Genomic DNA, 107369 nt, shown 5'->3' on the forward strand with positions numbered 1-107369 from the left:
AGGATGCTTGTTATATCCATCAGGTTGGCAACTCCAGAAGGATACGGCATGTGATAGGACCAACGGACCATACCATCTGTACACTGACATGCCTTTTCAGTAAAGTGTATCTGGTTGTTCTAGGGTGATAAGGGCCCAGAAAAAGCACCCTGACTTGACCCCAGAACCAGGGCTTGAAATTACATCAATCCCTGAGCTTGCCACGGAATCCCGTCAATCCCTGAGCACAGAATCCCACCAATCCCTGAGGTCCCTGGGCTTGAAATGCCACCAATCCCCAAACTTACTCCAGAATCAGACCACCAAAAATCCACCAATCCCAAACCACCCTGAAAAGTTCCATTCCCCAAAATCCTCTATAAGGTCTGTACCCTGTTCTGTTTGCTGCTGTTTCTCACCCAATACAGCCACACTCCTGAATTCTTCCTTCCCAATAAATCTCTTGAGTGAGATTTGTTGTGTGGTGTGACATTTTCACCAGAGCATAGAAGTATCAACTTCTGTTGGAACTGGATGGGAGCAGAGTGGAACAGGATGGGATCAGAGCAGAACTGTAACATTTTCACTGGGGAAACCTTCCCCTAGTGGAACAGAGAGTTGTTACATTCAGGGGGACCTGAGCAGAGCTGTACCAACTTTGCTGGGGAAATGCTCCCCTGCCTGGGCAGAGCGGTTTCATTGGGGAAACCTTTCTATGGAGCAGAACTGTAAGCTGCTACGCTTACAGTGACATTGTTGTATCCTTGGCTCCTGACTGCTATAGTACTTTTCCATCCAAACTGCTATGCTTACAACTGTGACGCTATATAAGAGACAATGGCAATGGAGCTGCTAGCATAGGATGCTTAGATGGTAGGACTAGTTGACTAGCTGAGGTACTGCATACAAGAAATCGAACCCTTAAGCAGGATGTGCAAATAATTTATTCTATCAAATAATTTATACCATCTGGGTGTGGTGGCTGACAGTTGCAATTTCAGCACCTGTGGGACTGAGGTAGGAGGAGTGCCACCAGTCTGAAGTGAGTCTGAGCTACGCAGTAAATTTTATTCCAGCCTGGGATACAGAGTGAGAGAGACCCTGTCTCAAACCAACGGCAGTAACAACAATGGCAACATCAATGACAAGTCTTTTCCAGGCTTGGCCACTTGTTGGTTTGCCCCAGGATGACACCAGCTCAGGGACTCAGTTCTGGTACTCTGTCAGTGACGGCAGGAGCTATGACGGACTTGATGGGTAAAAGCCTACACTACTGTGCCCAGATACAGCTCCACCATTGCCGCCCCAGTTCCTGCATAAGCCTCATTGTTTCGGTATTGAGATGGTCACAGGCAGAGCTAGTTGACAATAACTGACTACATCATTTTTTTTCCTACTTTGTGTTGTGTGCTTTGTCGTACATATACTCCTTCCCCAGATTTCTCTGTCCCCAGCCTTTCATTGTCACTTCTAGGCCTTGACCAATGCATTAAGCCATTCACCACTGCTCACAAACCTCTGCCTATTCTGGCCACTTGTCTTTCCATATAAAGTGGATGATCCATATAAAGTTCATGGCCAGAAGGAGGGTTCCCTCCACTGGTGTCTTCAAGGCTACCCACGAGTGAAGCTGCACAGTTGTAGTTTTTGGTATTTGGTTTTCACTTACATACTCAGATGACATTTGGCAACAAAGCTCAGGCTTCATTCTCCTCTGCCGGCCATTGTTCAAGAGTAGCCCATCCTGCAAGCAGCCACTGGCTGAGCAGAGGGTGGAGCAGTGATAGATGACTTGGAAGTCTGGGATATGAACTCTAGTAACTGTAGTTTATGTTCTTGCATTCGTAACCCATCTAGAGTTCATTCATTCTGTGTCACAGTGGATTATTGATGGACCACTCCAACCTTGTGACTCAGTGGTTCTGACGGTACCTTGTTTGTATCAACTGATATCCTTAAATACACTTGGCCTCTACTAGTGTATTTACCGTTAGATCCTGGTGTGACAGGACCGTGGAAGTTAATACTGTATTTTATACATAGGCCATATTGTTTTAATGATTTTTTGTATAGACACCTGATCTTTCTTTCAGTCACCAAGTTCTGGGTATAAGATTTGACTCAGTCAGTTCTGGAAGCTCAGAAAGAAATTGTGTTTTTCCTTGGAGAAGCTCACTCGGCCATTTTCTCATCCAGTCTTGACTTTCTCTTTTATATTTTTTTTCCTGTTTTTTTTTTTGAGACAGGGTTTCTCTGTAGCTTTGGAGTCTGTCCTGGAACTAGCTCTTGTAGACCAGGCTGGCCTCGAACTCACAGAGATCCGCCTGCCTCTGCCTTCTGAGTGCTGGGATTAAAGGTGTGTGCCACTACCACCCGACTTAAAATTTATTTTTAAGTGTGTGTGTGTGTGTGTGTGTGTGTGTGTGTGTATAAGTGCAAGTGTCAGCCGGGCCGTGGTGGCCCGCAGCTCTACAAGAGCTAGTTCCAGGACAGACTCCAAAGCTACAGAGAAACCCTGTCTTGAAAAAGCAAATAAAAATAAAAATAAAAAATAAAAAAACAAGTGCAAGTGTACCTGGAGACCAGAAGAAAGTGTCAGACTCCCTGAGCTGAAGTTGCAGGTGGTATGGACTGCCCAATGTGGGTGCTGGGAGTTGAACTTTGGTCCTCTGGAAGAGCAGCCAGTACTCTTAATCTCTGAGTCATCCCTCCAGCCCGTAGTCTTGGTTCTGTTTTGGAGCAACACAAACACACATTGCCAGATATGCACAGAGCACACATATAAAAAATTTATTTGTGGCTCATTTGAAATTAAATTTTAACTGGGCAATGTCTTTCTATCCTTTTCAGCTCTAGAGATGGAACAGAGAGCCTTGCTCGTGTAAGGCATCCACTGTATGACAGGGTCTTTATCCTAGTCCAGACTATATCTGTATCTAAAGTATTTATTATTTCTATTTTATGTCCGTGAGTGTTTTGCTTGCGTGTATGTATGTGTGTGTATTGTGGAATACTAGTTTAAGATGTGTTACATTTCATTTATGCTATAGCATATTTGCTTAATGATGCAAAGATGTGTTGCATTCTTTTATGTTGCATTTGTTTAACTCTGTGAAGCTGTGTTACTTTGCCTGTCTAAAACTCTTGATTGGTCTAAGAAAGAGTCGAATGGCCAACAGCTAGACAGGAGAGAAGGATATGTGGGGTTGCCAGGCCAAGAGAATAAATCTATCATGAGGAGAAATCTAGGTTCAAGAGAAGAGAAGAGGGAGTAACAGAAATAGGAGAAGGAGAGGAGGACAGCAGGGGCAGCCACCCAGCTACCCAATCAGTCACAGAGTAAGAAGGAAGGAAAGGTATATAGAAGAGAGGAAGGTAAAAGCCCAGAGACAAAGGTTAGATGGAATAATTTAAAAAAAGCTGGCTAGAAATAAGCCAAGTTAAGGCCGGTCACTCGTAAGTAAGACATTTCCGTGTATTTATTTGGAAGCTGGGTGGCTCCCAAATAAACACAAACAAAGAGTATAAACAAACAAACAAAAAACTACATGTGTACATTCTGCAGAAGACAGAAGGTGGTGCTGGATTCCCTGAAAGTGGAGGTAAGGACGAGTGTAAGCCACGGTGTGAGTCCTAAGACCTGAACCCGGGTCCTCTGCAAGAGCAACAAGCACTCTTAACCACTGAGCCGCCTCTCCACCCTGCCCACCATATTTTTATTTGTTAAATCTGACAAACTAATCTTGGTTATCTAGCAAACTGTTGTGGTTTGAGACAGCAATGGCTCCTGCAGGCTCATGCTTTGAAAGCTCGGATCCCAATTAATGATACTGCTTTGGGAGGGATGTGGCCAAGCTGGCAGAAGTAGATGATCATGGCAAGCTTTTGAACTTCGTACATGCTGTCTGGCTACTGTCATGCTATCTTTGCTTTTTGGGTCATCATAGTGTGAGTGGCAATCACCACAGCCTCCCACCACCATGTCTGAGCTGCTGCCCACCAAACTGGACTGAAACCATGAACCCAAATACATATCTTCCTGAATATTGTTTCTGTCTGGTTTTGTGGTCATCGCTGTAGCAGGCTTTCTCAGACTGCCAGCCCCCAAATCACGACACGGAGACTTGTTATTAATTATGAATGCTTAGTCTTATCTTGTGCTTGTCCCACTAACTCTTATAACTTAGATTAACCTGTTTCTTCTCATCTGCTCTTTGCCTCAGGGTGTTTTACCTTTCTTTCATTCTCTATGTCCTACTCCGAATCCGGTTGACTGGCGGTTGCCTGGGTGACTGGCCTCAGGCGTTGCCCTCCTTTTCTCCCTCATTCTCTTCTCCCTCTTCTCCTAGATCCCTCCTACTTATTCTCTCTGCCCACCAGCTCCACCTTTCCCTCCCTCTACTGCCTAGCTATTGGCCATTCAGCTTTTTTTTTTAAAAAAAAAGATTTTATTTTATTTATTACTTATACAACATTCTGCCTCCATGTAAGTCTGCAGGCCAGAAGAGCGCGCCAGATCTCATTACAGATGGTTGTGAGTCACCATGTGGCTGCTGGGAATTGAACTCAGGTCCTCTGGAAGAACAGTCAATGCTTTTAACCATTGAGCCATCTCTCCAGCACCCCCATTCAGGTTTTTATTAGATGAGGCCATTCAGCTTTTTATTAGACGAATCAGGAGCCTTAGGCTGACGGCGAAAGAGCAACACATTTTACATAATTAAATAAATGCAGCATAAGCATATGCAACACATCTTTACATAGTTAAAGTAATATTCCACAACACATAGCTGCATGGAGACTAATAATCTCCTACTAAAGGACTTTGGCTTATGGGTTTTCTGGTATGATGTATCAGATTCATTCTAGGATGTTCATTTTCTGAGTCCCTTCAGCTCTTTGTCTATTATCTGCCACAGCAACGCTGACTATTTTCTTCCATGTAGACTACTTTTATCTTCCTTCCTTCTGGAGACAGAGTTTCGTTATGCAGCCTTGACTGGCCTGGAACCCATTATGTAGACCAAGTTGGCACTGGACTTACGGCAATCTCCCAGCCTCTGGCTTCAGGACGCTGGTATTACAGGCATGTACTACCATGCCTAGCTGCTAGACCACCACTGTTGCCAAACTTTCAAGAATCTTTCTGGCAATTATTAACGAAATGTCTTGTGGGCTATGTCAATCCTGAGTCATGAGACAAGGGCCTCCAAGTGGCAAAGACTCCTCTCTGTGGCTTTACCTTCTGCTCTACTGGATCCACGTGCCACTCACAGGCAGGCTCACCAAGCTCAGCCAGGACTTGGCAATAAATCTTTCTCTTCTCCTGGTAGCCTCAGCGCGTCGCCAGTTGAGTCATCTTGAGATTTGACTCGTAACTGATTTGATGGCCAGGAGGGGATGGGCTAGGGTGCCTTGTAAGACCCATCCTCATATTAGGCCTCTAAATGAGTGGGCCCATTCTGTAGGCCTAATGGTTCAAGGAGGAACTGGAGAATCAAAGCTCAGATCTCCCCTCCTCTCTCCTCTCATCTGTTTCCTTCCTCCTCCCATCCCCTCCCCTTCCTTTCCATCCCATCAGTTTCAGGGTTCCAAGTTTTTCCTACCATTCCCTAACTCTGGAATAAGAAACTTTCCTAGCTCAGAATTTACTGTCTGTCTTCATTACTTTTCTCTCACTGTGATAAAACAACATAACCAAGGCAGCTTATGAAAGAAAGCACTTAATTTGGGGCTCACACTTTCAGAGAGTTAGAGTCTTTGATGGCAGAGCAAAGACATGCAGTCAGGAGCTAAGAGCTCCCTCTTTGATCTAAAATTAGGGAGCAGAGTAAGCACACACTGGGGATGGTAAGAAGTCTGCTGAAACCTCAAAGCCTGCCCCCAGTGATATACTTTCTCCAGCAAGGCTACACCTCCGCCAACAAGGCACACCTCCCAATCCTTTCCAACCAGTCTGCCAACTGGGGACTAAGTAGCAAACCCATGAGCTTATGGGGGCCATTCTCACTCCAACCATCACCAGTCCTCTGAAGAAATTCTTATTTTGGTGCTGGGGGTGGATCAGGGTCTCGTTATGTAGCTCTGGTCGGCCTAGAAGTCACTCCTAGATAAGGTTGGCCTTGAACTTGAGGTGATCCTCCCCGTCTCTGCCTTCTGAATACAGGTGTTACAGGCAGATGCCACCATGTCTGACTTCCCGGAAATTCAGCTTGTGCTTTAAGACCCATGACTGTACTTAGTCTGCCCTCTGGCTGCAAAAGAGGAGGACCTCCATATGCCGCGGAGAAGATGGCCCTCTGAGCCTTACACTTTCTTTTACTGGTGAGAAATTAGCCTGAACCTGTCATTTCCACCTCTTCATCTTGTTTTCCTTCCTCTCTCTTTCTTTCTTCTGCTCTCCCTCCTTTGAAGTTTTTGTCCTCTGCATTCCCATTTAAGTTTAGAATCATCAAACTCTACCAATTAGAAAAACCCTGAAATTTATTATTTGAAATTTTTGTTAGTACACATTACAGTGAGTCTGGCAATCAACTCGGTAAAAATAGACACGTTCCCAACACTGCATCTGCCATTCCATGAACATACTATTTAGAAACTCCATTTATTTATAATTTTTTTCATCCTTTGAAAAATGTTTATAACCTTTTGTGTAGATATTTTCTATTCCTTTAGTTAGAATCAGATCGGATTCTGTGTTTTATTAGACCTATATCCATCCATCCGTCTGCCTGTCTGTCTGTCTGTGTCTGTTTATGTGTGTCATATGCATGACACTGCAAATGTATAGGGATCAGCGGACACATTCTGAAGTCATTTATCTTCTTCTACCATGTGGGTTCCCAGTATTGAACTTAGGTTGTCTAGCTTAACACCAGGCTCCTTTACTTGCTAGATCACTGAATGTGATGGTCTCTGAATAGAGTTGACCACAGGAGAGAAACCTGCCCAGATGTGCAAGGTCCAGATGTGGAAGTCCCAGAAGGCAAAACAATTGCTGCTGACCTCAAATGCAGGTGTAGGTCAGGTGTTTTCAAAGCAGCTCGAATGAGGTCTTGCAGACCTCCAGGATGGACTTGTGAGTCTGGGCGGAGGTGGACTTACAGCTCCCTGGGTCCTGGTGGGGCCTTTACCTTGGCTTCTTTGGGCATTGGGCCCAGTATGTGTTTCATAGCAGACCGTCTGTGGGGGTGAAGTGGAGGCCTGGAGACTGGATAAGGTCAATGTGAAGTCTAGGGGCTGAGAAGAAAAGACTCCAGACTGAGCTTCAAGGGTCAGCTCCCCGTCCTTGTCGCCTCCTGATCATCTTTCCTTCCTTGCCACCTGCCCTGTGCATACAGCAAGGCTTGCAGGAGCCTCAGTCACACTGACACTAGTTTACAGGTTCACAGTTGTGTAGAGTCAGACTTCCAAGATGAACCCTTTATTTTATATAATTTCTGTGGTTCTGGGTCTCTGCACACCTCCCTCTGGTATACGGACCTTACATCCATAACTTTGGGACATGCCCGTCCACCCCCCACCATCTGGGAGAGGAGTGATTGCATCTCACTGTGGACTTCAGGCTAGCCTAGAGCTCTCCGTCCTCTTGCCTCGGCCTCCTATGTACTAGGATTACAGGCGTTTGTCATTATGCTTGGCCCCTTAGATTTCTTCATGTGACGGTTCTCTCCTAATGTGGGTGGTCTCTGGCTTTGAATCTTTACCTCCTGGTGATATGAATGGAGCTTCCAGGAAACTACTGCTGAGTCTTGGTATCTATATCTCCTGAAAGTCAGAATATCCCTTTGTGGTTAAACATCCTTGAAGCTGCAGGTAGGTCCTCCCAACTATGTCAGAAACTGGAGGGCCAGGGAATTTACGTTGGCCACGCATGCGCGAAGAACGCTCTACATCTAAATGATGTAGAGCTTCATTTTTATAAAAGAATTCCTTTTATCTTTCTGAATTATGTGTATATGGGGGTGGGGTGGGAGGTGGAAAGGTGAGAGTATGTTTGTGAGCAGAGGCTTGCTATACCTAGAAGAGGGCATCAGGTCACCTGGAGCTGGAGTTACAGGTGGGTGTGAGCTGCCTGCCCTGGGTGCTGGAAACTGAACTCTAGACCTTTGCAGGGGATGTCTGGTGCTCTTTGTGACTGAACCCTCTCTCCAACCATCAGTGCTCCATTATAGGACTGTTGTTTTGAATCCCACCTCCCGGTCCCAGGCCTCATGGGATTTCAAGATGATCATAGAAAGAAACACCCTAATCTTGCAATGGTTTAGGAAGGGAGAGGGGTCACATTATCCCCTTGCCACCCACCCATTCATATTTATTGAAATCCTTAACCCTCAGCACAGAACTTCCACGCCCACTCTGATCAGCATGCTGCAGTTATGCTCTGGAGTTTTCTATCCCCTGCTTTGTTTTGTCATGCTAAGAAACAACTTCTGCTTAAACTGTTGGCATCTCTTTCCTTTGGGAAGAGAATCACCACGAAGAAATCTTCTGGGAACAAGAGTCATGCATATTTAGTAGAAACCATACTTGAGTTCTCAGTTTTAATCTTTCCCTGAGCTAGCAGTGGGCAGTGCCAGCCCCGTGATAACGAAGTAAAGAACTGGTAGTCTACGGCAGACTGGGCTGTTTCCATAGCCTATCATGCATCCAACACGCCTATCTGTGCATGCATACAAGATGTCCAACACACCATTTCAGCAGAGACTTTGCGTTACATGATTATGATCAATGTATGCAGGTGGGTGTAAGTGCTTTGAACACGTTTAAGGTAAGTGGAGGCAAGCCGGCACATTCAGTGGCTCAGATATTTTAAATGTGTGTATAGTGATGTATTATTTGTGTTTTAATAAATAAAGCTTGCCTGAAGATCAGAGTGCAAAGCAGCCATACTAGTCAGCCATACAAGCCAGGCAGTGGTAGCAGCCACACTAGTTAGCCATAAAGGCTGGGGGTGGTGGTGGTGCATGCCTTTAATCTTAGCACTGGAGAGGAATATAAAACAGGAGACAGGTCTCAGCTCAGTCTCAGTCTGAGGATTCATGGGGCAGGATCGCCCCATTTTGGACTGAGGTAGAAGTAAGAGACAGTGGCTGGCTGATTAGCTTTTCTGATCTTCAGCTTGAACCCCAATATCTGCCTCTGGGTTTTCATCGTCAGTGCTGCACATGTGTTTAATGAATAGTATTGTAAATTAGAGTGAACTCATGGGGACATAAGTGGAGAGGCATCTATATGTGCATTTGCACCTATAAATAAATACTCCTTTGGCTGCATCCCATGCATTTTAACATGCCATCTTTTATCTATTCAGTTACCATACACTGCCATTTCTGCAAATTTATCTTTGACCTATGGGATATTTTGAAATGTATTGCTGGAGTTAGCATGAGAAAAGATGTCTAATTCAGTGGAACTGAATGCAGGGTTCAGAAATACACCCCAACACAGAGTCAGTTGGTTTTCAGTAAAGGAGTCAGGACAATGCAGAAGAAGGACAAAGGGCCTTGGAGACACTCAGCAGAAGCTGGGTGCAGTGGTGCATGCCTTTAAACACAGCACTTGCCTTTTGCAGAGGACCCAGGTTCAGTTCCCAGCACCTGCCTGGCAGCTTACAACTCTCTTAATTCCAATTCCAAGAGATTCATGCCATCTTCTGGCCCCTACAGGCTTCTGATAGCAAGTAATGCACAGACATACATGTAAAACAAAAATAAATGTCTTTTAAAAAACACTAAATATATCTCTCAAACCATGTGCAAAAATGAACTTGAAGTGACTCAAACATAATGGTGGAAGCTAGAGTTATGAAGCTTTCAGAACAAAAGATTAGATAACATCTCAACAGAATGGGAGAAAGGATTTATAGCACACAAAAGTGACAAAGGACTTATATCCTAAATACAGAACTCTTAAAAACTTAATAAAAGGGCTGATGTGGGGTGGTTTCATTAGGTATGGCCCCCATAGACTCATGTGTCCATAGGGAGTGGCTCTATTAGGAGGTGTGACCTTGTTGGGGAAAGCGTGTCACTAAGGAGGAAGCCTTTCAGGTCTCATATATGCTCTAGCCATGCCCACTGGGACAGTTTCTCCCTGCTGCCTGGGGATCAAGAAGCAGAACTCTCAGCTCTTTCTCCAGCACATTATCTGCCTGCATGGCTCCTACCATGAAGATAAGAGGTTAAACCTCTGAAACTGTAAGCCAGCCCCAGTTAAATGTTTTCCTTTATAAGAGTTGCTGTGGTCACGGTGTCTCATCACAGCAATAGAAACCCTAAGACAGCTGAAAAGTTGACTCTGCATTTGTCATAATTTCCTAAACCCAAAAAAAACTTAACCATCCAATAATAGACTAAGAAATAAATAAATTGTAGCGTGCTTATACAAAAAAATACCATGAAGTGATAAAATGCAAGGAACTATGGATGCATGCAACAAGAGTCAGTCTCAAAGGTTGCTTTAGGCACAAGAAGCCAGACACGAGAGTATGTGCTATGTGGCTCCTTGGTGGTGGAACTCTGCAACACTGATTGAACTTATAGCAGCAGGCAGGAGATTATCTGTCACTTGGAGCTGGAGCAAGGTGGAAGGCTGGTCACAAAGGGTCTTGTGGGATCTTTACAGGTAATGAAATGTCTAACATCTTAATTGTGGTAGCATACATATTTGCCAACATTTCAGAAACAATATAGTTGAAATGGGTGCAGTCTATTCTATGTAAAATATACCCCATGAAAGAAAGCAACAAACATAGACAAATACACAGGAAGATGATTGTAAAACTATCCCACAATATTGAGGTGAAAGAATGAATAAAGAGGAGAGAGTTTTCATTTGTTTTATGTTTTTCATAATTTTTTTTAAAATTGATTTTTGTTGAGCTCTACATTTTTCTCTGCTCCCCTCTCTGCCTCTCCCCTCTCCATCAGCCCTCTCCTAAGTTCCCTATGCTCCCAATTTACTCAGGCTCATCAGTTGTTTTTTAAAAGCTGTCTTTGGGCTGGAAACATGGCTCAGCAGTTAAGAGCATGTACTACTCATAAGGAAGTCCTGGACTCAGTTCCCAGCACCTATATCAGACAGCTTACAACCACCTGTAACTCCAGTTCTGGGAGATCTGACACCCACTTTCCTTTTCCTTGGGTACCTGCATATGGCTCACATACATACACTCAAGCATATACATACATATTAAAAAAGAAAAAAGAAGTCAGGTGTGGTGGCACAAATCTTTAATCCCAGAATTTGGGAGGCAGAGGTAGGCAGATCTTTGTGAGTTCGAACCCAACCTAGTTTACAAAGTTAATTCCAGTCCTGACAGAGATACAAAGTGACACACACACACACACACACACACACACACACACACACACACACAAACACACACACACACTCACGCACACACAACATGATATTTTTGGGCTGGAAGGAAGAGCTCTTAAGGGCACTTGGTGCTTTTGCAGATGACCTGGGTTTGGTTCCCAGCTCCCCAAACAGTTGTTAACTGTTGCATGTAACTCTAATTCTAGGAGATCTAATTAATACCTTCTTCTGGTCTCTGTGGGCTCTGCTTGCATGTTTATGCAGGCAAATACTCATACACATAAAATAAAAATACGTAAGTCTTAAGAGAGTGTTGTCTTTCTGTTTCTTTACTAAAGAGGTAAGAGTTAGGAGGAAGGCGCACTTCGGAGGAGTTTATGGCAGAAAGGAGAGCAGAGGTCAGCTGGAAGGGACTAGACATAGTGGGGATTCTTTTTAAAATGATAAACACATAAAACCAGGCGTGAGTTTATTGTGTTTATCTTTTTATATGATTATAAAACCAAAGGGAATTTACAAGTTAAATCTAAACAAAATGCTCAAACCAGTTCAATTTGACAATGAAAGAGAGTTTGCTGACTTCCAGGTAGTTCCAAACAGGATTCACTTTTCAGAACCTAGATGTTGAATTTTACCTTTTTGAAAAATCATATATGTTTTTAAGGGTTGATTCTTTGAAAATGCAATCCTGGAAAAAATATTACCTAGTGGAAGTCAAGACATAGACAGGCCCCACAAGTTAAAAAATAAATGTATTAAAGGCTGAGCTTCACAGTCTAATCTTTACCATGTGAAATAGGAATGCATATTTAGGAAAAATGATTGAAGAAAAGCCATCACAACACCTCCAAAGACGGCCCCTGGGTATAAACAGAGCAATCTGAATTTTCATCCTATATTTTTCTGCATGTTTAAAAATTTCCACAATGAATATGTATTACTTATATAAATAAGAACGACTGTTTCAAAGGAAAGGGTAACTGATGCTAATTTTCAAGTAAGTACAAACCTAATTCGCACGTATTTTAGCATGTACATATAGACACACTGATCTCGCTTTTTCTATCTTTCAAATTTCTATTCCCAGGCCAGCCACCAGCTCGAGTCCTTGTCCGTCCAGAACCAAATTGTCCCAGCCAGTAGATAACACAGCCTAGAATAATAGCCATATTCACTGTATAAATAATAAATATATGTGTATGCTGCCTCCAGAAAGCTCAGGGATCAATGCAGAAAGGTGAAGGGGGATCACAGAAAGATTGTTAAGAGTCAGAGGTCAGGGAGGACCAGAGCAAAGCAATGTCTATTTTAATCTCTGTATATGTTTATAATTTTCCATAGTAAAAGTTGAAAGCGGGCTGCCTTTCACTTTGTGCGGTCTGTGTGAACTCGTGCAGAGAGCTTTGGATTTAGAAGCAGAATTGGGGGGTTGGGCAGAAATGAGCAGGTGACTGTGTAAATTGCTCTGTCTCTGCCACCCATGTTTTCCCCTTCTGCAAGACAGTAAGAACTAAAAAATACCACGTATTCAGATTCTTTGCAGCAGTTATGTTCTGACATTCAGACTTGAGTTTCTTGAAATCAAATTTGGTATTTAAAAAAGAAGCTACCAAGGTCAGCTGACTGCTGTCTGCCTAGACACTTGCTTATGTAATGGGCACACGGCAGGGATGGATGCTCTCTGGGCAGGAGCACCCAGGGTGTGCGCCGGGAGAGACTCTAGCCTCTGCAGCTGCAGCTTCTCAGCTCACTTGCCTAGGATGTCTTGAGCTCACTGCTGAAAGCAGACAAGAAAATGAAGACAGAGCTGTGAAACTGGAAACTGATCTAGGATACCTGAAGAAAATTCGTGGCAAAGTCTGGAAACAGAATATCTGGCCCTCTGTTCAACACCAAACAGTACACCATGGAATCAGAGCAGCTCAATCTGCAGATGTGGGAGCATTGTGCAGCCGGCAACAAACCTGATCACATGATTAAGCCCGTATAAAGACTGAGCACAGGAGAAGTTCCCCGTACCTGAGCCTCAACCTTCTGGGGGAAAGGGAACCAGATAACAGGCTTTGTGTTTATCTGTACAGCACCAAGTTGCAGACACATGGTATATAACAATAACAGAATAGCCCAGCCAGACTTACTTCCTGTATGATAGGGAGAGACAAGAGATAAGAAACTGCTATTCCATAGGAACATTAATCGTGAACAGTTGTGGTACTGCTACTGATAATAATGTAGATCTTTTGCCTAATTATTCCCTAATCACCAGTGTTTATGTCCTTGACTGCCCCGCTATGCTGCTTCCAAAAGTGATTGTGTGTGATGGATTTGTACTTCCTTTCTAACGTTTGTTTGCTTTTTTAAAGTGAGTCCTGTTCTTCCTATTTCTTTCAGCAGAAATGAAATCCCAGGTAAGTATAAATATTCAAATATTTGATTAGTAAGTTGCAGTTATTTCTGTACATTAAATACCGCTCACTGACAGATTGCAAGGAAAAGCTCCGAAAGGACCATCTCTGTACAGGCAGTTAGTTTTCAGACTGTGTTAGTGTATGCGTTCCAAATTTAGTCTCCATGTTTATGGACTCAGCCTTGGTAGTAGTGAATTTATATCACTCCTTGTTTAGAGGACAAGTCAGACATCCATTTGCCCTCCTGGAGCTTGAGTTCTTGGCGATAAAAGAACAGTTGCATTTCAACAAAAGGGAAGAGAACTTGAGGCTTAAACAAACAGGCGGCCATAGGACTCTGTCTGTGCTGCTCCCCTGCACTCAGACTCCAGCCACCGACCGGTTTTGTCTGTTAGCGCTCTAGATTCTGTCTTTCTAAAGCACCCAGACAGCGCACCTATTCTGTAGCCGCAACTGTGGCCTGAATGTACCTCAGCTGACAAGTTATTGATCATTAAGAACTTGAATTTGTGAGTCTTACTGCTAGTTAAGACCTAAGCAAGGAGTCGCATGTGTAATTCTGAAACAGAATTGTAACAGACTGTGTACCTTTAGGGATGGAAATCAGGAAAACAGTTAAGGAATTTCTTAATTGAATTTTTAACTGAATAAATATCAGTTAAAGGTTGCTGGCCAGCATGGTTATAGGTAAACTGATTTTCAAAATCCACTGACTAACTGTGGGAAAGGATCATAGACGTCCAGGACTGCTAAGGCTGTGATCTGTGGCCATTTTACATAGCACATCATTCCTCCTGTAGATAGCACGTCATTCCTCCTGTAGATAGCACATCATTCCTCCTGTAGATAGCACATCATTCCTCCTGTAGATAGCACGTCATTCCTCCTGTAGGAGAACTTCTTCCTGAAACAAAAAGTAGCCGCTCTGGTTGAAGCTTTGCATGTTGCGACAGGCTTTTATTTCCAAGTAACATGTCTGCGGAAGATTTAATTCTGATAGAGTTATAGATATTACTGGAAACTAATTTGTTTTTCTATTGTACTCTACTTTATTGAAATAATAGAAAATTTAATTTGTGATCCAGAAATTCAGATGTTGTCTTGCCATCTTTAAACAATAAATGGATAAATCCCCTTAACAGAAAAGTTGGCATAGCATTGAGCATGTAAAGGTGTTTTCTAAGTGTGTAGTCACAGTTTTCTTATCTTATTAAAACAGTATTTATTAAGCAGATGAATGGGCGTGGCCCAGAGTCAAGGTTTGTTGATCATTCATTCAATAATTAAAACGAATAATGAATGAATGAAAGAGATGTATGCTAACAGTTATCTGATTAATAATACATACTATATCATTAATTAATTAATTAGTTAATATATTCAGAAATAATTTATAATATATATAATTTATACATTTTAATTAGTTCTTACTTTAGTGGTTTCTCCTAGGCAGAAAACAGTGGGTCATGGGGCACTTTTGTCCAATATGGATAGCTCAGTCATTGAGACAGGGCCAGTGAAAATCAGACGCTGAGGTCTTCACCCTGTAGGTCCTCTAAGTTCCAGCAGAGGGAGCGCTACACCATGGGTGTTTGGTGGGGGACCAGAATCTAGACACTGTGAAAATACCTATTCCGTGTCTGACAATTTTTGGTGCTGGTACTATAGAACTGGATGAGACATGGTCTCTGTCCTTAAGGATCTCAGCCTAGCTTGCAGACAGACATATAAACAATAATGATCGTATAGTGGCAGCAAGGCTGTAATAAAGTGTCACAGGGTGCTAAGGGACTATTAACTCTGGCTCCAGGGGTCAGGGAAGACGTCAGTGAATATGAGCATCACTGTGAAAGAGAATAAAGGTTTATCAGACAGACAAAACAGAACAGTAAGTGCAGATACAGGAGGTAAGCGCAAGAAAGTAGTTTGGCTTTGTGAAACAGAAGCCGTAAAGAGCCCAGAACATGGGAGAGGGGCTGGATAACCGGCGGGAACCACAGCACAAAAAGCTTTAGTCTTTAAGTGAAAAGAACTGGCAAGTCCAACTTACTGCAGTGAGAGGACTTCAAGTCCCTCTGGGGTGGAGGGCGCCTTTATAGCTGCCCACGTATCCAGGTAGGTGTGTGTGTGTGCGCACGCGTGTACATGTGTGTGCATGTGTGTATGTGTGTGTGCACACGTATGAGTATGTGTGCGTGTGTGCGTGCATGTGTGTGTGTGTGTTTTCTCCTTCTGAAGCAGGATCTCAAGCTGCCTTTAAACTCAAGGCAATCCTTCGGGCTCAGTATTTCAGGTGCTGGGTTTATAGGTATGTGTCACGGTGTCCAGCTAGGCTTTAAAGGACTTTATCTTTCATAGGGTTCTCTGGGGACCATTTATTCACTTCAAAGTCATCTCCGTCCTGATTTTGTAGTCAGTGCCTTGCCTGGTTTCTGTAGGAGCCAGTCATGATAAGCTAAATATGAACAGATCACCCAAAGAAAGTTCTTTACTTCCAACCATTATCACCTGCCAGAGTAGGACTCGGCCATCCATAAGTTTAATGGGGCCTGAGTCTCAGCAGTTTACCCTGAAGCAATACCTGGTTGTCGGAAGAACCACAAACTAAGATTACGCGAGCACCACCCAAGAACAGACCATCCAAAGGAAATGCCTAACATTCCAACTGCAATAGATAGGACCAGCCAGCACACACTCACCAGGACACCCCTAGACAAATGTCAGCCAATCAAGGGTCCTGAACCTCAGAAACCCCTCACCCCCACCTTTACTACTATAAAAACCCAACTCTAACTTAGTTCGGGGCTCTCCGTTTATTCCAATATGTTGGACATGCGGAGAGACTGAGTTTGTAAACTTGCATAAAATAAAGGCTCTTTGCTTTTATGTACGGGACTCGGTCTCCTTGTTGGCTTTGGGGGGACTTCGCAGATTTGGGCGTAACAGTTTCAGCATTTATTTTCTGTCTCTTTTGGATTTGACTTGTGTAACTTTAAGTGTCTGCAGATCAAGCTCTTCCTACAGAAACACGAGCGTTTGCTGGTGTGAAAGATGAAAAAGAAAGGGAAATATGATTCAAGCTTCGAGGTCAGTTCTAACAGAGTCACTCTAGAAATGTTTGAAATAATGTCAGCTCGGTTAGAATGAAAACATGGAGCTGGGGTGGGGGTGGGGGTGGTGCACACCTTTAATCCCAGCATGTGGAGGCAGAGGCAGGCAGATCTGTGTGAGTTCAGGGCCAGCCTGGTCTATATAGGGAGTTCCAGAACAGCAAGGGCTGCACAGAGAAACTTTGTCTCAATCCCCCTCCCCCGCAAAAAAAAAAAAAAAAAAAAAAAGGCAGCACCAATTCTTCCTGCTACCTTTAGCAGATCCACAGTGAAGCCCAGTACTCATCAGGTAAGACTTAGCTTTTAAGGATGGTGGGGGGCAGACGAGATGACTCAGAGGTAAAAAAGAATGAAAGTGTGGACCCAAGATGGCCACTTTAAATAACATGTTTTAGCCCTGACTCTTTACAAAACATTTAAAAATTCATTTGTATTTATTGTGTGTGTGTGTGTGTGTGTATGACCACATGAATGTAGAGGTTGGAGGACAACTTTGGAGAACTGGGTTTTGCCCTCCTCTAAGAGGGTTCTAGGGATCGAACTCTGGTGCTTAGGCTTGGTTGTAAGCTTGGCAGACACTTGGCCTCCAGGGCATATGTCACCAGAATCGATGGGAAGAAAGAAGCAAGGCTACTGAGCTGACCTGAACCTCTGGGTGACTTCCAGCTGGTAGGAGGGACTTCACTCTGCCCTGATTCACCCTGGAAGCCTCACCCCCTCCGCTTGGACAAACATCTGGCTCCCTTTCCAAGCAGAAGCACTTCTGAGCTGACCAGTCCAACTAGCTCGCTCCCCAGAAGTCATCAGGCTCCCAAGGGAAGTGGAGGGAAGGCTGCCTGGCCAGAATGCCTTGGCTGAGGCAGCGCCAGTTCTTCCTGTTGCCTTCAGCAGATCCACAGTAAGATTGGCTTTTAAGGATAGTGGGGGGCCGGCGAGATGGCTCAGAGGGTAAAGGGGCCTGTTGCTGAGCCAAAGTCCTATGTTCAACACCCAGGATCCACATGAAGAAAGGAGAGAACCAACCCCCACAAGAGGTCTTCTGACCTCCACATGTGTGCAGTGTCACGTGGGCAACCCCCAAAACATAAATACCACAATAAATATTTTAAAATAATTTTTTAAAGGATGATAAGAGTTTAGGGATTCCTAGTCTACGGCACACTTTTAATTAGAACAATGGACTCTTAGAAAATAAGTCATTTGGTTCTATCCCATTATGTCACAAAAATGGACCCGAGAACCTAAGGGTTTAAATGAGGTTGACTTGCACCCCAGCATGTCTGCCACAGCCCTGGACACACTCGCATTTCCAATGTAAACACCAGAAACGCCACCTTACTTTTTGAAGCGTCCGGGGCTGGACAGTACACTGTATGGAGTCACACGATCTTAGGAAAAAGAAGGAGTAAAAGCAACGGAACAGTGAAAGGTGGAGAGCGGAGGGGCAAAAGAAACGGCAGAAAATGACGACAACCAGAGTGGCTCTCCCGCACCACACTTCCCTTTAGAGGGTTCTGTTACTAAATTCCATGTTTGGTTCACACGTCTTTGTTGTAAAAAGCAATCCATTTCAAAATCTTGGCCGATCAAAACGAAAAGCATTTTCATTAATTTGTGGTGCTATGCTTCAATTCTGTCTGGCTGTCGTGAACAGATGGCCCCAGATCATGTATGTGGAAATGCTGAGGAGGTGCAGCGGGGAAGGGCGAAACGGCGGCGATTTGTCAGTGAAGCAGTTTGACTATGGGCTGTCAGAGGAAGGGATGTTCAGGCTGAGTGCTTGTTCACCCCCTGATCCTGAAAGTTGTCACCGTTGCCGGCTGGAACTCAATTTCCTCACCCATCGACACACACCACTGTCACGCATCGTGTTCTGCCCATGAGGAAGGGGTCATCTCACCGACAGCTTCCATGAATGGGTTCAAATATTTTGTGAGAAAGTCACATTCTGGACATGGAGAGATTGTTAAGAGCTCTGGCCTCTCTTCCATAGTATCCAGGCTCACAAGCATCTGTAACTCCAGTCCTAGGGGATCTGATGCCCTCTTCTGACCTCTGTGGGCACCAGGAACGCATTTGGGGCACAGGCAGACAAGCAAATAGAACATCCACACACATACAACATGTACTGCTCTCACTGTGGAGGACCTGAGTTTGGCTCCCAACACCCACATCAACAACTCGTATAACTCCTGCTGCCGGGGAATCAGATGCTTCTGTCCTCCTGGGACACCTGCACTCATGTGCACACAGCCCCTCCCCTGACACCCACACATATGCAATTTAAAATAATCAGAATCGCTGGGCGGTGGTGGCGCACACCTTTGATTCCAGCACTAACAGTGGTGTGGGATATTTGTGTACTGCATGAAGTTATATTGCTGTGATTGGTGTAATAAAAAGCTAAATAGCCAGCAGCTAGGCAGGAGGTATAGACGGGATTTCTGGGGAGAGAAAGGAAGAGGAGGGGGAATCTAGGTGCACAGGAGATGCCAAGAGACACGGAGAGGTAACAGGAGGTGAAGACGGAAGAGGAGCAAACCACGTGATAGAATGTAGATTAATGTAAATGGATTAACTTACGTTACAAAAGATAAATAGGAACAAGCCTAAACTATAGGCTGAGCTTTCACAAATAATATTAACTCTCCCTGCCATTATTTGTGAGCTGGTGGCCTAAAGAAAAATAAACTACACATGGTGTCCACCATGGAGACTCAAATATCCGAACAGAGGGCCTGAGAAAGCTAAGAAAAGTTCTGGACAAGGAGGCAGATGTGGATTCCTAGTCTTGCAGTCTCTCAGGCAGGTGGGTGCTTGGTGTACAGAGACAAGGCTACCGGCCATTTCCTGTAGGCTGGAGCCAGCTGCCAGACCCAGGTATTACCAAGTGATAGGACGTAGATTAATATAGACGGGTTAATTTAAGTTATAAGAGCTAGTTAGGAGCAAGCGTAAGATATAGGCTGGACTTTCATAATTAATAAGAAATCTTGTCGTTATTTGGGGGCTGTCTGGCAGAACAAAAAAAGACTTGCTATACTAGGGAAGCAGAGGCAGGTGGGTCTCTGTGAGTTCAAGTCCAGCCTGGTCTACAAAGTGAGCTTCAGGACAGCCAGGGCTGTTAGAGAAACCCTGTCTCGAGAAACTCAAATAAACAAATAAATAAAATTAAAATTAAATAATAAAAAGAAATCTTTTCTTTTAAGAGGCCTTTATTTTAGAGCTGGCTTCTGGTTTTTGTTTGTTTTCTTCTCAGTCACAGCTTGGCTCATTTATTTCAGGAAAGCACACAGGTAACAGAGAAGTGTGACCTAACACATTTTCACAAGGGAGTCTACCGCGTGGGAGGCACTGAGATCAGCACGCACAGTTCCAGAATCCAGCAGCTTCCTGTGTGTTCCTCGGAGGTCGTTGTTTTCATCAAGGACAGCTCTTATCTCACCTTCTACTACTATTGGTAAGTTTTGCCTGCACTAATTACAATGTAATTGGCATCACACTGAAGGACCCCAACTCGTTTTAGCCACAGTTATACTGTTTTGCAAAGGATTCACAGTAACAAGCTCAGCTCAGGGCCTCCTGAATGCTGAACAAATAACAAGCTCAGTTCAGGAATGCTAAGCAAAGATACCTGAGGTTAGAGCAAGGACAGCCTTATCTGGCTGCAGGACAGGAGATTTATGGACTGGCCTGAGTAGGAACAAAGACTTCAAGGGATGAAGAGAGGATTGCGAGGCCTGAGTCACGTATAAAGCGGGGCTCGTCACGAGTCAGGGACTGTGCAATCAGACATCTGGTCGCCAGCCAGGAAAGGGGGGCAGGATAAGAGGAACAGTAAACCGCTGAGTAGTCCCCTCATTGTTATTTAGGTTAAGAATTTACCACCCTGCATCTTGCTTCTGTAAACCTCGCTTTTTGCTCTCCTATAAGAACCCCTCACCCCCAACCTGCAGGCGCGCAAGTCCTTCGAGAGACTTCGTCGCCCCAGGTACCTGCGTATCCAATAAACCTCTTGCTGTTTGCATCCGGCTGCGTGTTTTCGACTGATCTTTGGGCACGGGGTCTCTCCTGAAGGAAGACGCCCACGGGAGTCTTTCAACACAACTTAATTCATAGGGTTTTCAAAACCTGAATAGAAGCGACGAGATGGCTCGGTGGATAAAGACTCTTCCCACCAGGTCTGGCATCCTGAGTTCCATCCTCAGGACCCACGTGGTGGGAAAGAACCAACTTGTGAAAGTTGTGCTCTGACCTCCATGTGTGTCCCGCGGCATTCCCCACTCTCCACCTCCAAAGAAATAAATAATGTAATAAAGCATTTTACACCAGGTGACTTCATTGCTAATGTTTGTAGTGGAGGGTGTTTCACCTAAAACAATTTCAGATTTGAAGGGTTGAAGAGATGGTTAAGAGCCCTGGTTACTCTTCCAAAGGATCCAGTTTCGATTCCCAGCTCCTCTGGCCCTGGTGGGCCCCAGACACGCATGTGGTACATGTGGTACATAGACATACATGAAGGCAACACGCTCACTAAAAAATGGAATAAGATAGAAACCCGGATTAGAAACAACGACAGCCAGGAGTGGGTAGAGCAGTTGCTGTACACGTGACACGTATGAAGTTTGGAGTTTGGCTCCCTAGAGCCTACGTGGATGCTGCGTGGACTCACCTGTATTCCCAGTGTTCCAGGAGGGGGAGACACAGGAGCCACTGAGCCTTCTCCCAGCCTCTTTGCTTGTTTTGTTTTCCCAGACAGGGTTTCTCTACACATTCCTGGCTGCTCTGGAACTCTCCCATAGACCAGGCTGGCCTTGAACTCCGAGATCCACCTGCCTCTGCCTCTGCCTCTGCCTCTGCCTCTGCTGGGATTGAAGGTGTGCAGTAGCCACCACTGCCCGGCTGACCCAGCAGTTCCTCGGCTCCTGTCTCTCCTGTACACTGCACTGACAAGTGGTGGAAATACTTGCAATCTCTTTCCCGGTGACAGTTTCCCACTCTGCCTGGCACCAGACCTCAGCCTTCCTTTTCCCAGCTTGACATTGCTGGGGAAATTCCAACTCTTGGAGACCATTGTTTCAGTAGTGAATGGCTGGGTAGCCCGAGGGAGGGACACAAGAGTCTCTTCAGAGTGTCTTCATTCCTGCCAGGCCGGTTCTGGCAGCAAGGTGTGAGGAAACTGGTTCCTGGTAGTACAACGAAGGTGCCTTAGCTCTTCAGTCCCTGTAATCTCTACTCTTGCCTTAGAGTGTGGAATAGGTCTTCTAGGGGTCCTGCAGCTCATAGCAGTGACCACTGACTGTGTCCTGGGAACAGGCCTCTTTCTATCATTTGAGTTACAAAAACCTACTTCTCCCACCCATGATCTACTTGCCCATGATGCTTGTGACCCAGTGTGTCTGTAACCCCTTCTCTCCAGAAATGACTACATGAAGCAGGGGGAGGGGGCATGACTGAAGAGATGGTTAAGCACTTGTTGTTCTTCCAGAAGATCTAGTTTCGATTCCCAGCACCCACATGGTGGCTCTTCTGGCCCCTGTGGGCACCAGGCATGCATGTGGTACCTGTGGTACATATATATACATAAATGTATATTCATCAGATGAGTTCCTACAGGTTAGGGACCTGGGCAGAAAGCTGCTGAGGCTGAGGTGGGGTGGGGAGGATGATGCTGACCTTGACATGGACTTGCTGATGAGCCGGGCAAGACCCGACTTGCCTCGAGCTTCTTCAGTTTGCTTGCTCTTGCTGGGATCCGGGAAGCCCTCTAATTTCAAGCTCAGCTTTTCTTCCAAAAATTGATGTCTGTTTTCAAAGGGAAATGCGCTGGCTCAGTGGTGTTTATGGGGCGAGAGGCTTGAAGGCAAATCTCTTCTTTCACTTTGCCTAGCCCGGAGAGGCTTAAGGAGAGTGTGTCTCTTAATTCACCCACACATTCTCTGCCTTGCCTACTGTTTGGGTTCAGTGTGTGCCTTGTGGAGTTGTATTTGCTTGGCTCTGCTTGAATCCTTCCATGTATGCAAGGCATCACGGTCCGTTACCTCTCTTAGTACCACCAATAAGCCACTCTCACCTAAAATTCCCTTTACTTAGTAGACTGTCCCGAAAATTACTAGAACTTGATGACAAAGCTTTGACCACAATGGGGCCAGAGACTCGCTTTGAAATGTCCTTGCTGTCCTGCCTCTTGTACCTTAAATTTGTCGAGTTTCATTTTAGTTTATGTGTTTGTTTGCCTGCAGTGCTGGGGGCTTTGCTCCTGCTAGGCAAGTGCTGCACCGCTGAGCTGTGCTCCTAGCCTGAACTTCCGCTATAGAGGAAGGAACTGGGAACTCAGACCTAAAGCTCGGCTGTTGGACACCACGGCTGCAAGGTGACCCCAGGCCCATCCTTAGAGCTCCTCATTTCTCTTCCCTCCCTGTGAAAGGAGAGGAGGAGACTGATAAGGCGTTTAGCTTATGAAGGTTGGGAGATAGGAAGACAGTGGAAGGAATTTCTGTGACATGGGTAGTTACAGTTATTCTCATGATCTGCTACATGACAGGGATCCCTCACCGGCTCTGGCTGCCTTCACCTAATCCAGGGCCTGGCCCATGGGCTCTGCTCTTTCGTTAATTGGTCCTTATTTCCCAGGATTCCTATTCTAGCCTTTTCAGGGAGTCTCTCAGTCTTTTTGAGCTGTTACCTGCCTGTGCACTTTTTTTTTTTTTTCTGGAGAGCTCCTTAGGGGCTGAGATCTTATCATTTTCCTCTTTGAATTCCTAGGAGAGTTCAGGACACCTGGCAGCTGCTTGAAGTTGTTTTCGTGGTTGCTGCTTGTTTCTCGTGATAGAAAGAGGAATGAACAAAAATTTCCAAGAGTTTTCTCATCAGCCTTTTTTTTTTTCTTCTAGGAGAGGTGTTGAGAAGCGGGTTGAACGGTTCTTTCATGTACCTTTGTATCAAGAGTCCCCCAGTGAGCAGAGGAGATGGGGGTGGGGTGAGGGGAATTCCATGGCACACAGGGTTGGTGGACTCTAAGGAAAAGGGAGATTGGCGTGGTAGACAACGAAGTTGGCTCAGGAGCTGACTTGCCAGTCAGGCAGACCTGGTTTTGAATCTGACTGGGTCATTAGTTATGTTACCATGGTTACACTACTTGATCTCCAAGTTTTCTACTTTGGCCAGCTTCTGCTCACCTTCCAGTTAGAAACTGTATTAGTCTCTGTCTTGAAGATGTTTGTCTGTCCCCTATCCCCTTCTCTCACCCGAGAACAGTAACCTTTCCTGCCCGTGATACAAACAGAACAAATAGAATAGAAACAATCAAATGAGAACTTCTTAATTAGGAGGACACCTCCCCTCACACACACACACACTCATGAGTGCATGTGCTTTTTGCTTTTTGCCCGCCTTCCTTCCTTCCTTCCTTCCTTCCTCCCTCCGTCCCTTCCTCCCTCCCTCCCTCCCTCCCTCCCTCCCTCCCTCCCTCTCTCCCTTCCTCCCTCCCTTCCTTTCTTCCTTCTTTCTCTCCCCCCTCAACACCCCAGACAGGGTTTCTCTGTGTAACAGTCCTGGTCATCCAGGAACTCATTTTGTAGCCCGAACTGACCTCAAACTCACAAAGATTCACCTGCCTCTGCCTCCCAAGGGCTGGGATTAAAGGCATCTACCGCTACCTCCTGGCTTTCTTGCTTTCTAAATTCTCCATATTCACAGCCATGCTGAGGTCTTCTTTCTTCTGTGTTAACCATCTGAACTTCTTTCTGCTCCTGCTCCATGACTGGCAGTCATCACAGTGGGATCACAGGTATAAACCAGGGGCAGCCTAAGAGACCAGAAAAGTCTTTACTGCTTTTGGTGAAAGGGTTACACTTTCTCCTGATGCTGGATTATCCCTGTGAGCATTTGGACAAGCTAAATCTCAGTCTTCCCCTCCCCTCCGCTCCCCTCCTCCCCTCCCCTGCCTCCTTCTTTCTGTCTATCCTCAGCCATCCTCCTATTCCCCAGTTTCCTGAGTACGTACAGGTGTGTGTCACCACCTACCTCAAGGTCTTTTAGCCTCAAAATTAACAAATAAACCCCAAACTAGGAGGCTTTTCTAGCCCATGTCCCCTTCCAGCTACCTCCTTCTCTGAGCTGCTCAGTGAGACTGGTCCTTTGAACCAAAACGTGTCTCCTTAGCAATCAGTCCCTCCCAGTCAGCCTGCAGATGACCTGGACAGCCTGACTTTCTAATGAAATGGCTTCTCCCTAGCTCACCAACTTCAATATGTACTGAACATCCTCTGTACCCCAGTAATCGCTAGTCTACAACGGGGAGGTCAACATGAAAGAGAAAAGGGGGCTTTTCTAGCCCAAGGACCTAGAAAAGGAAAGGAAAGCCAGACCTATCCAGCTCAAAGGTACTTTCCTTCTAGGGCAGGGATGCCAGAGATGTCCTGGTGTGTCTGACTCAGGCCAATCACATTTTTTCTAATTGGTTTTGATGACTCCTGGCTGTTTGCAGTGGTTTAAACTGGTCCGTTGCAGACCTGAGTGAGGTTGGCTAAATAGCTGCTTTAGTGCCTGTTCCACTCTGGCCTGGTCTAGTCTGCTGGTCTACCGGGCCTGGTGGAGGAGATTAGTCCAAGCAATGGCCTCCTGTAAGCTTGGTTTGACCATCTCTGCCCGACTGTCTCTCAAGAACATCAGATTCTTTGTTTCAGAAGGCAGCTACCTTTTGCCTGTGCTGGAAACTGAGGGATCGGCCTCAGCATTTGCTCTCCAAGGTGCTCTCCTGTAATCATGGACTAATCGTACCAATCACTTCCACCCTAGCTCCCTAGTATCTTGCAGTTTCTTAGCTTCCTTGGTTCAGGTGGAATCACCCCCTGCATGCTGGAAACAGCCTCTTGCCTTGCCTTACCTTTTCCTGATGTCTTTCTCCAGTCACAGCCAGGTGATCTTTCTACTGCACAAATCTGACCCCTTAGTGCATCCCACTGCCCTTGGATAAAGTGCAGGTTCCTGAACCTTACCAGAGGCCTTTAGAATCAGCTCCTGATTAGATTTCCATCCACTCGTTTTATCCCCTTTCTTCCACCATATTCAACCCCTTTCAACTGCTGCCCTTCTTCCCCAGCTCTGTAACATTCTATTCCCTACCTGGGATCACTTCTCAAACACTTACTTCCTCTGCTTACCTTGTGCATGACTTCAGAATTGGACACACGATGGCTGACTGATTTGTGATGTGTTAAGTTCTTAATGATGAGCCTTCTTTGGTCTTCACTCCACTGGGAGCCTATTACTCGCACTTGATAAGACACAGAGACCCATGTAGCAGTCAGAGCCATTGCTGTATACATGAGTTTGGTTGTTTTCACCCTGCCTTATAACTGCCTTGCCTGCTTGTTTTCCTTCCTTCCTTCCTTTTTCTTTTTTTCTCTTTTTGGGGGTGAGAAAGGTAGCAGAAATTCTATAGCATGGCTCCGCAGGTAAAAGTGCTTGCCACCAAGTCTGATGACCTGGGACCCACAAGGTAGGCAGAGAGAACGGACTCCTGAGAGTTGTCCTCTGTCCTCCACATAAGCATCACGACATGTGTATGCCCTCACTCTCATAGCCACCAAATAAGTAAACAAATAGAAACAACAACAGTAACTATCAATAGCATGGCATTTAAATGGTAGTAAACACAGTACATTGCTTGGCAACCATCGTCATCTGGACTCTTGGACCTTTCCTGGGTTGCCTCACATTCCCAAAGGGAAGCTCTGGAAGCATTGGACACTCTCTGTGCACTTTCCTCTCCCCACAGCTCTGGGTGGCCTCAGTCGACTCAAGGGTTTGATCATTAATGGTGCGCCTCCCCAACAAGTAGAATCAAACAGAGTCTGTTCCTGTGTGCCGGGCTTGCAAGGGTCAGTTCATGCGTGTGGAAGCCAGAGGTCAACACTGGGTGTTCCCTCAGATACTCTCTGCCTTTGTTGTTTTTAGATAGGGACTCTCACTAAACTTGGAGTTCTCAACTGAGTCAGGCTGGCTGGCCAGTGAACTCCAGAACTGTTTCTGCCCAGAGCACAGTCACAAGCAAACACTACAGGACCTCGCTTTGTATACAGGTACTGAGAATTGAAACTCAGGTCTTCCTGTTGGTATGACAGGTTCTCACCAACTGAACCAGCCCTCTAGACCTCTGTGTGACTTTTTTTTTTTTTTTTTTGAGGAACTGACAGCCTGTTTTCCATAGTGGCAGAGCATCAGAGATGGACAAGGATTCCAATGTCTTCATTTTTTGTTAAAAATACTTTTTTGTTTTTAAAATAATAACCATCTATTATTTGGCCTTTAACTGAGGCTTTGGTTTGCATTTTTCTGATGATTTCCTATACTTTTTTTAGCTATTTTATATTTTATTTGGAGAACTATCTATTCGAGTTCTATGACCATTTTAAAGTCACGTTTGTTGTGAATTATCTTTTCTTATATTTTGGATAAACTTTGTTTGCAGTTTGTAATTTATTTAGCATGGCTTGTACCTATTTCTCATGGCCTTTTAGTGACTGCTTAAGATAAAGGCAAAGTCTTTTTTCTTTCCTTTCTTTGTTTTAAACAGGATCTCACTGTGTAGCTCTGATTGTCCTGGAACTAACTCGGTCTGTAGACCAGGCTGGCCTCAGACTCACAAAGATCTTCCTGGTTCTGCTCCTTAAATTCTGGGATCAAAGACTATGCTGCCATGCCCAGTCTAGGGCAGTCTTTTGTGAGGTCCCCAAGGTTCCTGTGTGGTCTGCTCTTCCTTTATTCTCTGTCCAGATTTCCTAGCCACTGCTCTTCTCTGCCACAGCCACAGTGACCTCCTTATTTCTCGTCAAAACTCTAAGCATCCTCTGATATCAGAACTTCCGAGCTTATGAGTTCCTCTTCCCAGAATACTTCCTTCTCATTTTATTCAGACTTTCCTCACGTGTCATTAAGTCCGATGGGTCTTGCATGACCATCCCAGCCTCCTTTGTTTGCTGTTGTGTTCCTTGCACCAAGAATGCCTGACCTGTCATAGTAGTCAAAAGTGATTGTTGAATGAATGGTCTAGGCTTGCAGTTCACCCCCATGCCGACCCAACTCTAGATCTTATGGCTTCTAGCCCACTGTGCGGGGTGTTTCCTCACTGGGAAGCCTCTGGGGCCCAAGGACGTCTAGTCTCTCATCACAGCTCATTAGGCTCACTGTGTGGTAGTCACCCCTTTATTTGACTGTTTTCCAACAGATATCAACTTGAGGACAAAACCAAACTTCTTGTTTAATACCAAGCACAATGCCTGGCAATAGACAACGGTGGGAACTTGAATGAATAAATCTCTTTGAGCCTCTGCTTTCTTGTCTATAAAATGTAGAGGACCTGCTCGCCTCACAGTTTAGGGCGTCAGACTCAATGTTTAAAAATGCTCCCTGCAGAGCTAGCTGCATAGTAAGTGCTTTCTAACTGGTAGTTTTCAACCATGAGTGGTAATTTTTGTTAAAAAAACGACCAGCATTCTAATTAGAATGATGTAAGATAATGAACCTCAAACATTTACTTAATGCTAAAAAAATGTAGTGAATGAAGGAGATTGCCCATCAATATTTTACTGTGGAAAAAATTTCAGGACAAGCACAGAAGAATTTTCCAGTGGACAGCCGCTCATCCCGCCTAAGCTCTGCAGATAATGTTCTGTTGTGCTTGCTACCACAAATCTATTGCCCATCTAGCTTGGGTTTTGTTTTTTTATGTATTTTGAACACTTAACTCACAGAAATAAACATACTTTCCCCTTGATAATTCAGAATGAATGAGAACTCGCTGTTTGTTTATAATCCTCTTTCTTTTTCTTGGTATTCCTCCTATTTATTATAACACACATACACACGTGTACACATAAATGAATGTGAGTAAAGATTTAAACTAATAACTATATGTCAAGACCTGCTAAGGGAATATGTATGATAGGATTAAGAAATAAGAGTAAGAGGGGTGGCCAGGCACTGGTAGTGCACGCATTTAATCCCAGCACTTGGAAGGCAGAGGCAGCTGGATCTCTGTGAGTTCGAGACCAACCTGGTCTACAGAGTTCCAGGACAGCTAGGGCTACACAGAGAAACCCTGTCTCAAAGAACAAATGCAAAACAAAAGTAGAAGTGGCTGGGGAGATGACTTAGTAGTTAAGAGCACATGCTGCCCTTTCTGAGGACCTGAGTTCAGTTTCCAGCACCCACAGCAGGCGGATATAATCCTCTTTTTTAAAATCAGGGTCTTACTATATAACCTTAGCTGTCCTGGAACTCACTATGTAGACCAGTTCGAGACCATCTGCCTCTTCCTTCTGAATGCTGGAACTAAAGGTGTGTGCCACCATGCCCAGCTATAATCTGTTTTTGAATGTTAGTAAACCTTATTACGCCATCGTGGGTTTGATGAGAAGCGCTCCCCTGCCCCATGGAGGCATATGTGTTATAGGTGTGGTTCTCACCTGGTGGTACCATGAGAGATACCTGGTTCATGGAGCTTCTGGTCTACTTGGTGGATTAACGCACAGATGCATTAATAACTGGGTACTATTGTTGGGAGGTGGCAGAAAACAGGAGGAAGCATTAGTTAGAGGAAAGGGGGCATGCGCTGAGAGAGCAGACAGCTTCCTCGGCTATGAGGTGAGCAGCTTTCCAGGCCTGTTCACTGCCTTATATCTGCCTGTTACCAGCCTGAACGCAATGGGTCGAGATGACCATGGACTGAAACTTCTTAAATTGCGAGCCCAATAAAACCCTCTTTTGCTTCCTCAGTTTAAAACAATCTTAATTAATTAGTTAATTAATTAATGTGTTTGTGCATGTGGAGGTAGAGGACAGTTTTTGGGAGTCAGTTCCTACTGTCTGTCTTTTTGGAGGTGAGGTCTCTCTTTCTGCGCTGTATAGCATACTCCAGACTACCTGGGAGCTTCTGGCCCTGTCTCTGCCTTCGACCTTACCGCAGGCTTGCTGGGATTACAGATTTGCTTCTTATGTGGGTTCTGGGGCTTGAACTTAGGTCTTCTGGCTTGTGCGGCAAGTGCTTTTACTGGCTGAGCCATCTGCCTGGCTCTCCTCAGACGTTCTCTACAAGTAATAAAATATAGTAACTCAAATGCTTATCAAAATGTAGAAGACTAATATCATTCCAGAAAGTTCTCAAACCTTCCCTGCCTCTCTAATCAATCCTCACCTCCCAATCCTTCATGAACAAACATTTAACACATGATTTTCCCCACCAAAAACATTCTTTTCGTTTTCTTCTTCTGTGCATTTGGTCTAGCCTTGAATATACTACGTACCCAGGTTGGCCTTGACCTCTCTGTAGTCCAAGCAGACCACCAACTTGTAATCCTCCACCCTGTTTTCCACGTGCCTCTTACCTCCAACTCTGGATGAAACTCCAATTTTATTCAAGATTCTAGAACCTATTCTATAACCTTATATAAATTGAATCAAAGAGTTACACACTGCTGTGTATCTTGCTAATTTTGCTAAGCATATTTTTGAGATTCACCCAAATGGTATCATCAGTCTATTTGTTTTTATTGCCGAATACTATTTATTGTAAGAATATTTGATAGCATAATCATCTATCTTGTGTTGATGGTCCCCTGGGGTGTTTCTGGTTAGGGATATCAATGAACAAAGCTGCTATTAATATTTCTTGGGAGATCTCCTTCTGGTATAAGATTCCATTTCTCTTGGGTAAATACCTTGGGGTAGAATTGCTAGAGTGGTTGTAGGTTTATATAAGACAGTGTTAGGTGTTTCCCCAAAGAGGCCATGTGGAATAGATTCTCAGCATCTGACCTAAGTAAAGCCGTCATCCTCTGGAACAATTGTAAGAGCCAAATTCACATTCTTTGGATGACCAGTGAGGGTGCTGCCCAGGGAGGTCTAGCTTCTCACCTGGTCTTCTGCTCCTCCCAGCAGTCAAGATTTGAGAGGTGGTGGCCCCCGACCCTTGTAGCTGCCACATCCCATCCATCTGTCCCTTCTTTTTCTTTCCAGAAGTCTATCTATTTTTTAAGGACCAAATTCAAAAGTCACAAATGTAATCGATTACCGAGCCGCTCCACCAAATACTCTTTAGATGGTCCAGACTCAAGTGCCTTATTCTACTTTGCATATCTAGAAAAGCACATGAGAAGCATTTTAAGATCCCCCCTTCCCTGTCCTCCTGCCTTTGCCCTCCCTCTCTATGTTAGACAGGATCTCCCACAGCCTAGGCACTCTTCAAATGCTTAGCCCCAAACACACAGCTGAGGTTGACTTGGCCTGCTCCTCCTGCCCCCACCTCCTGAGAGCTGGGGTTACAGCAGCGCTGAGGATGGAACCCAGGGCCTCCTGCATGCTAGGCAAGCCCTCTACCAACCGAACTGCATCCCTAGCCCATAGGAAGGAAGCATTTAATACATTTTCCCCTTAGTAGGTCCCTGACAGAAACTTTTGAGTAAACAAATGCTTTGTTCGAACAACCCTAAAAGCTAAATTATACGTTCTTCCTTGCTTCACAGTATGCTGACTTGATCTAATGTTGAAAATAGCAGGTGATTTTCCTTGTGCATTTTATTTTTTGCCTAGGGATACTGGAAAATATGTTTTATGGATAGTCAGTAGTCAGTGCAGGCCATGTCTTTATGTCTCCGGCGCCCCCACTGAGTTTCCTGCCTGCAGAGGTCTGAATATCCTCCAGCGACCTACGTAGACAGTCGGGAGAGGTGGCGCCTTGAACACTGAGGTCATGGCACACATTTAACGACAATCAGGGCTCTTCTCTGGAAATGTTTAAGGGAAAAGCAGAGTCGTTGAACATTTCCTTGTAATCCTCAGAACAGAATCTCATTTTTTCTTTCTTTCTTTCTTTCTTTCTTTCTTTCTTTCTTTCTTTCTTTCTTTCTTTCTTTCTTCTCTCTCTCTCTCTCTCTCTCTCTCTCTCTCTCTCTCTCTTTCTTTCTTTCTTTGTTTGCCAAGGCACACACGATTCCTTATGCCTCTAGTTTTGATTGAAGCCCTGCATATTTTATGTCGTTTTCTCCTAACAGGTTCAGCTCCCGGCCTCCTTCCTCACCCACGGTGGGGAACAGTGAGTGACTTGAAGCCTCCTTCTCCTGTTGACTGGAAGGAACTGGCATTGCCAAGCACAACGCCAAGAACTTGACCTGAGCTGAGGAATGGGATCCGGGCAGCTGTGCCCCTCAGAGCAGGGCTGACTGCCAGCTCTCAGGGCATCTGGTGACCAGGGAGGGATTCCTCTGCTCGGACAACAGGCTCTCTATTCTGCTCAGTGGCTCCTGCCCTGGTTCCTCACCTGCTGTGTTTAGTGTTCTTTAGTCCTTCAGCAAACTCCACCCTCTCACTGAATTTTGCAATCTGCTGTCAACTTAACCTCCCCATGCCCCTCTCTCTCCTTCTGGAACTGCATTACCTAGCCAAGCTGAAAGCCGACCAAGATGAAGTTTCCTTTAACTTTTTTCCGCTGCCACATTCCCAGAGCTGACTTCTTCTGACCTACCTACGGGAAAGGTTGCATTTTACCACCATGTAAATGCCTCTTCAGCAGCCTGGTTTTCCGTTTGGGAATGCTCAGAAAGACCTAGAGGCTTGTGAAAGAGCCAGACACTCTTCCAGAAACACTCATCTCAGTAACACATCGGTGCAAGCTTGCAGCTGACCTCCCTCGGGGCAGCCCCTGGGCTCCACGGTTTAATGAGTAGGTTTGTCCACCCATTCTTGCTCCACCTCTCTCCCATGCTTTTCTCTTTTCTTCAGTTCTATAATTTACCTCTCTTTGGGTGGAATTTGGTCTCTTTTGTTTTATCACACACTCAATAGGTCTTGTGCATGAGCTTTGTCCTCGAGCAGCCTGTACCCCTAGCCTGATGTTTCTGTATTTTTTCTACCCAACCTGGCCCTTGCTTTCCTTCCTAGCACCCTTTGTTCCAGGGCTCAGCCAGAAGACCATGAGTCACTAAAAAGTTTCTAGATAGCTAATCCAAGGATAAGGGCAACTTGAGTGTGTTCAGGGTACTATGCCCCGTCTGGCCTACTTATTTAAAAAAATTTAATTACATTTTAACTAGTCTCTCTCTCTCTCTCTCTCTCTCTCTCTCTCTCTCTCTCTCTCTCTGTGTGTGTGTGTGTGTGTGTGTGTGTGCATGTGCACATGTGTACCACAGCATACATGTGGAGGAGGTTGGAGGACAGATTTCAGGTATCGATTTTCTCCTTCCACCACATGGGTTCCAGAGACGGAACTCAGGTGGCCAGGCTTGTTGGCTTGGTGGCCCCAAGACTTAGAGAGCTGTCTCTGCCCACTTTGCAGCTACATGCTGTCTTTGGTCTCCTGTTTCTGTCAGCTTGCTATTGTGTTGTTAATCTGTAACTCTTCCCCGATGAAGCCTTTATCTCAACATTTGACACTTCTCACACAGGTGGCTGTCCTAAAAATGGCAGTCAAAACCCAGGGCACAGGAAAAGTTCTCCTTCCAAATGACTAATTCCTTGAGAGTTCACTGACTAAATTACTCGTGTCAGCCTTTGTTTTGTGGACAGAGAGCACATACAAGTCAGAAAGATTCCCATAGGCTGTGGGTGTAGCTCAGCGCCAGAGCACTTGCCTAGTAAGCACAAGGTCCTGGGTTTAATCCCAAGTCTTGCCAAAGCTGGGTGATGGTATCACAAGTTCAAGGCCCAGCTTGGGCTACAACATGAGACTGCCTCAAATTGTAAAATAAAACTCAAAAAGATTCCGGACAATTGCTTACCTCCCGGGTTGTTACTCTCTTCACTCTTAAAGCAGTAGCCCTTCCGGAGGGTTGTGGATAGCCAGCAAAGTACTTTGCAAACTGTGCTGAGGTGGGGGAAAGAGCTGGGGAGCTGTCCCCACCTGGGAAAGGATCTGGCCCCGAGATTGGTTTGGTTTCTCTCTGCTGAGTCTCAGGAAGAACGGCCTGCATCAGGGGTGGGACTGGGTTCCCAGAGGGGCCTAAGGAACTCCCATTATTTTTTTCTGGGAGTTGTGCTGAGCCAGGTCCTAGGTTATAGAGTCCCAAGGTCTGGAATCACAGCGAGCTACTTTCAGCGTTCACTTCCAAGGCAAGACTATATAACCTATTTTAAAAGGGTGTGTGTAGCTAAACCCAGAGTAGCCAGGGACATTTCACACTGGCACCACCTCTTCTGGCTGCTTCTGAGGCCATCCGGAGGCCAGGCCGGAAAAGTAAAGAGAGGACCTCAGAATCTGAGACCTTTGCGCAGAGGGCTGGAGTGTTGAGGAGGGCGGGAAGAGAGAACAGGGAGGAGGGAGCTGGGTGCGGAGGCCCCACCTTTCATTCCAGCGCTGCTGCACCGGCTGGGGCGGGGTGAGTCACTGGCTGGCTCTGCTGTTCCCCCTCCCATAGTGAGGGATTCGGACCTCTCTGGGGAAAAACTGCGGTGCCTGGGTGCCTGCTCGTTCTGTCCTTGGCAGGGTGCTGGAGTCCTGGGTCTGCCGGGTCTGGCCTCTGGGGCCACGACTGGCTTTCCCTGATGTATGGTAAGAGCCCTGCGCGTGTGCTTCCACTTCTCCTGGGCTTTCAGCTCACAGGTAAGAACTGGCGGGCTTCTAAAAGATTTTACCTTCACCATCCCACTCTATGTAAAGACAGAATTCGTGGCTCGAAGAAGTCTTAAGCGCTCTGTTGGGAGCTCGAGACCCGGCTGCAGTTCGTTCTAGTCCAGACTTCACGGAAACTTCAGTTCGGTGGGTTGCTTTGGGGCAGTGCTTTGGGCAAACAGGTTTAGGTGTGTTTGGCCGCTCGTGATTCAGGCACAGACAGGGCTTTCTGATCTCAGGTTACACACCATCTTTGTGTGGCTGCTCTCAGCCTTGGCTGCTGCCTAGATTTGGCCCTTGGATTTTTGTGGGAGGATTTTGTCTGCTGACTCCCTGCAGCACCGCGGAGCAAACCTAGGAAGCGAGAACCCGCTGTGGTTTTGAAGCTGCCCCAATGCACACACTGAACTTGTAAATACGCCACGTGGTCTAAGGTTCCAGGGGTGCGGGCCAGCGCAGCTGCTGGGGTGGATTAACCTGCAGGCTAGTAGCAATCCCAAGTCTACACGCTGGAAACCGTACCTGCTTAGAGACTTTTTTTTTTTTTACATATATTTTATTGCTTGATCTTAGTACTCCATGTCTGACCAACGTTTGGATTTTTGTTTCTGATTTCCATCTTATTGGCTGAAGTTTGTAGTTTCTGGCTATAGTTCCGAAGTTGGTACCGTGGCTGTGAAGAAGTGAGAACACCAGGTAGTTTGTTGGGCAGAACTTTTAATTGGCCCTCGGGATGGGAGGGTCAAGGTGGTGTGTAGGTAGGAGTGTAAGAAGACTTGAGGCGAAGTGAATTTGGAGGCTGGCTTATTTGGAAAGTGTCAGTGCTCACCGAGTATGCCCGCTGTTAACCCCTTTCCTTCCCTTCCTTGCAGCCCTTTGTCCTACAATAGCGGTGGAAATTTACACCTCCGGGGCCCTGGAGGCAGTCAATGGAACAGACATTCGGTTAAAATGCACTTTCTCCAGCTTTGCCCCTGTGGGTGATGCCCTGACAGTGACGTGGAACTTCCGGCCTCGAGATGGGGGACGTGAGCAGTTTGTAAGTGGATTCTTGTCACCTTCCAGCAGACCCTTGACTAGGATGTATTCATATTCAGGCAGCAATTCTCAACTTCGGGGTCAAACGAACCTTTCACAGGGATTGTCTAAGACCATCGGAAAACAGATATTTACATTCAGTAACAGTACCAAAATAATAGTTACAAAGTAGCAATGAAATAATTTTATGGTTGGGGGTCACCACAATATGAGAAACTGCATTAAAGGGTCACAGCATTAGCAAGGTTGAGAATCACTATATTAAGGTCTTTTTTTCTTGCCTTTCTGTGTTGACCAGATGAGCAGGGTTAAGTTGGGAACCAGTTCTTGGGAAAGAGAGTGCTATATCTGAGAAAAGGGAAGCAAGAGAGTGTTCTGAGGAGCTAGCTTTAGTCAGATTTGCTGAGGCTTCTCTTCCACCCCTACTATCTCAACCTCCTGCCCCATACAGAGTGGGAGAGGTCATCCTTTCTCCTCTATAGGTATTCTACTACCACGTGGATCCCTTCAGACCCATGAGTGGACGGTTCAAGGACCGAGTGGTCTGGGATGGCAACCCCGAGCGGTACGATGTCTCCATCATCCTCTGGAAGCTGCAGTTCGATGACAATGGGACATACACCTGCCAGGTGAAGAACCCACCTGACGTGGATGGTCTGGTAGGGTCCATCCGGCTCAGCGTGGTGCATACTGGTAGGTTTTGGGAAGTGAGAGCTAACAGAAAAAGGGGGGGGCATCTTTTGTGATGTTGTTGGAAGGGAGAGAGGGCCTAGGGCTTCAGGGCTGGGAACTTCAGAGACTGCGGAGTCCTGGGTGAAAAAAAAAATAAAGGCTTTGTTTGCTGCTGGAAAGAAACAAAGTAAGGCAAAGAGATCTGAGGAATCGGTGACAAGAATGGCCTTGAGTTCGTGAAAGGGACAGGAAGCCACTCTGATAAAAAGACTCACAATAGGTCAGTTCATTCTCTAGTTTATTACAGATGCGTACTGCGTACCTGGTGTGCCAGGCACAATCTGAAGTGCTTGGCACACACTGTCTCATTTAATCTGGGCACACTGTCAATCACGGTCGCCAGTGTTTACCGGGCGCACCGGCTGTCAGGAGTTGACGCGATACATTTTATCTATCCTTTTAAAATAATTATGTGCGTGGGTGGTTTGCTTGCATATGTCTGTGCACCGTTTCAGTGCCTGCTGCCCATGGAGGCCAGAAGAGGGTGTCAGGCACCTTGGAACTGGAGTTACAAAGAGTTGTGAGCCACTGTGTGAGTGCTGGGAATCGAGCCCAGGTCCTTTGAAAAAGAAGCCAGTGCTCTTAACTGCTGAGCCCTCTCTCCAGATTCATCTTGTTTGTTCTTTACACATCTCATGAATCTGTTGTAGATTTAGTGTCTCCCATTTTACTAACAAGAAAACTGGGGCTCACCAAGTGTAAGTCACTTCCCCAAATTCATATAGTTAGTAAATGAAGTCACTTGAGACTCAAGCCCAGCCATCTCAGACTCTCGAACTGCTCTTTTTTTTTTTTAAATTTTATTTTATATGCATTGGTGTAAAGGTGTCAGATCCCCTGGAACTGGATCTTCAAACAGTTGTGAGCTGCCATGTGGGTGCTGGGAATTGAACCGGGGTCCTCTGGAAGAGCAGTCAGTGCTCTTAACCACTGAGCCATCTCTCCAGCCCCCCCTTTTTTTAGATTTTTTTTATTATGTATATAGTATTCTGCATACATATATTCTATAGGCCAGTAGTAGAGGGCACCAGATCTCATTACAGATGGTTGTGAGCCACCATGTGGTTGCTAGGAATTGAACTTAGGACCTTTGGAAGAGCAGTCAGTGCTCTTAACCTCTGAGCTACCTCTCCAACCCCTCGAACTGCTCTTTAACTAGTGGATTGGGTTACCTGCACTACAGGGACAACCTGGAAGATGATGCCAGGTGACAAAGAACACAGTATTCCTGAGCTGAAGAACTGGGGTTGAGTCCTGGCTACTTGTGTATGAGTTATACACAAATTTTACTTTTGTTGTGTGTGCAGTGAGAATAAGAAAAGATTTTGGTGAGCACAAAATGACGCAGTAAATTGGTGAGAGTCTCCAAACTCTAAACTGTCCTGAAAATTTTAATAGCCACATGTACCCAGCACTTACTGTGGGCTGGCACAATTTATAGGAATTGTGTTATTTTCTATAAGCACTCAAGAAGTGGATATCGTTATGTCTTAACATAATAGGAAACTGAGATTCAATAAAAATAAATAAATAACCCAGGTCACACAGTTAATAAGATAGAGCTAGCTCTTGTGTGTGTGTGTGTGTGTGTGTGTGTGTGTGTGTGTGTGTATGTGTGTATGTTTGAGATGAAGTTTTGCTATTTGGGAAAAGATCTCTCTATGTAGCCCAGGCTGGCTTCAAACTTGAGATCTCCCTGCCTTAGCTTCTTAAGAGTTAAGGTAGTGTGTGCTCTTAACTAACACACAGCATTGTTTAAAGCATCTTAGTGTGTCAGGTGGTGTGACTATCTCCTATCACTAGTACCTTGATCAGTTTAAAGCCAGCTTTCTAGGGTCTACCAAGAGACAGCTGTGTGGTCCACGCTCATCATCCGAGTACTAAAGTCATGTGATATATTTAGACCTCAGTTGTTTGTGTTTTTTCTTTTCTGATAGGTGAAGCAAAAAAAAAAAAACCCCACAACCACAAAAACCAACCAACCAAACAAAACCAGCAGAAAGTAACAGCGAAAACAACACAAAAGCCAGCAGTGGTTGAACATAGCAGTGGTTAAACATCACTGTTTTATCGAGAGCCTACAGAAAGTTGTGGCTTTGCTCCCCTATTTGCTCCCCTACTTAAAGAGACTCCCCATTCTCTAAGTGTATCGGTGTTTTGCATGTATATCTGTGTATCACTTGTGTGCCTGGTGCCTGCAGAGGCCAGAAGAAGGCATTGGATCCCCTGGAACTTCTTTATCTTTCCTGATGACTTCTAGGCTGGGAGTTCCTGGCATAGACATTCTCTTCCGGCTCTTAGGGCTTATTGCTTTACTTGCCTGTCCTCCTGGACACACACGCACACACACACACACACACACACACACACACACACACACAAACACACAGTACAGCGCCTTGGGAATAATGCTTGTGACCTTTCTTTTCCATCATAATGACAGGAACACACCAGGCGCTGTGAAACCTGACTGGACAAAGCGGGAATTAGGCTATGCAGGACTGAGCTGGACACCGTTCTCCCTAGGTTAGCAGTAACGTGGAGCTCCTGGGCAGTTTGACTGACTCAGTGCTTCTCAGCATTTGGGTGTCATCACCATCACCTGGAAGACATGTCCAAACGCAGATGGCTGGATTTAGCCCCTAGTGCTTCTAGTCCAGCATGTTTGGGGTGGGGCCTGAGAATTTCACTTCAAAGCTCTCCAGTGGTGATGTCACTGCTTCTAAGAGAGTCACACTGGAGAAGCCCTGGTTTAGTCTGAGTTGGTTTCCCACTGCTGCCAAGGGCTACAATGTGATGTGCTGCTTTATTTCTAAAAGTAGGAGGAAGGAAGAGTCTGGTTAATGATGAGATGCGTTGTCGTTGCCTTTAGATTTCAGCTACCTAACAGCCCTGCCTTGTCTTTTTCTCCTCACAGTGCCGTTCTCTGAGATCTTCTTCCTGGCTGTGGCCATTGGCTCTGCCTGTGCTGTGATGATCATAATAGTAATTGTGGTGGTCCTCTTCCAGCACTTCCGGAAAAAGCGTTGGGCGAAAAGGGCTGAAAAAGATGAGGGGATAAAATCGTAAGGCTGAGTGAGCACTGGCGGGAATGCCTGCTCATCCTCTTGGGCTCTTGGGGTGGCTCTTGGACTTTTACAGTAGGGCCAAATAACTGTTGAACAGTTGTTTTTATTTCTGACCAGCTATGTGAGAAGTTCCATTTCATAGGACTGATAAATTAGGACAAGGGTAGTAACTTTACAAAAGATTTCTTAATGAGACTTAAGAGATGGCTAAGAGTGTAGACGCTCTTGCAGAAGGCCTGAGTTCGGTCCCCAGCACCCATGTCTGGTGGCTCGCAGCAGCTTGGGACCCCAGCTCCAGGGGAATGCAATGCCTCTGACCTCAGTGACCACCTGCACTTATGTGCACAAATCTGCATCCACATAGACACATATACAAACGTAAAAACAAATCTTTAAACAGCAACAATAACAAAATCCAAAGGGTTTCTTAATTTTACAAGAGATCTCACCAGAGCATTTTGCTGTTGTGTGGGATTTTGGCGGCATGAGAAGTGCACAGGTGAGGCCTTAAGGAAGTCTGCTGTAGAGGGAGGCACACTTGTAAGCGCTGCAGGGCGAGGTACCCAGCAGTCACTGAACCAATCAGTGCTGACTGTTTGCTCTGCTGAGTGTGACAGTAAGTGCTCAGTAAACATTTGGGAATTGAAATGAAATTTATAAGCTATAAAATTCGCCCTTGGGACAGTGAGCTGGCTCAGCAGTTAAGAATGTTGCCTGCTCTCGCAGAGGACCTGGATTTGGTTCCCAGCATCCATGTGATGGCTCACAACTGCTTGTAACTCCAGATCCAGGAGATCTGACACTCTCTTTTGGCTTCTGTGGGCTCTTCACTTACATATTCACAGACAAAACATTCAAATAAAATAAGAATAAACAAACCTTTGAAAGAAAATGCACCCTTTTAAATATACACATAGTTGTGCAATAATCACCAATTCTAGAACCTTTTAAGCATTTGCCCGGAAGGAAGTCCCTATCTTCTAGCCATCGTTCCCTCCCACCAGCCCAACAGCTGCTCACCTGCTTTCTGTCTGTGGGGTGTGTCTGTCTCGAGCGTGTAAGTTGAGCCATAAAATACCGGCCGGACCTTTTGCATCTAGGCTCTTTCAAGCAGTATCTTTCCAAAAGCTGCCAATTGTGTAAAATATTTACTACTTCATACTTTCTTTGTGTGTGCTGTGTGCATGTGGGTGCCCATGTGGAGGTAGAGGTACACCTGGGGGGTCTTCCTCTGTTGCTGTCTGTGATCTTTGAGACTTGGTCTCTCACTGAGCTTGGTGCTTGCTGATTGGCTAGACTGGCTGACTAGCAAACCTCTGGGATCCTTCTGTCTCCACCACTACCACACGTGAGGCTTTTACAGGGCACCAGGAGCTCTGAACTTAGCTCCTTGCATAGCAATCAGTTTGCCCAGTCATCTGGCTCCCCATCCTACACCATTCTTTTTAACAGCTGTATGATATTCCACTATAATGGACACACCACGTATTGTTTGTCTATTCAGTTGATGAACATACAGTTGCTATTTTTTTCTTCTTTTTTTGGCTATCATAACTAATATCAATCACTATGAACCTACTCTACACAAATTTTTGTGTACACTTACTTTCAATTCTCCCAATAATGAAGAGACATTGCCAAGTGGTTGATAACAATTGAATTTTTGGAGGAATTGACAAACTGTTTTCCCGTAACAGTCAATGCATTCCTATCAGTAATATAAGGGCATTAGAATTTCTCCACATTCTCTCCAGCATTCACTTTTGATTACTGCCCTCTAGTGGACGTACATTGTTATCGCAGTGAGATTTTGATTGGCATCTTAGTATAAAAGAGCCTCATCCTCCTCCCACGTGCTTAGTGGCCTTTTATAGAGCATCTCTGGAAATGTATCTCTTCAGATAGTTTGCCCACCCTCAAATAGAGGTGGAAGTCTTCTTATCGTTAAGCTGTAAGGACACCTGACCACTTTCAGTTACATTACCTGCAATTAAGACACAAAAGTTTCAGTTTTGATGTTCATTTCTTCTAAGAACATATTCTCAGTTACATTTAATATTTATTTACTTATTTATTATACATACAATGTTCTGCCTGCATGCATGTATGCCTACAGGTCAGAGTGGGCAGCAGATCTCACTACAGATGGTTGTGAGCCACCATGTGGCTGCTGGCAATTGAACTCAGGACCTTTGGAAGAGCAGGCAGCGCTCTTAATTGCTGAGCCATTTCGCCAGCTCCCCTCGGTTACATCCTTACATTTACATATTTGGTGTATGTTGAGTAAAGTTTTGTGTATAATTAAGAGTCTCAATTCATTTTTTGGCACATGAATTTATAAGTACCCCAAAACCATTTGCTTATTTTTTAATTAGTAAATATTTACTGAAATTTGTGTAATTGACCATGAAGTCCCTTAGGAACTCACCGATGGCCTTCTGGTTTGAAGAGAATATAATCAATAAAGAGGATTTCTAGGCCAACCATAAAAAGAGGAGTGTAGGCATTAGAAGTAAGATAACGTGATGAAATAGAGGTGTGGACTTTAAACTTCTGTCATACTGTATTAGATCCTAGAGGAATTCTCTCGGATTCTGAAGTGTCTGAGTTTGGACTCGGACTCGTAGGTCACGTGGGGGTGTAGGTATATCACTCACATGACACTGGCAGCTCAGATCTCTAGCTAGAATGGACTTCCAGGTGTATGTACTTTTTCCTAAAGTATGGGGACCGGGTTCAGGTACCTTACCTGATGCAGCTCTGGGACCTGCCACCTTTGCTTCTTGTCTTGCTCATCTGACATTTGGTTTCTGTTCCTTTGTTACAGAAAAGAAGAGGAAAAACTCAAACAAGAGACTCACAAAGTCTCCGTTTATTTGGAAGATACAGACTAACACTGTGAGGTAAGGTCCCATGTGGGTGATTTCTGTCTTCAGCTTGTTCGGCTGTTTAGCTTGTCTCCAGCATGGACAGGTATCCCTGGTCACTCTACAGGGCCAATGACATTCCTGTTCAGAAGCAGAGGCCAGGCAGATTAGTTTCTTATTAGCTTCGTAGATGACGTCGTAGAGACTTGTGCGTATGATTAAGAAACCAGACTACTTCCTTTAAAGCTGAGAGAATTCTACTTTTTGAAGTTTGGGGGTTATATTTACCACCACCAGTAATGAACCTCCAACATGTGAATAAATCATTCGTGTATGTGTGAGTGTGTGTGTGTGCGTGTGTACATGCATGTGCACTTGTGCGTGTACATGCATGTAGAAACCAGATGACAACCTCAGATGCCATATACCTTGTGTTTTGTTTTGTTTTATTTTGTTTTGTGGCAGTCTCTCACTGGCCTGGGTCTTGTTTGAGTTAGGCTGTGTGGCCACCAAAGCTTCTCTCTGTCTCACCAGTGCTTGGCTTCTAAGGATGTCCTACCAGGCCCAGCCATTTACATGGGTTCTGGCGATTGAACTCAAGTGTTTATTCCTGTACAGCAAGTGCTTTATCAACTGAGCTCTCTCTCCAGCCTAATAAATCATTTTTAGTGAAAAGATTAATATCTGGTGATTTGGTTTTTATTATAAAACATTTATGGCAGGATGGTAAGTGACCTAAGGATCAGAGAGATGGCTCAGTGGTTAAGAACACTTCCTGCTCTTGCAGAGGTCCTGAGTTCAACTCTTAGCACCCGCATGGTGCTCACAATCATCCACAATCAGTTCCAACGAATCCAGCATCCTCTTCTGGGCTCTTTGAACACAGCACACATGTGGTGTCTACATAAATATTCAGGCAAAACATTCATAAAATGAAATAAATAAATCTGAATAAAAATTAAAGAAAATTTAACAAACTAATGTCATCAAGTATAGCCTGCAGTCTCTGAAAGAAGATACAACTTTAAACAAATTAGAAAAAACTAGGAGGTTGGGCATGGCATGGAGGTAGTACTCAATTTTAATTCCAGCACTCAAGAGGAAGAGGCAGGGGGATATCTGTGAGTTCAAGGCCAGTCTGATCTACAGAGTGAGTTCCAGGACAGCCAGGGCTACATAATGAGACCCTGTCTGAAAAAACTAAAACTGGAGGTTGTAATTAAGATTTTGAATATGAACATGAGTGTGGATATTAGGGAGTTATTAGGTTTTATTAGGTGTGTAATAGTATTATGGTTACAAAAGAAAACAGATTTTTAAAATGGGTGTTATAATATGTACAGGTAAGTCTATAATTGAGAAAGTTCAGTCATAAAAAAATAACAAATGATGTCAAAAAGAAAGGAAACGCTTTCAAAGTAGGCAATGCATGAATTCTACTGACTTCTCTACTTTCCTTTATGTTGATTTAATCGATGGGGAAGGGGCTTGGGACGAAAGCATGTGAGTGATCTATCAATCACCCAAGTGTCCACGCGAGGCTCTTAGAAAAGACACTGCCAGCGTGGTGGTACATGCCTGTAATCCCAGCACTTGGGAGGCTGAGGCAGGAGGAATGTTGTGAGTTCTAGGCTAATCCTGGCTACACCCATAAGTGTCAGGCCAGTCAGAGCACATAGTAAGGTCCTATCTCAGCACAGTGCACGAAAAAGACACTGGGTCTGAAAATGATGTAATAAAGAGAAGGAAGTAAAGCCTGTTGAAATTATAGTGGGAGAGTAAGCTTAAGAGTATTTCCATAGAAGTGGATTATGGATCTCAGGGCATGTGATGGGCACTGCCGGGTATTCCTCTTATACTCTTCTCAAGGACCTTATCCTTTTAAACTTCTGTATTCCAGGAAGCTGAGGATTTTCAAGGACAACATTAATACCCCTTGAAGTCAATGGAAACTTCGCCAGTGATGACCTGTCACCCTACAAGTTCTGCAGCACAAACCTGCCTAGATGAGCAACGCCCCTGCCGAGCAATTTAGGATTCTTTCTGAGCAGACGCCACTAGACTCATGTATACCTTCATTACCAGGGTCTTACCTAATTCCAGAGTGCAAATGTGTATCTGCTTCTGTGAACTGGAAGTTACATTTTTGTCTTTCCTCATGCCTTCCGGGGTACGACTCCTGAACTCCTGTGTGTATTGGCATCAAAGGATAGAAAAACCTAGCCTGCCTGCCAGGATATTTCTTCTCACATTTTAGTTTCTTTAGAACAACACAGAGGTATGCTAAGGGGTCTAGAGAGATGGCTGAACCTTTAGGAGCACTTGTGGCTCTTACTGGAGACTCCAGTTCAGTTGTTAGCATTCACATGGTGGCTCACAACCATCAGTAATTCCAGTTCTAGGGGGTGTGACACCCTCTTCTAGTGTCTACAGGTACTGCATGCATGTGGTACATGTACATACATGCAGGCAAAACCCCCCATACGTAAAATGAAAGTAAATAAAATCACAAAATGATGAGCTAAACCTCCCAGCCATTTTTGATTAACAGTAAAACCCAAATTCACACTGGAAGTCTGGTTTTCATGGCTGTCTTTAAGTAATACACACATCTTGTTTAACTGAATTTTTTCAGTATGCTAGGTTTATTGAACAATTAATCCCAGGTTTAGAGGTGACAGTGCAAGTCTAAGCCCAGTAACTACAAAAGGTCACAAAGACAGCAGTATACCAGCAAATGTTACCAGGAAGAATGGCTCATCACCATTTTTATATTTATCTGTTTTTAGGCAAGTTCTTACTATGTATCACTGGCTGGTCTAGAACTAGTTGTGTAGAGCTGGCCATAGAGTCAGAGAGCCCTCCCTCAGCTCTCAAGAGCTGGGACTGAAGGTGGACTTCCATATCCAGCCGCACTGCAGGTTTGTACTGCCTACAGACAGCTCCGCTGTGTGTCTGCCCCTCAGCAGAACCCATGCTCTTTGCAGACTGGAGTCCTAAGCAGTTAATTAGAAGACTTTGTGATATCATCGTATTACAACTTAAAAAAAAATAGACTTGTGAAGAAGGCCAACCCAAAGCAAATGACCATTTTGTACAGTCTAATGTAAGTGTGAGAACTGGAAGAAATTATTTAAAGTTCTTTTGGTTTTAATTCATCTTATTTTAAAGAGAATTTGACAGGGACCAAAGAAATATCAAAACTATTTAAATGTAATGAACCAATTTTATTTTTCCCCTTATTTTAGGATAAGGCAAACTTTTAACAGGGGCTATGGGAAGAAGGGGGATGGATTTCTCCTTTGCATCTAGTTACTTGGTGTGTGCACACAAGTCACAACAGCATTGTTCGGAGAACACAGAACATTTAAAACTTTAGGCCCAGGTGAATCTTTATAATGTGATGTTTTAGTCCTCATTAGGCTGGGCTGCACAGATTATTTCTTTTAACAAACTGGAATTTCCAATAGATTGTATTCCTAGATATAGGACCTTGACATTTTACCCAGTCTTTAAAGCAAGTTGGCGTAATTTACATTTGAATCTTGGTCCTTGAAATTCATTCCATTTCTCTCATTCTGCTTTTTATACTGCCTTTAAAAGTTTTTGTTGTTTCTCTCTCTCTCTCTCTCTCTCTCTCTCTCTCTCTCTCTCTCTCTCTCTCCCTCTCTCTCTCTCTTAAGACAGGATCTGTTCTGATTGCAACCTTGACTGTTCTGGAACTCACTCTGTAGACCAAGCTGACTTTAACTCATAGAGATCCCACTGCCTCTGCCTCTCTAGTGCTGGGGTTTAAGGTGTGAGCTACCACATCCTGGCCTAAAAACTTTCTGAAGCTACAAGTTAGACCTGTATTTTCTCCTGCTCGTCATAATTCGCCATTGTGGATATAACAACTGGATATTTCTTTAAATGATGCCTCATGTATGTTTCATATATGTAATGAAGTAGTTAAAAACTTCTCCAGCAAACTTGCAATGTGTGTCTTATCTGGATACTCATGGAGCATCACAGCCTTTTTCAGTGTCTCCTTCCTAAGAGCACTTTTGTACTGTAACTTATTTTTTATTATACCTGAAACATTGTGTAAATAAACCCTTAGTAATAAAGAATTATGGATTTTGTTATTTGCTTATGTACAAATTGGCAAAATTTGCATAGCAGTTAATAGCAAACAAGGGGATATATTTTATATTTGCTCCAGTTTTCTTAGAGACAGTAGACTCAGTAATGGATAGAATTAACTTCATATATATGATTTCTATAGGTTTCTCGCATTGCTTTGTAGAGCTGGGAAATGGACAAAATGATACCACATATTGGAAGACTCATTTCTGGAGTCTAAGCCTAACCTTTACTAGGGTCTTACTAAGAAATACAGGTTAGGGGCTGGAGAGATGGCTCAGAGGTTAAGAGCACTAACTGCTCTTCTACAGGTCCAGAGTTCAATTCCCAGCAACCACATGGTGGCTCACAGCCATTTATAATGAGATCTGGTGCCCTCTTCTAGCATACAAGGAAGGGATGTTGTATACATAATAAATAAATAAATCTTTAAAAAAAAATACAGGTTGATTGTGGTCCTCCTGCCTCTGTGTTGCAAATTCTGGGTCTACAGGCTTTTGCAACCCTGCCTGTCTTCGTTTGGGGACTTTATAGTTATTCTCTTATTCTCTTCATAGAGAAAACCACCAACTTTCAAGTCTAGTAGTTATGCCAGTTAAAAACGTCACAGTTAGGAAATATTTCCAAAGGCAGAGGTTTTCTGTTTCCCTTGTCCTGTCCTTGACCATATGGAGTCCAGGAGAACAGGTGACTACATGAGCCAAGCAGGGTCCTGTACCATCTTTTCCCATCTTTTTCATGTCTAAGAATATCATGTACTATGGTAATAATACTTTTGTACTGATACTTATTCTAGGCCCCCTTCACCTCGAATACACGCTGTAGTGATTTCATCATCACTATCACTGCTGTAATTTAATAAGCATCCAATTCTGGATGATGTAATGGCTACATTAAAAGGAACAGGAATGACGAGGCTTGTGTGTATTTATCACAGGGTCCAATAAAGGTTTATTTATTTGACCCTGTACACTCGCCCATGTCTCCCTAAACTTCAAATGTATGAGAATCTACAGTGAAGTTCAATTTAGACACTCTGGAGATAAAACTTCGGGATTCCTGTCAGAGGATCAAGCCTGATCCTGCAGAATTCCAGAAAAGTAAAATTGTTTCCCCAAAGTCTGCGGCTAATTTGAAGCAGAAGAGAGCAATCAGATTCTTCTTGAGAGCCAAAGAATTGTTGATCAGGGAAAGCAGATAGGAGTCGGCTAACAAGCCATGTCCCTGAGGTCTCCAGATGGCCATTTCAAGGTGTCTCCGCGATGACGTCACTTCCGGTACCACCTGCGTGGTCCCCGGGAGCTGTAAACAAGGTGTGCAAGTGTCGGAAGAGCTGTCGGGATGCAGCTGCCAAGAGGAGCAGCAGGAGGCTGTGGCTGCGCTCTCTTTCCACTGCTGAGCATTCTATTTGTCCAAGGTGAGTGCGCCAGCTGGCTGGCCTCCACTTCCGGCTTGGGGGGGTCAGGAAAGATGGTCGCTCTTCCGGTTCCGGGTTGGGGGGTCTCAGGAAACCCCCCGCTCGGTTTCTGGGAAGGAAGGGGATGTGGGAGGACGTTCTTTCCCGGCTGTCACCACCCACTGCGGAGAGTTGGTCCCCGGCCGGTGCCGGAGCTCTACCTGGTGTGACTTGACCTTGCCTTGGTGATGCCGCGACCGGGTGAAACCACAGCGAGCTCGGGCTTTGCGGACGCTCAGTCTTTGTATGAGGTTACCAGCGACTGTCTGCCAGGGTTCTCTATTGCTGTTACACCCTGGCCAGGAATGGACAATTCTGTTCGCCTCAGTTATTTTGAGAGACACAATATGATTGTAAGGACTGAAAGAGAGAGAGAGAGAGAGAGAGAGAGAGAGAGAGAGAGAGAGAGAGAGAGAGAGAGAGAGAGAGAAAGGGGTGGGTGGCGGGGAGGGAAGTAAAATCTTGATTTGGTAATTTTATTGCAGGGCTATGAAATAAAACATTTTTGGGAAGGATTATAGTGTGATTTTTCTTAGAGCAGGCACACTTTATAAACATTCTAAAGTGTGAGAAAAGTCACAGGCGTTCTGAAACTTGATCTTTTAGCTATTGTCAGAAATACAGTGTTATCGGGGCGGTGGTGGCACACACCTTTAATCCCAGCACTCAGGAAGCAGAGGCAGGCGGATCTTGGTGAGTTCGAGGCCAGTGGGGTCTACAAGAGCTAGTTCCAGGACAGGTTCCAAATCTACAGAGAAACCCTGTCTTGGGGGAAAAAAAAATAAAGAAGTACAGTGTTGGCATAATGACAGTATTGTGAGATTTGGATAATTTTGCTTTCTTGTTATTCCAAATGTCTAAATTTCAATTCAAACTAATTAACTTCATTTTGAGGTCCAAATACTTCCTGATTACTTTTCTGTGTGTGTTTTCCTAAGAAATACAATACTAGTATAGCTAGAATTAGAATGATTTGTAATGTTTCCCTGTAAATAATGGATATTCCTGAAAGAGGTCTTTAATACTGTATAAATATGAACACATTTAGGTGACCGAGCCTCATCTGGTAAGGGAGGAGGTTTTCATTTATCTGGTGACTAATCTGCATGCTGCCAGCACACTCCCTGATCCCTCCCAGCTACCTGTGTCATCATAAGTGTCCAGTTTTTCATCTGAGTTCTTTTTGCAATGGAGTTAGGCCTACTGTCACTTTATATAAACACATCTTTTTTCTTTTTGTATATATACAACATGGGTGTTGGGGGAGAAATGTTCAAATCCTGTCCCATTGAAAAAAAAATTCTAGAAATAGTGGTCTTTTTGTAAACCCAGAGTCACTTCGCATTGAAGAGCAGGTATCAAATCTAACAGAACAAATGGATCAAATGTAAGTTAATTTGGGGGACTGGTGCGATGGATCAGTGAGCTAAGGTGCTTGCCATGTAAACCCGAGGACGAGGTGCCATCTCCAGATCATACATTACCAGGGGAAGGAGAGAACCCACTCGACGGAGTTGCTGCTGACCTCTACATGTGTGCACACATTCTAGTAATAGTTTTGAAGTTGTCGATCTCTGGGTGCTTCCTGAATAATTTGTATTCCTCAGCTACTCCAAGTCTTCTTTAATAGACTTATATTTTGCCTTAAAAATTAATCAGCCAGCCAACCATGCAACCAAGGGGGCTGGAGAGATGGTTCAGCAGTTCAGGGCACTTGGTGCTCTTCCACATCGCACCAGTACCCCAAACTTACTTACATTTGAACCATTTGTTCTGCTAGGTTTGATTCCCAGCATCCAGATGGGGGCTCACAATGGTTTGTAATTCTAATACCCGAGAATCAGATGCCCTTTTTCACCTCCAAGGACAAGAGAAGAGGAAGCAATAATGACAGAGAACCAGCCCAGATTACACTTTTCTCTTTTTCATATAAGTGCAAGTACTATGTAAATTTAAGCTGGGGAGATTGACATTTTGGAAAATGGGATGTATAAAGTTAGGGACTTTGCTTTGTCATGTTTAATTTCTACCAGCTCTAAAATGATTTGTGTTAGAATGAGGTTTTATTTTCTAACCTCCTTGAATAGTTTTTTTAAAAAAATTTTTATGATCAGATGTTTTTATTTGACCAGGATAAATCTCAAACCAGAGCATGGTGATCCTATCACTTGAGATGCTGAGGCAGGAGGATCGGCCAGCCTAGCCTTGTCTACATAACATGATCCTGTCTCAAGAAACAAAACAAATAAAACAAAAATTAAATATCTGAATGAGTGTAGTATAGGATTAGAAAGGTTTTTAAGAAGGGAGTTGATAGAAATATGGAGAGGGAATATGGACTGAAGAGAAGGGGGTAGAGAGAGAGATGGAGGAAGAGGGAAAAGAGATGGAAGGAAGAGGAGAGAGGGAGGGTGAGAGGAAGGAGACAGAGAGAGAGGAAAGGAGGAGAAAGAGAGAGAGGGAGACAGAGAGGGAGGGGAGAGAGAGAGACTGGGACTCTGGAGAACTGGAGCAACTATAGAGGTTCTGATTTCTTACTCTAACCTAGATTTTGTCTTAGCTCTAAAGCAGGTATCAGCAATTTCCAGTAGTGGAATGTGAGTGAACATTTTAGACTTTGTGAGCACCTGTTCTCTGCTGCATCTTCTCAGTCTCTGCCAAGTGTGCAAAAGTAGCCGCAAACAAACCAGTGTGGTTGCATTCTATTAGAACTTCATTTACATAAAGATGTTGAAATGTCTTAGCAGTTTGCTGAAAGACAGCTGGAGAGATTGATCGGTTTGGATAATCTGAGTTTCCTGCAGGACTGAGAGCAGGGTCCCTGCTAATTACTATGAGTTCTCTTTCTTGTGAGAGCCATTTGCTTCCACTTGAGCCATTGCTGACCCCTGATGTATGGTTCTTTTTTAGACATCCCTTAGGTATCAAAGACATCCAAACTCACCCAGAATCAGACTCATGCCCCTCCCCCACAAGCCTGGTTTCCCTCTTTGAGTAAAACTGAGAGTCATTCTTGACACCTTTCGTCCTTCCTTCTAGCGTTAATTTCTTATGGGAGCTGTCTGTACGTTTGGGTGATATTTTTTTCCCTCTTTTAGCACACCAGCCCACATTGTTCTTACACTAGTAACCATGATGATCCTCCCAGTTTCCCTCTGCTTACCTTCTCTCTGTATTTTTAACCTGATGGTACTTGCATTTTGTGAAGGAAATGACCTTTGTAAGTCTGTGTAGTCATGGCATATGTGCCTGGGTAGTATTGTGTTATGGGAACTTCAGAGGAAGAGCAAAGAACTTCAGGGAATTTGGGTACCACAAAGCAGGCTGGTGTTTGAGCTGGTGGGGAGCAACTCTGGCAGGATGGTAGGAACGGAGAGGATCCCTCTAGACAAGGATGTATTCAGAGGAAAGCATAGAGACACGAAAAGACACAGTATCTTTGGGAAATAACTGGATGATCCAGGCATAGGGAAGGGGGTAGGATGGGTAGTGTCTGAGACAGGCTATTCGTGTTTAGGTGTTAATTCACAGCCCAGTGGGGAATTAGTTCAGAATTTTTAGTATGTGTGGTGTCCATTTTAATAATAATAGTTGCTATTTATTAAAAGTTTTTATCTTGAGGGCTCTAAGTCTTGTTTTATGTCTATTTCTTTGTTTGCTTATTTATTGTGGTACTAGGGAGAGAGCACAGGTCCTCACACCTATATCCAGGCCTGTATATGTTTAAAGTGTTTTGGATGCTCCCAGTGACCACAGGAGGGCTAGTCTTTCCATTCACCGATGGAGCAACTGGAGCCTGAGCAGGTTAGAGGACTTCCACCTAGCTCTCACAGCCGGAAGTCAGACGGGCTAGAGCTCGGTGCAGTTCTGGCTAAGTTTAAATCTTCTCCTTCCAGCTCTGTATTGTATGTATGTTTTAGGCTGAAAACATAGGGAAGGAGCCGGTGTAATTTGTGGGTTCATTCTACCTTTCAGGTTTTAGACCTGAATCTCCAGTGCTGAATAGGGGTTTCCTCAGGTTGATGGGTCAGGAGTGGTTGAGGGCTTGAGAACAAAGGCTTTCCTGGCAGAGAAATGGACATTTACAAAGACATACAAGAAATGGCAAATATCTGGGTGGTGGTGGCACGTGCCTTTAATTCCAGTACTTGGGAGGCAGAGGCAGCCAGATCTCTGTGATTTCCAGGCCAGCCTGGTCTACAAAGCGAGTTCCGGGACAGCCAGGGCAGTTACACAGAGAAGCAATGGCAAATTTAGCATGGCAGTCAGAAAGAATGCTATGCAGGGAACCCAATGGCCATCATCTTTGAGATGGGTCAGATTCTTATTAAAGGCCTTAATAGCGAGCTCTGTCTTGAGCTCCTCCTTTCGGGAGGAATGTGACCAGACTAGATCGTCCAGAGAGGAGTGAGAAAATGAGTCAAAGCTGGCAGAGGTGAAGGTACTGGAACAATGACTCAGATATGCCAGTGGTAGGAAAAGTTGAGAGCCTGTAGGAGAAAGAGCAGGCGGTATCAGCAGGCGTGGGGCATTTGCTCCAGGTAGGTAGGCTTTCTGGGTGGTGTGCGTGTTTTTAACTCATTTAATCCTCACAGTGGCCTAGAGATAAACCCCATTTCTGCCAGGATGAGCAAACTGAAGGAGGAAGGTAACTTGCTGAGCTGCGCAGAGCCAGCGATAGGGCTGGGGCTTGAACTCGATCTTTTGGCTTAGGCATCTTTGTGTTCAATCATTACACCATCCTGCCTGTGCCAGAAAGACCACTGGATTTTGCAGCAGGGTGTGGATTTGCTCTTTTCTGAAACCTTGCTATGTTCTTTGCCCTTGACTACCAGAAGAATCTTGGATTAGTGAGGTAGAGAAGGAAGTAGAAAAACAAGGATTGTGTGTTCATTTCCCAGAACAGTGTTCTCCAGGGGGAGATGTGTTTCTAGTCACTATTTTTCCAACAGTACAATGGCTAGAAGAAACAAAGTGCCGGGTGTTTTTTCCCTCGCTCCCTCGCTCCCTCCCTCCCTCCCCCTCCCTCCCTTCTTCCTTTCCTTCTTCCTTTCTTTCTTTCTTTCTTTCTTTCTTTCTTTCTTTCTTTCAGAAAGGTAGAGTGTTAAAGTTGGAGTGAATGGTTTTAGAAAAACCACACTGCAGGCTTTAAAAATGGTGTCTTACTTTTACATTGTAAAACATATTCAATTTTATTTTTTTATCCATAATTTACTTTTTTCCCTTCCCTTCTTTTCTTTTCTTTTCTTTCTTTCTTTACTTTTTTTTGATACTAAGAATAGAACCTGGGGCCTTCCAAGTTAAGGCAGGTGCTCTGCCTTGAACTACACCTCCAGCCTGCCCTCTATAATTTACTTTTAATAGATGTATGATTCACTAACCAGCTTTGAGAGGAAGCCTAGCTGGGTGTGGTGCTACATGCTGGTAATCCTAGGTCTTGAAGCCTGAGTCAGGAGGACTGTGAATTTAGGCCAGACTTGGCTACATAGCAAAGCCCTTTTTCAAGAAGAAGGAAGCAAGGCAGCAGAGGGAAAAGAGGAGGAGGAAGAGGTGTTAGAGGGAAGGATCAGCAGTTTAGAATACTTAGAGTTCTTCCAGAAGATCCGAGTTCAGGTCCCAGCACCCATATCATGTGGCTCATAAACACATGTAACTCCAGCTCCAGGGGATAATGCCTCCTGCCTCCATTGGCACCAACACTCGTGGATGTGCCCACACACATATATACACATAATTAAAAATAAAGATAATTTTTAAAAAAGAGGAGAGGAGTGGGAAGACTAGATATAACCCTTCAGGACAGTTTAAAGCATGCATTTCCTATTTGTAGTTTCTGCCTTCATTTTGCTACTGGTTGAAACACTAGTAGTTTCTTTTCTTTTTCTTTTTTTCTTTTTTGTTTTTTTTTTTTTGTTTTTTTTTAAGACAGGGTTTCTCTGTAGCTTTGGAGCTTGTCCTGGAACTAGCTCTTGTAGATCAGGTTGGCCTCGAACTCACAGAGATCCGCCTGTCTCTGTCTCCGGAGTGCTGGGACTAAAGGTGTGCACCACCACCGCCTGGCTAACACTAGGAATTTTCATCATGCTGGAATCATACTGTGTTTGGTTGAGTCTATCTCTTGCTCTGTCTCTTTTGAGACAAGGTGTCTCTATATAGCCTTAGTTGTGTTTTCCTGGAACTCCCTCTATATACCAGGCTGGCCTTGAACTCACAAAGATCAGCCTGCCTCCGCCTCCCAAGTGCTGGGATTAAAGGTGTGTGCCACTACAGCTTGAATCTCTTAGACCTCATAAAATCTGTTGTATTCCTGGAGAGAGAGAGAGAGAGAGAGAGAGAGAGAGAGAGAGAGAGAGAGTGAGAGGAGTTGTTGGGGAGGGCACAGAATGAGAAGGAGTAGATGTTGTCTTCTAATTGTCATGGGCAACCTTCTTTTGTTTGTATTTAACTTAACTACAAGCCTGTTTTTGGAAAAATGCTAGTGGGATTAGGTTTTTAACTTTTACTCAACTATTTGCTATGATTTAAGACTATAAAATGATAAAAATATTATTAAAGATTAATGGATCTTAGCTCCTTGTTCCTCATAGATTTGTCTGAAAGTGTATTGGTGGCTCTGGCTTTTGGGGGAGGTCCCTAAAAATGACGCAAAGCATCTCTAGAATTCACTCACATTTGCATTACCCAACAAAGCAAATGCATCGTATGTGTTTGGGCTTGCCTCCACTAGGTGTGCCTCCCGCCCTCTCTCTGGAGATCAGTGCAGATGCCCATGTCCGGGGATATGTTGGAGAGAAGATCAAGTTGAAATGCACCTTCAAGTCGTCTTCAGATGTCACTGACAAACTGACCATAGACTGGACATACCGGCCCCCTAGTAGCAGTCGCACAGAATCCGTAAGTGTGGACTTTCTAGAACGTTCCTCTGAGTCCCTGGCATGGCGGCACATGCCTATAATTTCAGCATTGGTGAGGTAGGAAGATCAGGAGTTCAAGGCCATTCTCAACAGCATAGCAGTCTTGAAGCCAACTTGATCTACACTTAAAAAAAGAAAGAAGGCCTGTGCCCTAATTCAGTGAATAAAGATTCCTGCTTCGCAAGCCTGAAACTCATGGGGGACAGAGAGAGCGCACACTCAAAAGTTGTCCTCTGATTTCTGTGTGTAAATCATAGCACTTGTGTTCCTTCATGACTTCCTGCACACACACACACACACACACACACACACACACACACACACACACTACAGTTAAATTTAGAAAATGATCGGGCGGTGGTGGTGCATGTCTTTAATCTCAGCACTTGGGAAGCAGAGGCAGGCAGATCTCTGGGAGTTCGAGGCCAGCCTGGTTTACAGAGTGATTTCCAGGACAGCCAGGATTGTTTCACAGAGAAACCCCAACTCGAAAGACAAACAAACAAAAAATAATTAGAAAATGAAATAAAAATATATAGGGCTTTGGAGAAAGCTAGTCTTCTGCCCCATATGATATTTGTTTAATCACACGGAGCCTTTTACTCTGCTAAATGTGCAGAGTAATGTACAAGGAAAAAGATGGTCAGAAACCACAAGGAAATGTGGCTTAATTTGGTTGCCTTGTTGCTTCCTTCTGTGTGTCATTACAGCTTTGTTTTAGATCTGATACCCTAAGAAGGGTATCTCCAGGACGTGGGCTACAGAAACTCCCCGCTCACGTCACTGACATCCTTTCTCTGATAGCTGCCCCGATCCCGCTGTCTCTGTGGGCGTGTCTGTCTGACAATCCTGCACTCTGTAGATTTATCTTGGCTTCTCCTCTGGCCATGTAAACGTCTGCAGTGATTTATGTAGCTGCCTTTGAAGGAAATTGTGGCACTTTGTACTGGTGACAGATGTCATTGGTGACAGATGGTCATGCAATATTAGAAGCAATATACTTTAGTCACACATATAAAACACATTTATGGTTCAAGTCCCATTATGGGTGTTTAATTAGAGATTACAATGCTGTAAAAACCCTTTCTCTTTCTTTCAATTGCCTTAGTTCAGAATGGGTGCTATTTAAGAATATATTTGAATGTTGGGGCTGGAGAGATGGCTCCGCAGTTAAGAGCACTAACTGTTCTTCCAGAGAAACCCTGGGTTCAATTCCCAGCACCCACATGCTAGCTTACAACCTCCTGTAACTCCAGTTCCAAGGGAATCAGATGCCCTGTTCTGACCTCCCTGGGTAGCAGGCATGCACTAACACACAGATGTACATGCAGGGAAACCCCCATACACATAAAATAATCTTTGAAAAATGTCAATACCATAGCCACATGTAAATTGGGTTTACATTTTATTTATTTATTTATTTGTGTATGCATGCCACTGTGAGCATATGACAGTCAGAGGACAACTTGCAGAATCCAGGTCTCTTCTTTCCACTCCTCGGATCCTGGGGATGCACACAGACCTTCCTCTTAGAGGCAAGGCACCTTTACTCACTGAGCCATCTCACTGTCCTTCCTAAACTGGATTTTACAAAGTGTTCTTTATCCTATTTTCCTCCATTGGGGAAAAAAATTGCCTTTTATCTCAGTGAATACGCTTTGAATTGTGCATGAGGAGCTGTTACTGAGTGCCATGGTGTGGAGTGTCGTGGTTTTTGGATACAGGTAACTGGCAAAGGAGGCACGGCGGGTGTCAAGGTTCCTGTTGCTTTAGATTTAAAATAGTTCCCTTTATTCTGACTTGTCAGGAGGCCATGGCTGACCTTATTTGGCTCTGCCTCCTTGTCCAAAAGTAGGACAGAGTGAGCAGTAGGGAGCTTCTTGAGTCAGAACCCCTATGTGCAGACAATGCTTCTCCTAGAGTGCGGTCTGTGAGCCCAGTCAGAAAGCAGCAAGCTCATCTGAGCAGGAATCAGCAGCATTCAAGAGTCTTGTAGCTCAGGGTTGCAGAGAAGTGGTTAGTCTGTCAGGCTCACCAAGGAGTGAGGATTGCGGGTAATGAATTTAAATGTAATTCATGAGTTAGGTTAACCTGGAAGGAACACAGCAGACCTTGTTTTGTCAGTGAGGAATTTTTAGGGTTTTTGTTCTGATGATCGATAATAGGACTTGGTTTTCGGAGACAGGTTTGCTCTGTACCCCAGTCTGTTCTTGAGTGTATAACTCAGGCTGGGCTCACAGACAGGAAGTACTCAGCTTCCTGAGTACTGGGAGAGTACAGGCACACACCATCATGTTGGCTTGGTAGGCCTTCTCTATCCGCCCCTTTGGAACACTTGTCAAATATATGTTGGTTCTTACTGTTTCTACCAAAATGTAGGTTCCATGAGAACAGGAGCCATGATTGTGTGACACCCATTGTATCCTGTTCCTTCACACCCCTGGAACATGAGAGGTGTGCTAAGTATCTGTGAAGTGAATTCTTGATGAAATTGACCAGGGAGTGATTCAGCATCTTCTCTGAGGAATTGCTCTTCAAAGTTAGGCAATTCGGTGGTTGGAAATGCCTGGTGTCCTAAGTGGAAGGTACCAAGTAAACAAAGAAAGAGGGGAGCCTCCTGTCTTGCATAAGAGTTGTGTTGATTATCATACCTGCTTGTCACACCTTCAAGTGTAAATATGTGCTTTTGGTGACCAAGTGTCCAGCCACCAACTCCAAAGCAGTGTCACCTTAATATGGCAGAGACTCATTGCACGCTTATCAGGCCTTTGATGTGGGCTTGTGTTAACAGCCACGGGAGAGACCAGAGAGAGATGGGATTGCCTGACACCTGCCCAGAGATCTGGAAAACGAAGACCCCCCCTTTGTCACTAGCTAAATGTGTGCCTGGGAGTAACTTTTGTCATTAGCTAACTGTGTGCCTGGGAGTAACTCGCTTCATGTTTTGATTGGGGTCTAATTTCTCTTCCTGTAAGCTCAGAGTAGTTACACCTGCCTCCCGTGCTTTGGTGAGGTTCTGAGGGCCAAGGGAGGAAGCAGTGGCGGCCATTTGCAAACCGTGATAAACAAACAGTTTCCCTTCTTCAGCATTATTGACATTTACACCTGTGGGAAGTTTAGCAGTGCCCTTGACTTCTCTACCCACTCGGTGCCTGAAGCTCACAACCCAATGTGCCAAGGAAGCAAATAGCCTGGTTAAGCAGTAGGCAGAAGATCTGAGCAGACATTTCCCAAAAGAAGCAATATCAGTGTTCAGATATATGAAAAAGCTCAGTGCCTCCAATTTTAAAGGGACTAAAAATAAAACTGTAATGAGACCTCACCTCAGACAACCAAACAGAACTGTTATAAGGTAGGCGAGTCATGGGGCTGGGGGGATGGCTCAGAGGTTAAGAGTGTACATCACTCTTGCTGAGGACCTGAGACGGCTCACAGTGGCCTGTGGGCACCTGCACTCATGCGCAAGCACACACATGCAAGCACACACACATGTACATACATGCACACATGATGAAAAATAATAAAAATAAATCTTAAAAAGACAGATTACAATAAGGATTGGTGCAGGTTGGAGAAAAGGGAAATTTGCTAATGTAAATAATACAGCTAATTTAGAAAATGGCCTGGCAGTTCCTCAAAAGCAAAAATAGCTTCGAAATGTAGCTCAGTGGTAGACCTTAGCGTGCACAAGGCCCAGGGGTCAAGTCTCACACCACACAAAAAAGCCGCATTGTGCTCCATAAATATACACAGTTATTATTTGTCAATTATAAAGAAATAAATACAATTTAAAATCTGGTGGGAAAAAAAGAATCTGTCACATTGTCAAATGTTTTGTGGAGAGTGAAGTTGCCTCTGCTTGAGGGTCATTATCTGGGGACTTCATGAAGAATTTAGAAGAAAGTTCTTGCTTAGATCGCTCTCTTTGTGCGTGCGTGTATGTGTGTTTGTGTGTATGGGTGTGTATGTGTGTATGCTTGTGTGTGTGTCTGTGGGGCTCTGTATGTGTGCGTGTGTGTGTGTTTGTGTAGGTCTCTGTTGTATATGTGTATGGGTGTGTGTCTGTGTAGGTTTCTCTTGTACATGTGTATGTGTGTGTGTGTGTGTGTGTATGTGTGTGTGTGTGTGTGTGTGTGTGTGGTGTAACATGTGAAGGTGCCCTAAGAGCCCAGAAGTGTGGTATCCCTTAGAGCTGAAGTTCTTTGTGCTTGGGAACTCCCTGATGTGGGTGCTGGGAACTGACCTCAGGTCCTCTGGAAGGACACTTAGCCACTGAATCATCTCCCCAGCCATAGACGAGTTCTCAGGACTCTCTCATCAACCTTTCCTTCTGATCTGTCTTTCTAAGAGAGAGGTGAGAAAAGCACTAAAAACAAAACATAATAAGCCAACTGGGGAAAGAAAACCCTATTTTACAATTCTTTTTAACTCTGGATCTACTCAGCTTTTCATTTCGTCGTGTTGTCCAAGTTAACCTTTTCTCTTGTGGTCTTAGATTTTTCATTACCAGTCTTTCCAGTACCCAACGACAGCGGGCACGTTCCGAGACCGGATTTCCTGGGTTGGAAATGTGTACAAAGGGGATGCGTCCATCAGCATCAGCAATCCCACTCTGAAGGACAACGGGACGTTCAGCTGTGCCGTGAAGAATCCTCCAGACGTGTACCATAATATCCCCCTGACAGAGCTCACGGTCACAGAAAGAGGTACGCTGCTCACTGCCAGGCTCCTACACTGCTGTGCCTCCTCGGGTGTTTTCTGGAACTCGTCAGTTAGCTTGGAGGACCACTGTGTCAAAGTTGTCTTCAAATGCCTGTTAAGATTGAATTTTTAGACATTTATTTATTTATTTTTATTTATTTTGTATGTGTGACGGTGTGGGCATGCATGCTGCAGTGCGTGTCTAGAGGTCAGAAGACAGCGTGCAGGAGTTGGGAACAGCCTTTACTGGCTGAACTGTCTCAGTTTTAATTTTGAAAGCTGGATATTCTCTCTTAATGTTGTCATAGTTTCTGCATTGTCTTTTTCATTTTATCTTCAGGTGACCAAATGTCTTGTGGAATGTTGAGCAATCCCCCAAATTTAATGAAGGGTGATTGTGTTGATGTAGAACTTATCCCAGTGGTCCTTTTGGGGTCCTGCTACAGCTAAGAGACTGCTTGTGTGGGGGGCGTTCCCGCTAACAGTGGGCAGCACTGTGTTTCTTTATGCTACAGAAGCGGCACTTTCCTTCTCCTGTGCTGATGAGCTTATGAGTGATTCTTTTCAGGTTGTTTGAGCCTGAAACTGGGTTTGAACCAAAGACATAGAGACACATTATGAGTCATAATTTCCTCACCATTTCTCAGGGCTTCCCTCCCTCCTTTATTTCCTCCTGCCTACCTACCCTGTCCTTTTTCCCTCCTCTCATTCTCTCTCCTCACCTTTTTCTCTGTCATAATTGTCATCTGGTTTGATGATAACCCATTGCACATTTATGTACTCAGACCCCTGGCAAGAATAGATTTCATTTTTCTATAAGGAAGATTTCTAAAAATGATACTCCCTTAAAAGTATATTCCCTATAAGCTTTGGTTGTCCTAGACCTTACTTTGTAAACCACCAGGCTGGCCTTGGTTGGAGATTGCCTGCCTCTTGCCTCCCAGTGCGGATTGAAGGTATATGCCACTATGCCTGATTTGAAAGACCTTTAAATTCAGGATCTTTTTAGTCACATCAAAGCAAATGTATCATATGCTAAACTAAAATAATGTAAAAAATAGGACTTCTGCTTTTACAATCTGCATCCTGCCCCACATGTGCTTTTAGGCCCCTGGAAAGAAGAATGAACTGGTAGACAGCAGTATGTTACTCCTAGGTGGTGGAATTATATATGCTTCTTGTATTGTTTCTATTTTCTGTGATGAATTTATTCCCTTTGTAATGAGAAGCATGAGCAAAGGCCAGGATCGGAAGACTCCTGAGCCTGATCTGAAGTCAGCGGCTGCACATGCACAGCCCTCTCTCGGTCCTCCCTACAGGTTTCGGCACCATGCTGTCCTCAGTGGCCCTTCTCTCCATCCTTGTCTTCATCCCCTCCGCAGTAGTGGTCGTTCTGCTGCTGGTGAGAATGGGGAGGAAGGCAACGGGCGTGAACAAGAGGAGCAGGTCTGGCTATAAGAAGTCTTCCATTGAAGTTTCTGACGAGTAAGTCCTGCTGAACCTGGGTCCTTTTCACAGCCCTGTGCTGGGGGCAGTGTAACATGAGGGTCTGCTTGTTAGGGTTTATGTCCTGCCCAGTTCCCCACAACTGGCAAGCCCCAAAGAAAATCACACAGAGATCTCCATAAGTTATAAAACTGATTGGCCCATTAGCTCAGGCTACATCTTAGCTCTTGTAGCTTATATTAACCCATTATTCTTATCTATGTTAGCTACATGGCTCCGTACCTTTCTCAGAGGGGCAGCTCATATCTTGCGTCTTTGGTGGTCTGGGTAGAATTGAAGGAATGGGCTTCCTCCTTCCTAGAATTCTCCTGTTCTCTTTGCCCCCTTCTACTTCCTGTCTGGTTGACCCGCCTATACTTCCTGCCTGGTCAATCAGTGTTTATTTAAAACATATTGACAGAATATAGACAGTTCTCCTGCACCAGCAACACCCGTGTTCCATATCCACACACTTCCCTCCCAGGCTGAGGTCAGCTTCAGTGCTGAAATTTCTTTCCAAATGGGGTAGTTCCATGAGGGGCACCAGAGGAAGATTGACATTTGTGGGCATTGACACAGAGGGAGGGATTGACAGGGAGCTTCTGTCAGGAACCACACTGTACAGGGCTGTGGCTCCTCACGTACATTTTGAACATATATCTCGTCTCCTAACAGAATATGTATGAGCAATGAAGGAAGCTTTGAGAAGAGCCCTGATGGGCAGAGGAAATTTAAAGAAGCATGTGCTGTTCCTCATCAGCAGATGCTCTGAAGGGGTAAAGGGATGTGACTTCTGTCTTAGTCCCTGCTCTAGTACTGTGAAGAGACACCATGACCATGGCAACTCTAATAACAAAAATCATTCGACTCAGGGCTGGCGTACAGTTTCAGAGGCTTAGTCCATTATCATCATGGTGGGAAACATGGCAGTAGACATGATACTGGAGAAGCAGCTGAGAGCTACATCCTAATATAGAGAGAGAGAGAGAGAGAGAGAGAGAGAGAGAGAGAGAGAGAGAGAGAGAATGAGAATGAGAGACTGGGCCTAGCATGGGCTTTTGAAACTTTACAACCCAATGACATAATTTGGCCTACAAGCGCACATCCCCTAATCCTTTTAATCCTATCAAAGAGTTCTATTTCCTGGTGACTACGTATTCAAATATATGAGCCTATGGAGGTCCTTCTTATTCAAACCACATGGTTATCAAAAGCATTTATTAATCACCATTCTACCAACGGGCAGGCACACTCCAGTAGTTTCACAGAAACAGATTTACTTCTTAAAAGGAACAAAAATGTACATTAAAGCCTTGTAGCTGACATGAGGCGCACATCTTTAATCCCAGCACTCAGGAGGCAGAGGTAGACAGGTTTCTTTGAGTTTAAGGCCAACCTGGTCTATATAATGAGTTCCAGGCCAGTCAAGGATGCATAGTGAGACCTTGTCTCAACAAAGCAACCAAAAAAGAAAGTTCTGTGATGTTTCTGTTGTCTGTGAAAGTTCTCTTAGCCTAAGGATGAGAGAGTCTTAGCCTTGGAAAGTTCTAAAGTTTTCTATCTATGTGTTTATTTATTTACTGGAGAAAGACCTCCCTTTTCAAGGAACATGTAACACACACACACACACACACACACACAAGAATTACTGGCAAACATGCAGATGTCTGTTTCTAAGCACAGTATATAAAACTCTCTGTGGTCTGTTCCCAAGTCAAATGTTTCCATCATTTGTTCTCACTCACTTTGTAGGCCAGCTATAGTCAGCTCATGTCTTTTCCCTCTAGATATCCTATAATCATTTGTGTGTGTGTGTGTGTGTGTGTGTGTGTGTGTGTATACACGTCTGTCTGTCTCTACCTGTAATCTGTCCATTTGTTCATCCATTTGCTTTCTTCTGACCCAGCATTCTTGGAATTGCCCCCTTCCCTCTCTTGTTTGTCTAGAAGCTTTCTTACCTGCAGGACCAAGCTGAATGTTCGCTTTTCATCCTACTCTTTGAGTCCTGATCAGAGACTGGGCCCCCCCCCCCCCCCGCACTGTGCCGCATGGCAGTTCCACCCTAACTGTTGGAATATTATCGTATGGTATTACAGTGCACATTAGTTCTTACCGTCCTCACCCATGTGGGTCTGGATGCTCATCAATAGGTTAGGGTCTTTCTCTTTGCTGCTGTTCCCACCCTAGCATGACGCCCCAGCAGTACTGGTGTTCAGTACTTTCCTGAGTGTGTGATGGTGATGAGCTGCTGTTTGCGGGGTTTTCTGCTACCTGTCTCGTACACACTTATTTTTTACTTATTCCTAATGACTCTCTTTAAGGGTCAACTATAAAACCACTCATGGGGTTTCAATACCTGAGTTTGGAACTGTCCCCTGTGCTAAGGACAGTAACAGCTAAGTTTTGCTATGTTTTCTTTCCACAGCACTGACCAAGAGGACAGCAATGACTGCATGGCAAGGCTTTGTGTCCGCTGTGCAGAGTGTCTGGTAAGTGCCCTGTTTCTTCTGTTTGGTGTCTTCTCCTCTTCTTGCCCATTTGAAGTGTCCTTTGCTCTCAAGACAAACAAAAACATTCCAGCCAGCTCAGGAAAGTAGGAACCAGGGTTTCTGGAAACTCCTACCAATTCTCAACTTGATTTTTTTAAAGATAAAATTTAGATTTTTTTTTTGAAGTTTAAGAGTGCTATGCATGCATGTATGTGTACCACCAGTCTGCCTGGTATCTGTAGAGGTCAGAAGAGGGTTCTGACTACCTGTAACTGGAATTACAGATGGTTGTGAGCCTCCATATTGGGGTTTGAAACAAAACCCAGGTCCTCTGCAAGAGTAACAGGTGCTCTTAACTGCTAAGTCATCTTTCCAGCCCTCATTTTAAAAATTACATTTGTTCATCTATGCAACAGTGAGAGGACTTCTTGCTGGAGTTGGTTCTGCCCTTTGGTCATCAGACTTGACAGCAAGCTCCTTTACCCACTGAGCCATCTTATCGGTCCATGGTTTTATTTTCTGTCTCATGGGTGTAAAATTGTGTTCATTGTGTTCTTAAGAAAGGGGGTTGTGTAAGTAAGATACTGACAGATCACACACACACACACACACACACACACACACACACACACACGCACGCGCACACCCCAAAACCAGCCAAACAAACCAAACCAAACAAAAAACCCTATTGAATTTTTACAGGAGGATTTCAAGTTTCTGGACTCAGAACCTTGAATTGAATTCTCTGATAAACCCTGGTATTTTAAAGGAAGTCAGGGTGTACAGCCTCTATGTGATTTGGTTGATGCCTTTTATTACCAAGAGACATCCTATTGGCAGGTCCTCATCTTGGTTTAACTCTCTGAAGGACACATCCCTCTCTGAGCACACGCAGTGACTCAGGCTTATGTGGCTGTCCTGGGATCTAAGGAGAAGGGAGGACTCTGATGTGGTGCAGCTGGAGACGCCTCAGAATCAGCCTGTGATTTAATGTGGGGCACGCCTGTCCCTGCGCCGCCAAGCTCAGCCTTCCTCCAGATGAGTGCAGCCCCGCCACTCACTGGGCTTCTCATTATTTGACTTCTGTGAGCTCGAATTTCCTATGTGAGCTGAGAAAAAGTTGTTAGTTTATTAAGAAGGACCTAGTCTCAACTCCCCAGGGTTTGAATACTTTGATAACACAGAGTAAGAGACAGTTAGTGTCCATATTTCTTTATTTTCCTTTCTTCCTTTCTTCCTTTCTTTCTTTCTTTCTTTCTTTCTTTCTTTCTTTCTTTCTTTCTTTCTTTCTTTCTTCCTTTCTTCCTTTCTTCCTTTCTTTCTTTCTTTCTTTCTTTTCCTTTTAATTGTTTTGAGACAGGGTTTCTCTGTAGCTTTGTAGCCTGTCCTGGAACTAGCTCTTGTAGACCAGGCTAGCCTTGAACTCATAGAGATCCGCCTGCTTCTGCCTCTGTGGGAGTGCTGGGATTAAAGGCGTGTTCCACCACCGCCCAACCACATTTCTTGTATTAATTTATTTAATGATTGTTTATTGGCACCTGACATGTGCCGTTTGTACCATTCTAGGTGCTTAGAACATAGAGGTGAAAAGAAAATACTTCTGCTCTTCAAGGGAAACGATTTTTTGGAAGATAACTAAAATATTCAGTATGTCAGGCAATATTTAATTCAAATAAATATTGCAGAAACAAAGCAGAAAAAGGAAAGATGGCTGAAGAGCTCCGGTGTTAAATAGCATGCTTATAGACACCTTCAGTAAGATGGCATTCAAAAAATTTCCTAAGAGAAGTTAAATAGCTAACCACACAGCTAGCTGGGAACGCTCTGGGAGAGACTGTGCTTGCAAAGGCTGAGAGGAGAGGGCAAGACCCTTATGTTCTAGGGACAGCAAGGGGGTAGTGTGGAAAGCAGGAGAAGAGGGCAAGAATGAGTCTGTTGGAGTCAAGTAATTAATGCAGCATCTAGATCTCATAAGAGGGCTTAGTCACCTGGACTCTACATGAAGTGGAATCCACTAGAGGTGCCTTGAAGAGAAGTACTGTGGACCGACGAGTGCTTTCAGAGTGTCAGTCTAGCTTGTGTGTGGAGAACAGCAGGAAGAGACTGCAGCAGGATCAGACAGCCTAGTCAGTAGGCATTAGCCGTAATCCAAGTGAGAGAAGTCCGCGGTAGACATGTGAGAAGTGCTTGTAGTCTGTATTCTTCTCTAGAGTCAGAAGGATTTACTGGCATTTGTTTTTAAAGAAAAAAATGAGAAGAAGCAAGGACCACTCCAGAGGTCTTAGGCCACTAGTAGAATAGAACCAGCATTTTCTAGAGCAAGTTTTAACATGTTTTGATTAAAGCTTGAGATTTTTTTTATTTTATGTGTGTGAGTCTTTTGCCTGTATGTGTGTCTGTGCACCATGTGTATGCAGCGCCCATAGAGGCCAAAAGAGGGCGTCAGATACCCTGAAAATTGAGTTACTGATGGTTGGGGGATGTCATGTGAGTGCTAGGACTCAAACCCAGGTTCTTTTAACTACTGAACCCCAGGAGTCAAACCCTGGTCTTCTGGAAGGGCAGAGAATGTTTCTAACTACCTAGTCATCTCTCCAACCCCAGAACAAGTTGTAAGAATGAAATCAGGAGTTGAGTTTGAACGTATTAAGTTTGAGATGTGCAGTGGGCAGTTATGTTTTCAGAACAGAGGCCTAGTCTCCTAATGGAAGCCATTAGGAGATAGAGACAGATGGAGATATGTCCACCGAGGAAATAGATGTGTATATTTGTAGGAGAGGTCAAAGGACTGAACCTGGAATTCTCCAAGGCTTCTAGATTGGAAAGACAAAGAGAAATTAGCAAAAGATGATGAAAAGGGATGGCCTGGTTTGAAGACCACCTAGAGAGTTTTGTATCTTGGGAGATGGGGAAGAAAATTTTCCAGGAACTGGGAGTTCACTGGTGATGTTTTGGTGATGTGGATGTACTAGTGACCTTGGCAAAAGTAGCCCCATTGGGATAGTGAGTACAAAAGGTACCAGGGAAGGGGCAAGAACCATCGCAAAGAGACATTGGAGGAAGGGAGTGCAAATAGCTTTTTTTAAGGAAGGATGCGGAGAACTAGGGCAGTAGGTAGAGGGTGCTGTGTGTTGAGTTGCTGTCTATGATGGGCAAAATGAAGCACATTTCTATGCTGTTGTGGATGATCCAACAGAGAAAGAAAAATTGATGCATCAAGAAAGAGAGAGAGAAGGGAGACTTGCTGAGTTTACACTAGGAGGTGTCATAGGAGGACATTGTTGCTAGAGATAAAGGCAGGACAGTAGAGAAAAGCCGGGCACAATGGCCCATGCCTTTAATCCCAGCACTCAGGAGGCAGAGACAGGCGGATCTTTGTGGTTTGAGGACAGCCTGGTCTACAGAACAAGTTCCAGGATAGCCAGGGCTACACAGAGAGAGTGCATTATCTTCGTTTCAGAGATGCTGAAGTTGTCACAGAGAAGTGTCTCAAGGTCCTTTAGCTAGGAAGTTGGAGCGAGGTAAGTGAGCTCCTAACCTCAGCCCTGCATATTCTGCTGTAGGTAAGCATTTCTGGTATGTTTAGGTTCTAAAATAAAATCATAAAGAGAACCACTGGGTCTTCAAAGCAGTAATCAGCCTGCAAAACTGTGTTGAGGTCCTGTGATGCTTCATTGAACTCTTAGGTGTGTTAACAGGGAAACCCCACCATTGGTACCCAAGCTAGGTTCCATTTGGAGCCCCCAGACACATGAACTTAGCCTCCATCTGACTGTGGCATTGTAGTGCACAAACATCTGCTATTCTTGCCCCTCTAGGATTCAGACTATGAAGAGGCCTACTGATGAAGTGTGTCTGATGGAAGAAGGGTTACCTAACAACAGGAAATATCCCATTCCCCTGGCCAGGAGTGCCACTGGCAGGGATGGCAGTGACAGAAGATTCTGAAGGTCATTGGTGAAGACTTTAAGGACCATTTATTTATTGAAGAAGTGTTCGTTTTATATTTATAAACTGTTCAGAAACTTCCAGAAGGGACTCAGGCCTTCCCTTTTTTTAACACATTTGGATGGAACAAAGAAATTCTTGTCTTGAACAGAAACACACCCCTTGGTTTACCTTCGCTCTTGAATGTAGTTCGTGTTTTCTTCCAGTTGCCTGGAGGAGAATACTAAACGTCTGTCACTCTGCTGATGCCAAAATTGTACTTTTTAATGATGTGGAGCTTGTAACTTCCTGCTGACGTGCAAATGAACAACACGCTTGTTTGGGACGGGTAGCCTTTGCTTCCTCACGCACGTCTTCTGTTGGAGTATTCAGTGTGTGTTATGTGATTTAATGGTCATCAGTTGTGTTTGCAGGACCTAGAGTATTTGACCTCAATATTTTTAGATTCAGTAGGCTCATAGGTTGTCGACTTGTTTTAACGGGGTCCTTTGAGTATTAAAGTGTTATCAATTTACAGTTAAGGAAGCAGATTTTGAGGTAGAAGAGTCTTTCTCATGTGTATTGCTAGGTATACTTTGGGCCAAAGAATCTTTGTTGTTTTGTGTTCCTGCGACTGACTAATTTGTGGTTTCCTTCTTCGTTTTTCAAGTCAGAGGCAAGAAATGCCTCTGAAGAAGGTTTTTAGAGGCGACTTGTGAAATATTTTTTGTAGTCCTCTCCTTAAGTCTTTTCACTTTTCTTGTGTTGTTGTTATTTAGAGCCTTTTCTAGCTCCAGGTTGCGCCAGTGATGGACACATTACTGCATCTGCAAGCTGGTTTTCTCAGTACGGAGATGAGGAAGTGAGGTTGCGCAGGATATCGCCTCTCTCTTCTCTCAGTGCCTTGTAACACACACCTCTGCTGTTCTGGAGCAACTTATTTAAAATTTTAATTTATAATAGGTTTTCTATAAACCATCAAGATGCCCCTGACGTATCAGGGAAGACTGACAGCATGTGTGCAAACAGCCCTCTCTATAGTGTGACAGGGCTCATGGCTCGATGGTGAGAGTCACAGATGACCCCTCCCCCAGCCTTGCTGGTTTTCTTCATGGTTCTTCCTAAAGTGGCTCGGGAGGGCTCCGTGTTAGTGTTATATACTATGTAGCTTATAAAAGTCATTCTACTTACCACCAAGATCTTATTCTTGAAACTGGGATCTTTAACTCTTAAAAGATTTGTTAATCTAGCCTGATGACTCATGAATCTGCTTCTCTGATAAGACTGTGATTGACCTCTGGTCATGGGAGGCCCCAGAAGAGGCAGAGGAGGACCTGGCATTTTATGCCTCTAGTAGCTAGACTCCATGGCTCCCTGGGCTGCTTGTTAGAGCTGTGGTTGTCCGTGGCCACTCCGGTGAGACCTTTTCTGACAGGTCAACAGAGAGAAGAAAGCTTTCCGGCACCAAGCACAAAGATCTGAAGAGAGTGGTCCAGTTATGAGGGAGGCGTGCTGTGGGCCTCACTGCTCTGTCTGAAGAGAGTGATCCAGTTATGAGGGAGGCATGCTGTGGACCTCACTGCTCTGTCAGAGGTGTGACAAGAACCCATATAAACCATCATCCTGTGAAAACAGGGGGCCAGTTTTATGTCTTAGGATTTTCTTGCAAGTGTATTGTGAGGCTTTGTCTTGCTCAGAAATTGGTGAGTTGGATGAGGTGACCAATGCCTGACGAACACACACTGTTGTGAAATGGTTCTTCCTCCTTTAAATGACAGACCAATGCAGTCTTTCATTGTATGGGAGTTAGGTAGTAATTTTTTTTTTTTTTTTTTTGCTTCATGGGTTTGTGGTTGCATCCCAGGCCAAGGCTGCCTTCTTCACCCTTATACTGAGGTTTGCGCTATAACTTTTTTATCCTAAGGGCAATAAGGCGGTCTATGGAGCTCTACCTTTAAGAATGAATGTAAGATAAAGAGTTTTTGTTTGTTTGACTTACTGTTTTAATATCTTCTAAGGTGCCATTCTTATACCTTTTTTTTTTTTTCCATTTTGCTGCTCTGTGAGCTCAAACCACATGATATTATATCATTGTCTGGAAAGATATTTACGTCTTTCATTGTGGTTGTATCACCTTCTGAGTTTTATGATTTGGGCTCTTAAAAATGTTACAAAATGTGAGTTTATAAAGTACTTTTGTTTCCCCTGTGACCTGTGGCTTCAGGCTACTTGGGACCATCTTAACTGTCTGCAGCTCCTGAGTCAGGCAGTGGTGCTTCAGAAAGGAAAGTTACCTGTCCCTGCCACGTATATGTGCGTGTGTGTGTGTGTGTGTACGTGTACGTGTGTGTGTGTGTGTGTGTTTTACAGCAACAGAAAACCTGGAGGCCAAATCATGAACCAGAATGTTCTATCATTGTCACTGAAGAGGGACTCTAAGAAGATCCATGGAGTGGACCGAGACTCTTATTTAATTACCCAACTCAAAACTTTTCTGTTCGAAGAGTCCACTCCGGTGTTGAACTCTTCACAGCTGTATCTTATTGACTTTTAAAATCAAATTAAACTTTTGGTTTGCCGGAGGCTATGAGCTGTAAGGTGATGTTCATTGACATTGTGACTCATGGAATCTTTACTCCGCTGTAGTTAATAAACTTCTTTGCACTTTGCGGCTACCCTCTTCATGTCTGTCTACATGAAAATGAGAAGTGTCATGTGAAGAAGGGGGGTTGTGGTTTTCAGCCTTGAGAAGACTGTCTGGGCTGTATGCCAGCAGAACTCCGAATAGATGTCGCGGCTTGATGGAGCCAGCTCACACAGCAGGAGTTCATGTGCAATTTCTAGAAATGTTGTGAGCCAAGTGGCAAGCTGTTGGTGGCATGAAACCGACTGTAGTGGGAATATTTACTTGCAGCCGGTGCAGCATGGTCCTTGAAGCAAGAAAACACGCACTGGTTTTCAGGACAAATTCTAAAAGACAAGCATACCCAGGCTTCAGTAGAGCTAAGGGTGAGTGTGTGTGTGAGAACACTTACTTTGAAGGTGACTTAAAAAGGAGAGGTATTAGCATGGCGATGGTGGCACACGCCTTTGATCCCAGCACTCAGGAAGCAGAGGCAGGCGGATCTCTGTGAGTTCGAGGCCATCCTAGTCTACAAGAGCGAGTTCCAGGACAGGCTCTAAAGCTACAGAGAAACCCTGTCTAGAAAAACAAAACAAACAAACAAAAATTGGAGAGGTACCTTACCATTAGGAAGCCCCAAGTTGTTCCCCAGGATGGCACAGCTACTCAAAGTGTTTGCTAGGAGAATGACTTGCTCCCTGAGTGCTGAGGCCCTTACAGTCGGAGGGAACCTTTACAACATGCTAGGCTGCAGTACCTGGCAGGTGGAGCTTTGGAAGCTGCTGAAGGATGATTACTTAGCCTGGCTGCATTCTATGAGAGAAGGAAAGAAAGGGATGCTGCTGTATCTGGAACACAGCCGAATGCTTTTCATTCTTCTTAAATTAACTGTGCCTTGTTTACATAAAGCTGATTTCTCAGCAAACGCCTCATGCTTTTCAAGATTTTTGTTGTTGTTTTGTTTCAATAGGGGCTCGCTGTATATCCCAGGCTCTCTTCTCCTGCCTGAGCCTTCTGGGTGCTGAGATTTCAGGCAAACACTACTACAGCTGGCCCATTTGAGATCTTGCTTGCAGAGTTTGTAATCCAGAAAGGGAAGTGACACCTGCAAGGACCTGGAATGCGATGTTCACTTTATTAAGTTGCATGCGGTCCTTCCTTTTAGAATAAAAATATAAATGTCCTGAATGGGACATCAGTACCACCCCCTCTAAGGCTCAGAGAACATCACAGAAGAGGAGGCAGAACAAGTGGAAAAGCCAGAAGATAATGGAGTGCTATGCTTCTGGCTATGACATAGCCCTTGTAATCATGCATACACAGAAGCACAAGACCTGCGTGTGTGCACACACACTCATATACATGCAGACACGCACATGTGCGCGCACACACAAAAGCAAGAATAGGACTAGTTGGGAAGAGGAGGGGGATCAGCAGGGGTGAGATGGGAATGAGAGAGGGCAATGGGGTGAATATGGCATTACAACACACTGGGTAACATTTGTGAAGCTGACAAAAATCCATTCAAAAATAATAAAAATGCAGATGCAAATTGGGTAGTGAGACTGGCGACTGAAAGGAGAACCTTGATTTGAAGGTTCCTGTTTAGGTTTCTGTAGCTATCTCAGAAGGCATGCTTGCATCTGGTTTGCTGTGAGCCTGGCCTGCCGTGCTGGCAGACGTCTCTCAGTTGATGTGGGGGATGCTGTGGCAGGAGGTCGTGGTGCATTGCTTTTCCTGGGCGCTGTCATCTTGGGTAAGCAGTGACTTTGTGTGCTGTGGGCCATTGTTTGAACTGTTCTGAGAAGAAGGCTAGTTTTCAGTCAAAGGAAAGCTGGTTAAATTGGCATTGCTGTAGGATGAGGAGGCCATGCGTAGAGTTCCCAGTCTCCATAGGGGGGAGTTGCCATGAGGTAGACACGTAGGTACAACTTTAGTCTTCTTAATGTACTTTGTGTCAAGGGTCTCAGAGAAAAGAGAAGTAAGCTTTGCCACAAACGAGGTCATCCTATGGCTTTAGGCAGAGTGGTGACTGTCTGTTCATGAGCTTGTGGCTGTACTCCTCCCTCACTGTCTTCTCCCTGTTCCAGATACACCATCTTGTCACCCAGGCAGCAGTTCAAGTCTCCCAAGAGAGCTGGACTACCTGGCTTATCCCAGACCTCCAGAAAGACAGCCGCAAGCTGGGTTAGGACTAGCTACATGCTGGTCTGGAGGGAGTGGGAGATGGTTCCCAAGGTCCCATCTGAGTAGCATGTAGTATAGGTTGTGTTTCAAAAGCCACAGAGAGCCCCGTCTGTATTGCATGATCTCAGGAGGAGAAGCAAGGGCATATTTTAAGAGGTTCGTATCTCAGAGTGGTCGTGAGGACTCGTGTATGTCTGAATTTCTGAGGCTCCAAAGGTACACAGGAGCAGATGGGGGTTGGGGGCGCATAGCATCACAGTGGGGTGAGGCGTGAGTGAGGGTACACAGGACAGATGGGGGTCGGAGGGGCGTAGCATCACGGTGGGGTGAGGCGTGAGTGAGACTGCTACACAGCTGTCTGTATTTCTTTGTTACTGTAGTCTTTGTTACTACCGGGGCAAACTGGCTAGGAGACAGCACCCTGCTCTTCCACTGTCCTGCAATAGTGTAGTAATATGTAAATGAATATTGTAACCCCGATGGTTACACACACCCTAGGACAGATAGGAGATATTTGCCAGGAGCTATTGTGAAAAAGCCGTGATCTTGGGTCCAAATGCTCGACCAGCATGGAAATAACTGGCTCTGTGGCATTGAAACCTACAGCTGAGCTGCGTCAGTGGCTGGAAAGGGAACAGGGGAGAGATGGGAGTTTAAACAAGGCCTATCGGCAAGGTGCTTCTGAATGTGCTAGCTGGCTGGAGTTTTAAAAGCCAAGATTAATTGTGTGTAGAATTTAGAAGTTTGGTAATTGTATATGTTTCAAATATCTATGTGTATATATATATGTGTGTGTATGTATATATGTATGTGTTGTGTATTAAATAACATTTTAGTTGACAACACATAGACAGTGGTCCTATAGGGTCATACAGCCTAGTGGCGTTATAGCCATCTTAGTTTGTAGAAGCATACTCTCGGATGCTCACATAATGGAATTTCCTGATGATACATTGCCCCTCCCTAAGTGATGTGTGATGATGATGATGTGTGAGGGTATAAAAAATAGAATTTGTGAATGTTGGCCACCTACCCAGGAAACTGAAACTTGACCAGAGGATTCTTGGTAAGTTCCTAAGGTGTTATGAGCTTGTTCGAGAAGCTGTAAACTGAGGGTTTCCTCATCATCCCGGCGCTGGAACTGTAGTGGTTCATAGGCACCCTGTAGCCTCTTGGAGCTTAGAGCCTGGGGAGTGGTAGGAAGAGCAAATATTTAATCCGATGAGCACCCCAACAAATAGATGATTGTAAGTTGTGACAAAGGCCCCAAGAGAATTATAAGGAGTGCCATAAAGGTGTGGCTAGGTGGTCTGTGCTAGCATGGGCAGCTGAGGAGAGGCTTTCCTGAGGAAAGGAGATTTAACCTGACATCTGGAAGATGAATCAAAAGGAGCTAAGGGCATGTACGATGTATGCGAAGGTACGCACACTGAGGTTTGGAAGAACATTCCAATGGGAGTAGGGCAGATTAATCTTGTCTCCCCAAAGACAGCACAGGGAACGAACACACTAAAATGTCAGCCGCCCTGACCGGTGTGGAGAGACACTTCCACATGATGGTACAAGCTGGGGCTGAAAGATCCAGAATGCCAGGGGTTGAAGTTAGACTGTGCCAATCTACTGGGTTTTTAGGCAAAACATACCACTGGCTTGTACCTCAGTTTCCCCATCTGCAAAACATTTCATGGTTGTGGCGAAGACTGAGTTCATATGTAAACCACTCTGACAGTCCCTGGCCTCACAGCTTTCTGTTTATTATATCAATTCTTAATTTTTGGTGTAGTTGCCTATCAACTAGAAAAAAGAAAAAACAAATCTAAGCCTATAATGTTAAAGTTGAGTTCCAGGGGGTTGAGCCTGGAAAATAACTTTTTTTTAAAATTTAAATTCAATTCTCTTTCTTCTAGAAGCGTCACTTTTCTCTCCAGTCCACACAGAACACTATCACTGCACTGGAGTATTTGAGATTGAAAATGGGTATTTTTTTTTAATCCATCACACTGTACGTTTCCTAGAACTGGTTTGAAGAAGGCAGGGTGTGGCTCTGCACGAGTAAGTCGGTCCTTTTCAAGTTACTTGTTCCCTCGTAGAATCGTGTCAAGGGGTTGCAGGATGCCTTGAAGCTGATTTCAAGGTAACGATAACATTGCTGGTGACAAACATTCATTTGACATGCTCCCAGCAGTTTGTAGATCCTGTAGAACAGTGTTGGAGCACAAATACAAACAAGACATACATGACCCTGTCCTTGAGAGTGTAGAGACTTCAGTAGGCATTGGTGACAGACATGCAAATTAGCCATTACTCCTCTGAATGACTGGTGCTCTCTTGGGGGAATCCTGTGAGAGCTGAGAGCTGTTTGCTCAGCAGCGAACGGGACTCAGTATCTCCCTAGAAGGTGGCAGGGATCTTGGATGTCTGGATGTGATGGGCAAAGGATAAAACATGCTACAAGGAAAGCCTGTTATGACCACCAGTTGTGTATGTGTCGGGGGAGGTGGTTGGCACGGAGCAGGTCTGTGTTTTCCATAGAGGGACTTCTGTTGGACTCCTAACAGAACTGGGGCAGTGTGTGCATTGTCCACTGCTCAGAAATTCTAGTTCATTGTGACTGATGGTTTACCGTTCCTACAAAGGTAGGAACTCAGAGCCCAACGTCTCTAAAGTCACAGGCTGCTCTCTATCTGGCTCTTGAGTTCTAGAAAATGGGATCCTGTCTAGTGATGCTTCCTCTTTTTCAAAGCACTATTATCTGTGTGATCATATCTGATTCTTGCATTGTCATCCTGTGCTGTAGGTGAGGAAGCTAAGGTATACTGAGTCAAGGAAGACCTAGGGAAGGAATCTCCTTGAGCAGCTTCCATTTTCCAAGTGGCTTTTGTTGATTGGAATACAGGTAAGGCGTCTTTTTGGCAACCACTTAAAAATACATTTTATAAATTTTATTTTTAGAATTATGTGTATGTGTGTAAGTTTGAGTGGAGGTATATGCACATGAGGGCGGGTACCCTTGGAGGTCAGAGGTACCAGACATCCCTGGAGCTAGAATTGCAGGCAGCCGTGAGCCACCAGATGTGAGACTGAGAAGCAAACTCATCCCCTATAAGAACAGTACGTGCTCTTAAACTGCTGAGCCATCTCTCCAGTTCCAGGTGGCTGCATTTTAGAAAGGAAATGACCAGGGCCAGACATTCCAGCAGAGCTAACTGGAGTCCCCTGCTATTAATGCAGTAAGAGACCTGTCATAGCAGTTCTGAAGTAGAATAGTTCTAGTGGCCGAGCCTTTAGGCGTTGGGGTGGGGGCACAGCTGAGATGGTTGCAGTGATAGGCCTGATCCCCAAGATGGACTGGGTTGTAACTTCTTAATGTTAGGGTCCTTCAGTTTGGCTAAGAACATTTGGGGGCACTTTGTATAGAAGCACAGTGAGTCATTTTCCGAGAGCTGGTGGATGTCATGAGATTAATAGCGCAAATGTAACAAAGACATTAGACATGCTTTTACATGTTCAACTCAATTCTTAATTCTAACCGCACTGTCCTGCTTTAAAAGGTTGGAAAAAAAAGTCTTTCTTGTGGTGTCTTTGCATTTTAAATTTGATAAGTAGTGTCTTGAAGGTTTAACGTTTGCCCTTTGTGATCCGAGGCAATGACTCTCTTAGTGGGGCGATTGCTAGGCAGGTGTAATGACCGAATACAAACCATCGACCTGAACCGTCTTTACATGTGTCCCGGCAGCGATTCCCGTTCAGCGGGAGGGGCAGGTTAAAGTTGAGGCTACAGTTCCTGTATTGCTTGGTTTGTGTGAAGCGTCCAGGCTGTGGAATATCTAGGGCGGTTGTCTCAAAGGACTCAATTGCCCTTTTCGTTTGGAAAAGTGACTTTCATTTGACCTTCCCTTCCGGCCAACCTGATGCAGAGCCCAAGTGTCTCTCCAAGCATCACTTGGTTTTGTTTTGCTGTATCCATCCTCAACACCTTGACGCTGTCTTGTTCACGCATACTCTCGCCCTTCCCTCCCAACACTGTTCCTCATTTGTAACGTGTTCCTCATATGTAACGTGTTCCTCATATGTAACGTGCACCAGAGCTTTGTCGCCTGTGCTCAGTGCTGTGCCAGTGCCTCAGACAGAACCTGGCCACGCTGGCCCTGGCCCCCATTGGTGCTCACTGTGGGTTTGGTCAGTTAGCAATGCTCTCTGTACACAATTCTCTGCTTTCTCTTTTACCTTAAGATTGAAAACTTGGAAGCAGCATGTTTCGCCTCCTGAAGCTGATTGTGATCTCAGTGATTCTGGGTAAGTGGAAGCCAGAGACTGCGAACAATATCGGAATGCTTGTTTGTCTCACACCCGTAACTTTTGGGGGGCATTTATGTATTTGTGCTGTGCTGTGAGGAAGGGCATGCGGATGTCAGAGACAAATTGCAGAAGCTGGTCCTTTCCTCTGTGTGATTTCCTGGACTTGAACTCGGGTCTTCAGGCTTTGTGGCAAGTGCCCTTACCCACTGAGCCCTCTTGCCAGCCCCAGTCTCATCGCTTTAAAAGCCAAATTTTATGTGTGTTTAATTTCTTTTGATTTGTATGATACAGAAACACTGAGCTGGAACCTCTTGGTGAAACCACTGTTTTAGAAGCAGGTGGTTGGTTCTTCTTGCCTTCTTCCGTTTCTATTGGGCACAGAATGCCTTTGGGCACTTCCAGGCTGTTCCAGAGCGTACTCCTATGAAAGGAAGTTTCTCTATGGCATTCCTACAGTTTACGTGGTGTCTGTCAGTTACAGCTCATCTCAGATATGGAAGGAAAATTACCAAAGAGAAATGGAGGGGCCATTTGCTTTGTCTCTGTGCCTCAGCCTGACAGACGCTTTTATGGTTTCTAAACACAGGGAACTCTTTCCGAATTGTAGTTGTTTTCTTTGCCTGGAACTCTCTGTTCTCCCCACTTTTACCCCTCCCCCTAGCCCCTCACCCCAGCAGTCTTGCTCAAGCCTTCCGGATTCCACAAACTTCCCCTGAGTTTTACTTCCTTCTGGGAAGCCTGCTTTGGCCCCGGTAGACGGGGAGGGAATCTCCTTTTCAGTCCTTGCCCGGGTGCCCAGGGCAGCCCCTGTTGCTTGTCTCTACTTCCTTCTTTTCTCTTTCACTTTTCTGCCTATATCTCGTTCCTTATTCCATGGAAAGAGATCTGTGGGGAGAAGAAATTAATTTGGTGTTTTGCTTTCTTATTTACTAATTTAATTTGTAACCAGGGTCTTTCCATGTGAATGACCATGAGGCTATGATTGCTCCCGGGTGTGTTGAAGAGAAGGTTTTTATTGTAGATACAAGGAAGAGTACAGCCAGGGGCATCTGGAAGAGTCGAGACTAAACATGGCTGGCAAAATAGACCAGGCCATGAGAGAAGAGAGAGGTGGAGAGAATGAGAAAGGAAGAGGAGAGAGAGAGGGTCAAGAGAAGGGGTCAGGAGCAAAGAGCAGAGGACCAAGCAAGGAACCAAGAGAGAGAGAAGAACCAAGAGGTCAAACAAGCAGAGAGGACAAAGACAGCATGTGGCCAAAATGCCTGGGTTCTATAGGAACCAGAAGCTGTAGAGAGAGAAGGGAAGCTCAGGGGCTAGAGAGGCTTAGGGCAGTGAGGGCTGTGTGTTGGAGGGGCTGAGAGGATCCAGGACTCTGCAACAGGTACTTGCGATGCTGAGAGGACCTGGTCAGTGTGCACTTCGGAGTGTTAATTAGGCACCACGGTGAGCTATTTGTCTGGGGATTCTTTGGGGCTTGACACTGTGTAGCCCAGGGTGGCCTTGAACGCAGCATCTTCTTTTCTCGACCTCCTGAGTGTTGGGATCACGGCCATGCATCACCATGCCCAACTCTTCGTTATTATTCATTATTTTACTTATTTAAGTGGAGGCACAAGTCTGGAGGTCAGAAGACAGCTTGCAGGAATTGATTCGTGCACCATGTGGGTCTGGGGGATTGAACTGAGGTCATCAGGCTTGGTGGCATCTCACTGACCTCTTCATATTTTTGAGCTATGGACAGTGAACTTGACCCAACAAAATAAACAAAAGGGCTGCCTTTGCTCAATTCCAGGTGGCATAGAACACACACACTCTCACTCACTCACACACACGCACACACGCATACTCAGTTTTTCCTTGGGGAAAATTCCAAATAGTCACTGGAGCCGGTATGATTTCTTTCAAAATATCTCTATCCAAAGGGCTGAGAGTTTGTATGTTCTTTTCCGTCCTCCCCACTGTGTGAGCCTGCCGTTGGCCAGGAAGTTCTTGCTTTCCTCAGGGGAGACAGCTTGGATGGAAAGCCTGGCACCATTCCTGTTCATTCCCATATGGGTTCACTTGGCTCTTCTCTGATACGAACTGGGCAGCATCTAAATTTGCCTCTCGATTCTGTTGCCAGAGGATATCTCATGAAAACGGAAATGTCCTTGCCATGGTTTTCTCTTGTAGTGAAATTCTGTGAGCGACACACAGATGAGGGAATCTGTGTCCGCAAATGCCTCTTAAAGGGCAGAGTTGAAGGCGAAGCTGGAGGAAGGCGGAGGAGGGCGAGCACAGAGGACATTCAAAGGGAAAGCTGTGCTCCGTTCTGGCCTACTTAGCTGTAGGAAGACTCAGCCAGCAAATGCAGAGATAAGCTTTTCATGGAGGGATTAAATAAAGGGGAACAGAGGAGGAAAACAAAACAGGGAGTGAGAGGATCCGTCAGATAGGGAACCCGCGAGCTCACGCACTAGAAAGAGCCCACTTCCTGTTCAACGCTGTTAGGCACAGTGTGCGCAGAGCTAAGAGAAGTGAGTAAGGGGATGTGGATTTCAGATTCCCTTTCATTGGAAAGGCAGGGCAGAGGAAATGTAGAAAATGGGAAGGAACCAGCGAGGCCAAGGGAACCAGCTAGCTCTTCCTGCGGTTTGAAGGTTGCAGAATCTTTCAGACTTGAACCATGTTTGTAAGCAGAGGACAGATCTCCTTTGCCATCTGGTTTGAGTGAGGGGCCTCCAAGTGCTTAGACCATGCTGGATTGTGGGTGGAGGGGAAATGGATACAGTATATATAGAGAGATCTGAATTCTTTTGTAATGTCTTCTTCCCTTTAGCCCCAGTAGGTGATTCTCAGGGCCTGTCTGACACGGCTGTATCGTTCCCTAAGCTGAGAGTGCATGTGGGTGATTCAGCTTTCATGGGATGTGTTGTCCAGAGCGCAGACAAGAAACACGTGGTCAAAGTAGACTGGATACTCTCAAAAGGGGAACGTGCTGAGGTAAGGAGCCGGCCTGATGGTGTCAGGATGGGAGTGGGAGAATCAGCCACTGAGTCTTCCAGGTGATGTTGCAAGAACTCTGGGAGGCGTCATCAGTGGGCCTCCTCTCAGCGTAGCTCTCTGGCTGTGTGTCATCAGCAGGGCAGGTTATTCAACCTTGCCTAATTTAGAGCCACCCGCACTGTGAAGAGGAAACATGACCATAATGGTCCCAGTCCTTAACTGGTTCAGGGCCAATGGGAAACACGCGTGGAGTTCTCTGTTTGCAGCCATTGTCTTCTGCCCTACAGTGTAGTAAGGATGGATGTGAGAGGCAATTTCTGTAGTCTAGACAGATGAGCTAGGCATACGAATAATGGGTGTAGGCATCTTTCTGGGCCGGGGACAGGTTCTTTGGGTGATCATGCATTGCTTCTTTGCATTTGCTTGAAGTGCTGGGATTAGCAGCCAGGCAGGGGACTTGCTCTCATGACCTCTGACTGGGAAACTGTCCTCAGCTTCTGTCACAAAGCCCATGGAGAGGTGTGGGTGTCCGGATCATCTGTGAAACGTGACCCGAGTAGTTTGCTGCTAACAATGAAATGCCAGTGTTTGCAAATCGGCGGCTGCTTCTGTAGCTCAGAGCAGATTCGTTGCTACCCTCGCAATGCTATGTTCTCTCAAATTGTACTTCTATTTGCTGTTGTGAAAAGAAGCAGCGCTACGGGGAGTAGAATTAAGAATTCCCCAGAGCTCCCCCACCTCCCAGCTTGTAACCGTTCCTACTGATGACTCCTTTTGTGCTATGACATTGCTGGCTGGTGGAGGGCAGAGTTGAGGGGAGTGGCAACCCGAGCACCAGCAACACCAGCTCATGATACCAAGGAATTAGGTCATATATTTGAATGGCATCTCACCTGCCCTGTCATAAGACAGGAAATGGTTTGGATTTGATATGAGTTCTAATCCCAGAGTGATTATCAGAGAAGGTGTTGCATTTTTCCTTATGAAAATATGGATACTATGTTTCATTTGTCTGTATAGAAAATTAGTCATGGAGCCTTGTACAAGCTAGACAGTTGCCTGGTACATTAGCGTTATTAATATTAATAATATTAGCTGAGTACTTTTTGGTCATTATTATGGTGATAACGTCACTGTCTCCACATAACGGTCTTTTCAATCTAGACTGCCAGGTCTGGCTCCTCTCTTGACTTTCTCCAATGTTTATTCCTCTCAGAGTGAGTATGTACTGTACTATTACTCCAACCTTAGCGTGCCTACGGGGCGCTTCCAGAACCGTTCGCATTTGGTGGGGAACGTCTTACAAAATGACGGCTCCCTCCTGCTCCAAAACGTGCAGGAGGCTGATGAGGGAACCTACACCTGCGAAATCCGCTTCGAGAATGAGAGCAAGGTGTTTAAAAAGTCCGTGGAACTGCTTGTGCTGCCAGAGGAGCCAAAAGGTATGCGACAGTTACTCAAAGAGGGGCCAGAGGGTGACAGGTGGCTCGTGGGAGAGGGAGGGGAACTTATCAGCCTTTAGGCCCCCTTCGCAGAGCCTCTGGGAAGCTTGTCTTGTCCTTTCTGTCTTGGAGGAGGTCACCTCGGCTTGATGAGGCTGAGCCGTGTGCCTAAGGACACCTGTTTGTGACCCACAGAACTGAGACTTGCGCCCTGAGCCTTTTCTTTCTCTGCATTTTCTTTGCTGTGACTGCCATTTCAGTGTGCCAGTTAGGCGCACTGAGCCCTCGTCCATGTCTTGTAGGCTCCTATGTCAGGAGTTCTGGGGCCGAAGGAGGTGAGTAGCTTTCTCTTACTTCTTTGCCTCTCAGCTTCCCGTCTGTAAGTGGAGGGAGTGACGTCAGCAGGTTGGTAGCTTTAGTCCTGTGGCTTGAACCTTGGGGTGTCAGTCACGAGAGGCAAACATGCTCTCACTGAGCTATATTCCCAGTCCTGCTTAGTGGTTTTAAGATTTCCCTTTGGTGGAAACCTGTACTTCTGGAGAATCTCAGACAGAAGGTGAGGACAGGGCGAGGACTAGTGGAAGACCCCCCTCACAGAGGATCCTTCCCCCCCCCCCCCGCCGCTTTCTACCTACAACAACCAAAGTCATCTTCCTTGTTGCTGATCTGTTCATGGCAGTGCTGAGCCAGGCTTTGTTTAAAGTGAGATTCTGCTGCTTTCAAGCAGTCTGCAAGCGACAGTTCAAATTAAGGTACCTGGAGTTGTGGCAGGACAGACATTAAAGTTCTGTCTTCTCTCTGGCCAAGCTCAGAGGATAGCAGCCGAGACTGTAACCCAAAGAGTCGTTAAACCCTAGAGAACTCTCAAGACCAAGCCTCACATGCAGCAGCGGGACCTGGTGGATTGGTCTCGAAGGCAAAGGGTTGGAGGGTCAACCACCTGCTGGAAGGGAAGTCCCCAGAGATGGAGGGCAACAAAGTCATTTTAAATGGCAAAGACCGCTCCTTCCTTAGAGACGGTGACATTCAATAGTGACACATGAAGCCACCAACTCCAAGGATACTCTGAAATCTTTTGTTGTGTGAACAATTTCCACATCTTTTTTTCCTAGTAAATTAATTGTATCCAAACTAATCACATCCAGTGCACATAAAATTTGTTCATCATATCCATATAAACATTCCCAAACAAAATAGGTAAATAAAAAATATTAGAAAACTTCACAACTCTCTCTTTCCTAGCTAAGTGTGGTGGTACATACCTGTAATCTCAGCACTGGAAAGGCTGAAGTTGGTTCCAAGCTGCATAGAAAGTTTGAGACTAGCCTGTCTCAAAACAAACAAACAAACAAAAAACAAAGAGAAAATAATAAACATGCATTCTTTAAGAGTGGGGATAGCAGGAACTAACACAGAGATCCACAACTGCACACAGAGAGAGAGACTGGGGACCACGCAGTCCTAAAAGGGAAGTCATCATCACAGCCCTCGTCTCAAGGCTCAGGGAGCCCTGTGGAAGAGGAGGCAGAAAGATTAGAAGAGCCAGAGGAATGAATGATACCAAAGAAACAGTGTCCTCCAGACCAGCAGGGCCGATGCACACATGAACCCACAGAGACTGTGGAAGTTCACATGGGGCCTGTGCATGTGCAAGCCAGACAGGGTCCACACTCAGAGTTGAGGGTGGGCATGGGCTTTCACTCTTAGCAAAGAAGCTATTTTAATTGATACCAAGGAAAGATCAGTTTTCTCCAATGGAGTCTTACTGGGTATATCCAGCCACACCTCAGGACAGGTCACTTGCTTGGCTAATCAACACAAAACCAACCCAGTGGTATTTGTGTAGACTTTTTGTCTCAGTTTTCTTTGTTGGAGCTCTTTTTTTTTTGTCTTATCAATTTTCTGCTTGTTTGTTTTGATTTTAATTTTTATGATTTTTGTTGTTGTTGTTCTTTGTTTTTTGTTTTTGTTTTTGCTTTTTGTTTTTTTTGAGAGACAGGGTTTTGCTGTATAACAGCCCTGTCCTGGACCTTGCTTTGTGAACCAGAGATCTGCCTGCCTCTTGAGTGCTGGAATTACAGGCGTGTGCCACCACTGCCTGACTGGGGTTTGTTGTTTTGTATGTGATGTTTCTTGTTTTTGTTGTCTGTTTTATTTTGTTTTAAGAGAGGAAGAAGAAGCAAGAACATAGGGTATGTAGAAAGGTGGGAAAGACCTGAGAGAAACTGGGGGAGAGGGAAAGCAGGATCAGAATGTATTGCCTGAGAAAAACGTTCTTCAATTAAAAAACAGGAGTGTGGGCCAGGGGCTGGAGAGATGGTTCAGTGGTTGAGAGCACACACGGTTCTTGTGGAGGACTGGAGTCTGGTTTCCAGCTTACAATGGCTGCAACTCTAGCTCTAGGGGGATCCAGCTCCTCTGGCTTCTTTGGCACCTGCACTCACGTGTACATGCCACCCCCACTATATATACTCATAATTAAAAGAGAATAAAGATGAATCTTTAATGAGCATGGCATGAAGGCTGCTTGCCTGCTGGCGAGGACTATAGACTAGGGCCTCTACTTTCCCATCCTAGTTTCAGTCCTTAGCGACTACACAAACTCCCCTAGCCCTTGCCTTTCCCTCTCATGATGCTAGTCATACCCATACAGTGTGTCTGCCCCACTTGTCTCGGGTTAGGCTCTTTGCCTCTGACAAACCTTTGGCATAGTACTTGGTAGAGTGCAGGCAATCAATACACATTAGTGTAATGGATGGGATTCTCAAATTAGTGTCCCTTGTGTGAGTCCAATTTGTGAGCATGGACTCATTACATTAGGGAGTGGCCTCTGGCACCTCCCCTCGTTTTCCCTACATCTTTTTTTTTTTCTTAATTCCAAAGCTGTGGTCCTCCAGGAAAAGGGAGGAAGTCTGATGTTTGCTTTCCCCTAAGACTCTCCAAGTGAGTCCCTTTTCGACCTTCATTCTCTGCTGTCTTATCTAAACCCTCCTCAAAATGCAGCCCACGAAATGGCTGCCCCTTCCCATTTTGTAGATACAAAGAAGGAGCCAACAGGAGCCAATGGCAAGGGGAAGAAGCCAGGGAAACCGGCTAGACTCACATTAGAGGTGGTCAGAGGCAACCCATATCTCCTTCCCCCTCCAGCCAAAGCAAGCGGATCTAACATTTTGCCTCCTTGTTGGGTGGTCCATGCTACACTTGTTGGTAGGCGTTGTCTTGTTTATGTGGGAGCTCCATGCTGATGGTCACCTGTGACTTTTTGTTGCAAAGTATACCCTCCAGGTTATAATCCTGCAATTCTGCTACTTCAGTGCCCCTGCCCATAGTTCTTAAATATTTTAGGTAAAAACAGCACTAGTTGCTTATTCTTTCGGTCCGGAACCAGACCTTTCTTCTCACGGGTGGGATGTGGTACAGTACACCAGAAAGCCTGGGCTTGTTTTGTTCTCACTTGGACTTAGGTGTGAGTTCTGATTTTTCTCTTTACTGACCATGTGGTTTTGAGTACCTTTCTTTGAGTAAAATAAAGAGCACTACGGTAAGAACCTAAAAACATTATAATAGCTTCGGCTAGGAATACTCTATGGTTGAGTGTGTCTTTAACATATATGAGGCACTGGGTGGGCTCCTACTGAAGGGACTGAACATACATGTTAGCCTGACTAACCGCTGTGCTGCACATAAGATGCCTGGCACATGCTCAGTGCTTTAAAGGGACTCAGAGTGTTCAGTTGTCATTATTGACTTAAAAGCTAACGTTCAGTTCTTAACAGGCTGACGTCATTGAAAGGGAGTTTCCTCTACTGATGTCCTTTGGAGTGGCTTTTCACGGCCTGCAGAAACATTCTCCACTGAGTCTAAGTTCATATTATTTTCTTTTGCTTTCTTCCCACTGTGTAGCTCTCTTACTTGGCAGGAAGTTCATGCTCTCCCAGGGAGGCAGCTGGGATGAAAGCTCTGCTTAGGCTCTACGCTTGTTTGCTCGGGACCTTTGCTTAGCATTCTTTCCAAGGACCTCTGTCTACTTAAGACTTAGGCTTGTGCCTCCCTCTGCGCCAGCCCTCCTTTGCTTTCTTAATCGACTTTGTGGCTGCTTTGTGGAGGGCGGTATGGAAAAGTTAGCAATACTGTTGTACTCCCTTTCTTTTCGGGGACCTCTTAGAATGACTTGTTTAGAGAGAGTGTGGCACAAGCCAGCAGAATGAAGCTCCTACGAGGTGGAAGGCCTGGAGAGCTGGAAGTGGGGGTGGGAGGCATATCAGTTGGGAAAGCAGGGAGGGTTCTGGAGAGGGCAGGATTGAGACAGAGAGGAAATAGTCAAGGGGAGAGCAGCTTCCTCGGCCTGATTTGCAAGGAGTCCCATGACCTGTGTTGAAGCCAGAACTACACCCCAAACAAGTCCTAAAATAGCTTGTAAAATGAGTAGAAGAATTTGAAGAAAGTTACCCATGATTTACTTTACCCCCCACCCCCAGTTCGAAGAACCAGCAAGTTATAGATAAGAGTGGTTTTCTGACTCTTCCTGCTTGTTCTGTGCTGATGATGTTGCTGTTCTTTCATGGACAGAAAGCAGAGTTTTGAGACTTTCTGGACTCCATCTGGACTTTAAATATGAGAGAAATTCTGGAAAGGGGGAAAAAATAAAGGAGTTAAAGGCAAGCAGAAAGAGTTCACTGCCGTGTAAAAACAAAGGGAACCTTAGACTTCGTGTCTGGGGGCAGGGAGAGTGAGTGCATCCTCTTATGCTAGGACATCATGAGGCTTTGAGAGAAGAGGCTCTTGAATATTTTGTCCACATTTGATTGTGACAGTGACATTTTGCTGTTGAGAGTCTTTAGCTAGACTTTATTTATTATCTATTTAGATTTTGTTTGTGGGGTACTTTGTGTGTGTATGTACACATGCGTGTGTGTATTCTTCATATACACAAGGGTGCAGCTGTATTTGTCCTCCTCCATCTCTACCATTTTGTCTTGAGACAGGGTTTCTCACTAAACTGGAAGCTCCATTTTGGGTAGGATGACTGGCCAGAGAGACTCAGGTCTCCCTGCCTCTGCTTCCAAATGCTAAGGTTCCAAAGTGATGTGTCTGCACCCATCTCTGCTCCCAAACTCTAGGGTTCCAAGGCAATGCGTCTGCATCCGTCTCTGCCCCCTAGTGCTGGGATTCCAAGATGATGTGTCTGACTTTTTACAAGGGTTATGGGGATTTGCACTCAGGTTCTTTGGCTTGCAGAATAGGCATTCTTACCCACCGAGTCATCTCCCAGCCCCCAGACTTTATCGTCTAGAAACTCTATTTGTTTATAAGTCTGACTCAGTTTACCATTTTATTCTCAGAGCTCACAGTCCATGTAGGCGATTCAACTGAGATGGGATGTTTTTTCCAGAGCACAAAAATGAAGCATGTGACCAAGGTGGAATGGATGTTCTCTTCCGGAAAGCATGCCACGGTAAGGGAGAGGAAGCCTCATTGTAGAGAGCCCTGGCTGGAGGCAGGGGAGGCAGGGAGAGGAGAATCAGGTATCAGGTACCATGAGGTGAGTGACATTGCAAAGGGCCGGGCATGGTAGTCTTTCAGATCTGACCTCCTGCTTTAGCTAGGCACTTGTCTGGACAAGTTTGGCTTCTTGGTGGGAAATAGGATTTTATTGAAGAAAGGGAGAAGGAATGAGGGAGGAGAAGATGGAAGAGGAGGGGGCAGGAGGAGGAAAAGAGTGTGGAGGGAAGGAGAAGGGAGGTGAGAAAGAAGAGGAAGGTGAAGAGAGGAGGAGGAGGAAGTGTGGGAGGGAAAGGGGAAGGAGGAGGGGAAGGAAGAGGTGATTGCCTAAATGTTCAGGTTTCTTAGACACTGCTGTGCAATGGGACAGGGGAAGCACTTTGTACATGGTATGGCTGCTGCATTTGAGACTCTTCTCTTCACCTCCTCTTCTGTGTACAACCCTTGTCAGAGCAAAGCGAGGTGCTTTTCTTGGCCTAACCCAGAAAGCAATGGGCTAGGCATAAGAAAACAACTACATTCTTGTCCTACTGTGTGCTATTTCTGTAAGCTTTGCCTGCTGCTCCATCACTCACTTTGTGTGATGGAGAGGGTTTTTTTTTTTTTTTCATCTTTATAAACTTTCCAGGGCTTCGTAATGGTAGACCCTTGGGAGCCAGAGTGAAGGATAATTCATAGGAACTGTAAAGCATAAATAGCAAGTTAGTCACTGAACTAACAGATCTCAGCGATGACATGGTGGTGTATTTAGGTATCAAAATGTGTAATGAGGGCTAGCAAGATGGCCCTCACTTGCTACCCAGCTGTATGCCCTGAGTTCAGTCCCTGGGTACCCTAGGATAGAAGGAAGGAACAGAATTTTTCAGGCTGTTCTCTGACTTTTTACATTCACACCATGCTGCTACCCCTCAATAGATAAATGTAATAAAACATGTTATTAGTGATATCTTAGTTGATTTATTGGTAGACATTAAAGTGCAAAGTTTTATAGATGATTTCAGTTTTGTAAATTAAAGTGTGTTCCAGGTAATCTCACTAGCGAAGTCATTCATAGTTACCTTATTCTTGGATGCTATTTGAGGGCATCAAAAAAGGGCAGTGGTGGTGCACGCCTTTAATCCCAGCACTCGGGAGGCAGAGGCAGGCAGATCTCTGTGAGTTCGAGGCTAGCCAACTACAAGAGCTAGTTCCAGGACAGGCTCCAAAGCTACAGAGAAACCCTGCCTCAAACAAATACAAACAAACAAACAAATGAAAGGGTGGTATCGTGGTAGATGGTGGGGGATGATATGAAGCCCTAGGTTCACTCCTAAGGGCTTGTCATGCTTTTAAGTTTTTATTTATTTATTTGCTTTATTTTCTGTGCATGAGTGCTCTCCTTTCACGTGTGCATATGTACCACTGCGTGCCTGGTGTCCATGGAGCGAGGGAAGAAGGTGTCTGACTCCCTGAAACTGGAGAATAGATGGTTGTGAGTCATTGTGTGGGTGCTGGAACCTGAACCTGGGTTCTCTGTCCTGAGATGACTGGACCAGCAGATAGTTCTTATTGTCAGGCTCCTAAGTGGGAGATGGCCTCGAGAGGAAGGTAAAGGAAGATAGGAAAGTTTGGCGTTAGATGCCTAGCACAAGCTCATGGTTCTCACAGCATGGTTCTCACAGTTTACTAAGAAGTGCAGCACCTTATACCGTATTTTTAGAAGAGAACCAGGACAGAGTCATCAGAAACTGTAATGCAATGGGCTGAAGTCAGCAGGAAGCTAATCGGGCAGTGTTGCTCAAGGGGACATTATAGACCGAGCACACATCAGCCCTGGGGCGATAGGGGCATTATAGACCGAGCACACTTCAGTCCTGGGGCTGGTAACCATAGCCTTTTAGAGTGGGAGGAGTTGGGTTCTCAGGATCTGAAGCCACAGCATCCTCAAGGCCCTGGCCCCAGGCCATTCTGGGCTCTGCCAAGCTTGTTCCTGGCTGTAGAGAAGGAGCTCTGTTCCTCCTCTGCACATCAGGGAAAGCCTTAGATCAGCCCAGCCCTCAGCACTGAATTCATCTCTCCAGCCCCCATTGTCATGCATTTCTATGTCATCCAGCATATGATTCACAGCAGAAAGAGGAGCTGGGGGCCAAGTCTCTCTGTTTGTGATTCTGTCTATAACTCATTACCTTCTCTTTCTTTTAGGAAAATAATATCTAGGGCTAGAGAGAACACTTACGTTGGTAGAAAGAACACATGCCTTGTATGCATAAGGCCTTGGTTTCAGTCTTTGCCATGATTGCCCATCACCAAATATCCACACACCTCTGTAAAACATCTCAACATTCATTAATTTAAAGACCTTTCCCTGGCCTGGCGGTGGAGGCATGCGCCTTTAACCCCAGCACTCGGGAGGCAGAGGCAGGCGGATCTCTGTGAGTTCAAGGCCATCCTGGTCTACAGAATGAGTTCCAGGACAGACAGGGCTACACAGAGAAACCCTGTCTTGGAAAAAAACAAAACCAAAACAAAGCCCCTATCCTGATGGAACAGTAACAGTAAAGACGGAGGGGACTCACAGTGAGACAATGGTGAGAAGACTATCTAAAACAAGAAAGAGCCGAAGAACCAGCAGGCAGAGTCTGTGGTTGTTATTCTATGTAGACAGCCAGGGAAGCCACATCAAGGTGGCATTTAGGTAGTGGTCTGAAGAAAGTGAGGTGAGAAGCAGAGGGTTCCAGTTACAGGACTAGCAAGAGCAGTAGCTCTGAGACCAGTATCCAGGAAGTAGCTGGGTGTCTGTGTGACCAGATCTAGTGAAGATGAGCTGAAAATAGATGTGACAGAGGGAAAAGAGATGGGGGCAGATCATATAGGGCCTGTAGGAGAAATGAGGGGCCGGGGGAGGTTTAGAGCAGAGGAAAGACATGCTGAATCTCATCCGCTGAGGGTAGACTGTAGGGAAGTCTGAGTAGGGAGACAGACAGGCAAGAAAGCCCTTGCGGAAGAGATGCCCCTCATAGTGATGAGGTATGCTTGGGCCTGGTGTGACGGCAGCAGGGGAGCTGAGAGGGCTGGTCTGGGATGTGATTTGAGGGCAGAGGGTACAGGACTTTCTAACAAGTTTGATATCTCCATCTCTTTGTATCTCTCTGTCTCTGCTTCTCTGTATCCATCTCTGTGTGTGTCTCTCTGTCTCCATCACACACACTCTCTCTCTCTCTTCTGGAAAAGAGATGAGTGAAATAATTTTACTTTATATTCTTATTCTCTGTCTCTCTCTGTCTCTCTGTCTCTGTCTCTCTCTCTCTGTCTCCCTCTCTCTCTGTCTCTCTCTGTGTCTTTGTCTCTCTCTGTATCTCTGTCTCTATGTGTGACTCTGTCTCTGTCTCCGTCTATCTCTGTTTCTCTGTCTCCGTCTTTCTCAGCTTTATCTCTGATGCTGGGGGTTGAACTCAGGATTTCACATATACTAGGCGAGCACTTTGCTGCAGGATTATAACCTTTTCCATCTTTTTACTCTCTATTTGGAGACAGAGTCTGGCTAAACTACCCACTTGAACCTGTTATCCTCTGGCCTCAGCCTCCTAAGTAGCTAGGGTTACAGGCCAGAGTCACCAACCCCTTCTAAACCATTTCTTCCGATGGAAAAGTTGTGGTTTGGTGTTGCTCTCACCAGAGCACATGTGTTTGCACACGTGCATGTGAACAAGACTTTGTGTTATCTAACACTCACTCTTCCTGCCCTCACATGGCAGGGCCTTGTCAGCTCTGAGGTCTCCCCCACCACACACCCTACAGTCTTCCAACCTCATGCTTTTGACCTTTCCTTTAGGAGGAAGTTGTCTTGCGCTATGACTTCAACATGCCTCGTGGGCACTCCCAGAGCCAAGGCCGCTTCCAAAACCGTGTAAACCTGATGGGCAACATCTCCAACAACGATGGCTCTATCATGTTTCAAACAGTGAAGCTGTCTGACCAAGGGGCCTACACCTGTCGCATCTACCTGGGGAATCTGGAGTCCAGGAAAACCATTGTGTTGCGTGTGATCCAGGAAGAACCTCGAAGTATCCAACATTTGGGTAGGGGTGATGCGTGACAGCAAGGTCATGTCTGGAGTGAGTCAGGGAGGCCCTGGGCATGCCCAGTGAAAGGAGGCGTTGCCCCCAGGGGCTGGCCTTGGACTTGTACAGCCCCAAAGGTGATGCCTCCACCAACCCGGCTCACCAGATGCCTGGGTTCACCTTGCCCTAGTTCTTCCGGGTATTAGGCATGAAAAAGGGCACTAACATGGTGAACACCAAATCTCTGCCAAACCTCACTTGTGGCCGGTGTGGTCTACTGCTGTAAAGGCATGGGAGCTCAGAGGTGGAGCAGTGGAGTGGGGATCCCGAGTCGTGTTTGCTTGACTCTGAGGGAATCGCACATACTCGTGAAGGGAGAGGGTCCTAAGCTGTAAGAGACAGCAAGCAACGGAGAGGAAACAGGAAGGTTCCAGAATGAGAAATGGAGGGGTTTCTGATGAAAGGCAAGCAGTGTGCCCTGACGAGAATAAAGGTTTAATCATGAGGCAGTTGTGGGAGGTGAAGGTTAAATCATAACTCAGTTAGCAGCCAGGATGTGGCCTGTGGACTTTGCCTCTCACTTGGGCCTGAAGCAGCTGGCTGTGGTTGGCTAAGAGTAGGGGGAGATGACTAGAAAGGGAAGTACCGCAGTGTCTCAGGCCAGAGGCTCTTCAAGAAGTTTCTTCACCCCTGTGTGTGCTCCATTCTCATGAACCTTCCTTCCATTCCACAGAAAAAAACACACCAACGTGGGGAGTGGGGGCTCGCCTCCTTCTGAGACCACGCCACCCACAGACATGTCTGTACCTGCCCCCATTCTTATCTCACACACCATCCTGAGGCAAACGGGCTCCTTCCTGCCCTGGGTGCAGCTCGTCCTGTGCATCACCCGCCTCTCTGCTGGGGAGTCTCTAGGCGTGGATCTTTGAGCATGTGCTTTCTGCCGTTCTCCCCACTCATGTCCAACTCCATTCCTTCTCCTGCCGGTGCCCCACTTCAGCTCTCAACCAAAGATTCTGTTTCTCTGCAGGCTCATGTTACCAGGTCTGAACTTCTGTCACCAGTGGCATGCGAGTCCCCCACCCCCAGCCTTCCCCAGCACAGTGATAGTAGATGCTGCCTTTCTACATTCTAGACATTCTAGATTGGACACAATTAGATTGGCACAAATGTTTGTAAACAGCCATATGTATCCCTTGATAGCTGAGGAAATTTTGTTCCAGGACTTTCTCCTCCCTTGAAAACACCAAAATCTGTGGGTGCTTAAACTCCTTCTATAAAAATGCCATATTGAAAAACAGTATTTGTTTATTAAAAACACATAGCCTCCTGTATATGCAAAATCACCTCTAGATTACTGATACTACCTAATATAAGTAATTGCTGCCCCATATTGCTTAGGGAGTGGCAAGAGAAAAGGTCTTCACATGTTCAACACAGATAATAGTTCTTCAGTTGGTTGACTCCAAGCATGCGGACACATGGAGATGAGGGCTGGTTTTGTGTGTGTTTGGGGAAACAGGGGTTATTATATGCATGTATATATTTCAACTCCACACCAGATTTCTACAGATCCTTCATATATACATGGCTCTCCCTCATCCCATCTTCCCGACATTGGTGAATGCCACCACCCTGGATACGGTTATGTAACTGACACCAGGGAGTGGCTTTGGTCCTTCCCTTTCCTAATCTAGCAGATGAGTAAGTCATGTCATTTCTATGACTGATTTTGAGGCAGTCTTCTTTCCTGGCCTTCACCAGCCTTAGTTCTGGCTGCCTTCTCCTCTGTTTGAGGCCTTCGGTCTCTAGCCAGTCTCTGCTCTCGTCCTTAGCTAGGGCCTTTTTCTAAATCATGGGTTAGCACATTCCATCCCACCACGTATAGATACACCTAGCATTGACTTCTCTGGGACCTGTAGCAAAAGAGCCAGCCACTTTGCTGAGGCGATAAAGCTCCTTCCTGACTGGGTCGCCATTGTTTCCCCAGCCTCAATTCCTAACATACCCTCGACTTGAGCCTTTGATTGCACTTGTGGAGCTGTTGGGCCCCAAGGCTCTGTGCAGACCTCTTCTTGGCCTCCCTCCATATTATCAGCACCCCAACAAACTGAACGCTTCTTTTCAAACTCACATTAAAGTTTAACACTTGCTGGCCAAGGTCTCTTCCCATGCTTTTCACAGAATTGAGCACCCCCTTCTCCGTGCCCTTCTGTTCCCCCTACCCACAGACACCTATCTGTTTTCGTGTGTGTCTCCCTCCTTGGAGGCAGGAACTGGCCATCAGTTGTCTTTGTCAGCATCCTCAATGTCTAGAGATCTCTGATGCCAAAGAAATGCTGATATATGTCTTCAGAGCTAAATGAAGGGTATTTATACCAGTGGAAACGCTCTGGAGGCCCCAGTTAGCATTGTGACTATACGTCTGGGTATTATAGCATAGAGTCTATCTGAAACAATCATTTGCCCATGAAAATGTCAGTGGCTTTGAAAATGCCTGTTATTTCTAGTCATCTGGTAAACCAAGTTTTAACAGAGAATTACTGATGTTAAAAGGATGATCTAGCACAGGTGAAGGCAGCTGCTTCTCCTGCCTAGTTTAACCCACACTTTAGGGCTAAACAAGGGGGTTGGACTGGCTCTTAGTCTAATAGGGATGATGTCCCTGTATCCTGATATGGGATGCAGTCTGGCCTTCTCTTTCTGCTTCCTGACCTGGGTGTGCTATTTGGCATATTGGGGCTCTCTGCTCTTCTAGAATACTGAGACCCTCTCGATACTTTCTTCATTCCCAAGGGTCGATTTCAACAACTCCTCGACCTAAGACCCATCAGCCGGTGACCCTGAATGGGAATCAGCTGGTGATAATTGTGGGGATCGTCTGCGCCACGCTCTTGCTGCTCCCTGTTTTGATACTCATTGTGAAGAAAACCCAGTGGAATAAGAGGTATATGACCATCCCCACCCCTTCAGTCGGGAGGTCAAGTGTGTAGTCTGCCTCTAAGTGAAAGGGGAAGAATAGCCATACCGTTCTAATTTGAGCCTGATCTTGTCTAATCCAAAGTGGAAGAGAGTGCCAGTGCCCTGTGATGTTACCCTGATTGTTATATTTGATGTCATTGTAGGTGGCCCTGCCCCCTTTGCTCAACACACTTCAGAAAGGCTTGGGCATCACTATACCATGCTCATTCTCCTTACTGTTATATAAAGAGTACCAACTCTCTCACAAATGGGGCTTTGAGTGGAACACAATTCAGATACAGACCTCATGCAAGAGCTGTAATCGTACTTATGGACTTGCTTAAGAGAAGTTATGAACTGGGGAGGAGAGGGAGACAGGAAGTCCCTATGTAGCCCAGGCTGGCTTTGAACTCATGGTCCTCTTCTCTGACTCAGCCTCTCACTTGCAGGCACTGCAGGCTTGTACCACTATGCCTGCCTTGACATGCGTTAAAGGGCTGGATTTCGTCACTAGCTCCCCCAGACTCTTAGAAATGCCCGAATTCCAGGATGCTCGTATTCTCTGACTGCTGGCAGCTTCATGCTACTCTGTTTACAGAAGATTAAAGAAACATGTAGGCAGTTTAAGCTAACACTCCAGCTGAAATCACAGCCATGGAAAGACCCATAAAGACCAAGGAATGTTGGCTCTTTTCTCTCTTACAGTGCTGGGGATTGGACCCAGAATCTTGTATATTCTAGACAAACTTTCTACCACCAAGTCACACACACCACCTCTGGCCTCACAACGCTGTTGTCGGAGTGACTTTTCTCAGGGATGTGTAGATTCTAACGCTAGCAACTGAGCATGCTCAGGTGCACCACCGCTCTCAGAGCTGTCTGATTTGGCATTGAACTTGCTTGGCACCTCTAAGGGTCAAGATGCACCAGGCATGCATTTGAGCGTAAGACTGAGAGCCAGACAAGTTCCACTCCCAGTGTATGTCCATACTGTGGGCCTCAGTGTCATGGAAAATCATTCTAAAGTGCTACCACTATCTGAGATTCCCGCCTCAATACTGTCACTGCAACTTTGCTGCTCATAAAAATCTGGCATCATTGTGAGTACGGTATCTTTCAGGAAAGCACTGATGGAATTGCCTTCCATTGAATAGACCATCACACACATGCCAGCGTGTGTGGGATGGTAGCCAAGAAGACTGAAAGGGAAAATGCGCAGTGTGATCTCGATTGTATAGAAAGGGAGTAATACAGCGTTCATGCCAGGAACCTATACACTGGATATGTTTTGTCTGGGAGTCTCCTTAGCCTGTTATTGACAGGGGTTCTGAAGCATTATCAGACATTGACGATAATGATCCTGTCTGCTAATGGAACCACTTGGAAACCTCAACTTCCAGCTGTATAATTTTGTAGTATTTGGTTTATTTAACAGTGAGAATATGTAACTTTACAGTCATATGATAAAAGCATTTTCACTTGAGACAAACATGGTTTATTTTTCAAATAAATATCTGCCTTTTTCAAAAATATCTGCCTTTGATCAAAACAAGAAAAATAAAAAGGTACATTTTGTGAAAAACACACGAGACAGCTGGCCGAGAGATCAAAGTCAAGGGCTTGATCAGGCAAGGGTCGGAGCACACAGCCTGGGGAGTGCTGGGCGGTTTAGCTTGGTCGTCACTGGGGAGGCCACCGACCTGGGAAATGTGGTCTTGCTGGGTGGGTGCTGCTCCCTGGGGCTTCCAGTTCTCAGCACCGAGAGCAAGATAGTGAAGTCAAATGCATGGGCTCTCTCTATTCAGTAATTTAAAATTGTATTACCTTCTTTGTTCACACTTCTCTCCCATTCCCTCCCCTCCACTCTTCTTCTCCCCTCTCTTCTTTATAAAATGAGGTCTCTTGGGCCAGTGAGATGTGCTGAGATCAGCTCCCAGAATCCATATGAAAAGTCAGATACATGGCTTGCATTTGTAATCCCAGCTTTCCCATTGGTGGGATGAGATGTGGAGACAGGAGAGGCACCTGGAAGCTAGCCGGTCAGTTTGCCTGGCACAGGTTGAGGGAGTAGAAACAGCAAGAGAGACTGTCTCCACAAGGTGGGAAGAGAGAACAGAACATCGAAAGTTGTCCTCTGACCTCCATAACACATGCTGTAACTTAACTTGAGTGTGCTCACACTCACTGACACACCAACACTAGTGATGATGCTGATACTCATAATAGTAATCATGAATTTAAAATGGGGTCTTCACATGCAGCCCAGGCTGGACTTGAACTCCTGGTTCCATGCTTCAGGAGTAGCTGGGGCTTCAAGATGCCACTGTGCCCAACTATCCTCTACCTCCCACTCTGGGATGGAGGTGAGAATGAAAACAGAGGTGATGTCACGTTTCAGCCTCAGCTATGCCCAGAGCAGCTTCCCACTTCCTACCAGAAGAGAAGAGAAGAGATGTGTGTATTTAGTTCCTCCCAAGGGGCTCTCCATAAAGTGATGTAAAGGCCCTTTGTGACGACGTGGTGTCCCACTGGATGCAAAAGATCCATCTAGTGTAGGGCCTTTCTAGGTATACTTAAATCAGTGTACCTCATGAGGTGCAGAGTGTTAATTCTATGTACTTTTCATCTCTTACAGTTCAGTGAGTTCTGTGGCCTCCTTGAAGAGCCTCGAGAGCAAAGAGAAGACGAACCCAGAGGTGAGAGGATAATTTGCTCTGAGGGGGACACAAATGGACGCACACTCCAGCAAGAAACACTGGGAAGTGGAGTGTGGAGGCCATCCATCACTGGGGAATGGTGTCTTACTCATTAGTCTCAGCTCCCAGCTCACAGACCACATCTCTGTGCACAGTAGTGGCTTAGGAAGCCTTTATCACTGCTGTGGAGGAACGGGCTGAGGCAGTAGCCTGGGCCAGATCAACCCTGGGCAGCAGAAAAGACCCTGAACCTGGAATCAGAAAGCTCTGCTACCTTCATGAGCTAAGGAGTTAATGATTAAGAGGAAGTGTGTTTAAGAACCTTTAGAGGGGATCAAGAATGGCTTCCCCCTCCATAGTGCTTTGAAGTGGAATTATAAATAGGAACTGAGAGAATAATTTTCCTGAGCTCCTATATTCTCACCCTCCCTTCCCCGCTTTCTCTTCTAATCCCTTCCACCTTTTACCTTTTAGACACACCTCTATGATCAGCTTTCTGAGTTTTGGGTTGCTTTTCTTCCGAGAGTGGGATTTTTGTTCAACCCGTTCCAGTCCTTGAAAGCCTGAGAATGAATCACTTTCCTACGGGTGACACGGTGGTGCATCCCGATCCTCAGACCTCAGAACTGCCAGATGATAACAGTAGCTGATAGGGACTGCCGTCTTGCCCCGACTAATCAGAAGGGTTATTCTGCAGGATGGGGTCCCCCCCCCCTGCCAAGTCAGTGCTTAGAGATGCAAAGGTGTTTGGTTTTGAGACTGGCGTCCTTCCCTGTGAGTTAATTCAGGAAGACTGAAGTCGGGATTACCATCATTGATAACAATTCTTTGGCTCTCCGCGACCCCCTGGATTTGGTGGCTTTGGTAGCTGTCACCCTGTGAACAGGAGTAGGTGGGTCCCTTTCCCGGATGACCCTTAAGAATTTTGTTTTCCCACCCACCCCAGAAACATGTCTACTCCTCAATAAGCACGTGGGAGACGATGGAGGAAGGACCACGTGGACAATCAGAGGCCACCTACATGACCATGGTGAGGACTATTGGGGGCCCTGCCTGGATCAGGTTTCTGGAGAGGGGGCAGGTGTCGGGAAGGGGAGCTCAGGCTCTGGGAGTCAGGAATGGGTAGGCCACCTGAAGAGGTTGTTTGCAGAGGGCAGATTTGGATTTTTCTGTTTTGTTTTGTTTTGGTTTGGTTTTGTTTTTCCCAAGCACTAGGAAGCAGGGAGGATAAACTTTGTTTAGGATTAAAGTCACTGATAGAGAGAACAAGCAGAGAAAGTAGGGGAAGACCTTCCCTCATTAGCCCAGTGCTGGTTAAATAGATGTAATAAAGCATGTTAGATCATCAGATAAGGCCTACAGGAGAGGGAAAGGTGAAAGCAGAGGCTAGGGCTGCAGTCCGGTGTGTGGAGTCACGCACGAAGCCCTGGGCTTGAGTCCCAGCACCATCTCAGTTGGCTGTGGTAGTACGTGCCTATAATCCCAGCACTGAAGGGGTAGATATAGGGAGATAAGAAGTTCGGGGTCACTGGATAGTGGTGGCTCATGCCTTTAATCTCAGCACTCAGGAGGCAGAAGCAGGCAGGTCTCTGAGTTCTAGGCCAGTCTGGTCTACAGAAGTGAGTTCCAGGACAGCCAGGGCTACTCAAAGAAACCCTAGCTTGAAAAAAAATGTTCAGAATTATTCTTAGCTGCACACTCAGTTTAAGACCAAGCTGGCTGATGTGAGAACCCTGTCTGCAGACAAGTTGTGGGGCTGGGGAAATGGCTTGGTAAAGTGCTTGCTACACAAGCATGAGGGGCTGAGCTTGAGTCTCCAGAACCCATAAAAAGCTATTAATGGGCTAGATAGATGACTCAGAGGTTAAGAACACTGACTGCTCTCCTAGAGGTCCTGAGTTCAATTCTCAGCAAACCACATGGTGGCTTACTACTGTCTATAATGGGATCGGGTGCCCTCTTTTGGTACGTAGACATACATGCAGGCAGAACACTGTATACATAATAAATAAATAAATAAATCTGGGGGGAAAAATAAAAGCTGTTAGGCTGCCCATCTGTAATCCCAGTCCATACGACAAGATGTAATGTGAAAGTACAGCCTGGTGTAGGTGACAGCAAGCAAAAAGGAGACCCTGTCTCAAATGAGGAGGAAGGCTTCTGATCCCCAGGTGCACACCACGGTATGCATGTACCTGCACTCACGTACACAAATGCACAAACACATACATACATATGTGCCCACACATCATAAACATACAGAATTTTTAAAAAAGTAAAAGTAGGGTCCCTCTTAGCCATTGGCTTTGTTCATTCTGAACCTGGTTATTACCTTCTCGCAATCTAACTGACATGCAGGCTGTAGGCTGCATTTCAGCAGCTAAGATGGAGTCCCAGTGAGGCAACTCAGGGAGAACAGCATCCCGAAAGGGTTCCTTGCTATGCATTGTGTAGGGATAGGAACAAAGGAGTTGGCTGACAGTGACACCATGTTATTTTGTTGACTGATTAATGGCCCCCAGCCTGGGATGGAGCTGTATGCTGTTGAGCTGGGGAAGGCAGCCTCCAGAGCATGTGGAATGATGGGCTGTTTGCTCCTGTCACACTGGACAGGAGGCACATGACTCCCAGCTGCTGGCATAGAGAAAGTTCTGCCTAGGCAATGTGAGGATCAGAGATCTGGCCCTATTCCACCAAGGAAAACATTAGCCCTTCTGAAGCTGTGGATGAATGGAGTCATTTTCCTCTACATCCTTCTCCTGTGGTTGCCATGTGATGCTCCAGCAACAGGCCAGGCCTCATCCCGGCTTTTAGAGACCTGCTGCTGGCGGGAGTGTCCCCTACGAACACAGTGGAGAGGCTTGGAGTGCTGACATATTGGAGCATGGATTTTGATATCTGTAGGATTTCTGGACCCAGTCTGCCACCGACAACACTATTTTCAGGTTCTGCACGTGCTGGTTCAGATCTCAGACTTGGGTGTTAGATAGCTGGGTCCAAACGTTGCTTCCATAACTTCGCAGACGATACTTAGAGGCAGATAAACAGCCTCTATGAGCTTGTTTTCTTGTCTTAGAGTTCAGGGTCTTTCTCTGCTATAGAGTAAGTTTGAAGCCAGCCTGAGTCACATGAGACCCTGTTTAAAAAAAGGAGAGAAGTAATATTTGCCTCACTGGGGGTGAGGACCATTGAGGCAATGCTTATAGGATTTAGCATCAAGCCTATGAGGAAAGTTTCAGTGAGTGACTTCCTATTTTTCCATTGATGGGGCTTGAACCCGGACTTTGCACACACTGACCAAACACTTCCCTGCGGAGTCACGCCCTCAACCCCTAACTACTTACAGATGTGTTTGCTTCTTCTCTTCCCTAACAGCACCCAGTTTGGCCCTCTCCCTCCAAAGCACCCAATATGACCTTCTCTTCAGTCAGATCCACATAATTCAATTGGGGGAAAAAAAGTCAGCTTGGGAAATTCCCTGAACCGCAAACTTTCTGAGAAGAAGAGAAAGGGCACATCGTCTCGGCAGCGGCAAAGACTCTGCTTTTGGTGGTCCCCGGGCCACTGTGCCAGCTCTTTTCCACTTCTGCTGTCCAGCCGGTCTCGGCCTCCATGAGAGGCCTGAAGATGGAGGAGTCTGGCAGGAAGACCGAACTGCTCCAGATAAACAGGCACTGACGAGGGGAGGGGGACCGTGGGCTTCTCCCGGAAGCTGTGGGCTGGCTGCTAGGGCTGGGGAGCTGGCTGGTCTGCCCGCGGTCTCAAGCACTCCCTTGGACCAGATCTTTGATTGCAAAATGTTTTTTGTGAATGAGCTACTAAGAGACTCCCAGAGATACAAGCCAACAAAAACAATTCTTTTGATGAATTATCCCCAAATAAATGTGGTTTGTGGGAACCACCCTTCTTTTATGTCCTGAATAAAGGTTAAGAGCGGGAATTTGAAGTGTGAATTTGTTAGCTAGTTTTCATTATGCCAGAAGGTGCTGAGTAGACCATGGAGGGAGGAGACATCAATGGTCCTACCCAGGGCTTGGCCATGCACTGAGATATGTTGAACCCATGGGTACAGTAGTTACATGATTGCTATGGGGGTAACCAACCACTTTCTGATTAGATTGCTCCACAGGAGGGAATTCATGCCTGGTACTGTAAACCTTGCCAAAAGTCCATAGCTTGGGGAGGTCCTAGGTTCTGGGGGAAGACCTATTACTATTTTTTTGGTAAATGTTTGTGTTGTGAAACTGCCTTCTGTATATGTATATTTATACTAATAGATGAGTGTTGCTGTCGGCCTTGGACAGAGAACCTCCTTCTAGGAGTGGGCAACAGCTAATGCAGAGATTCAAATAAGTGATTGCTGAGTGCTGATCTCTAAATGGAACATCTGTCCCAAGGCCACCAGGGCTCAGAGAACACTACCAAGAGGGGCAGAAAGGCAGAAGAGCTGAAGGATGGGAAAGAGTGTTGTAAGGTGTCCTCTGGACCTGACAGCAGCCGTGGTTCCCTGCAGATCTAGTCAGTCAGCATCCCAGCACCATGGGGGAAAGCTCACCAAGTCCCACCCTGGTCTGAGGAGCTAGCGGGAGTTGATGGCTGTTTAGGAGAGTCAGTTTTCTGTCTCCACGGGATGACTGCACTGTATATGTGCGTATGAACAGCAGTAGCTGGACTCAGTGAGCTATTAAAAATTAAAAAGAAAAGAATCAGGCTGGAGAGATAGTTTGGTGATTAAGAGCATTTGATGTTCTTCCAAAAGATCTGGGTTCAATCCCCAGCACCCATGTGGTGGCTCACACCATCTGTGACTCCAGTTCCAGGGGTCCTTCTGGCCTCTGTGAGCATCAGGCAGGCATATGATGCACAGACATACATGGAAATAAAGCGCCCATATACATAAAATAAAAATAACAGACATGAAGGGTTTGACTCTGTAGCTCAGGGTAACCTGAAACTCATGGGTAGTCCTTCTGCTTCAGCCCCTGGAGGGCTGGGATAAGTCCACTCTACTAGCCTGAATCTCTGGTTTCTCATTCTTTCTCAAGTAGAGCTACATTTTTAAATGATTCCCCAGACTCTCCAAATACCACATGCTTGCTATAAGTTTATTCTGTTTTACCATCTACCCTGGTTAACCATGGAGAAGAATCACCAAATGTCTTTCCTTGTTCCTCAGGGGCCACAGATAGCATCTGCTAATGGCACAAGGATTATGGCAACATCTGTCGAAGGCAGCATCTTATCTGGGACATAGTAGCATTTGGGACCTTTGGTAGCTGAAGTAGTCAAAAGAAAGGGGTTTTGTTTGTGGCTTATTAAGTTAAACTCTTTTTCGGGCTAAGGAGTGTCTTTTTACTTCCTTAAACAGTGTGTGTAGTGGGGAACGGCCTTCAGGACACAGAATCAGATGGGTGGATGGTGATTTTACATTTATTGTTCCGGGTCTGAGACTAACTGAAGAGGAAGCTTGAGAATGGGTGGTCCACTTAATCCTTGGAGAGCACGCTGCAGAAGCATAGATACATCCATCTTTGAACTTGACCCCTTCCATTTGGCTTCCATTCTGGGCTCAGCAGCTAGAGCCGAGGAAGAAGGGCAAGCCCACATCTCTATCCCAGCCCTAGCTCCACACAAACCTTTCTTTATATACAGACACAGAATTTCAAAACTGAGGTAGATCCACAGCTCGCAAATACTAGCATTGCCTAAAACCAAACCAGGCACTTCAGGAGACCTCAGAAAATCTGACTGTTTGCTCCCCCATAGCCTTCTTCTACAGAGGGTTGATTGTTAATCCAGCAACATGTAGGTAGACAGTGTAGGGAGATGAATTGGGGTTAAGTGGCTGTGTTTGAGCCCTTGCCCTGTCTCTTCCCTTTTCATACCAAAACATTTATGGGAATGCTTTGGGGCAATTTTCCCACGTAAATCCTCTTAGCTTAGAAAGGAGTGCGGTCATCATGAAGTACTAACATCCTGAGTTTAAACTTCATCTAACACAGCTAACCTGTACAACATTGCAACATCCCAACACCACACTGTACAGGTTTGGGCGTCCCTAGTTGCTGCGATCATGTGGTTGCCTGGGAGTGGTGACGTGTCATTGCTGAGACTGAGCGAGAAGATAGTATCACCTGTCACCGGCCTGCTGATAACACATTTCAGACCTCACAGGACAGCTTCTAGTGAATGCATGCGGCTTCCACATTAGACCAAACAGGAAAAAAATCATATGCCAAACCATGGAAAGTCAAAACTTTCTTACATAAAAGTGGAGACTCACGGGGTTGAATTTGTGTTGTGTCTATAGGTCAGAGGACCGTTTGTAGCAGTGGGTTTTTGACGACTGTGCGGGTCCTCTTGGTGTCCTCCTTAGCCTCCTGTCGCTGTGGTAAGCACCATGGCCAAATGCAGCTGAGGAAGGAAAGGGGCTATTTGGCCTGGATTTCCACCTTGCAGTCGGTCATTGGGAAACCAATGCAGGAACCTGGAAGCAGGAACTGAAACAGAGGCCATGGAGGAGAGCTGCTCGCTGGTTTGCTCTGCTTGCTTTTGTGTGCAACTCAGGATGGCCTGACCAGGGGCAGCGCTACCCACAGTGGGCTGGACTTTCCCATATCAATCATTAATCAAAAAAAAAAATGTCCTACAGACATGCCTGCAGGCCAGTCTAATGGAAGTGGCTCCTCAGCTGAGGTGTTTGTTCTCTACTCCTGTAACGCCAGTGGGTCTGGCTGATAAAATGTGACTAGGAGACTCGGGCTGTCAGGCTGAGTGACAAGTGCCTTTACCAGGGAGGGAGTCATGGCTCCAGCCCAGGAATTTCCCCACAGTGACCAAATGAAGTGCTTAGGCAATTGTGCCTGGGCTGAGCCGGCTAGCCAGGTCAAGTTTGTTTATCCAATTCGATTCCTCTCTCCACTTTCTGCCATTCAGTCACTGGTTCTTTTGTTTTTTGTGTGAAGATTGTTTTTATGTTTTGCCTGTGGAGCACATATGTGTTGTACTTAGGGAGGCCAGAAGAGGGCACTGGATCCCCTGGAACTAGAGTAACTGACAGTTGCGAGTGGCCATGTGGGTGCTGGGAATTGAACTCATGTCCCTAGGAAGAGCAGCCAGCGCTTTTATCTTCTAAGCCATCTCTCCAGGGCCCTAACATTCAGTCTGAATAGCAAAATTGAGTGGCGTAGATGACAGTGCTTTCTGGTCCCAATCTCTTGTTAATTTTTATTTCTGTGAGCACAAAGCCATTTAACCAGACTCCTCAATTCTTCTTCCCATCCAAAGAAAGAGCATGTAAGGGAGCCAAGGGCAGGCAGGCAAGGGCTTTGGGGAACCAAGAAGAGCCCATCCTGGAGGGCTTGAGGCTGCTGGAGACCAACTGAGCCAGGCCTCCTTATCCTTCAACCAACAGTTTTTCTACTTGAATTTTCAGTAATTTTGGTCTCTAGAACACCAGGTGCGACCGTGCTCGAAGGCTTCCAGAAGCATCCAGGCCCTTGCCAAGAGAAAGCAGTCCCAAGGGTTGAGGCGGTGGGAACTCTAGTGATTCTAGAAGCCACTCTTGGAATTGGAGGCAATTGCTGGGCCTCCTTTAAAGGTTCCAGCCGTCACTGGGTAGTGGTGGCACACAACTTAAACCCCAGCATTTGGGAGCCAGAGGCAGGTAGATCTCTGAGTTTGAGGCCAGCCTGGTCTACAGAGTGAGTTCCAGGACAGCCAAGAAAAACAGACAAACAAGCAAAAAGGCTCAGCACCCCTTTCTTTTGTTCTTCCTTGGCTACCCTGACCTTGCCTAGGCTAGTATGAATATGTGTTTGTATGTGCAATTATCTTTCCCAAAATGCTAGGTGCGTGCATGCGTGCATGAGTGCGTGCATTTGTGTGTGTGTGCATTTGGGGCCTTATGCTGTTGCTGACACCCTAGTTTCTTAGAACCAAAGAGAGTTTAAGCACACTGTATTCTAACCCAGCCCGGTAGTCTTCCTGGGCATAGAGGATGTTTCTCAGGACTGCTGACCTGGCCAGTTGATTTGCAGATGTGGTCAGAGTTTCTTCAGGGGAGGTCAGGCCATCTGTGACTACTTCTGTAAAACCAGAGTCACAGAACCTTTCTTCTTTGAGAAAAAAAAAAATGTGAAGGGAAATAGTATTTTCCCACAAAGTCAATATCTCATGATGTCAAGAATAACGGTGATGTACCTGTTCCAGAATAGAAACAGAAGACCCCTGCTGCCTGTGTGTGGTCTTCTGTGTTCTGCCTCTATCCTGTGTTCCTGCCTGTGCTGCACCTCTTTTTAAAACCCGACAAGCAGACAAGCCCCTCCTGCTGCATTCATCTTTGCTACTTAGGCTTCTGAGCCTGGCTCCCTTTTCAGCCTTGCCTGGGATGCTTCTTGCCAACCCTACTGCTCAAATCTGCTTTCCTTCCAAGCTCTGCTTGTCTCTCACCTGAGCGATTTAGTTCTCGAATCTTCTAAGATGGTTTTATACTTGATCGAATTCTTTTCTTGTCCTCTCTTTAATGTGAGGCTTTCTCTTCTCTCAGGGATCTGAAGCTCTTAGACAACCTGCTTTAGACCTTTTGCCATGGCCCTTGTGCCTCTAACTCTATGTGGGCCAAGTCCTTGCTGATGAGAATGCCCAGAAAGTGGAGGAAGCTGCACAGGGAACCTGGTTGGATGGTCAGGCTGGTGGAATTTCTATACTTTTCCCAAATATATCCATAGGTATCTACCACTTCTCCTCTGCCCAGGGGTCAGCAGCAGCCCATGGTGCACTCAGAGCCACAACGCACACAACTTAAAGTGCTGCAGTCTAGCCGGGAGGTCATTGTGGGTATACACTGGCCACATTCCTGTTAGCCCGGAGACGGCAACAATATCACGGGCGCTTTTGCTACTGTACCCCCAAGCAGACGAGGCTGCATGCATCATGTTCAACTGTGACTTTGCACCTTATCTCCCTGTCTAGAATGGGTGCTCGCAAAGGCATGTGCACCTCATTTATTTCTAGGTCTCCAGTTTCACAGCCGGCAACCAGCACATGGGGCCAATAAATACATGTAGCGTCCCTCAGAATCCATGCTTTGTTGTCTGTGGTTTCAGTTAGCGATGGCCACTGTGAGCTGAAGATCTGAATTGTTACTTCTGGAATTTTCCATTTAGTAAATTTTAAGCTGAGTTGCATGAGGAAATCTTGTGCCTTCCCGCCCCTTCCCAGGCTGGACAGGCACCCTTTTGCTTTGTTCCGTGTACCCATATCATGTAAGCCATCCCTTCATGACTCACTTGCGAGCTCTGTTGTCGCATTTTCTGTCTGGGTACCGAAGCGGTTTGGCACTATCCACTGCGTCAGGTATCCACTGGGATGGGGTGTGCGTGTGTGTCTTAGGCTGTAGCTTCTGTGGACAATGGGTGATTATAATTCCTGAGCATGACGAATGAGTGAATTTGTCTAGATCACAAGAACACACACAGAATAAAGAGGCAATGAGAACAGGGAGTATATGGTTTTGGAGCAGGAGCGTGCATGTGTGTGTGTGTGTGTTTGAAGATGAATATGCACATGCACTGTGGATTGAGCTCAGGGCATGGAGCACGTAAGCCTATGCTCTGCCACTGAACCTCACCTCCAGCTGTGGAGCAGATTTTGGAGTCTTTGGAATTGCCGAGTATTTGGGAGAGGAAGGGCATTCCTAAACTACCAAGGCAGAGATGTAAGCGTTGTGCAGGGTTAAAAACAACAAAACAACAACAACAACAACAACAACAAAACCCTCGCCTGACGTGGACTGGCTTATGAAGGGATGGGGTGAAGGGGAGATTCAGTAAAATGAATCCCTGCCTTGGACCGCACAAGCTGCCACGTGTTCTGCAGAACAACTGAAGATGGCATTGATCTGAAACTTCTTGTGTATCTTTCTCTTTTGGCTAAATCCCCAAATCTGGTTTCTCATTGCTGCTTGCAGACCCACCAAGATGAAAACTTAACACCCTAAGAATCTCCTGAGGGTCTTGAAGAGCATGCAGTTCTCGACTTCCTAAGTCTGGCACGTGGCCATGGCTCTCCTCTAACTAGTTCCCGAGTGGCACCAGAGAGGCCAGCGGGGGACCATACTCTAAGAAATTAGCCTCTCGTGTGAAAGCCTGTAGCCTGGACTACGCAGTTTAAAGGCAGAGGGAAACTGCCTTCGTTTGGATTGTTTCTAACCCGACTTCTCCCAGCAGGGCAGGTAATTGAATGCTGTCCAGTCAAATCTTCAGTGATAAATGGCACCTGGCAGGAATGCCAAAACCACACGGCTTCACTTCCAAAAAAAGTCCATCTTTGATTACTGGTGTCATCAGTTTGCAAAACACCTCTGAGTTTCTGCTTCCTGGCCTCCCATTGGCTCCTAGGGGAGGCTTGTCCCCCTTGCAACAGATAGCCTGGGGCCCCAGTGTGCTATGGGAGTCTGACTTAGCCCTTATCTCCTGGCCAGTCCCTGATTTGGCTACTATTGGCCCTTGATCCTGGAGGTCTGAGCTGGACCAAAGCTCTTTGGAGTCTGAATACTTGTTGACTTTTAGCCAAATTCTGGGGAGAAGCAGAGGAATTTAGGATTATTTCTTGCCCCAGTTGACTATTAAATAGAAGCTTGCAGACATAGCATGAGGTCAAGTGAGACAGGAAAGCAGTTTCCTTCAGTTTCTGGGCCTCACAAGGCACCATAGGCTGCATTAAGAAAAAAGGAGGAGGCCGGCTACGTCAAACTAAAAATTTCTGGCCAGCGGATCTAGGCTGAAAAGTGTCTGCAGCAGCCTGGTTGGTACTGCAGACTGGGACTTGGCTGGATGGGCCTGAGCAGAGCGGGAGACCTGAGTGGTGCCAGTCTAGCCCTCTGGGCACACACCTGCGAGCTGTGCACCATGGAAGAGACCTAGGACCCTAGGGTGGGCACTGGGGACAGAGGGTCTGTGCACCATCAGGACCTGTCATTCCTCTGCCGTCTCACAGCCCTGCCTTGAAGCAACATTTGGCTTTGGGTCTTGTGACCCTAGGACAGCTTCAGAGACCTGGCTGGACTTCACTCCCTTTTCTCTGGTTCTTCTATAAACGCGTTCATTCCTCCAGTCCCGTCCCTGGGTGGTCAGTCACTTCCTGGTTAGTGAATATCAAGCTTCAGCCAGGTGCTGTGCACCCAGCTCATCTTACTCCGGCATAGCCTACTCCGTGACTGCATCAATTCCAGGAGGGCTCCGTGTCCCCTTGCCCAGTGATAAACCACGTGGAATACTGGGGTGTGTATACTGGGCGGATCAGTGCCTTCCAAAGAGCTGGGTTTGAATCTTGGCCCTGAACCATCATCACATCGACTTGTGATCCCTCGTTGCGTATAGATATTTGCATGTGATTGCTGGGTC

The 107369-nt window shown here is 45.5% G+C and overlaps 3 protein-coding genes and 1 long non-coding RNA gene across 9 annotated transcripts; 3 read left to right on the forward strand and 1 right to left on the reverse strand.

Moving 5' to 3' along the window:
- Positions 1 to 24324: 24324 nt before the first annotated feature.
- On the reverse strand, positions 24325 to 34096 carry LOC125388770 (uncharacterized). Of its 2 annotated transcripts, none has more exons than XR_015001621.2 (4): positions 33598 to 34096; positions 29788 to 29914; positions 25987 to 26099; positions 24325 to 24629 (listed from the first exon to the last, which is right to left on the reverse strand). It is a non-coding gene; the product is annotated as an uncharacterized LOC125388770 (long non-coding RNA). The 2 variants fall into 2 exon arrangements; XR_015737718.1 differs by lacking the exon at positions 33598 to 34096 and adding an exon at positions 30740 to 31015.
- A 66-nt stretch (positions 34097 to 34162) lies between these two features.
- Positions 34163 to 46244, forward strand: Mpzl2 (myelin protein zero like 2). 2 transcript variants are annotated; one of them, XM_048417083.3, is made up of 6 exons: positions 34167 to 34418; positions 35300 to 35466; positions 35948 to 36158; positions 39115 to 39262; positions 42093 to 42168; positions 44033 to 46244. In XM_048417083.3, exons 1-5 carry the CDS (start codon positions 34361 to 34363, stop codon positions 42157 to 42159), a joined length of 651 nt encoding a protein of 216 aa, XP_048273040.1. In that variant the 5' UTR covers positions 34167 to 34360; the 3' UTR covers positions 42160 to 42168; positions 44033 to 46244. The 2 variants fall into 2 exon arrangements, with proteins under 2 accessions (XP_085544794.1, XP_048273040.1); XM_085688668.2 differs by lacking the exon at positions 39115 to 39262 and having other exon boundaries at positions 34163 to 34418.
- Positions 46245 to 47519: 1275 nt separating this feature from the next.
- Positions 47520 to 69898, forward strand: Mpzl3 (myelin protein zero like 3). Its single transcript, XM_048417229.3, has 6 exons — positions 47520 to 47674; positions 54441 to 54607; positions 59123 to 59333; positions 60648 to 60813; positions 63239 to 63302; positions 67121 to 69898. The coding sequence occupies exons 1-6, from the start codon at positions 47599 to 47601 to the stop codon at positions 67145 to 67147; spliced, it is 711 nt and encodes a 236-aa protein (XP_048273186.1). The 5' UTR covers positions 47520 to 47598; the 3' UTR covers positions 67148 to 69898.
- A 1554-nt stretch (positions 69899 to 71452) lies between these two features.
- Positions 71453 to 99904, forward strand: Jaml (junction adhesion molecule like). Of its 4 annotated transcripts, none has more exons than XM_087905605.1 (11): positions 71453 to 71608; positions 74837 to 74935; positions 76273 to 76335; positions 79157 to 79320; positions 80540 to 80765; positions 86108 to 86220; positions 90079 to 90325; positions 93104 to 93254; positions 95904 to 95964; positions 96911 to 96994; positions 99340 to 99904. In XM_087905605.1, the coding sequence occupies exons 3-11, from the start codon at positions 76293 to 76295 to the stop codon at positions 99403 to 99405; spliced, it is 1155 nt and encodes a 384-aa protein (XP_087761731.1). In that variant the 5' UTR covers positions 71453 to 71608; positions 74837 to 74935; positions 76273 to 76292; the 3' UTR covers positions 99406 to 99904. The 4 variants fall into 4 exon arrangements, with proteins under 4 accessions (XP_087761731.1, XP_087761732.1, XP_087761733.1 ...); XM_087905606.1 differs by lacking the exon at positions 71453 to 71608 and adding an exon at positions 72009 to 72195; XM_087905607.1 differs by lacking the exon at positions 71453 to 71608 and adding an exon at positions 74497 to 74520.
- Positions 99905 to 107369: the final 7465 nt, after the last annotated feature.

The sequence above is a fragment of the Myodes glareolus genome, chromosome 4, assembly GCF_982192425.1.
Source record: "Myodes glareolus chromosome 4, mMyoGla1.1, whole genome shotgun sequence".
In the NCBI taxonomy this organism is placed as follows: domain Eukaryota; kingdom Metazoa; phylum Chordata; class Mammalia; order Rodentia; family Cricetidae; genus Myodes; species Myodes glareolus.

Coding starts and splice junctions, on each gene's coding strand:
- Mpzl3 (XM_048417229.3), top strand. CDS start 47,599: ATGCAGCTGCCAAGAGGAGCAGCAGGAGGCTGTGGCTGCGCTCTCTTT. Junction 47,675..54,440: donor GAGCATTCTATTTGTCCAAG/GTGAGTGCGCCA, acceptor TGCCTCCACTAG/GTGTGCCTCCCGCCCTCTCT. Junction 60,814..63,238: donor TCCATTGAAGTTTCTGACGA/GTAAGTCCTGCT, acceptor TTCTTTCCACAG/CACTGACCAAGAGGACAGCA.
- Mpzl2 (XM_048417083.3), top strand. CDS start 34,361: ATGTATGGTAAGAGCCCTGCGCGTGTGCTTCCACTTCTCCTGGGCTTT. Junction 35,467..35,947: donor ATGGGGGACGTGAGCAGTTT/GTAAGTGGATTC, acceptor TCTCCTCTATAG/GTATTCTACTACCACGTGGA. Junction 39,263..42,092: donor AAAGATGAGGGGATAAAATC/GTAAGGCTGAGT, acceptor CCTTTGTTACAG/AAAAGAAGAGGAAAAACTCA.
- Jaml (XM_087905605.1), top strand. CDS start 76,293: ATGTTTCGCCTCCTGAAGCTGATTGTGATCTCAGTGATTCTGG. Junction 76,336..79,156: donor TGTGATCTCAGTGATTCTGG/GTAAGTGGAAGC, acceptor TCTTCCCTTTAG/CCCCAGTAGGTGATTCTCAG. Junction 96,995..99,339: donor AGGCCACCTACATGACCATG/GTGAGGACTATT, acceptor CTTCCCTAACAG/CACCCAGTTTGGCCCTCTCC.